A 109,698-nucleotide genomic window follows, 5' to 3' on the forward strand; every position below is an offset into this window, starting at 1 on the left:
ACATATTGCCTATAGGTCAAGTTCTGCTTATCTACATGACCAATTGATTTTTTAAAAAACAAGTTTATTTGGGTTTATTTTCATTATACTTATACAATGAAATAATTCTCTTTGCATATCCCAGTGCTGGGTCAGCAATGCTACATCATCCCTAAAGCACAGCGTGTTAAATTCCTTGCTTTCTAAATGCAGTAAACAATAACCTAGAACTCTTACCATACCCGTCACATAACTTTACTTTAAATGAAATGTGAAATTTTACTTTAAATACTTGGTGGCCCTGAATACATTAATGACTCTCTATTGTTCTGTAGGCTTCCTTTTTTTCCTTTGTTTAATTAAAGAGTTCCCGCTTAGGCCAATCAGGCCTCTACAGCCGTAGCAAGATCTACACTAGCGTAGCCAAGCAGAGGACAGCACATTTCGCAAAGTCATTCATTATATTACTCAGGTTATATAAAGTGCAATAAATCCCAGGAACTGCATCTGTAGCAAAGGTGATGACCAGTATTATGTTAAACATTTCCCAGCTCTGGGCCATGATTGGTCCTCTTTGATATGTTTATATAATCACGTTTTTAGTGCGCTGTTTGAAACAGTTTGGCATGAATGTACACGTAATGTACTTCATAATGTTGTGAAAATATGTGTATTAACAGTAAAGACAGTGTATTGACTCCTGTTTTCTTCTTCAAAAAGGATGAATGTGTACGTTCTGATCATCAGTTTTCATGTTTTTTATTCTTTGTTATGTCTCATTTATAACCCTGCACTGATGAATCAGGAGCATTTTGATTGGCATCATTGTGTTATCTAACCACTGTGTGTAATAATTAACTGGATGGTGCTGCTGCTCATTATGTTCAGGAAGATGTGCCTTTAAAGATGTTCTTTATAAGGCTTTATTCACTTTTAGAAAAAAAAAGTACGGCAAAGGTTGGCCTGTCACAATAATTATGTTATTGACTTATCTGACAACACTTGGACATAACCTCTATAATTTTGATTTCAGTACAGATCTCAGTACTGCCCATGGGGTTTATTTAATGAAGATAGCGAATTAACATAAAAATATCTCTAAATATTCTTAACAATTAAAACATCATTGCTCTTTAAGGGTTATATGCAAATCCCTCATTTTGCTGTATCATTACATTAGTGGCATACATTACCAAAAAATTACAATAATATAAATTTTTCATGATTATTTCTGGGATAACATACAGCACTGGAACAAATTAAGAGACCACTTCAGTTTCTGAAACAGTTTATCTGATTTTGCTTTTTATAGGTATATGCTTAAGTAAAATGAACATTGTTCTTTCATTCTATAAACTACGGACAACATTTTTCCCAAATTCCAAATAAAAATATTGTCATTTAGAGCATTTATTTACAGAAAATGAGAAATGGCTGAAATAACAAAAGATGCAGATCTTTCAGACCTTAAATAATGCAAAGAAAACAAGTTAATATTCATAAAGTTTTAAGAGTTCAGAAATCAATATTTGGTGGAATAACCCTGTTTTTAATCACAGTTTTCATGCATCTTGGCATGTTCTCCTCCACCAGTCTTACACACTGCTTTTGGATAAATTTATGCCACTCGTGGAGCAAAAATTCAAGCAGTTCAGCTTGGTTTTCATTTTTGGAAAATTCAGTGGTCTCTTATTTTTTTCCAGAGCTGTATTAGTTCAATAAAAAAATATTATGGTGACAGGCCTACATTAAGGCACAAATAGTGTGAATAGACACCCGTATAAAGAGGCCTTAAAATTTACCATGTGGTCTTTAATGCCCAATTAAAGCTACGTTAAAAGTACAGTTTAGTGAATGATTTAAATAAAAAAGACACATTTGTTTTTTTTCTTTCATGGCATGTCTACAAATCACTCACAAATTGTGGCTTATTACACCATAAAATAACTTGAGCTATTTTCAGATATCTATTTTGTATTTATCAATTGTTTGAGTTAATGAGATTCTATCATTTTTAGTACTGAAAGGGCTTGTATATACCACCATCCACAAATGTTTTTTCACTAATCTGAAGAAACCTTTATCCAGGCAAACAACAGCAAAAATCATCCTAAAGTTTCTCTAAGAGTTCTTATGATTGTTTATAGAACCAGTATCTGTTATACCGGAACCTTAAGGAGTCGTTTTTTATGTGGTATATATGGTTTCTCTCTACAAGAAAAAACTCTCTGAAACTCTTTAAAAGCGGTTTGCTGAAGAATTACTTTAATTAGCCTTTAGAGGGATAGCTCTTAAAAATGTTTTGCAAGTGACATACATTTTTTAAGTTTACGTAATTCTTCATAATATAAAGGTTATCAAATATGGATTATACACAGTACTGAAAAAATGTTGTTTTGGTTATTATATTTGGAGAGGTATTTTTTAAGGTGGCATAGAAGCTTTGTCTATTTTAATAATAAATAGGCATATACATATTACTGAAACTTTTTTAAATACTATATTTTACCATTCCAAATTGTCTAACTTGAATAAAGCTTTTTTTTAAGCTTTTTGAAGACTCATAATAATATACAAATTAATTACCAATTTATTTTCATTATAATTTCTTCAGAAAACAATTAAATTAATTAATTAATTCATCATTAACATATACAAATTTAATATTGATTCATTTTCAATCTAATATGTATACATACAAAATATACAAATGTATATTTTAAGGAGGAACACTAGAAAAAGAGACCAAAAGCTGGCTTTTTAGCATCTGCTCTGAATGGGATTGCATCATGAGCTTTATGTGTAACACTGTGTGTTATCAGGCTGTAATGTGTAATCATTAACCCCTTTAAGCCGCTCTCACGTTCTGAAAGACATCTTCTTCACTCTCCCACTCATCCCACTCTACACTCATACTGATGTAATCGTGTGTAAGATACAGTCAGAGAATATCAGCAGAACACTTTATCCCCCTGATAATTTTGTGTATTACATACTGTACATACTTTAAAGATGGTTTCATTGCTGGCCATCAGCAGCCAGAGTCTGAGAGAGCACAATTGGCCATTCTCTTTCTTATAGTGACTTGTAGAATGTTCCAGATTTTTTTAGATGGGGTAATGTGTTACGGTAACAGGACTGAAATAAAATGTGTATTTAACTTAAATATTATGGATTTATTATGAAGATGGATTTGGAGTCACACGACTATGCAAAAGAAAAAAAGGTTTTAATAATTATATTTTATGGTAAAGTTTATAGTTAGAGAGTGGAAACAGGTAACAAATGCTATTATCTTCAGTGTTCTAAGTAGTTTTAATTAACTTTTTTCAAATTAAATATCTTACTTATTCATTGCGGTCAATGTATAAGACCCTATGCTTAATAAAAAAAAATATTTTAAAGTTATTTTGTGTACACATTTATACATGTCATTTCCAGGGGACAAAAATGGCACAGATTCGGCGGAATATGACATTTATGTAAAATTAATTATTCTGTGGATTATGGATTGTTAGGTTCTTCCAGTGACATTTGAGGGAAGCATGTACACGAGACAAAACAAATTAGGCCTGGAACATTTTTATTTACCACAGGAAACAACTGCAATGATTTCTGAATATAATGTAACCGTTCCTCATAAAAAAACAACACCCTTATATGGATATAACCCTGACTACAGAATGATGTCAACAGTGTGACGGTTTATGACTGTAAGATGTTTATCAGAGAATAACATTCCTCTTCAGCTTCTGTCATAGATTGTAATGAGTTTATTGACCCCTGCTATAACTCATACATAGCATCAGGGAAGGCTGGTGCTGCTGCCTTATGCTTTTTGTGTGTTAAATATGGATCCTACTTTATTCTTATACAGAATATACCCCCACACACACACACACACCACCCTTGTTTATCTAACACATTAAGTGGTTTTCTCATATATTTTTTATCTGCATGACACTGTAATACTTTTATTATATTTACATTAATTTGGTACTACATATGCAACCTTCCATGCTGGCCACCAGAGGTCACTGTAATATAAACATTCTCAGATCAGTACATGAAGGTGGCTTAGTAATACCTAATATAAGGCAGTATCAACTGGACTTTCAGTTTAGATATATAATAAATTGGGGTTGGATTAATGTGGATTCAGTGTGGTTTGTCTGTTAAATTATTCAGTTTAGGGAAGCCAATCTCTTGCCTCAGCCTTCATTTTATCCTGAATTCAAAAAAGCTGCAATTTGTAAGAATAATTTATTGTCAAATCTTCTCTACAAACAGATTCTCTAATGAGAAAACAGAAACACATGGTTAATTTCTTTTTATTTTTCATACATTTTTTTATTTATTTTACCTTTTGCTTGCATTTTACATTACATTACATTTGGCAGACACTTTTGTCCAAAGCGACTTACAATAATGATGTACATAGAGTAACAGAATTTTAAGGTAAAAAAAAAATTATAAAAAAAGCATTTTTAGATAGGGCCTAAAGGAGGTCAAAAGGACATAATGGGATGGAGGAGAAAAAGGGGAAGAAGGAAAAAATGAGGAGTTTCATTCATTCAAGAAAATCCATATTTTCTTCAGGCCCTTAAAAATAACAGATTATCTCATTAAAAAAAAGGCAGGTATTACAGTTTTGAGGGACCTTTTTGAAGGTGATTATATCTGAGCCAACATTTTTATTTGTTTAACATGTGCTAGTTTACTGAGACCTAGTTCGGTTTCCCCAATGGGGTCATCATTAGAGGCCATTTGAATCCCACATGGGTCCCATTTATACCCCATATGCAGTGTATAACCCAAATAGGGCCATGTTTAACCCCTCCTGGTCCCTGATGGAGCCCATCACTGATGTTCATATGTGGGCCCAAAATGGGACACATGAACAAAAGTTACTGGGTACTGGGTTCGAGTTGGTCTACCCATACAGGTCCAACATGGGCATGTTTACAGGGATGCTTTCATTTGACCAACTGTGTTTAAATCTTTTAAATACTATGTATAATATTGGACATTGGTATGCAGCACTTAATAGAAAGTCTAGAATTAACATTGAATAACTCTTCAAAAATGCTTTTATTAGACAGAGATATGGCAACCTGGCAAGAGCATGGTCAAGCTTTTTATCACTTGGAGACAATGGAGACATAATGTAACAAAAATATTTCCTTGTTGACAAATGTTACTCATACAATTAAATTGCTGAGTGGATTAATGATAAGCCCCAACTTTATCAGATTGACACAGGAATGATTTATTAGACCTTGCAAATGAATATCTGACACATCAAGCTAAAGAAAAAACTGGCCGATGGTATAACTGTCTTTTTTATTATACAGAACAATGAATTTCTGTACATTCAAAAATGTACCAAAGGGACTAAATAGCTTTACGAAGCACAGACCCTTTGTCAATGTCTTGAACTGATCTATCTATTGTGTTTGAACCTGAACCTGTGAACCTTTTTTATTCAGTATGTTCTGTGTTGTGTGTGTTTGACAATAAATGTATTGTAATCACTGAACAAAGTTAAGGCTATTATTCATAGAATGCTACTTATGAATTGACTGAGTCAGGTCACAAAGTCCCTCATGGTTTCTTTACGCCTACATTTAAACCTAACTAACTTTAAAATTAGTAACACCATCACTAACGGTGGGCATACACCGTATGCCACATTTTGGAACTTCTTGAATTTTACAACATAAAACCTCACATAAAATATAAAAAGGTACCATGGATGATCCAAGCTGCTGAACATCATGGACAATGTTCACCATCCTCTGCACAGCACCATCACCAGGCAGAGGAGCTCATTCAGCGGCAGACTACTGTCCCAGTCCTGCTCCACAGACAGACTCAGAAAGTCTTTTGTCCCTCAGGCCATAAGACTGTTCAACTCCTCTCAGCACAGCAAACTGAAGACTCTGTGACACTTTTTCACTCTGGTAACTCCAGCCACACCATGGACACACCCCCATCTATGGACACACTCTCAGACTTGCTGATGCCTATAACACTATTTTTATAGTTGTACCCTATTTTGCACTAGTAGTTCATTCACTAGTTCATTCATCTACTGTTTACGTATCTTTTGCACTGCTGAATTTAAATCATTATATAACTGTGTATTTGCACTTTCTGTATGGCTGACATCAGTTATCCTCTCTTTATGCACATCAACTGGTGTTCACTGTCTATTGTGTTCAACTGCATTCTACATTCTACATTACACACACTAAAGACTGTACTTTTACACTGTACATTCTACTTTTTTGTTTGATTGTATTTATATTTATCTTTATATTGTGGCGTGGAAGAGGAAGGAGGACTCGTGAGACTCATTGCAAGTACTCAACAGCTCTTTATTAACAGGCTTGCCACTCACTTATAGCCTTTAACAAGGCTAGGAGAGCGAAACCCAACTGCCAACACAGCACAGACAGTCCTGAGGCCACCAACCCAGCTATCCAGCACAGAGATGGTAGGTCCCCTTAACCCACCCAAAACATACCCCCATAATGCCCCGCTGGCTTCGGATTACCATGACCCGCCCCCACAGGCACACTAAAAGCTGGCACACACACACACACACACACACAGACGCCACATAGCCCCCCCCAAACCCAACAATAACCCCATGAACAACAAAATTTTTTTTATTTTTTTTTTTTACAATCAGTCACACACAAAGTCCTGAAGACGGGCGGGCGGCCTCCTCACCCGCGGCAGCCTGGAGGGGCCGGGCAAAGCGCCACCCGCCAGTGGTTCCACAGAGTTAGAGTTCTGGTCAGGCTCAGGTGCAGGGCCGGCAGGTTCCGCACCGCCGTCCCCAGTGTCCAGCAGTTTCGGCCTATATGGGGCCAGCCTGTCCCGGTGCACAATCATTCTGCGCCTGCCCCACCGGATCCTGTACACCACCTCCCCAAGCCTGGACAGCACCAAGCACGGACCCACCCATGCCGACTGAAGCTTCGGGCACAGTCCCTTTTTACGCTGAGGGTTGTACAGCCAAACCCTCGCCCCCACAGATAAAGGCTCCCCAAAGCAGCGCGTATCATACGCGCGTTTCTGCTTCCATCCGGCAGCAGACTGGTTCGAGCGCGCGAGCCCGTGCGCTAAATCCAGTGAGGACAGAAGATGCGAAACGAAAGTGGGCGCGTCCGTAGCGTGCTCGCCCCCATCAGGAGGCGCCCCGAAAGCCAGAGCCACTGGCGTCCTCAGCTCGTCACTCTGCGGATGAAGGGGCGTCGTCCTGGTCTTATGTATGCCCAAGATGCGGCAGACCTCCGCCATGACCTCCGACTCGAAGTTCCTCCCCTGGTCGCTATGCAGCTCCCCCGGAACCCCGAATCTGCAGAAGAACTCCCGCACCAGGACATCCGCAGTGGTGACCGCCCCTTGGTCCGGCACCGCGTAGGCCTCCGGCCACTTCGTAAAATAGTCCATCGCCACTAAGACATAGCGGTTCCCAGAGTCCGTCACCGGGAAGGGGCCCAACACATCCACGGCCACCCGCTGCATCGGGCCGCCGCACTGATAGGGGTGAAGTGGGGCGCGGGGCGCCCTCGCAGGGCCTTTCTTGGCGGCGCACACGTCACAGCAGTGCACGAAGAGCTCCACATCAGCCCTGCACCCAGGCCAATAGAAGCGTTGTTTCAGGCGCTTCAGGGTTTTGGTAACGCCAAAGTGCCCAGCCCCAGGCGACCCATGGACTCCCCATAGGACCGAATCCCTAAGCGCCCGCGGTATCACCACCTGAAACACGCGCCGCCCATTCGCCGGATCCTCCCAGGTATGGCACAGCACGCCATCAGATAAGCTAAAGCTAGCCCAGTTGGAGCGCAGCGCTTTAGCGACCGGACCCAACGGCACCACCTCCTCCCACGACGGCGCGACATCCGCCTGGAGCGCGTGTACTGCCCACATTAAGTCGCGATCCGCCCGTTGCGCATCTCGGATCTGTTCTACGGACACCTGGGCCACCGCTACGCTGCCGGCCACATCCGCTGAGACTGCAGCGCAACGAGCAGTCTCAGCGGATTTCTCCTCCGCACGAGCGCAATGCTTACAGTCAACGGCCGCACACGGCCGGCGAGACAAAGCATCCACGTTACCATGGCTACGGCCCGGTCGGTGCACAACCTCGAAGCTAAACTCCTGGAGTCTAGATATCCAGCGCGCAAGCTGTCCCTCGGGCTCGCGGAAACGCATGAGCCACTGTAGCGAGGCGTGGTCGGTGCGCAGCAGAAATGGGACCCCATACACATACGGTCGGAAATGTTTAAGGCTCTCGACCATCGTGAGTAGCTCCCGGCGCGTTACGCAATAGTTAAGCTCCGCCTTGTCCAGGCAGCGGCTATAGTACGCTATTACGCGCTCTGAGCCATCCTGAACCTGTGACAGGACCGCTCCGAGGCCACGGTCGCTCGCATCAGTATCCACAATGAAACTCTCCGACATATTCGGATATGCTAGAACTGGAGCATTGCATAGACGGCTTTTTAGCTCCTCGAACGCTCGCTCTGCCTCGTCAGACCAGTGGAATGTCACACCCGGTCTAGTTAAATTGTGAAGCGGCGCCGCCACGTCCGCGAACCCCCTGATAAACCGCCTGTAATACGATGCGAGCCCCACGAAACTACGAACCATTTTCGCGTTACGTGGGACAGGCCAGTCACGGACAGCCTCCGTCTTTTTAGGGTCGGTTTCCACACCAGCACCGCTCACTACATGGCCCAGAAAATTCACGCGCTGCCTCAGCAGGTTACACTTCGCCGGGTTGAGCTTCAGGTTAGCCGCCTGAATCGCGCCGAGCACCACCTCGAGGTGAGAGAGCGCGGAGTCGAAGTCGGTCCCGTGCGCCATGACAGTCCATCACAAACTCGCCTGCCACATCCCTCGCGAGCTCAGGCTTTATCAGCGAGACTGACGAGCCCGTGTCCACCAGCGCGTCCACCGTCACTCCATTCAGCGTGCACTTCAGAAAATAGCCGCCGGGTCCGACAGCTCCGTGATCAGGTTCCGAGGGTAAGCCTAGAATCCCTGGGGCCACCGTAACCCTCACTTGGTGGTCCCGGCTCCGTTTCCCGGCCGCACTGCGCTCGCTTGTGGCCACGCCCCCCGCAATGCCAGCACTCCAGTTGCGCATCAGGCCGGCTCCGCCTCCATCTCGGTGGATCATGGGCTCCGGGCGACGTCCCCCACGGTTCCGGATGGCTGGACAGGATGAGTTCGGACCGCTCAGCCACCTCCACCGCGGCCTCCAGGGTCTGTGGGTCGGCCAGTCTCACATGTTTGCGCAGCTCGCCTGGCTCTAGGGCGCGCAGGAAATTATCCAGCGCGAGACTTCTCTGAGCCGCTCGCGGAAATGCCGGATAAGCTTGGCGGGTTAGCAGAGCCATCTCAGATGCCAGCACGCCCAAAGTCTCTCCCCACTGCCGGCGCCGGTCCGCCACTAGCATTTTGGCGGCCGCCTCGGAAGGTTGACGGCTGAAACGGGTTCTCAGCGCCCGCGTCAACTCAGACAGCTCGCAGCGGCACTCCGCGGGGAGCTCGATCAGCACCCTCAGTGCGTCTCCCTGCAGCGCCAGACAGAGGTTGGCCGTCCGTCCAGCCCGCACGGCCCGCCACGATCTCCAGCTGGGCTTCGAAGGCCGTCCAGTCAGCGCTGCCGTCATAGAATGACAGGCGGGAATGAGCCGTCAAGCTCGCCGTCAGCGCGCCGTCCACTCTGGGAGCCGGCGCCACCGACTCCACGCCATCCGCTCCGCGAGCCGGCGCTGACGTCATCGCGCCGTCCACTCTGGGAGCCGGCGCCGCCGTCCTCGCGCCATCTGTTCCGCGGGCTCGACCTTCGGACAGCCTGCTGGCGCCGTCCGGTCTGGGCCCACTCCGCTGGTGAGTCTTGCCCCTCGTCCGCTGGTCCGCCGTTATCCTCTTCAGTCGTTCGATTTCCGCTGCCAGCGGCTCCATATCATCCAGCAGGGCCGCTTCTGACACCAAATGTGGCGTGGAAGAGGAAGGAGGACTCGTAAGACTCATTGCAAGTACTCAACAGCTCTTTATTAACAGGCTTGCCACTCACTTATAGCCTTTAACAAGGCTAGGAGAGCGAAACCCAACTGCCAACACAGCACAAACAGCCCTGAGGCCACCAACCCAGCTATCCAGCACAGAGATGGTAGGTCCCCTTAACCCACCCAAAACATACCCCCATAATGCCCCGCTGGCCCCGGATTACCATGACCCACCCCCACAGGCACACTAAAAGCTGGCACACACACACACACACAGACGCCACAATATCTTATATTTTTTATTTTGTAACTTTGTGTATTATACCTGCTGCTGGATGTCTAGAATGTCCCCTCTGGGATCAATGAAGTATCTATCTATCTATCTATCTATCTATCTATCTATCTATCTGTCTGTCTGTCTGTCTGTCTGTCTGTCTGTCTGTCTGTCTGTCTGTCTGTCTGTCTGTCTATTTATCTATAAAAAAAGCAGGAAAATGATTGGACAATCAGGTCAACTTTAACAGGTAATGTCCTAACAAAAGAAAATGCTGCTGGGAACTTGGTCTTTGGTCCACCCATTCCTGGGACATGTGAGCGCCTGATTTAAACACACAAACACTAACATCAGGTAAATTACACCCATAAAATATGTTACTCTCTATCAATAACTTATAATAATAATAATAAAAATCACCCGAACTCATGCCTCTTGAAAAAACACAAATGGGGGGAGGAAGTCAACCATAACACAATAATATAACATAACATTACATAATGACATCAATGAGCCCTGAAGCTCCTCAAAGTCCCATAAAACTCAGACAGCAGCAACACAATGAAAATCACATGAAAATCTGTGTGGGTGAAAATCACCCACGGTTAGCATTCTAGGGTTAATGCAAACCTTCTAAGTGCAGAGTCTTGAACTTTAACATGAAATATTGGCAAACACACTGGGAACAAAGCCATGTCTGTTTATTGGCTGCTCAAGCTTGAAATATTCTCCATCCAATGATTAATGCAGTGTTCACCAGGTGAAGAGGAGAAGTAATAAAATGCCCTTGATTTTTGGACAGAAAGCTTAGAAAGTGTCCTTAGAATGGGATAACAGCCAAAACAGCAGCTAAAAAACTTTGCTATAATGATGTTTCATTAGGAAGGGCCTTGCTGCTTTCCGGTATGAGTTTCTGGGCTGGTTTCCCAGACTCTATTGGATATTTCACAGTGAAAAGCCTTAGCAAATTAGACTACAGTAGGATGGAATCAAACGTAAAGGGATGGAGTAGTGGGAGTTCAGATTTACAGCAAACAAAATTAATCAGCTAAGACATGACTGGCAAACTCACCAGTGATAGTTCAGTAGATATGCTGTCCTTTACTTGGGGACAAATGTATATGTGCCCAATTGGATGACTCTTCTTGCAAAAGAAATAGAATGATTGGCCAAATGTATAAAAAAAATGTCTTAATGAATGCCCATCCAATAGAAAAATGTGCTATTTTGAAGTTCTACCTCCTTGACCGTGTCCCAAAAGGTGCCTTTTTAAGTAGAGACAATGTGACCCTCAATTTATGTGACAGTTTTGTTTTGTTGAGAGTCTACTACAGCTACAGGTAAGAAAATGTGATAAAGTATTTAGTTCTAAATCAGAAATGCACTCCAATTAATAAAATGTGATGCAGCTCTGTAAAGGGTGTTTTCTAATAGAAGCCACTTTAGTAAAGAAAATGTGAAGTGATGAAAAGCAGGACCAAACAACATATACTGTATAAAAAATGGTACCAAATAACTCAACAAACGCTCATCTATTGCAGATAGACTGGACACCCCTGATGCAGACCTTCTTTTGGCACTATAATCCTTTTGCTCTTCAACACTTTTTAAACACTTCAATCGAAAATGGTATGAGGCTGCTTTTGTGTTGGTTGGGTTTCCTAGGTGTAAAAACCTATTTAGGCTTAGAGATCTTTGTTTGTGTGGCTGAATCACACTGGCTTTTCCATATAACACCAGAAGCACAAAAGCCTTCAAATCCAAGATGATTGAAAATGTGTCCCTTGCTTGTCAACCTGATGAACATCGTCTAAGCTTTTTAAACGCAGGTATCAATATCAGACCTCAAACAGTATAAATGTGAGCACTGGAATATGTGGAGCACTAGACATGTTAGCTAATCTGCTATGCTCACTGGTATTTACTGAAAAAACAAATAGGGAAACATTTAAGGAAGTGAGTGTGTTGATGTTGCTCTCTCTGTATCTCCAAAAACACACCAGATAAGGGACAAGACAACAGCCATACTCAGTGTATATCATCTCTCTATACATTTAAACATATTCACAGCATTTAAATCACACATTTAGTGGCTTCTGCTGTCATTGGAGTGATAGAGAAAAGCAGAAAGCTAGGTTACCATAAGCTGCAGCTCCGAGAGATCTATTGTTTACTGTCCCAAAGTCTGTTTAAACCCACCCTTCATAACTTTAAGTAGCTCAATATCTATGGTTGCTACAGACATTCACAGCACATTACATTTTTAACGTTTATAATGAAGGCTTTTAATTAATTGATTTGATTAATTTTAAATGATTATGAATGATTTTCATTTTCACCCGCGACTGTATTTTAAATATGGTTTGAAAAACAGCCAACATGGCCGTTGCCATTCAAACACTAAGTCGTCATTTTGACATACTAAGTCGTTATTTTCGAGATAATTAGTCATCATTTTGAAATACTAAGTTGTTGTTTGGAGAAGTTGTCATTTTGAAATACTAAGTTGTAGTTTAAAGAAACGTCATAATTTTGAGATACTTTGTTGTTATTTAGAGATACTAAGTTGTAATTTAAAAATACTAAGCCATCACTTTGTGATACTAAATTGTTATTATGAGATACTAAGTTGTTATTTTAAAATGCTAAATTGTAATTTAGAGATACTAAGTTGTTATTTACAGATACTAAGTCATCATCTTGAGATAATAAGTCGATATTTTGAGATGCTAAGTCGTCATTTTGGTCGTCATTTGGAAATACTAAGTTGCTATTTTGAGATACTAAGTCGTTATTTAGAGATACTAAGGTGTTATTTTGAGATACAAAGTCATTATTTGAAGATACTAAGTTATTATTTTGATATACTAAGTCGTCACTTCGAAATACTAAGTCGTTATTTTGAAATACTAAGTAGTTATTTTGAGATACTAAGTTGTAATTTAGAGATACTAAGTCGTCATTTTGTGATACTAAGTCGTTATTTTGATATAAGTTAGTAATATATAATCACATAACCACTTAATATCTCAATATAATGAGCTGTGGTTTTACTTGTTTTAGTCGGCACTTACAATGGACTTCCATTAAAAGTAAATGGACTATTTAGGATGTAGTGATGTCCTCACTTGACCCATGTAGGTAGCTCACTACGTAGGGAGCAGTGGGCAGTTCGGGACGCACCCAGAGAATCACTCAATGGGGAAACTCCCATAGCCCGTGCGTGTGTGAGCGCGTGCGCGGGTGTGCGGTGTATAGTACCAGTCTCGGCATGTGATTCTGAAAGCTACGTTAACCCCCCCCCTCCTCCTCCTCCTCCTCCTCCTCCTGAGTGTTGTGTGGTCTTGTGACCGCCTGCCTCACTCAGCACTGCTGCTCCTCTATCAGTCACTCACTGGAGCCGAGCGGCGACCAGCGAAACCTGCAGCCGCCGGAGAAACACCAGGACCCGGGGAGCAGAGAGCCAGCCGCGCAGGGGCGGAGCGGGGCTGCAGACCAGCCGAGGCATGGCATCCATCAACGGGGCGCGTAAGAAAGCCGCGGCGCGGAACCGAGCCGTGGAGAGGCGGAATTTTATCACGGTTTGCAGGTGAGTTCAGCTCGGTTTCACCACTCGGAGCTCGATTTATCTGGCCGGGGAACCTTACTGCAGCTCCTGGGTTTCTGCTGGAAATTGTGGCTTTTTTATTATTTAATTTCTGCCTCTGTTTTCTCTGCTGGAGCGCCTGTCTGTGCGCGAGAGTCTGCGTAACGCTGCGTAACGGGTTGATAAATGGAAACGAGTGGCAGAGCTATTGTAAGAGCATGACGTCATGCGTGCTCCATGCAAGTTGTACAGGTGAAGCTGTTGATGCTGATGCTGCTGATAATAATGAGAAGGATGGGAGGAGGAGGAGGAGAAGGAGGATGCTGATTGGCTGATTCAGGAGAGTACAGATAGATAGTTTTCTGATGAGCACTGCCTGGCCAAACAAAGCAAATGATCTGTGGTATCTGCTGCAGTTGTCTAGGTTTAGGTTCAGCAATAGTATTTGCTGAATGGATGGGGTCAGCTGACTACCTGAATATACTGAATATAGACCAGGTTATTCCATTAATGGATTTTTTTCTTCCCTGATGACACAGGCATATTCAAAGATGATAATAACAGGATTAATGAGACTGGAATTGTGAAAGAGTGATTCAGTCCTGACCTTAACCTCATTGAGAATCTTTGGGATGTGCTGGAGAAGACTTTGTGCAGAGGTCAGACTCTACCTTCATCAATGCGGCAAGATCTTGGTGAAAAATTAAATCAACTCTGGACTGAAATAAATCTTGGGACACTGCAAAAGCCTATTGAAACAATGCCACAGTGAATGCGTACCACAATCAAAGCTAAAGGGGGAACAACCAAAAATTAGATTAATGATTTTTTTGGCCTGGCAAAGTATGCTAAATATTGTCATTAAAGATGCAGTGAAAAGATAAAAAATAAAAAAACACTGATATATAAAAAAAATCTCTGTTGATGATGTGGTGATGAATTTGGGCAACACAATATGTCATTAATGTCTGATGAAAAAATGTGCATCTGCAAAACAACAGCTTTCTAGGAGAGAGAGAGAGAGAGAGAGAGATAAAAAAAACCTGACTTCCAGTAGACGTCAATTTAAAAAGAGTTCATTTCAGGTAATTTGAATAAGGGACAATTTGGTTGGGACAATTTGTGTGTTCAAACTAAAAATGCACATTGGACATCGGACAGAAACAATATCAGTTCAGTATCAGTATAAAATCAATGTATGGCATGTGTAGTGTGTAAAATGTTTTGTGCAATGTCAAATTACATTTAAAAATGCTGTTTGTTACAAAGAAAAAATCACACTGTTCTCATTTTTCAGGACAGTCTCTGTCAGGTTAACGATTATATGTACCCAACACTATTTAATTTGCTCCAATCATTGATACACAAATTGCATTATTACTATCTCAACATGTTGGATCATAGACGTCTGGCAAAATTTGGTGAGAATTCACGCATTTTCTAACATCGCTATATATTACAGAAAAAAAATGCAATGTCAATTTTTTTCAATATCGTGCTGCCCTAGACTATAACGGCTTTTTCTACTACTTTTTAAACAAAAATCTATTACACACTTCCATTAAAAATATATATATTGAACCCTTAACATTTTTAATGTCCTTGCAGACAAACCAACTAAGCAAAATACATTTACCTGAACAGTGCCATTCTAGAGATCATAGAGATGTGGTAGGCTGGTGTTGACTCTAATGCAATGACTTTGAAGGTGTATTAGGTCAGTGTTGGGCTTACAGTAAAATGACCCAGGAAGTCTGTTATGTTAGTATTGAGAATTATGTAGCTCTGGTGTCGTGTTTTGTAAGTGTGGGGTAGGGGTGGGCAATATGCCCCTAAAATAATATCACAATATGTCATTTTATTTTTGAGATAACAAAACTCTTGGCGAAATGACAAAACACTGAATAAAAAAAATATTTAAAAAATACACTACTGCAACAAAATGAAAATGTAATCTTATTATAGCATATAATATGATATGGCACTCACCTTACTGGGATATAAAAAAATACAAGAACTTTATCAGATTTGTAACAAAATCAAGTAAATGATGTAGAAACGATTTTTCATAGTATTTTCGCAATAACGATACTCTGCAATGACAAAACTGAATAAAAAAAATATTTTAAGAATACACTACTGCAACAAAATGTATTTTTGCATACGATATGATGTGGCACACCCCTAACTGAGATAATAAAAAAAATAAAAGAATTTTATCAGCTTTATAACAGAAGTCAATGTTGCAGAATGTAATGATACTAATAATGCACTCCATATATCTCTCCATATATCCAGGATTAAAGTAAAATAAATGATACTGGACAGATATAATCTGTCTCTAGTAGATATATAATGGGAAATGAGAATAGTGTGAATTTTTCTTTTGCTAAAAACAGTAAAAAAGTGGTACCCTGATGTGATAATTAGGGGTGGGTGATATGGCACGATATTTCAGGGTATAATATCGTTCATGATATTGAAAAATGTTGGCGATATTATCGCATACGATATGATATGGCACGCCCCTAGTGTTCGGTTAGTGATGGTAAAAAAGATAGCTTTTTGAACTTTGAATTTGATGTATATTTATATGCAGTTAAAGCTAAAACAACCATCTTCAGAGCCACACTCTGGTAGCCATGGTTGAGCAATGTGGTAAATGAGGGTGTGGAGACTTGAGGGGAAAGTATTGGCACATACTGTGATTAAAAGGCTATCTCTCCAGGAGCACAGGCCGGCAACTCTATTTACAGATCTCTAATCAAACCCTGAATGAGGACTGTAATCAATGATGACTCACAAAGGCTGATTAAATCATTGTAACAGCCTGAATATGGAGACTGCTTAATGAGGATTTGATTCGTCTCGCATGCTTTGCTGAAAGGGCGTGATGTACAGTGTGAGGAACTGGTTGATTTGGGAACACAGTAAATGTGCTTAAACCGCTGCATCTACTGGTGAACTGCAGATAACTGCTTGGATAACCTGTAAGTCAGTGTTTCTCAATTTACAGTTCTGCAGACCTGCCTGACCCTCACGGCTGCCTAATCCTTTCACATTTTTCTTGACCCCAGGAGGTACTCAGTACAGCTACAGTACAGCTGGGTTTCAATTCTGAGTCACTGTGTTGTTCAATGTATCTAAGCAACACTTAAAATAATAGAAAAACACGAAAATTGAATCAAATTATGTTTATGACTGCAAAAAAAACAATCAGTACATGTTCCTTCAAACATATTTTTCCTCAGACACCCTTTGAATACCCTGTTCATCTGTTCTAATTTTTGAAGGATACAAGGATTAAAGAAGACTTTATTGTCATTCAAATAACATGTGGTATATGAGGTGGAATGAAATTGTATTCTCATGGTCCAGTTACACCTAAAGAGCTATTGTTAAATAGATCAATTTAAATAAATAACATAAAATAAAATGGAATAAAATAGATATGTGGACAAATACACATATGAACATATGAAGGGGAGTAGGAAAGTAGCAGCAGTTTCTCCAACAAAAGCAGGATAAACACTTTAAATATTGAAGCCTGTCAAACATTTTGGGAGCCTGCACTTTCAGTTCTCCACTCCTGCTTTAAACTAATAAACAAGTCCACAGAAAAATCGAGAAATTCCAAAAATCGTGATTGTCATATGTGTGAAAAATGGTGTGACTCTGATCTATTGTCGCGTAGGTGTGTGTGTGGCAGTGTGTTGGCCACTTTTGTATGCTGCACATTTCCAGTCAGCGTTTTAAGTGGTAATTGTGCTTTGTTGAAGTGCCTTGGTTTGACTCATCCACTCGGGTTGAGTAGGTCTGTCAGAACAGCCCTGCATTTTAAACATGTGCTTCATGTCCTATTCCCTAAGAGATCACACAGCTTAACTGCTGTCAGTGCTTTGGTCTGGATCTGCAGTAACAGAAAGGCACCAACTCTGCAGAGGCCTAGTGTTAGCATCATGGGTAACCTGCCGAGCCCGACTGCTGTGTCTGTTAGCATCACGGCTCCAATCCTTCCTAGACATCCTGTAAATATTGTGAGGCCCTATGAAATCTGATTTGTTTTTGGGGGAACAAATGCTGCAGGGGTTCTACCTAACCATAAAAGTCAGGGAGCCTGCTGCATTTTAAAAGGGACCACAGATTATGAACAAATAGTGCAAACTCCTTTTTAGCTTTAGCTTTTAGCAAGTGCTGTTAGTACTGTGCGTCCCTTACAACCCTAGACCAATTTTATAGCTGAACCTTTATTCACTTAAAAATGACAAGGCAGTTATTGAAGATGGTCACACATGCCAGAGATTATTTTCAGAAGATTCTTGGCTACTCAAATATTTCTTGAAGAGTAACTAAAATTTTTAAAAATTTCATTTTTATAATAATAGCTGAAATAAGTTGTTCTGTAATAATTCAAATATATCAACTCTGTATATTAGCCAAATACTAACAGAATTGGGATATATGACCACTAACTGGCGATGCTAACTGTTTTCCGAGCTGAATTAACGGCTGGTGTTTAATAACAGATGGATAACGCTGTGTTGGTTAGATTAGTAGGTTGTGGATTGATATAATATGTGGAATATGTATAAGTATATTATAGTATACTTCATATAGAGCGTATTAGCTTGAATGCTTACTGTATTCCGAGATGAATTATTGGCTGGTTTTTGATATCAGAATGATGTCTCTTTGCTTGTTAGATATGGTAAATTCTGCTGTTGTATGTGATATGTGTATGATGTCTTTACATTACTCCGGTCTTCAGTTACGAAGATCAGCACACCAGCACCAGGTTACATTGTCGGAAATCATAGGGCTCTAGTGTATCGTTGCTAACCTTCCCAACCCTGTCAAGCCCTGATGCTGTGTCTCTTAGCATTCCAACCTGCTAAGGTTGGCTATTCGCATCACGGTTAACCTGTCTAAACCCTACCAAAATCCTTATGGGCAATCAGTTCACTTGCCAGGGTGTTTGGAGAAGGTTTGGAGCAGGTTCTTCCACAGGGCAAGACCAACATACACATGGCTATGAACACAAAGAGCAGAGAACAGCACACACAGAAGGTGTGTGACTCTATTCTTTGCACAGTAAGCTACTGCTCATCTTTACAGATTAATTACCGTATTTTTCGGACTATAAGGCGCACCGTATTATAAGACGCACTATCAAAGAACGCCTATTTTCTGCTATTTTTCCATACATAGGGCGCATCGCATTATAAGGCGCGTTAAGTGACACTAGAAAGGGTGCCTATATCAAAGTGAACAGGGGTGGCGCCATGTTTCCCTTCCCCCACCGGGGGTGGTCGCTTGCCGGTGGAGCGTCTCAGTATACAAATCTAGCTATTTCAAAGTCAAACGAGTGCTGGATATTAATCTACACAGATTCCTCTCCTGAAAACTGTTTATTTGGGTGAGTAACGTGCTTCAGTTTATTTACAGTAAGCTTAGATTTCCAGATGTCCACTAAGGCTTGCTGCACCAGCGTTAGCATAGCTATCCGCTAGCACGCTAGCTAGTCACCTAAACTAGTAAAGTTAACCCAAACTTAAACGACAGCGTTACACTGAGTAATCCTGCGTGTTCTGGTAAGACAGTGAGATATTAGCTAGCGATTCGTCCCCCGTAGCTTGTTTTAACACGGTAAACAAGCAGATTACAGGCTGATAAAACTCACCTCTGAGAGAGTTAGCGCTTAGCATCTAGCTAATGCTAGCCAGGCAAAGCAGCACAGACTTACAGGCCGATAACTCACCTCTGAACGGTGAACGCTTAGCGATTAGCATCTAACTCTAATAATACTGCTCCAGCAGTATTAAAAGTGCTAAATTTAGAAAATAGTGATCTCTGAACAGTGAAAAAGCTAGCTAGCTAAGCGGTTAGCATCTAGCTATTGCTGCTCCAGCCTCGGAGCGGCACGGCTCTGCACGGAGTGTGTGTTTACTGCTCCTTACACCTGACGGGTAAAATTTAGATAATACTGATCTCTGAACAGTGAATAAGCTAGCTAATGCTATTTGCTGCTCCAGCCTCGGAGCTGCACGGCTCTGGACTCTGTATAGCACTGAAACTCTGTATAACGCTGCACGGAGTGTGTGTTTACTGCTCCTTACAACCTGACGAGTAAAATTTAGATAATACTGATCTCTGAACAGTGAATAAGCTAGGTAATGCTATTTGCTGCTCCAGCCTCGGAGCTGCACGGCTCTGGACTCTGTATAGCACTGAAACTCTGTATAACGCTGCACGGAGTGTGTGTTTACTGCTCCTTACAACCTGACGAGTAAAATTTAGATAATACTGATCTCAGTGAATAAGCTAGCTAGCTTAGCGGTTAGCATCTAGCTAATGCTATTGCTGCTCAGCCTCGGAGCTGCACGGCTCTGGACTCTGTATAGCACTGAAACTCTCTATAACGCTGCACGGAGTGTGTGTTTACTGCTCCTTACAACCTGACGAGTAAAATCCATACAAAAGGCGCACCGTATTATAAGACGCACTGTCAGTTTTTGTGAAAATTAAAAGTTTTTAAGTGTGCCTTATAGTCCGAAAAATACGGTAACTGTTTGTAAAAACTTACTTCACCGTAGAGATCTGTATAGGCACAATTTGGCTTAGCTCTTAGATCAGAGCAAGGGGTGGGTTATTTTGTGTAGTGCAGCACTCACCAGAGCGTGTGTTGTTATGTGTATAAACATTGGAGTCAAGAAGCCGCATGCATACTTAATGACGTGGCAGTAAATTCGCTCTTAAAGGTCACATCTAAGCCTTACCTGTCTCTGAGAATAAGCATGTACACAATCAAGGCAATTAAAACAATGTTAGGAATGCAACATCTTTTAAAAGGAATTTTAAAAGTTATAAATCATTTTAGTGATCTTAAAATACTTACCAATATTTGTAAGCTTCATGTAATGCACTGGATCGATCCAGATCCCTGGCCGAGGCATGTTTTTACGTCCAAGAATTTCAGGAAGCCCTACAATGCCCCTGTCTAGAAAGAAGCAAGCACGTTCATGTGTTTTTAACCTTATGCAAACAATTGCTAGTTTTCTCTGTGCACTCCCATCTTCAAGACAATAGCCACAAATTAAGTAATTGCTATTGAAATTATTTGAATTCATTGAATTTGGTCGGGCTGATTTACATTTAGTGGTCCAACTATGCAAGGCAGTGCCACGTTGCACTCCTTTGAAGTAGGAAAAGCCATCGTGGCATGGTGCCAATATAAATGCCCGCTAATGTCAGACACCCTCGAGGGACCCAGCAGGAGCCCAGTCGTTGTGTAGGCCACTAGTCAACATGATGCTACAAAGACTATTCAGAGGCAGCCTTCCTCAATAGACTTGAGCACAGAGTCTGAATGAAGTGTGTGCGTGTCTGGAGGTGAACGAGAGCAAAGCAAATGAGTTGTTGTTGTTTTTGGTGTTTTTCCAATGAGCTGTCGTTCAGTGATGAACAGAGCTGTGTTTCCATTCCTTCAGTAGATTGCCTTTTGCAGTGTTCCAGTAAGTGAACCGCAGAAACTTGTGAAAGCAGTTTAAGGGCATTTGTTATTTTAGGAACGGATAAACCCCTACCCTTTTTTTGACATCAGCTGCTGGAGCCCTGAGAGAGCACAGTTGGCCTTGCTCTCTCTGGCTGGGTAGATGGCGCTTTCTACACGCATCACTCTAAAGGGTGATGTCAATCAGCACATGGTGTCTGTGAGCTAATGTATCAGAACCCAGTCGCTGCGCTTTTCCCAAGTGTGCTGTGATGCTACTCGGTAATGCTGCATCAGCAGCAGTTCAAAAAGAGGTGGAGTCTGACTTCACATGTATCGGAGGAGGCATATGCTAGTCTTTACCCCCTACTGGTGTTGGAGCATCACTAGTGATTGGGGGAGTCCTAATGAGTGGGTTGGGTAATCGGTCTTGTAAGTTGGGGAGAAAATTAGATAAAAATTATACATAAAAATTCTTAGACTTTAAAGGACATGTATTAAATGTATTTTATATGTATATCTTGCTTGGAAATACTGTATATAATTTTTTATGTGACAGTGTTTTATTTCCCATCCTCTCATCAGGAAGCTCCATATGGTCCACAGTTTTGCTTTATCCTTGTGTTTTCCTAGTTGAGTTGAAACAAACATAGGGCTGCACTTGGAGCCACTGGATTACATTACTTTATTTTAATGCAGCAAGGAATCAATGATGAATATTTAGATAATTACTCATTTAAACGCATACATACATCCAGTCACAGTGGTTCCAGAATTCATTGGGTGCAAGCCAGGAATAATCCCCTGAACATGACACAAGTCCAGTAAAGGTTGCACAAATTGTTTCATCTGTAAAATAGTGATTTATAATTCCCACACAGTATTTCAGACTCTGTGATCACATGATTCTACCAGTGTTGAGAGGGTGATGGTTAACATGTGCTTCCTTTAAGTCACATGAAGCCAGCCAAGCAATTTTTTAAACTGCTACTGATGCAGCACCATTGGACAGTTGAACTTCCTTAGATAGATCAAAATCAGACAGACAGAAACTCTGTTGGTCCCATTGTAAAATTAGAAGGAGAGCAATAACTAACTGACTTGGTTTATCAGCTTACAGGCAGCCACACTGACCAGCATTGTACTAAGTAATGCTACCAAGTAGTGCTGTCAAATATGTGACATAAATGAAGGGAGTGTTTGCCTAGTCCTGGGTTCAATTTTCCCAGACACAATTTAAGCCTAGTCTTGGGCCCAATCCCATTTTTAATTTGTACCCCTACCCCTTGTATTTAACTGTAACTCCTGTTAATTCCTCCTCCTAAGAATTGGGACAACTCTTCATGAACCTGTACGTGACCCTGCAGGGCTGATGCGATAGCCTTAGGGTGCTAAAGTTCAGCAACCTAGCTGCTGGATATTAGTTCATTTTAGGGCATTTTAGGATATGTTTCCAACAAGGAGGCAGGTGGTACAATAATGAATTGTTATTGCCTAACCCTTAATTTCTCTTTGATTAGGAGCTGAAATTGTTTAATATAATCTTTTTTATTATTTTTCCATTCCACCTTAAATGGTGCTGCCTCTGCTGTCTGGTGGAACAGGAATGGGACCTTTAGCTAGTTAGCTACCAAGACGCACTAGTAGTGATTTAAAAAAAAATGTTATGAAGGAAATAAAACATTGAATTTACACATTAAACTATGGAAATATAGTGGTTATCATATATTTTTTACAAGAAAATTACTTGTGCTTGTGCTGCCATCTTGCCAGTGATTTCTCTTTTCCCTTTGTTTGTAGCTTGCCTTTAAAAAATCTCAATTTGAGGTTGTATAGGGCCATATATCTCTAACACTACATCCTACCCCTCAAGCCTTACAAGAATCAGGACAACCTACCCCTAGGCATAAATAGGCAAAACAGAGGGGTTGGAAGTGGTGAAATGCGCCTAGGGTGAAATGGGAATGGGTCATGGCCTTGGGGTTGAATGTTTAAATGTTTCAAATATTTGGAAAACTACTCTTGTAGTTGGTTCTTTTAAATGATTTAATACATAGCAAAACTCTTTTGTACATTTTCCTTTTACTGAAAAATACAATGTAGACAATGACTATGGGGGTGGTCAGGTTGGGGGATGGTGTAAATTAGATTTTTGGCCAAATCTGTCACTTTAAATTTGGGGCTTATGTTTACCTGGCTGATAAGCTGTGCACTCTGACTCGCTCTGCTGTTCAGCCAGCTGTATCCTGGCTGAGCTGAAAACAAGAGTCATGACAAACTAGTATATGTCTGTGTGTGTGTCTGTGAAATAGTGTGCGATTTTATAGTTGTGTGTGTTTGCTTCTGTGATGTCCCCTTCAGCCTTGTCATGGCTTCTCTTTACTGGTTGCTGTCAGAAAGTGATGAATCAGGTGGCCACGGGGGAGAAGTGCAGTCACCACAGAAACACGACATCCATCCCTCCACATCTCTCTGTGGCAGAGATACGGCCCCTCAGTGTGCCGTATCAGAGCCTGTTACTCCTGCTGTCGATCTCTCTCTCTTGCTTCCACACACTCTGTCTGTCTTTGCTGGGTATTTGCATTGATTTCTAAACTGCTAAAGGCAGATCTGCTGTGCTACACCAACATCAGCATCTTTACCACATCAGCAGAATGGCATCAGATGTCTTCTTTTATTTTACAAACAAACCAACAAGCTTACAATCTGTAGAAATGCAATATAAACTTTAATTAAAACATCTCCCAAACTTTATTAAAACATCTCCCATTAGTACACAATAGGTGTAATGAGTTTATCAGTCACTACCTGTGTTAGAATGTTTCAGCCGGCTGCAGCAAACCATTAGTACATATAAAGTATTTTTTAAGGAAGTTCACAAAAAGCTTTGTTATACTTCGCTCTCTTAAATTATTAAAAAATATATCTTATTGATTTGTAGTGTATCAAGTGTATCACTTAAACAATTCACCACATTATGTACTGTATATATTTACAGCATTTACACAGATGTAACATTGCTAATTCTGCATCCAGGTTTGTTCTCTTCAAGTATATTAATTCTCTCCATTTTGGAAAAGCACTTCAGATATAAAATCCGGTAATCAGTGGTCTTGTTAATATGTTTTTTTGCTCTCATCGATATATTTTTGCACACATCTCTATATGGGTTTGGGTGAAAAGACAATAGAGAGAATAGAGTTAAAGGAATGTGGTGCTTAGGAGTGCTCATATAGACTGACAGGAGGTCGAAATAAATACAAATATGAAGCTGGTCTGGTTCAGTGTTTTTTAAATATGCTTTCTCAGGTATTCTGATACACATGTAAAATAAAATGAGGGAAAATCAACTATTTCACTGTAAACTTTAATTGAATGGATTTGTATAGATTCACATCAGTCTCTACAGTAGTTTTATTTTTGTAACTTTGCCGGCTAGGAGAAAGAGAGGCCTGTTTTCCACCCATTTTTATGTTTGTTGATTGGAGAAAGGAAAATGTCAGAAGGGAAATTAGCTGTGAAATGTCACTGTGTATCCTGGCTCCTGAATGCTGATGTGTGCAGCAGTCCTCTAAAACGCAGAGAGAGGCGATTTTCGGGATAAAAAAGACACTTCTTTCAGACCGTAATTACATATGATGGAGGCAGTGCAAAAGGCACGAAATAATGCACTAATTTCCCCTCAGGGGGACTAAACAATTGAAAGCTGTCTATGTCTATGCCCTTTTGATATGGTGTATATATGTTTCGTGTATGTTTACATTTGTGGTTATGAAGCAGGAAGTCAGTTAATGCCAGGGTGTGCATGGCTATAGGAGATAATGCAGTTAACAAATTGATCTCCTCTATAAACCCACTTGCTGCTTTTAGTGTTTTAAAGCATCCAGCTGTAAAGGCCTGTGCACTGTTTTTCAATAGCAGGAGCTTGTGCTTCATTCAGCCTGCAGTAAGGTAATAGGCTAGGCAGTGGTGGTTGAGTCAGAAACCTAATTTACGTAAAACACCAAAAGCAAGAGTGGGCAGAGCTTCACTAATCTATGAAATACTCCATCTAAAAATTGTGGAATGATGTCAGAAAAATGATTCAGAGACTCCCTGGAGAAAGCCCTATGTAGTAGCAACAAAGCTGACGATCAGTATTGGATGCTGGTGATCTTCGGGCCCTCAGGTGGCAAAGCATTAAAAACAGACTGTACTGATTCTGTAAAGGAAATCACTGCATTGGCTCAGGAAAACCTGTGTAATCCACCAATGCAAGCTAAAACTGAATCATATAAAGAAGAAGCCATACTGTATGTCGCTCCGGTCACAATCATTGCAGTGTTCTCTTGGCCAATCTACTTAATTACTGGTTATGTGAGCATCGTAGCTCCACTGTGAAACTAGAGGAAGGAAACCTCAAATACTAGACACGGGTAACAGACTGCATTCAGCTTTTTTGCTACGCTATCACATTAAACTGGACAAATTATTACTGCTACCTCTGTCTCTTCCAACAATATGAAAATTAGTAAAACATGCATGCACTGTAGCTGTTAGCAGACAGGCCAGTTCATCCATTCTCTTTAGTACATAGTTGTGCTTGATGTCATGAAAAAATTTGGGTTTTTTTTTTCTCACTATAGTTCATGAGCTTGGTTGTCTGCCCATTAGTCAACCTTGGCAACATTGTGTGTGTGTGTGTGTAAGAGAGAAAGAGAGAGAGAGAGAGACAGAGGAAAAATAATGGAGCAGGAATAGTAAAATCAGAATGAGGAAAAACACTCTTCTTGCAGGAATTTCTGTTTATTTGGAATAAACATTACAGATGAATTCCAGTTTGAATTGATCCAAATTCATCCAAATGACATTCTCTTAGGTCTTAATACATTTTTTAAGTTAAAAAAAACACGTAACCCCCTGTATGTCAAGGAATGTTAAATAGCAAGAGTTCTTGCTGTTTATCTTCATAAATATCACATCCCGTCCATCTGGCACTCACCTCACAATCAGTCTCGCTCCAAATCTAAAAATTCACATCCATTGCCATGAGCACACTGGCCAATGTTTATCCATACTCATTAAATAACACCTCACAACATACACATTTTCCATTAGGCATAGTTCCTTAGTGTAGTGTTACTTAGTGTACTTTTTTACAGGGAGTAAACAAGCTGTGTGTGTGTGTGTGTGTGCATTTACACGTCTATCTCAGGAATAGGAGCAAATTAAAGTTGCTTAATGCATTTATTAGTACTGGAGTCCAAAAACATTTGGGCATATAGTCTATCTTAATAAAAATGTTCCTGTTTTGTCTTTTTTTCTGTCCCATTTCTGTGTTTGTCCTTCCTCTGTTTCTTTTGTTCACCATGTGCTTGTGTTTTGTTTCTGTCTTGTCTCCTCCTGTGTCTTAGAATAACCAGGTCGTACAGGCCACCATATGTTGCAGGTTTCGAGTTCTTGCATAAGATGTCAATGGTTTTGGGTGAACCTGGCTCTACTGTTTAATCTGCTCTTCTGCTTGAGAAAAAGTGCTTTCTAAGTTCTGTTTTTTTCTCAGATATGTTTCATTTTTTTCTTCATTAAAAGTGCACTAATATTTTCTTATCAATATACATACAGCTCTGGAAAACAAATAAGAGACCACTTCAGTTTTTGAATCAGTTTCTCTGATTTTGCCATTTATAGGTATATATTTAAGTAAAATTAACGTGGTTGTTTTATTCTGTAAACTACGGACAACATTTCTCCCAAATTCTGAATAAAAATATTGTCATTTAGAGCATTTATTAGCAGAAAATGAGAAATGGCTGAAATAACAAAAAAAGATGCTTTCAGACCTCAAATAATGCAAAGAAAACAAGTTCATATTCATAGTCAAAGTGTTAGGAGTTCAGAAATCAATATTTGGTGGAATAACTCTGGTTTGTAATCACAGTTTTTATGCATCTTGGCATGTTCTCCTCCACCAGTCTTACACTCTGCTTTTGGATAACTTTATGCAAGTCCTGGTGCAAAAAATTCAAGCAGTTCAGTTTGGTTTGATGGTTTGTGATCATCCATCTTCCTCTTGATTATATTCCAGAGGTTTTCAACTTGGTAAAATCAAAGAATCTCATCATTTTATTTTTTCCAGAGCTGTATGTATATACATATTTGTGTATCCAAAATCTCACTAAAGACAGTGAATAATAATAATGTTGTACCACAAATCTGAGACAATGTAAAAGATGTTGCTCAGTGGCCTTTAGTGAGTGATCTGCTGCCAGGCCAAAGCCGTGAAAGGTAACGAGGCATGGCCGTGCTGTTTTTGAATCTGATCCATGACCTCCGGCTGCTCCCTGTTGTGTGTGTGGTCAGTAGAATGGGAGTGTGACGGGACCACTGTTCTTCCTTATCTATTTTTAAAGAGTGTCTGGTCCAAGGTGTTGTTTACCTCCCCAAGTTTAGAATGGAACAGTAGTTCAGTCAGACAGTCCAGTGTCTGACACTCTCTCTTTCTGTCTACCTTCCTGCACACATTTTCAAGGGTGTGGGATTTGTATTTTAGCTACCAATCTGATATGTTACTAATCACGTTATATCATAGTATACACTGGACACATTTTCAAGGGTGTGGAATTTGTATTTTAGCTAATCTGATATGTTACTGATCACATGTTATATCACAATATGATCTGGACACATTTCAAGGGTGTGGAATTTGTATTTTAGCAAATCTGATGTGGAATTTGTATTTTAGCTACCATTCACACTGTATAAAATTGATCTGCCTGGCTGTCGTCCCAAAAAGTAGCCTCTTCTAAGAATGACGCACAAGAAATCCCGCAAACAGTTTGCTGAAGACAACTGATCAAGTACATAGATTACTGGAACCACGTCCTGCTGTCTAATGTGACCAAGATAAGATTGTTTTGTTCAGAAGGTGTCATGCATTTGTGTGTGGCAACCAGGAGAGGAGTAAAAAATGTGCCTTGCGTACAGTCAAGCATGGTGGTGGGAGTGTCATTTTTTGGGGCTGCATGTGTGCTGCTGGCTGTGGGGAACTACTGTTCATTATTTGCTGTTTGCTGTAGTTTTTCTATTTTACTCGCAAAAAAAATCATACAGTAAGGAACAGCAGCAGGAGCTCCTCAGATAAAGTATTGTTACCATCACTCAAGTGTGTTAGCTTGATAACTGGCTAGGTTAGCTAGTGTTCTGTATCTGCTTCTTTGGTCGGCGCTGTTCTACACAGCGTTCCGCAATGCCTCTAGCAGTATGGGGTTATGTGAAAAATGCATACTTTAATTTTAATTTCCCCTCCGATATACCAGGTGAACAGGTATACCACCCAAGGTTTCTTAACATCTACCAACTCTGTACCTTTGGGCAAATAGGTTGAAGACAAATACCAAAAAAATAGTCACCTTAAAAATGTGTTCTCGAAATTTTAGTGTTGACTTAATGTTTATTTGTAACAACAATGCACTATACAAAATGATGGGGTTAAAAACACAGTGGATGACAGTTGAGGGATGTTCACTTTTTTTTTTCGCATTTAAACATCTGAACATTTAAAGAGCATTTAAATCCCACATTCAGCTTTTTCTGTTTTTTTAAAGCTATAGAGAAACCTAGGAACAGAGGCCGTACTCACAGAAAGCAAAGATAGAATTTTTTATGTAAATGCGATTTCCATTTCCAGACTCTTGAGTGGTAATTACAGCTTTAAAAACATTGCACATTTCACAGGCTTTTCTCATGATTAGATTGAATGTAGCAATAAAACACTCTATTGGCCTTGAGAAATGAGAGGTGTATTTTTGACCTGGCTGGTGTGTCTCTGCAGGTTCTCTGTGAAAACGCTGATCGATCGCTCCTGCTTTGAGACTATAGACGACACGTCTCCGGAGTTCATCAACTTTGTCTCCATTCTGGAACAGATACTCAGCCATCGACTCAAAGGTAGAACAGTTTTATAATTGCATCCTACAGAGCACGCACGCATGCATGCGCGCACACACACATACACAGTGATATTTTAAGCACTTACAGTATGACTGGTGTGGTGGGCTCCATCGACCAATGGGGTGGAGGTTACAATTTTTAGTAAGGATACTTTAGTTAACATTACTTATAGAACGGCTCTTAATTGACACTAATTAAGACATTATTTATCATTGCACATTTCTTTAACTAATCTCAATTCATTATTATTTATTTATTTAAGATCTTGAGCATTAAATTTAATAATGTTTAATCATGTCTTAACTATTATCAATTAATCATTAGTTGAGACATTATTTAACCAATTAACAATGTTTATTGCTGTCAAAATTACTGTTATTTCTGTATAAAGCGATAGCTATGATAACCAGACGATAGGATTCGATAAACTTTATTTTCTATTTCCCGTTTAAGTAGTGCTGTGAACAGGCACAGCACGCGATCAGGCAGCGCGCGGAACTGCCTCACAGCTCAGCACTTAAAGGCTATTATTTTATAAACATTAGCAGTAAATAATCTCAAAATAACAACAAATATAAAAATAGAAAAACAGTAAAACATGTGTGATACATGTGATACATACTTTTTATATGACCAAAATGTATTAGACTAAAACTAGACTAAAACTAGACTAAAACTAATAATATCCCATAGACTAAAATGTAACTAAAACTATTATACATTTTAGTCAAAAGACTAAGACTAAACTGTATCAAAATCACCTGTCGAAATGAACACTGTGATATACTATTGTATTTCGCTTTATGTAGTTGCCTGCATTCAGGGAGAGAAATAATTATTTGATTAAATATAATTGTATTAAAAAGTTCTATTGCAATTTAATTTAAACAGACAAATAATGTAAAGGGTCTGATTTTTTTTTGTTTATATATTTGTCCCCTTCTACTTGCTTTAAGGGCCAAACATGTGGGGGGGTTCTGGACCTGTGTGGATGTATAATGACTTTTAAAAATCAATTTAAAAGCTGTCTGAGCACCTTTTACCCACCTGGCAAGATGTGAACATCCTAGTGTCTGTCCTCAAGACTCTGAGCCTACTAGTGATTTTGGCCATAACTCCCTGATTCTGTCACTTATGAGTAAAAAGAAACCTCTAAGTGTAGCAAAGAGTGATTTGATTTATATTGTGATATATATCGATATCGGCTGATATGAAAAACTGTATCGTGATAAGATTTTTTTCCATATCGCCCAGCGCTAACCGGAGTATATATTAGTATTCATAACCCTTACTTATGCCAATCTAAGTGTGCATTTTTAACTGTTGTTTACATGCCTATTATAGTGAGATATATTTTCCCACCCTGTCCAACACTTTCCAACACTGTCCCAAAAAAAACTCAAGTGTTTAACTTAATATCACAATATCACTGAAACCTGCACTTTTTCCATTCACTCCATCTCTTTTTTTGTAGCAACCCCAGATCATTTGCTTAGTTAAATTCAGGGGGTGATTTTTTTTTGACCAGGCAGTGTATCATAACAGAGCAGTTATACCCTTTTAAATACAACGATTTTATTCAATCACAGTTTGGGAAATATATATGCTTTTTTCTTCATAAACTGCAGTCCACACTGTGTGGATGGAGTACTGTTCACTGTTATATATGTGAACATACAAAAGAACACAATAGACAAGTTCACTATTATCAAATATCCAATATTATAATGGTCACGTCCATTTGTTGTATGATAAGTCAATAATGTGTTTATCGTGAGAGGCCTACATGAGAATATAACCTAATATTGACACCCATATAAAGTACACAATCTAGCCTAGACATTCACTTTATTAGAAACATCTTCCATTAGGGGCAGTTAGACAATCTAACCACATAGTCCCATCCTGTTAATGTTCACTTTGTATGAGTCATCCCCAAGATCTCTATCAGTGGTCTGACCACAGAGCAGTTCTTGACTGGATATTTTTGGACAGTGGACCAACATAGCAGGTATATGGTTGTGTAAAAATGGGAATAATATGGGAAATATTTATTGATCTACACATATAAATGTATTTTGTAGCATATAGTGTGTAACACAACATGCTAGACATCACGCTGTGGAGTTGTAGAGGTTCCTAATGGTTTCCTGCGATAATCCATTCCATTTAACTTGAATATTCAAATACAGTTCCTGCAAATTTAGCAGTAAAGGTAAAAAAGAGTATTGATAGCATGACCAACAGCATTCCACACATTTTCAGCAGGGGTTAAGTCTAGGGGTGAGACAATTTATTAATATTGTGATATATTGTATGGTTTTAGTCGTATTGTATTAATAGTGTATCGATAAATGTTGTCAAATATTATTATTTTTTTTAAAACATAGATGCTCTAAATTCCCTAACATTTGCCCCCTTCCTCATTAGACTTACTAAAGTTACTGCTTTATTACGCCATATGGTGGCGTTAATCAAATGATTTGGGAAATCATGTGAATACTGAAGAAAACTGGCTGTAAAATTTTATAAAACTGGGACCAGTAAATCCATAATTTCTGGGGTTGGACGATGTTGACAAAATTTCTTAATTTCTTAATTTCAGATAACAGTGAATTCTGTATGTTATTGATATGAACAATGTCATTGTGCACTTATGTTGCCAGTAGTGTTGTAGGGAGTGGGTGGAAGTTACCAAGGTCAAGATCAGGTGCTATAAAGAGGGCTTTGAGTGGTTCTTATGCGTTGCCACAGTCAGAAGATTGCTGGCTTAAATCTCGGTCATGCTGTTTGGCATCAGCAGCCAGAGCCCGAGAGAGCACAATTGGCCTTGCTCTCACACTGGGTGGGTAGATGGCATGAGTTGCTTCACCTTCCTCCGAGCTACTCAGCAGTGCTGAATCAGGAGCAGTTGGAAAAGAGGCGGTGGCTGACTTCAGATGTATCAGAGGAGGCATGTACTAGTCGTTACCCTCTTTGTGTTGGGGCATCACTAGTGATGTGGTGAGTGGGTGGGGTAACAACACAGCTGTATTGTGGGGAAAGCAAGATAAAAAAAGTGCTATACAAATACTCTCTTAGGAGTATTTGCTCAGTGATTTTTTTTTTTTGCTGCAGTTCATCTAATTAAATAAAACTAATTAGACTCTCTATAAAGAAATGTACTTTTGGGACAGTGTTGTTTAAGCGCTGATGTTGTGCTATATTATGTTCTTTGTTACTGTTGTGCTGGAAATAATCCACCGCCTTAAAAACATCAGTAAACCTGTGTTAAAAAAAATAGGTTGGCTACAGTCTGTAGCTCTACTTTTCTAGTAGACCTATGAAGTATTTTCAGGTGGAGACGTGAAAAAGTGACTATAAAGTGGAAGGACATGGTGGATGGTTCTAATGAAGTGGAAGCTGATTGTTGTGCAGTGCTGTAATTATCCATCTTCAAATCCATTTCCACATCCTCCTAACATTTCTTCCTGAGCCCACACTTACTAAGTGTGTGTTATTTGTCCTCACCTCAGTGTTGTTTGCGGAACGTTAAGTGAATGCGACTTTCACGTCAGAAAATGCTCCTTTCTTTTCCCTGCGTGTAAAGTGTAAACAAACCGAAGTTTCCATTAGAAGTCATTAGCCACCTGAGGGTCCGTGTGAGCAGAAGCCATTAGCACTGTGAGAGCATTATGCATGCAGAGGCAGGTGCTCGGCCTGGCTTTTCCTCCATCTCAATTTCTCCCTCTCTCTGCTTTTTCTCTCAATCATTTCATGTCTCCTCCAGTGGCAGGTAGCACACATTGTTAGAGTGACTTGCAAAAATTCAGAAATGGTCTCAGCTTACGTACACTCTCTGTATAGCTCTGACCTCCTGAAAAATCCAGCTCAGTTTCAGATCAGATCTAAATTGGAATTTGATGGTCAAGGTGGTTGAAAAGCTGTCAATTCAGGGGAAACCCTATGCTTGTAGGCTAGCTGGTTAACCAGCTCCTGACCAGGTTAAGTCCAATCCATCTGTAAAAAAGATTTCACACTTCTACTTCAGTGATAAAACACTTGCATCCGGACTACAATTAAAAAAAAAGGAGGACCAGTGAGTTTTTTGGCTTTCTCAGTCACGTGATATCATGTTCAGTAGCTCCTCCATTTCCTCTCGCTGTTGTGTTTAGATGAATCTCCGTGGAAGCGCACGCCAAAAGTGAAATTAAGGTGCGTCACAGAAGATGCCCCATAAAAGAGAAAATTACCCCAGGACCCCCTGAGATGGGGCTTTAGTTTATGTCCAATTTGATTTAATGGTCATTCTTGCACATGCTGCTTAAAAACAAGTCCGGCCTTGCTGGCCCACCAGCTTGGTTGGTCAATATGGTCTTGATGGTCATCCACCATGATTGATCTACTTGACCAACTTGAGCAGGTTGTGCTATTTCTTTTCAGCAGAATGGACACTCCAAATTTTTGAAAAGATATCACCTTAGGAATTGTTTTAGGAATGACCTAAAACAAATATCTTTCTTCAAATATCAATTGTTGTTGTTGATATATCTGGCCACAAATAGTAGGGATGCACCGATGTGGGAATTCTAGGAACAATGCTGATATACACATCTATAACTTACAGAGAAACTAGATACCCCAATATAACTTTAGAAGTAAATGTAACATTTTATATACCTTGCATTGTAGCTTTTAACAAACTGTATAGAAACTATGCATGATAATGAAAATAATAAATAATAAAACACTTCTGTAGGGAGCTTTTGTTTACATTCCTCCCCTGCCTCTCTGTCGCGCTCAGTGTTAGTTCTTGTTTTTTCACCCGTTCTTTGGCTTCCTATCTCCTTATACGGGCATTTTTTCTCAGCCGTGTCCCAATTCATTAGCCAGGGCAGTGGTAAAGAATTGGACTGTGACCCTGACAACACCAGCTTGATCCCGAGTGTGTGTTTATTTATTTATTATTTTCTTTCCTCGTGGGGTAACCTGCTTTTAGATCAACTGTTCTGCAGTTGGGTTCAACAACCCTCTGAGCTGGAGAGCTACTAGTCTGTAGCACTCCATCCCATTACACTTCTCCATTTTCCAAAACTGATTTTTTTTTGTTGCCCGCGGCCAAATTTAACTGCCGACCTTTGATGTAGACATGTGACAATGCCAATGCTTATAAAAAAGCAGTTATCTGTTGATGCAGATATAACACCAATATCATTGTGCATCCCTAGTAGAGAATACTGGTGCATTGTGGGACACACATGAACAGCAGTAAAGGTAAATCGATAACAGTGTGGACTATAGTTTTACTGTTGCTGTTACTTTTTGCAGAGTTGTAATCAAAACTTACTGGCTGAGTAGACATCTGTAGGAGTGTGTGGATAGAACCAATATAGTTTGTAAACACTGAGTACATTTACAACATTAATACACTTATTACTCCAGTCATAATTACATTTTCTGATTATTCAAATCAAGATTAAAACAGCATACTGCAGTTCCTTACATCAGGTTAAGTCCCAGAAATACAATTCAGAAAATCCGATAGAGAACGTACTGTTAGAAACCATAAAAACAAATTCTCATTTGCCATTGAAGTTGGTCCAATTATTCAAACCAGTAGAATAAATTAAATTGTTTTTTAATATAAATGATTTCCAAAAATAAACAATGAATGAACAGATTCCACAAAGGGAACTTTTTAGAAGATGCCCTTTTGTTGGAGAAGGTAAAAATTATATAAATCATACTGTATGTTTATATAATGACTTATTGTACACACTGTTTGGTCATTTCTATTGGTCCATTCCTCATAAATACAATATGAAGCTTTTACCCTCCACCACTGCGACATAAAATGAACATTTAAGCTCAAAGCCCTTCAGCTTGAAGGACTCTCACCTTCACCAAGGAGTGAAGCAGAATCCATTTAGACCACCAGAACACTTTAAAGCTGTTTAGTGAAAAACACAATTTCCACTGTTACACTTTTGGTGAGAGGTCCTGCAAGGAATTTAATGTGTGTTTGACTTCCCCTCTCTCCCCCCTTCTCTCCGCAGGTCAGGTCAGTTGGTTTGGCTACGAGAGTCCACGTAGCTTCTGGGATTATGTGCGAGTGGCCTGTAGCAAAGTCCCTCACAGCTGCATCCACAGCATTGAGAGCATGGAGAACGTCCGCAGCTCCAGAGCTAAGGTAATAATCCGAATCTGTATCTTCATCATGTAATAGCATGTAAAGCTCATGAAAACACATCTCAATCATTCAAATATGCTGTTTCATTTAGTCTCTTTTGCCACAGTTGTACAAAAACAAGCACCTAGCCATGCAGTCTGTCTGTACAAACATTAGTGAGAGAATGGGTGCTTGTAAAGAGGTGCTGTAATAGGATGACACTGTTACAAGACAGCTTGTGAAATTTCTTCCCTGCAGGTTCATATTCCTTCATCAGCTGTGAGTGGTTAATATTGAAAAGTGTAAGCATTTGGGAATCACAGTAACTCATCCATGAAGTGTCCAATCATGTATAAGTTACAGAGCAGGGTGTCCAAGTGCTCAGGATCATAGTGCAGAAAAGTGTTCAACTGTTTTTAATGCTGATTAACCCTTTAATAGGCCAGGATTTTTGTCAAATTTCTGCCTGACATCACACCCCTAAATCTTGAAGATTTCTATTCAAGCATTACATAAAAGCTTTCATGTTATCATCATAAGGAACGTTAATCTGGAACTGTCAAAATATAGTGAATAAAATCATAAAATTGGCTCTTTCCAGAACTTCTTTTTGAAATCAATACAAATCCTGAATACAAATCAACCAGTTCATGGCCTTACGTCTATTTTCATACATGCAGAATTTGTGTTGATTCTTGTTACTGATCTGAAATTATTAAGTGAAGTAGATAGATAGATAGATAGATAGATAGATACTTTATTGATCCTGAAGGAAATTTAGCAGCCAGTAGCAGTTACACAACACAGTCGAAACAAACAGTACACAGTAGAAACAAACAATAAGTATTATAAAATAAAATAAAAGAGCACAGTGAGGAATATAAGACTAAACTATAAAATTATAAACTGAGACTTAAAAATATATACATAAATATATAAATACAAAAAAACTATACAAAGTGTGAAAGTAATCAGTCATAGATAGTGCAAAAGTACAGGATGTACAGTAAAGTGACAGAGTGTCCAGGGGTGCAAATGTACAAGATGTACAGTAAAGTGTCCAGGAGTGAAAAGGTACAGAGTGTACAGTAAAGTGCCAAGTGTCCAGGGATGCAAATGAACAGTATATACAGTAAAAGTAGAGAGAAAACAGGCAGCTTCTCCAAGTGTCCTGTAGGAAATTTCAAAGCCCTCAAATTGTCTGTAGCCCGTATACAGGTAAATCAATTTAACAGGTTAATAACTGCAGAGATCCACAACGTCTGATAGAGCTGCTAAGATAGACAACTCCACATTATACTATATTATAGTTAATCCCAATACTGTAGTGTGATTGGCTGAGAGATATTGTAGAAGTGTCAGTATTAATAACAACACAGAAACTAAAGCCCTTTCAGTATTACTCTGCCACATACACATATTATCTAAGACAAAAAAACTATTTTAAAATGTTTCAGCCAGCATGTTTGACATTAGTGTCTTTACAGTTATTTGATTTGGTTTTGTATAATCACAAATTATAAATGATTCAATGTGAAAGCAAATTGTTTGAGATTTCACACTGTTATTCACACAGCATCTCAGCCTAAATGTGTGATGGGCAGTGCTGCACCACTGAAAAGAAAAGAAAAGAAAAGAAAAGATCTCAAAAGAAGCCAAAGGCTCACAAAATAAAGCAAAGAGATCTGAAAAGAAAGCCATAAAAAGATCTCAAAAGAAAGCAAGAAGTAGAGTTTGTTTGTGTTTTGGTCTGGCTTATTTGAAGGTAAAAGCTGTCTTTTATTTGTACATGCCATTTTGTGGCATTTCCTTTGTTCTGTTTCCCGCCTTTTTTGTGCACCTCTTCAGGGTTTTGTTTTCCACCCATTTCCAGTCTCCTCTGTGGAGAATCAAACCAAGTTCCACAAGCACACTCTTTTTGATACAAACACTATTAAAACATGTTTATAAAGAGCTCAAATAATCAAATAATCAAATAATTATAAATATGCCTGAGTAAACATATATAATTGAAAATAAATAAATGAATAAATCCAAAAACAAGCAACCATTTTGCTCTGCATTTGGATCCAACATCACCATCTCCTTTAACAAAATATAATCACACTAAACACAGACCAATAGTGTAGGTAGATAGGTAGGAAGGTAGGGTGCATTTAGTAGTTTGAGATACACAATACAGTCATCCAATCAGAGGCTGTTTGTCCCAGGAACTACATGTCTTCACTCCAATCTCACCATCTCCTTCAAGAACGCACTGGTCACTCCACTGGCAGAAGCTCAAAGCCTTTGCATAGTTATGGATGACCAATTATTGTTCTCGAACCATGTTGCAAATCTGACTTGATTATGCAGATTTCTCCTTTACAACATTTGGATAATCTGACTGTTTCTCTCCAAGGAAGCCTTGTCATTTTAAAAAGACTTGAAAACTGCAGTTGTCTTCTGGCTGGTCTTCTGTTGCAAGCCATAAGGTCTCTGCAACTGATTCAGAATCAGTGGCAGCACGACTCGTCTTCAGTCTTCCAAAGTTCAGTCATGTGACTCCTTTGCTGCGTTCCCTTCACTGGCTTCATGATGCTGCTCCTGCATCAGATTCAAAACCCTGATAGTGGCCTACAAACCAAAAAATGGACGAGCTTCCTCATACTTGATGGCAATGGTCAAACCAGATCTGTACTAAGAGCTTGTAGAGCTTCCAGTACGGCTTGGCTCGAACCACCATCCCTTTAAGACCAACAGAAGACAATCCTTACCTTGCCCTGCCTAGGATCAAGGTGGTGGAACGAACTACCACTGGATGTCAGAACAGCAGATTCACTCACACTCTTCAATTGCAGAATGAAGACTCATCTTTTAAAGAGTTCCTAAACCAGTTAAACCAGTCACACCAACCAATTTTCTCCTGGTTGTCTAAACATTATCAAAGCTTGATGTATCTCTTGATCCCAGAGACTGTAAAAAAGATGGATGCCGTGTCGCCGTTCCCATTCATTCAATGAAAATGAAGCCAAAAACTTCCGCCATGTTGCCGATCCTGATACCCGAGTCTGCGCAGTAGAGACCAGAGGAGGGAGAAAGACAGTGGAGAGACAGCCTACTCATTTAAATAACCCCGCCCCTGAGGGCTGCCTCGCGGTCACTGGCTGCAGAGCGCAGCGGAGCGGAGCTGACGGTCTGTTATTGGTCCCGCCCATAACCAGCCTTTTTACAATAACCACACCTTTTTAAAAAGAGCTGAATAACGTTTTAAAAACCGAATTCTGTGGGGATATAAAAATTTGACATTATAAGCAGAGGTTACACTAGCTGTTGCATTTAAATAATGGAGGTAGAATTACAGTATATTAGAAAAAAACGTGACTGAAAGTTGTCTGTTTTCCCACTGAAACCTATGGGGATGGGTGGGGTTACACAGCTTTCTGAAACTGAACAGCAGGGGGCGCCCGACCTGTGGTGGCTTCACTTTTGAGAGACGATGCTCTGTCCAGCTATACACAGTCTATGCTTGATGCTAGTCTCTACAAACTAGCTATGGACTTTTGTAAGTCGTTCTGGATAAGGGCATCTTTTAAATACCCTAAATGTAATTGTAAGTGGAATGCAGAGCAGGTGTGTACGCAACAAAGCTTCACTTTTTTATCTGTATACGTATAGTTTTATTTCTATGAATATAAAATTGGATGTCAAGAAGGTTCATGCAGATGTAATGTGTAGATGTCTCAATACTTGTGTCCATGTAATGTAAGCAAAGTAAAATTTCCAGACACACAAAGCACAGCCAGGCAAGAGACCTTCCTTTTTATAATATTAAACACCAAAAGGATCAGTGGTCAGAATAAAAAATGTAAGAGTCTCCCAGAAGAATCAATATATCAGTGATTTCATCACAGCGTTTTAATCTGATGACAACATTAAAAATAAATCTTCTCCTTCCCTTCCTTTCTCTCTCTCTCTCTCTCTCTCTCTCTCTCTCTCTCTCTCTCTCTCTCTCTCTATTTCATTCATTTCTATTCAATAAAGCTACTGGCATGTCTATATTTAGCATGACTGAAATAACAACAACTAATATATACAGGTTTTATGACGTCTGAGAGTTCCTTTGAAATAAACAAGAATCAGTGAGTAAAAATAGTGGCTTAGAGAAATGAAGGTCGAGTGAAGGCAGAAAAGCTACACAAAGTCATTTGTTTATTTCTCTCTCTCTTTCTCTCTCTCTCTCTCTCTTTCTCTCTTTCTCAGGGTCGTGCCTGGATTAGAGTTGCTTTGATGGAGAAGCGTCTGTCTGAATATATGTCTGCTGCTTTGAGAGACTTCAAAACCACAAGGTCTTTCTCTCCTTTTCTAAAACAAACACACCGTGACAAGCCTCTGCAGGCAGCTCTTATCTGCAGCTCAGATTCACAGAAGCAGCGAGACTGATCGATTGTCTGATTAGAAACTGTGTGATTGAGAAAATTATATTAAAATGCTGGTAGCGAGTGTGTTCTGAAAATGTTGTGACTAACAAGTAAGGATTTTAGGTCAGAAAAAGAATTAAGTGACAGAAATACACAAGTAAAAGTACACATTGTTGCTGTGCAATGAAAAAAAACAAGTATATCTGAACACACAAACTGACCCTTAAACTGTGTCAAAATTTCTTGATGAATGGACCAATAGAATTTCTCCAAAATTACCTGAAATAAACTCTTTTTACATTGACTTCCATTAATAGTTTTTAAGGTTTTAGCTCTCTCCTGTAAAGTTGCTGTTTTAGAGATGCATGTTTTTTATTGGACAGCAACAACATATTTTTCAAAAATCGGAACAAAATGTAGAATGTCACAGAACAAATCGCTCTTTGTTTGCCACCTCTGACTCTGATGATGCTTCATGTGTTTTGTTGTATGTACAAATTAATTCTAATTTTTTGGTTTTGATCCCTGAAAATGCATCTTTTTGAAATTTCTGAAAATCTTTCAATTTTTTTAATCTTACAACAAATGTTGTTATTTAGTACCAGCCTCTCAATACAGCGGGCATGCACATCGACCAGGACATCCAACAGTCTGGAGCAAATAAACTACTCAGTTTAACAATGATTATATTGCTTGAAAAACTACATAATCAAGTCCTCTGAAAGACAGCAGGCCAGCACTCCTCTAAAAATATCAATTCCACTTTACCTCAGAATCGGGAGGAGGAAGGAAAAGCTCTGTAATGGTATTGATTTGTTTGTGTTTGTGTGTTTTTGTTGATTTTTTTGTTCGTCTTGGCTGGTACACGTTCACCAGGAGGTTTTATGATGATGGAGCCATAATGCTGGGCGAGGAGGCGGGTCTGCTGGCGGATACTCTGATTGGTCTAAATGCTATTGATTTCAGGTACACATCTCAGATCTCTCTCTCTCTCTCTCTCTCAGATCTCTCTCTTTCTCTCAGCCTCTTTCTCTCTCTCTCTTGCTTGCTCTTTTGCACTCACGCTCTCTTGCTCCCTCTCTGTAGGGTGGTAATGACATTCAGCCATGTATCAGTCTGATAAAATGTTAATGATTCATTAAACAGCTGCTGTTCCATATGTGCCTGCTGATTTCAGTCCCTACAGACTGTACAGTCTCTGACTCTCTTAAACACACACACACACACACACACACATCACAAATACACACACATCACAAATACACACACACACACACACCCTATCATGTCCTTCAAGTAAAAAAAAGTTTATATTAAAACAAGCTGTTCAAACGGAATCTGAGAGAATTGAGCAGAATTAAACATTTATTCTACACTTTATTTTTCAGTTTCTGCCTGAAGGGCGAGGGTTTGGATGGAAGCTATCCTGCCGTCATCGACTACACACCTTACCTCAAGTTTACACAAACGTAAGACTAAATTACCATACACTTTAGGGTCTGAATAATATGATTTTTTTGTTATCAATATGAAATTTTAGAGGCTGAAAATCAGACAATAAGAAATTGGTTGATTTTTTTATTGAATAAATTCCTTTTACTGTAGAAAATTAACTAGTATATACAAAAGGCAGTAATTTTACATAAACAGTGCTTCAGATTTCTTCTCTCAAGTTTTGCTGCATCATTTTTTTAAAATTTGAAGTTGAAAAAAAAACATTGGTAATCTGTATTTCCTGAGAGCGGAAAAATCTAAATACAGCTTAGCTTCTCTAAACTGGAACATTAATAAATGGTGAAATAGCCAAGAGTGCAATTGGGCAAAAGGGCATTTAAAATGCTTCAGAAAAAGTTAAACATATTCGTATAAAACAATATTTGCAATAATGTGATTATTATAAATGACATAGACCACTGCACAGTTGTGTCGTGATTTTGTAGTCGGCGCCATGTTGTTTATGCCCATATTTGGAGTTTCGTGTCTAAGTGTATTTTGTCTATGGCAAATTGAATGGGCTTTTCACCCCCCCCCTCCCCTTTATCACATTCTGTGGTAAATACATATGTTCAGAACTTTCTACATTTTATTCTGTGTACGTTTACCTCCTGAACATCACTGGATCCTCTGAATTACAACATCTTTAAGAGTCGTAATGAGAAAAATGCTAGCTTTAAGCTAATGCTGCAGCACACTGAACTGTCCTCACAGCACAGTGGCAGAGAACACGAGGAAGCCAGTGGAGATATGACACCGGCTGTAGAGCTCCTGTTGGATCAAGGTTTGGATTATTACTCTTCGTCACAGAGGATCATTAAAGCATTCAGAGAGATGAAAACACTTTCAGTCTGGTGATGTTGAGCAGGGTAGCCTGTTATAGAGCTTTAAAAGGCAAATAATATAAAAATGAGCTTTAGCTGCTCAGTTCTCAGTTTTGGAGCAGTGCTTCCTCGTGGATTTATTATTTAATTACTGTCATTGGTTTATACTAATTATGCTCGCATTCTCTGCCGCTGTGCTGTAATGTCAAGTTCACTCTGCTGTAGCATTAGCTTAAAGCTAGCATTTTTCTCATTAAGACTCTTAAATAATCTTGTAATTCAGAGGATCCAGTGATGTTTTGGATGAAAATGTACACAGAATAAAACATAGAAAGTTCTTAACATATTTATTTACCACAGAGTATAGAGGCATGTTTTTGAAAAAAAGCCCGTCGATTTTGCCACGGACAAAAAATCTCCAAATATGGGCATACGAGGAGAGGACTACAGAATGACGTATGACTGCAGTGCTTTTTGCTGTGATTGGGCGATTAACCAGATTCCCACATGATCATATGCTGTAACCAATCCCACAGATTTATACTTAAATAGGAGCCTGACCACAGTTTAGGCAACAAGTGCGAACTATGGTCTATGTAGTGTAATAATGTAATATTATTAAACAATAGTGTCTATCTTTAATATATTATTAATAATGACCAGCAGGTGGGTCTGACATTCATTTATTTAGCTGGTAAACACAGAATTACCAGGCTGCTGTTTACATCTTGCAGAATCCCCTACAGATGCTGAATGTTGTCCTAAAGAACAGTGTGTGTTTCTGTGTCTCAGCTCAGACAGCATCAGCAGTGATGAGGAGGAGATGCGGACTCTGGGCAGCAGCGGCAGCGAGGCCAGCACACCTGAGGCCAACATGGCCGCCAGCCTCCGCACTGACCTGAGCAGCTGGTACAGCAAGTGCAAGAGAGTAGAGCAGAAATACAGAGTGGTGCTGGAGCAGAAGGCAAGTGTGAACAATTGTTATATGCTCTATTATGTGATATAAATACACTATTGTTAATTTATGTACGGAAAATGTCTGTAATAAAAAAAAAGATCAATATTTGGAATAACCCTGGTTTTTAATCACAGTTCCCATGCATCTTGGCATGTTCTCCTCCACCAGTCTTACACACTGATTTTGGATAACTTTATGCCTCTCCTGGTTTGATGGCTTGTGATCTTCCTTTTGATTATATTCCAGAGGTTTTCAATTTGGTAAAATCATAGAAACTCATAATTTTTAAGTGATTTCTTATTTTTTTCCAGTTTTCCGAACTGTATAATATATATATATATATATATATATATATATATATATATATATATATATATATATATATATATATATATATATATTATAAAAGCAAACCCGTGGTTGTGTATATGTTTACAGGGTTATTTGGAGGAGCTGGTGCGTTTGAGAGAAGCTCAGCTCTCTGAGTCCGTCTCCCAGAATAAAGCTCTACTACAGCGTTTCACAGAGGCCGACCTCAGTCACAAACTGGAGAAAGAACAGCTGGAGTTCATCATACTGGAGCTACAAGACCAACTGTGAGTCAAACACTTCTGCTCTTTATCTCCAGCGCTGCAGATCCAGACTGAGCCTGATCTGAGCCTTCAGTGCGGATTTTCTAACAGTGCTCATGACTTTAGCACGTGGCTTTGTGGTTATTGTGGGCCGGTTTGTTTAGTCTGATGCAACAGACTGTGATGATTCAGACACGGTAAGTGGGTCTTTTGGTCTTTTGCCCGTCTCTGACACATTGGACATTTCAGATGAGCAGGGCTTAAATACACACACACACACACACACACACACAGTAGCTTTTAAATACTTGGGGGAAAAAAAGACCACACCTCAAACACTTCTCAGGACACATTTGCAGAAACATAGATTGGGATTGCTCACGTTGTGGATTGCAAAAGTTTAAAAAATTGTCCTAATTACTAAAATATCAGACTTAGAGCAGTATGTTAAAATCTGTATTTATTGTTTATGGGCTCCCCCTACAGTCGGCAAGTGGAACCGCTCAAAAAGGACACACTTTACACATGCATTTCTGGACAAGCTGAGAGATATACAGTGTATTACAAAAGTGAGTACATCCCTCATACAGCAACTCTTTTTATGGGACAAAACTGACAAAATGACACTATGACACAATGAAAAGTAGTCTGTGTGCAGCTTATATAACAGTGAAAATTAACCTCCCTCAAAATAACTTAATATATAGCCATGAACGTCTGAACCACTGGCAACAAAAGTGAGTACACCCCTAAGAGACTACACCCCGAAATGTCCAAATTGCTGCCATATTGAAGAGGCTGAGGGTAAAGGCGATGGACTGGCCAAGCATGTCTCCAGACCTAAACACAGTAGAGCATCTTTTTTGCCAACTTTGTGATGTCGTCATGGAAGAGTGGAAAAGCTTTCCAGTGGCAACCTGTGAAGCTCTGGTAAACTCTATGCCCTGGAAAATAATGGTGGCCACACAAAATATTGACACTTCAGGAACTTTCACTAAGGGGCGTACTCACTTTTGTCACGGGTGGTTTAGACATTAATAGCTGTATACTGAGTTATTTTGAGGGAAGATTGTTATATAAGCTGCACACAGACTGCTTTTCATTGTGTCAAAGTGTCATTTTGTCAGTGCTGTCCCATGAAAAGCTATACTTAAATATCTGCAGAAATGTGAGGTGTGTACTCCCTTCTGTGATACACTGCAAAACTGTCACTGAAGTTAATACAAGCATGTGGACTGAAGCAAAGTGATGCTGCCATTTTAAGGTAGAAATGCTACATAATGTTGCTTTAAACAAGCTAATTTAAATTAGAAGCTAACAGCATTATGTAGCATTTTCTTCAGTGAGTTCAGGATAAAGTATTAAACTGAAGATTTATTTCCAGTCTCTGTAGCTTTCCTTCCAACCGTTGGCGTTTAATGCAGCTACAAGGCACTTGAAAAACACAGCACTGCGGAGCAAATAAAGAAAACAACTCTGCAAATAATATACTAGAGCTATTTCTCAGCTCAGACATTTTAAATGAAAGGCCATGCATTTAGCGCTTTTTTCAACTTTATAATTTTTTATACCGTGCACAGACAGCACATTGGGTAGTGGTCTCATAAATCCATATTTAATTTAATGATTGTCTGAAAATGCTTGGCTGTGACCACTACTCTCATAATAAACAGTAGACTGTTAAACACAATATTGGTTAACAATTAAAAAGACAATGAAGCTGAGGTTATACCCTTGATGTAGAAGCATCACATGGGCCACTATGACTTTGTTATGAAACTTTAATGAGCATTTCTATGTATGGACTCAAACAACCAGACTGTTTTTTCATCCAGTGATTGGTAGAGAATTTTGTTGGTATTTTTTAATTTCTGCGCACGCTGCTCTGGAATACTGGAACAGTTGTGGAATACCGGGATCAGTGAATTTAATGCGTTAATATGCGTTTAATTTAATCATACTCCATAAATGGGTTATTATTAGAACTGTGCCTTCTGGCACTCATAACATTCAATAACCTTTTAATTTCATGCAACAAGGTGGACAATTTTAGTAAAATGTGATTAATCTATAGTTGCAAACCTTTTAAATTGTTCATGGTTACCCTATCCTATTTCAGATTCACTTTTTGATTTATCCAAACTATTTAAATTACTTTGATATTTTACTATGAAAATTGGGCAACCTAGGCTTTACCTCAGTTACCTATAGGGACGATATGATATATATTATATTAAATGCATATTATTAATTGCTGAATATGCAGCAAGTGTCTTCTTGGAAATAAAACAGTATGAAGGTTTTTATGTCTCTGATGTCAGAGGTTACCTTTTAAACAAGCACATACAGGTTATAAACCCCCAACTACACCCCCCCCTCCTTTTTATGTGGGGGTAAAACTGACCTACGCCCCTTAATGCAGGACACATGCAATTTTATTGCTTAGTTTGATTCAGACAACATCTCTCATTTTCTACATAGTCACTTTATATCCTGGCTTTGCCAAATTGGGATAATGTAAGAATGTTGCAGAGAGTTGCAAAGAGTTGCGTAAATTAACAGTGGTTGTGTGCAATACCATTCTTACTCATGTAAGTCAAATTATAGTGGGAAAAAGCGGACCTAAAAACTGCATTAAAAATATACAGCACAAACACTGAGAAAAACGGTACAAAGTTTTATCTTTGAGACAGGAAAATAATTTTTTTCATCAAATGTGTAAAAATGTGCTTGTGCTTATCCTTCCACTATTTGAAGACGGCTAATAAATGATAAATACAAACGTACAGTTTCACTCATACAGCATCTTTCAGTTTCTACATGTAAATAGTTTGTCTTCTTGCTTTGCCAAATTGGGATAATGTAAGAATGTTGATTTCCACGACTGCCGCAAAAAATTCCATCAGCCTTCTGATTAATATAGAGCTCTATTTTGGAAGCAAGCACACAGCTTTTAGACTGGGGTGTGGAATAATGAGCCGGAGAGTTTGTGTGGTGTTGGTGAATTAGGTGGAAAATGATTGTAAGTGCTCCTTGTGTTAGCATGTTTACTCCTCTGAGAATGTTAATGTGCGCCGCTCAATCCTGCAGCGGAAACGCGTCCTGACCACAGAGACACTCTTATCTCGACTTAAGATAAAGCTGCTATGGCAACACAAATCATCAAAGTGTTGACGCAGGAACATCATTGTGGGGTGGGAGAACGAGGGGCAAGGGAGAGGAGGAGAACAGGGAGACAAGAAAGTGACGAGGCTACAGTGACGGAGTTGAGATTTGTATGGGCTGAGTGATAATTTAATGGATAAATTGTTCTTTCATTATTTTATTATTAATTATTATATTTTTAGTGTCAGTTAAATTACTAGTTAGAAATGTTGCATTTAAGAATCAGTGGTTGCTTGGACTATTTTTGCATTGATCATGAATAAAATATGATTATAGACTGATTTTTTTTTTTTAGTCCAAGGAAGGCTTTCTACTAGCATTGCTGAGTATTTGATTGCATTCAGCAGCAAAAATAACAATAAGTTAGGATGAGGAATGATCATCACTCCACCTCATCCCCAACTTCCCAACTCATCCCAAAAGTATTGGATGAAGCTCCACTATTCCAGAGAACACAGTTCAAATGCTCCACAGCTCAATACTGTGGGGTTTAAACCCCTTTACTAGCCCACACCAGGCATTGAGCATGATGTCAACAGGTTCATGTGTATCTGCTCCAGAGAGTCCTATTCTATTGGCAGTGCTTCTTTATAGTACAGTATATATCAGTATTATTATGTACAGTATTGATATTGCAAAACTGGCACTGTGCCCTGAGATCATAATGTGGAGTTCAGCAAAGTGATGTTTGCTGGGAAGAAGCTGGCTCTGAGCCCGCTGGTTCTGGCAGGGAAGTTCCTGTGCTGTCTCCCAGATGATAAGAGGTTAAACAATTTAGTACTCTTGTGAATTATTTTTAAAAGTGCATTGAAAACACAAATACACCTCAAGGGAATATCAGCAATATTGATTTATATAATGTTTTTTTACAACAAAAGTTGTTACAAAGCAGCTTTACAGAGAAAAACAGGTCTCTTATGAGTAGCACCACAGAGATGCCAGTTATTGTGGTGACTGGCAAGGAAAAACTCCCTTACATTAAAGAACTCCGGTGTAAAATGGACTTTTGGTGTAGTAAAACATTGTGGATAACACTGTTATCCAGCTCAAAGTAGCTCCACATCTTCTTGCTAAAATACGGAGATTTAAAACGAGAAATAACTTAAAAAGTGCACAAGAAGCATATTTAAAAACTTCTGTTTACATCCCATAACACTAGCTTCAGCTCCATGCGCCGCCATTTTTAGATTGATAATGTCATAGACATATGTATACATAGACTTCGCATAACGTAGCAGCCGGTGCCAGGTCTGAATGGAACTAATTCAGAAAGCTCTTACTGAGAAAAACAAGCAGACAGAAAATAACATTTAATCAAATGAAACTTCTAAATCTGCTAAGTCTACATATGTCTACACCTCAACATCATTGAATGTGTTTGACTCAGACAGTGAAATGTGAGAAAATGCTCTTCTAAAACTTCTAAAACTGAACTGTGGAGATGTGGAAAATTCTTTAAGGTGAATAGAAGAATAGAAGCTGTTAAAAAGGTAAAGAGTGAACGCATTAAACATCTGATATCAGATGTAGTTGTTTAGTCTTCTGTTCAATCGTTATTAGCTCAGTAGGAAGAAAAATAAGAGATCACTTCAGTTTCTGAGTCAGTTTCTCTGATTTAGCTATTTATAAGTATGTGATTGCTTAAAATCATTGCTTTGTTATTCTGTAAACTATGGACAACATTTCTCCCAAATTCCAAATATTGTAATTTTGAGCATTTATTTAAAAAGATGCAGAGCTTTCAGACCTTAAATAATGTAAAGAAAACAAGTTTATATTCATAAAGTTTTAAGAGTTCAGAAATCAATATTTGGTGGAATAACCCTGGTTTTTAATCACAGTTTTCATGCTGCATCTTGGCATGCTCTCCTCCACCAGTCTTACACACTGCTTTTTAATAAATGTTATGCCACTTCTGGTGCAAAAAGTCAAGCAGTTCAGTTTGATTATATTCCAGAGGTTCCATCAAAGAAACTCATCATTTTTAATGTAAATCTTTTACATCACTGTGTTCATATAAGCATCTCTAAATCTCTCCTCATTGAGACCTCATAGTATTATTTACAATTATCATCATATTACCACTTGGGTTGGTAAATCAGTACTAATGGTGGTAAATCAATCAGGTAGGTGTGTTGCTGATGGAATTGAACACGTGCAGTGGGGTGCTGGCTGATGTAGGCATCCAGGAAAAATCTGGAAGCAAGTTCTGTTCTTCAGACTAGTTTTTAATATCTGAACTACTACTTTCTTCCGAATGGGAAATTCTTGTTATATTTAATTGTATTCATGTTTACCTGCATCTGTTCTAATGTGATGTGATGTTTTTTACAAGGAAAAACTTTCTTATTGGCTTCAAGCAATGTGCTTATTTACTTCAAAGCTCTGAACAGTGCTGTAGTAATGTTCTTTCTGCTATTTCATGATGCTGGGAAATGAATATTTTGCACTTAATGGCATTTCTGAGTGGAAATGGAATGAAGATTGGTTTCCCAGTTGCAAAATACCGCTTGTACATTGCCGTAGAGGGAGTTAGCAGGTGCATTGCAGAACTCAAAGTTACTTTATTTGCACAAGCCGTCCCCAGCAGATTACACAACCTGCTGTTCTTGGGTCATATTAATTTGTATTCGGGTAGCAACAAAGCTCTTGTCTGCACCGTTTGAAAGCAGAGTGCAGGGCTAAACAGAGGATCATAATGATTAGAGATTATGATGTTAATGTGCTTCAATTCCCTGTGTGCATGTCCAAATGCGCTACGCAGAGGAAAGCAGGCACTTCACAGCTCCAGAGGTGGCCTGTATTATTAATGAAGCCTGGGAAGCCTGCAGTTTGTCTTGTGAAGACAGGCCAGCGTTTCACTGCTGATTCATGGCTTTGTGGTTTGGAGGCCACTTTGCTTACAGCGTCGCATTCCTCCAGTGTTTTCCTCTGAGAAACTGGATCTTCTTCACTGTATGACGCCACCATCACCTCTTTAAAGAGACTGAGGTCAGAGCTGCTCCTCTGAAACGAGACCGCTAAGTGCCTGTCTCAGCCTGACGATTGCAGTCCCGTAAACATCACGCTTATTCGGCGCTATTTACCATCTTTAAAGTGTTTGGTGCTACTTGAATAAGTGCACTTTAGACCAGCTTTCAGCTGGATAATAAGTGCTTTAGAAAACGATGGTGGGCGGGTTATGCAGAACTGTAGTTACATTTCATCTGACATGAAAAACACCTTGTTGTACTGTCAGTTCGTTATTAGTTTACTAAATTATTCACATACAGAATGTGTATACTGTGTGTGAACACCTCTTCTAATGAATGCATTCAGCTACATTAAGTACCACCCATTGCTGATACTAGTGTGCAAATGCACATATACAGTGATGTGAAAAAGTGTTTGCCCCCTTTGTGATTTCTTACTAATGATGATTTCTTTTATCATCCAACAAATGTAAATATTATTATAAAAAAAAATATTTTTAAGAGAGAAAAAAAAAAATCCAAACCTACATGGTTTAAAAAAACTTAACTGTGGTTTATTTCACCAGAGTTCAATTTCTCCAGCCACACCAAGGCTTGATTACTGCCACACCTGTTCTCAATCGAGAAATCACTTAAATAAGACCTGCCTGACAAAGCAAAGTAGGCCAAAAGATACTCAAAATCTAGACATCATGCTAATATAAAAACAAAGAAATTCTGGAAATTCTTCTAAGAGAAAGAAAGTAGGCTGAAAAAGATTATATACCATTTTTTAAGTTTTGGTACTCGAGCAAACCATAGTGAGAGCCATTATCCAAAAATGGCCAAAACATAGAACAGTGATGAACCTTCCCAGGAGTGGCCAACTGGCTAAAATTACCCCAAGAGCGCAGTGAAGACTCATCCAAGAGGTGACAAAGGACCCCACAACAACATCCAAAGAACTGCAGGCTTCATTTTTCTCAGCTAATGTCAGCATTCATGACTCCACCATAAGAAAGAGACTGGGCAAAAATGGTCTACACGACAGGGTGCCAAGACCAAATCCGCTTCTGAGCAAAAAGAACATTTAAGGCTCGTCTCAATTTTTCCAGAAAACATCTTGATGATCCGAGACAAAAGTTCAACTTTTTTTGGAAGGTCTTTGTCCCATTACATTTGGCCTAAAAGTAATACCGCATTTCAGAAGAAGACCATCATTCCTACAGTAAAACATGGTGGTGGTAGTGTGGTTATCTGGGGCTGTTTTGATGCTTCAGGACAGGAAAGCAAAAAAACATCAGCAATCATGAAGGGGGCAAACACTATTTCACACCACTGTACACAGTGGAAATGGAAATGATGGTATTCTGGAAATGATGGTATTCTCTCTCCTTACTTTTGGGTTGAGTTGGGCAGTTGAGGACGATAAGCTCCAAACACTAGTAGAATGTCTTTCCTGGACAGTAGAGACAAGTACTCCAACAAAAAGGATACACTCTGTTTTTAATACAAATGACTTGGTTCTCTGCTTTTTTTTTACTTTATATTAATCCTTTACTTGATCTTGGCCCATTTTTGACTTGATCTCAGTCTCCTTTTATGACAAAGATTTGAGTGACAATTGACGTATTGTGTTAAAAAAATTTAGCTTTCCAGCTCAACAAAGCTACATTTGGAGAGCAGTCATGTCTTGGCTAGAAGTAGGGAGAAAAATTGCATTACTCCTGGTTTATATTGTCCATTCTGACAGTGTGAAACTATGCTTTCAGCTCCTGGATGAAAACTGATGCTTGTTGCTGCATTTTTATATCCTTGAGGTCAAGCTGAAGTCAAGTAATCATGACTGAGAGCTTTTTCTGTGTGTGTGTGTGTGTGTGTGTTCTGAATGCCAGCAGAACTGTACTGAAGAACCACGACCTACGCTCCCGACAGGAGCTCACGTCTCACCTGACCAATCAGTGGCCCTCTCCTGGAGCTCTGGACACCAACGCAGTTGCCTTGGACACACTCCTCTACCAGAAATGCACTGGGCAGTGGGAAGAGTACGGATCCATATATTGTTATATTTCATCATTGCATGTCTTAAGTTGCATGTTTTATGAGTTAGGAATGAGTTTAAAACACTTTTTCTTGTTCTTTGTGAAATACTATAGGTCTCTCTGAGTTGTATATGATGCTGCATATGAAGCTGTTACTCAGACTCCATTGTCTGCAGTAGCTAGTAAAAGAAAATATTAAGAAAAATGAGTTGATCAGAAAAAAACACAGGTTTACGTCAACCCGTAAATTAGTATTCATTGCCTTGCCCACCTTTCCTCGGGACCGCCCACAGACTGCAGCAGAGCAGACACTGTTTTGTCAGCTAAAGAGCTTACAGCTCTGTTCACACCAGTTAGTTAACATTAGCTATCTTGTGTAAGTAACTATAGGTTTAAATTGGATCTCCGGTTGATTTTGCGTTTTACTGATACCTTAAATAAACACTAGAGAAGCGCAGTTTGACAAGGTAGCACAACTCGACAGAACACCAGTCAAAGAATATGCCGTTCATGTCAGATTTTATGATAAAGAGCGAACTCTGGGGCTTTGATGTGGTGAAACTGCCCAAGCACTGAATTACCAATAACTCATCCAGCTACCAGATCAGGTTTTTGTTACTTTTTCCAGTACTAATGAAGAGTTCCAGGTGTTTTTGTCCCATTCTTCCTGCAAACAGTGTGCAACAGTAGAGAGTTGTTGCTGTTGTTTCAGTTTTTACAAAATCTGGTGTTGCTCTTTGAAATGATTGAAACACTATCTGCTCTTCCCAAATCTCTCTTCTGTTCAGTCATCTGGAGAGGATAAAGATTTTGCAGCTTCTATCTCTGAAATAGCCATGGCCCTTGTCTAATCATTATTGGATTCCAGACAGGATTTTCCTTGTCTGCAGGCATTCCTAGAATCAGAAATTGATTGGGGCCGTGATGTGCAGCTGCAGAGTTCACTGTAATAATCCACTACTGGAATTCTGCTCAGGCTGAAATGCCTCACCAAAATGAATTTGGGTTGAGGAGGGAAATGAGTTTGAATAATAAGTTTGTGTGTGTGTGTGAGAATGTGTGAGGGTTACACAGCATACTACTGGTTAATTATTACTGCAGTATTAGACTGCACAAGACTGGGGCGTTGTCAATCCTGCCATTCCTGCAGGAGACTTGTATAAATCTATAGACATTAAATAAACAAAAACAAATACTGCAGCAGAGTGTAGCTATTAAGAGTCTCTGAGCTCTGTCAATAAGAGTGAAGGGGGTCCAGTCACTAAGAACCTAAACCACTGACCAGGATATGATGTATGGTCTTCTCCAAAAGCACTGGAACAACAAATCTAAAAGAACCACACCTAGCATGGTTCTTTTATGTTTTATCTAATCTGGAGACTTTTTTGCTTAAATTTAGACATGTTAAACTTTTGGCACATGGTACCTTTGGTGGCAGATACATTTTAATGTAAGCAAATTACAACCCCTATAATCAGAAATAGATTGGGGGGAGTTCACTGTAATAATCCAGTACTGGAATTCTGCTTAGGCTGAAATGCCTCACCAAAATGAATCTGGTTTGAGGAGGGAAATGAGTTTGAATAATAAGGGTGTGTGTATGTGTGTGTGTGTGTGTGTGTTTGTTTATGAGGCGTAGTGAATCCTGCCTATAGGCAGTAAATAAACAAAAACAAAAGCTTTATTAAGAAATCTCTTAGCTCTGTGTATAAGAGTGAGAGGCTTAAACCACTGCCTCCGGCTGTGATATATGGTCTTATCCAATAGCACTGGAACAATAGGGAGACAGTTGGGTTTAAGAACAAAGGATTATTAGGATATGGTAGATTAGTATATTTTTTTCTGATCAACATTTGGCTCGTGGTACCTTTGGTGGCAGATCATTTTTTATGCATGCGCCCTTGTACATTGTGGTCTCCCAGATGCCTCTGAGCTCACATAAGTGTTTTAAAAATTCTTATTCTATATTTTTATTTTTATCTAAATTTTTAACCCCAATTACCCAACCCACTCATTAGGACTCCCCCTATCACTATTAATGCCTCAACACCAGGAGGGTGAAGACTAGCACATGCCTCCTCTGATACATGTAAAGTCATACTCAACCTATTTTTAAACTGCTGCTGATGCAGTATTGCCGAGTAGCATCACAGCACACTCAGAGAAAAATGCAGCGACTCCGTTCTGATACATCAGCAGCTCACAGACGCCTTGTGCTGACTTACATCATCCTAAGGAGTGATTTGAGGAGAGAGCGCCATCTACCCAAGAGAGCAAGACCAATTGTGCTCTCTCGGGGCTCTGGCAGCTGATGGCAAGCTGCATGACTCAAACCATTATTCAAACCAGTGATCTCCAGATCATAGTGCCCTGAGCCCACAAAAGTCAACGCCACTTTTAAACACTGTTATCCCATGGGGTCTGCTTTGTATCACCTGTTTGAAATCTTTAAAACTTTTTTTTTAGCTTTTTAAACCTTATTACAAGTCCTATCCAAACTTTTTATGGAAGCTTAAAATACAGGAATGGATTAAAATAAGTAGACCAGACAAACATGAAAATAAGTTGATTTATATGTACTCAATGAATAAGTGTAAAAAAACTAAAACTAAAACTTTTTTTTCTGATTTGGGATTGTAATAAAGTGATAATTTAACCCTGCAGATCTTTCCATTCTCTGTGAACAAATGGCAGCATCATTTCTGAAACTCTGTGTTTGTATGTCTTCACAGAAAAAGCTTTCCGAGTCTAGACCAGCTGTCCACTGACATGAGCCTGTCTCAGTTATCTCTGGACCCAGGACACACACAAACACGCAGTCTGGATAGCAAAGCAGGACTCCCACACTGGCACAGAGAAGGTATGGTGTGTAGTGTGTGTAAAGAGTGTGTAATGTGTGTGTGAGAATGGATGCTTGTATGTATGTGTGTCATCTGACAAGACATGAGGCATTATTCTCCACAAAGGAACTGCAGTATCAGTTACAGAGGATGATGTGATTAAGAGGGGCTGATCATAATTCTCCTGAGTGGGTTGGCAGCCAGCTGCATAAATGGCAAAGCTATATATAAACACATGGCTGAGGTAATGACGTGAGATGGTGTTCAGAATTGATCTGTATGAAGCAGGTCATTTTTCATTAGGAGCTTATTCCTCGTTCCAAGAAATGATCTGAACTCATCTAATCCTCTTTAACATAACAGTTATATAATATAAACTTTTACATTATGATTGTGTACTGAATCAAGAATACATTTTGAGCATAGTTTTAAACGCCACGATGATGGGTCGAGCCAACCCCATGAAAATTTAAAAAGGCACTCTATGCACAAAGGTATTGGGACACCTGCTTATTTATTGCTTCTTCTGAAATGAAGGGTATTAAAAAGAGTTTGGGGCTCCAGCAGACTAAGATCACTATGTTACTATGATCCGAGGATGGCTGGTTTAAATCCCACATGAGACTGCTAGCCATCAGCAGCCAGAATCTGAGAGAGTACAACAGCCTTGCTCTCTCTGGGTGGGTAGATGGTGCTCTCCTCATCTCTCCTAAAGTGATGTTGGTTCACACAGTCATCTGTTGGTTGATCTGTCAAAGATGGGTCACTGTGCTTTCCTCCAAGTGCATTTGCTGCTCACATAAGTGACAGTTTGAAAATACCGGGTTGCTGTGTTGCTTCACATGTGTTGGAGAAGGCATGTGTTAGTCCTCATCCTCCTAGAGTCCTAATGAGTGAGTGGGGAAATTGGCCTTTGAAATTAGGGAAAATGCAATAAAATGTGAGTTTATCTTGCTTTTTTGGAGTAACTATACAAGGAAGACTTTGTACTTTTGCACTTTGTTTTCTGGAGCATTGCTGTGAGGATTTGAATGTCAGTAAGGTCAGAATGTTGGATGATCACCAGCCCAAATCATTCCCGACTCCCCAACTCATCCCAAAAGCACTGGATGGAGCTCCAGCATTGAAAAACATGAAGTTGTACCCATGTCCATTTTTTATATTTTTTTCTCTACATATACAGTACCAATCAAAAAATTGGACACACCTCTTCTCATTCATTGTGTTTTCTTCCTTTTTACAATTTTTTACATTATGAATCTAATATTGGACATTAAAGCTATACAGGAACACAAGCAGAATTACTCTGTAAACCGAAAGTTTTAAACAAACCAGATGTTTTATATTTTAGATTATATTTATATTTATATTTTAGATTATATTTATATTTTAGAGTACAGATTTGCACACTCTTGTCTTCATGAGGTAGAGTCACCTGGACCAGTTTCCTTAACCTCTTAAAGGAGTTCCTGGAGGTGCAGAACAATAGTTTTGACTGGTACTGTATGGTCAGCAGTACATATTCTCATCCTATATATATGTATTTTTTAATAATTGTTCTTATAAATGAATAACCAACTCGGTCAATAATTTTGTCTCATTTGTTTGATTTGGTTTTCTTTATCTACTTTAGGAAGAACGTCCAGAAAAAGTATTGGGTCAAATTTATGCAGACATATAGAACATTTTAAAGGGTTTGCAAACTTTTAAGCCCCACTGTTCATGCGCTGGGATAAGGTGGTGGTGATGATCATTTAACATCCTAACCTTGCAAATGTTCTTGTCACTGAATGCAATCAAATCCTTAGAGCAATGCTCCAAAGTAGTATAAACTCTGCAGCAAATGAGAGGTGTCTCAGTACTTTTGTCTGTATAGTGTAATTTTGCTAGGTATTTTACTGGCTGATATGAAAGAGTGTTGGTGTCTAGACCTCATTTTCTGTAAATATATATATATATATATATATATATATATATATATATATATATATATATATATATATATATATATATATATATATTTATATATACATCTTTATTATAAACCTTATCAGAGGCATTTATTGCTTCACTGTCGGCTCTCTGTGACTTATTATCCAATTAAAACTCTGAAATGGCTCTCCGGTAAACAAATTAATTCCATTGCAGAGAAGTGTGATTTCTATCTCTATGCACTCTCTTAGGAAATGATGAACTGTGTGTGTGTGTGTGTGTGTGTGTTTGCTTGTATTCACAGGTAAAGAGGACACTCCGTCTCTCAGAGGACTGTGTGGGTCTCTAACGTCAGTGGCCAGCTATAAGTCTCTGGCCAGCCTGAAGTCCAGCGAGTATTTGGCAAGTCCAACCACAGATATGACCAGCCCGGGGCTTACACCATCATAAACAGACTCAAGACTTCAATCATCACACACACACACACACACACACTCATACGCTTACCTGTACAGTGTAAACATCTATACATAAGGTAATTGTGGTTATTTAATCATAAACACCAAAATACAGTATTTAAAGGATTACTCCAGTGTTTCTCAGCCTGCATCATGTGATTATTACCATGGACAATCATTTCAACCCACTCCCTCATACTTTAACAAGAACAGAAAATCCACTGACCTTAATGCAGTAATGATAGACGCAAGAAAATACACCAGCCAGCCATAACATTAAAACCAGCAACTGTTAAAATGAATGGTAACACTTTACAATAAGGCTACATTAATTAACATTACTTACTTCAACTTATTATTAATTGACACTAGTTAAGATATTCTTAACAATTACAAAATGTTTTAACTAATGACTCAAATCATTATTATTTTACAACATTCTTAAGCATTAAAATGTAGTAATATTTAATTAATGTCTTAGCGAGTATCAGTTAATAACTAGTCGAGACATTGCTTACCCATAAAACAATGTTTATTACTGTCAAAAGCACTGTTATTTGTGACCCTTATTGTAAAGTGTTACCAAAAAATGAATAGCATTAAAGATCTAGTTCAATAATCTGTTTATAATCATATTTCTACTGTAATCTGTCTGCAGATTTTTGGATCAGAGGAGGGTCTCAAATTTTGATTAAAGAGAGATGGATTTTAGCTCAGTAATTGTATTTAACAGTGCATATAAACTCTTAATCTGAGTATTCTCAGATTTCGTAGTCTGTGCATAAGTAAAAACCGACCTTGCTAGCAGAAATAGGTGAGTAGGGTTTAACACAGTACCTGTGAGATGGAGAGAAAAACATTCTCATGTTGAAACTGATGCATTTAAATAATCTTCATTTTCTACCTGATGTTTGTTCATATTGCATCTTAATGAAGTTTGGGTTTTACCTGATGTCTAAAGCCCTATCCGGACAGGATTAGTTTCTCAGTGGGTCCTGGGGTATTTTTTTTTTCTTTTATGGGGGTCCTCTGTGATTTTATTCTTGTCTGGAAAGATCATGTACGTGTTTTTCTCAGACGTCCTCTGAGAAAATTACAGGCTAAATTACCTACTGTTTTTCGCTGAACTACATGGTCCTCCGGTAATTTTATTCCCGTCCAGACTGACATCTGAGTTTCATCACATCACGTTTAATAAAATAGCTATTTGTCTACTTCCACGCACCGCAATTACACTTTGGTTGCTTGTTTCCATGGAGATGCACGTAAACACAACAGTAAGTGGAAATGGAGGAGCTACTGAACATGATGTCACGTGACAAAGAAAGCCAAAAAAACTCACTGGTCCTCCTGTTTTTTCAATTGCAGTCTGGATGCAAGAAATATTTTTCACAGACGTCCCCCTGAGAAACGAATCCCGTCTGGAAAGGGCTTAATTCTGTGAGTTTTTGGGCAGATTGCAAAGCAAAAAATACAAAATCTCTGAACTTTGAGTTTAACACATTAACCATCTCTGATGATCTGCAATAAATTAATTATGAAGGGCATGTAAATGCTACCAGTTACACCTGTCAGATGGTGTGATTAAAATATTAGGCAGCAAGTCAACAGTAAGTTGCAATAGCTAGATGACTAGCTTACAACATCTTCAAAATATGAGGCAGGTCTTGTCATCTTGTGCAACTTGCAGGATCTTAGTAAAGGTCCTTTATGAAACCATAGGATGCCTTCTGAAGTCTAATGAAGTCTCTCTTATGCCTCAGTGTGTTGAAGCTGTTATGGTGGCACAAGGGGACCAGAACAATGTTAGTTGGTGGTTTTAATGTTATGGCTGATTGATGTGTAACTCATATTGAAACTACAGCCCTTACATTCTAACAATACATGAATATTTAAATGGTTTCTGTTGGCTTCTTTTTTGCGTTTTTCACCAGTTTCTAGTTCTTTACATAAAAAGGTAAAATCACTTTCTGAATTTTACAACTACGCTACAAAAGTGGAACAGGCATTAGGTTGAAAAACGCTGGAATTTTTAAAACCTTTTCCTTTTTTTTATTTTCCATATTGAAATCAGGCCGGGACAGGTCTGTTGTATTACTGCACTGTGCTCAGATCAAATTCTAAAAAAAACTACCTACAAACTCTTTGGTATTAACCTCATAGCTTGTAATAAGACTCATTTCTGCATAAGATACCTCTTTCTCCTATACTACCGTTCAAAAGTTTGGAATCTCTGTTTAGGAATCTCTGTTCAAAGGTCAGAATCAATGTATACACACAGTTAGCTACATAACTCTTACTATAATAAATAGTCTCAACTTACATTTTACGTTTTAAAAAGAAGTTGTTGCTGAGAAGAACACAACTTTTTATTCATACACAATACTGATCTACAGATCCCACCAATGTTTAAGTACATTTAGTGATTTCTTTAAGTACTTTAGGCCTATTATTTCTAGTTTAAGACATGTAATTGAGTAACTACCATGAATTATACAGAAGACACTGTAATCTATTCAGTAATTGCTATTTATTATTAACTAAACATTAGGAATTACTCAGTAACTAATAATGATCGTACTATACTATTAATTATTCAGTAGCCACTATGATCAATTCAGTACCTACTGTAAATTTTGTAACCACATAACTACGTTGACTTATACTCTGTAACCACTATAAATTATCGAGTAACCACTATAAATTATTTCCAGACCACTATGAACTGAATTATTTCTAGATTTCTATGAATTATTCTGTAACTGTTATGAACAAATGTGTAATTTATATTTATTTAAGGGATTAGGAAATGAAGTATGGGCCCTTATATATATATATATATATATATATATATATTATAATATTTTTTTTTCTCTCAGTTGGGCATTTAAAAAAACACAATGTGAGATTCCAGATTTTAAACGGTAGCGTAAACTTTTGTGTAACATTTCTTGATTTCTTGGATTTGATATCTGTTTCTCACTGCTTTAATTTTTCTGTGTTTATGAACTCATGTATGTGATTGTTACAACAGATCGATATTCAGCCTTCATTCAGGTCTGTGCTGAACTGGATAAACTGCAGTGATCTTAAACTTACGAATTAGCTCAGGTCCTTGTTTGTGAACTTGCCTTTTTCAGTTGTTTTGATCATCTTTGACTCGTGTATAATTTATTTTTTTTATATTTTCCTCATAGTAAATAAGGTATTATATGTTAGTAAATCATAAACATTTCAGCCGCATTGTAAATACCACTAAGAAGAGCCTGTTTCTGCTCTGTTTGCTGCCTCATCAGTTGCCTTTTTATTCACAGCCATGCTGGGTCTATTTAGGAGGATTACTTGTCACAGTTGCTTGAATTTTTCCCTTCATTCGGATGCCATATTTTAGCGTCAGGGTAGAAATCCACTCACTGCTCAGATATGCTGATTAAAGTGCTTTTTTTTTCATCATATTCATTAGTCATATGATTTACATAAAAAATCCACCACTATGACAAAATGTTAATTTCAGTTCTCTGCTCTGCCTTAAAAACAGCATGAACACATTTTAGTCTGTCAGAAAAGTCATTTTGTGAGGTGTATGAGATTTAAGGTTTAAAGCTAGCTGTTGTGATCACTCATAAACAATTACATTATTTACCATCCAAGTAGGTCCTAATATTATAAAAAAATACATTAGTTGAGCTGGTATTTTATTTTTACATGCTATTTTTTATTTGTATTGAGACTCTTTGACTGTTAACACTGTGAATGTTCTGCTTTTATACTTTACTTCAGTTAGCTAGTTAGCATTTTTCATGGTTAGCATTGTTTGGTTGAACAATCCCTTTAAAGGCCCAGTATTTCCCAACACTCAGCATTCAGCATGTTACGTTATAGATTATGAACTGATGAGCTGAAGAGCTGAAGAGAATGTAGAGTACAGTTTCTAAATGCAGAGAACATCCCAGAACAGTGTGAATCCTGAAACATTTCAGAACTGCTACAATCATGGAGATTTTATAGTTTTTTTTTATCAACACACACACTCTCAAGACTCTCAAAACAGATGCTTTCCTCTGTTTCCTTTATTTATTTATTTTTTATTATTTTTTTATTTCAATTTTTTTCCATTTTCTCCCCAATTTACACGGCGGATTACCTAACCCACTCCCTAGGACTCTCCCTATCACTAGTGATGCCCCAACACACCAGGAGGGTGAAGACTAACACATGCTTCCTCCGATACATGTGAAGTCAGCCACCGCTTCTTTTCGAGCTGCTGCTGATGCAGCATTGCCGAGCAGCATCACAGCGCGCTTGGTTCTGATACATCAGCTCACAAACGCCCTGTGCTGTGAACATTACCCTAGGAGTGATGTGGGGAGAGAGCACCATCTACCCACCCGGAGGGAGCAGGGCCAATTTTGCTCTCTCTGAGCGCCGGCAGCTTGATGGCAAAGCTGCATGAGCTGGAGTTCGAACCGGCGATCCCCTGCTCATAGTGGCAGCGCTTTAGACCGCTGGACCACTCAGAGCCCCATCTGTTTCCTTTATTAAGTCGTGTTGAAGCTACACCTTGTAGTTGTTCTGAAATCCCGGATTGCAGCTTTAGTGTTTCATCAAAGTCTTTGCCAATACTTTGTTTACGATCACCCGCCAAATTCCGTTTTACATCCTCATTTTGGATACAGCATGTGATCATAGCATGTGGAATGTATTCTAATGTCTGTTTTTTTATCGTCCTCTTGTCTTTGTTGTACGTGTCTGAATGTCGGAACTACGTTTTGTTTAGTCTCTTATTTTTTAAATGACTTTTCTAGTTTATCCAAGCTGATGTATTTGTGTTGTCATTGTTCACAGTGTCTGCCCCTGATTTCCATTGTGTGTGTAATGTATATAACCTTCTCTCGCGAGCATGATGAGGAACATCTGATATAGCTGCGCCAACAGAGCTGAGACTGTGCACTCTGTGTTATTAAGCAACGGAAAATGTCCTAAACCTGTGGCAGGCCGAGCTTACGGAACCGTTATTAAGCAACATAGCAGAGCATGCTGTTAAATGATTTGGTCATCACTCATGTACCTCAAGCTGCTTCTGTCTGTATTAGTTCTGCATTTTCAGTCACTGAAGGGCTGGAAAGGTCCGAACTTGCTGTACAATTGTTTTACATTGAATGTAAACAGGTTGCCCTGCATACAAGAGGCATTAAAGGCAGTTTTTCCCTTAAAATTCCTATTTTTAATATGTTCGTATTTAACTTGTTCATACTATGTTTGCAGTATGCTGAAAAAAGGCATTTTGAATCACAAAACAGATAGTCTGTTCGCTGCTTCATTACTAATAGGGGAGAACTTTTTTTAACTAAAACTGTAACTTAGATATTATACAGTTACATGGCGAAAGTCATGGGACATTAGTATATAAACTGATTATGAAGTGTTACCTCATGGGAACACCTTGGGAATGGCCAAATCTGCATATGTTATCTATGTTATCTTCTAAATTAAGTTTAAGGAGAACTCCAGTGTGAAATCAACTTTAGGTGTATTAAAACGTCATAAAAAGTACTTACCATTGTTGAATAGCCCACCTTCGTTCTTGCGCAGCTTTCTGAGATCCAGTATTTTGTACACTTTGCCCAAACAGGCTTTTAGAATTTGCCCCTGCAGATAAATCACTTTTTCCACCGTTATCCAGGCTCAAAGTAGCTCCACACTTAATAGATAGAATCCGGAGAGCCTTGACATTTAAAACTAGGCATTAATAACTTTAAAACTGCACAAGAAGTTTATTAAAAGCCACTGTTTACATCCCATAGCGTACGTAAATCTCTGGGCGCCGCCATCTTAAATTTAAGTCACAATAAGTCAACCGTCGAGCACGAACAACTAAGTAGGATAGTTGATCAGATTGCAACATTAATTCCTTAGAAAGGTAAGTGCAGCTGTTGCTGAAAATATCTGTTTACTGTCGATATTAGAATTTACTTTGCTATCAGTGCTGGGCGGTATGACCAAAAATGCATATCATTAATTATTTATTTATAGTGTTTTTGCATGACTGGGCTTTAATATAGGGTTGTGATTTACTGTACTGGAGTACATATAATATCAAACAATAAAGCTTTTAATTAAGGCTTTGTTTTCTATTGGGTTTAATTTGTCCCACAAAATTACACAATATATGAATGAATCAGACTACTTTAGCAGAAAAACAGCTGAAGAATGTAAACAATAGACCAAATAAAGCTTTATTGCACAAATAAGACATGTTTAATATCAATTTACTGTGTGTTATTACTTAATGTACACAATTCCCTTCGTTCTTCAGTTCAGTGTGCATTAATATTATCCTTTAAACTAAAGTATTAATATATTTAAATGGCTATAGTTACTTATATTGCAAGGAATAACAGCAGAATCTGCAGGAGTTCTGTACTTATGCAGGCAGAAGCTCCGCCCAGCACTATTTGCTATGTGATGTAAACAGTGTTTATTAATAAACTTCCTGTGCAATTTGTGGAGTTCTAAATGCCTCATTCTAAATTTTAGGGCTCTTTGGATTCTACCAATAAAGTGTAGAGCTACTCTGAACCTGAAAAACGTTAGAAAAAGCAATTTATATTCAAAGGCAAAATATGCCCTGTCTCACTCATTCTAAAAGCCTGTTTGGGCAATTTGCACAAAATACTGGATCTCAGAAAGCTGTAGGAGCGGAGGTGGGCTATTCAACAAAGATAAGAACTTTTAAGCAAGTTTTAATACACCCAAATTCCATTCCACACCGGACTTCTCCTTTAAACACTAGGTAGCATGCATTAAACTTGAATAGATCACCCATCATGTGTACCAGGGAAATGTCACAGAAGACATTACCACCCACTGTGGACAGCTCAGTGAATAATAATTAATGTGCCTGGCAGCTTCTGGCTAGAATTGTCCCTAGAATTGTCTATTTACAAGCGACTCTGGCAGAAATCACATCAATATTCAGTGCAGAAGACCCAACACACTTATCCTGCAGGTCAGAGGGACCGTTGTCAGTCATTGGGCCCCAACCACTATGCCCCTATAATGGAGCCAGTAGAGAGACTGTGCTTATTTAATATAGTATCAATTCTCAACAGGAGGTTTTTAGACAGTATTTAGCCCTGTTTTAGTCTCAAATGCTCCAGACTTCCCCTGAATATTCAAGTTAAATTAATTAAAAGTTTTAAAAGAGTTTAGTTTCTTCAAGTTCAAGTTCAGAAACAAGACGCTTTTCAGTGTTTGAGTGTTATAGTTTGCCCAAATCATATTTATTAAGCTGCAGCTATTTATTTGTCTTTAGAAAATCTAATTTCACTCAACTTCGATCTGAATCTCTATTTTTGTGCATCAATAAAACCCACTTTTGAACCAATAATACAGTTTACTCCAGGATATTGTAACGTTTTGATATTCACATATTGCAGAGTTTAGAGATTGAGGGTTGCTTGGATAAAACAAAAAAATAAATAAGCTTTATTAAACAAAATCGAACTAATAAATACAAAGAAAAATATGCAGTTTTAGGGGAGAATGCAGCACTTTTATCAGTTTGAGCTGATCTTAAAAAGTACATTGTGATTCAAAAGGCCTCTCTCTCAGCATATTTACTGAGTTGATCTTTTTAAATATGAAAATAGTGTTTTCATTTGAAGCTTTCTTTTCTTTGAGTATAATTTTCACTTCCAATTTGCTGGATTCATGTTACTTTCTGTTTTCTGATGCCACCAATCAAGAGTGGCAGTTAGTGAATGTATAATGATGTATCAGCAGAGTGAAAGGGTAAATTTGTTTCTACATTAGAATTCATCTCATCTCTCCGGACGTTTCAGCAGATCGGTTTTTATCAGTCTTCTTATTTTCACAGTTGAAGTCGCCTCATTCTGCAGTGACTGTTCAGCAGGGTGGTATTGCTGCTGGCATTGAGAGTATTTTTGCACTTTATTTCTACACATCCATTTGCCATGATTTCTTAAATAAATGAAATGAGTCTTGCAAACTATTTTTTTTTGCATCTGTCTGTTATTGGTGTTTGCTTTTTATTGCCTGGCTGTTCCATAGCCAAAATATATCTGTTTTGGTGCTGCAGGATTTAGCTGAATTACTCTTCTTCACTGAAACACTCAACTTACCTTATAGCTCTGCATATTGGATTTATATTTAGAGGTATTAGCAGCTGTTAAAGAAGTTTCTAATAAAGTGGAAGTACAGGGTAGGTGTTTCTAATAAAGTGGCCAATGTTGGAAGTACAAGGTAGGTGTTTCTAATAAAGTGGCCAGTGAGTGTAAGTACAAGGTAGGTGTTTCTAATAAAGTGGCCACTGAGTGGAAGTACAAGGTAGGTGTTTCCAATAAAGTGGCCAATGAGTGGAAGTACAAGGTAGGTGTTTCTAATGAAGTGGCCACTGAGTGGAAGTACAAGGTAGGTGTTTCCAATAAAGTGGCCAGTGAGTGGAAGTACAAGCTAGGTGTTTCTAATAAAGTGGCCAGTGAGTGGAAGAACAAGCTAGGTGTTTCTAATAAAGTGGCCAGTGAGTGGAAGAACAAGCTAGGTGTTTCTAATAAAGTGGACAATGAGTGAAAGTAGAAAGTAGGTGATTCCAATAAAGTGGCCAATGCTGGAAGTACAAGGTAGGTGTTTCTAATAAAGTGGCCAGTGAGTGGAAGTACAGGGTAGGTGTTTCTAATGAAGTGGCCAGAGACTAAAAACGCAAGGTGGGAGTTTCTAATAAAGTGGCCAATAGGTGACAGTACAAGGTAGGTGTTTCCAATAAAGTGGCCAGTGAGTGGAAGTAGAATTAGGTGTTTCTAATACAGTGGCCAGTGAGTTTAAATACAAGCTAGGTGTTTATAATAAAGTGGCGAGTGAGTGGAAGTACAAGGTAGGTGTTTCTAAAAAAGTGGCCAGTGAATGGAAGTAGAAAGTAGGTGTTTCCAATAAACTTAAATGTTTGTGGACAATCATTCTAATTAATTAATTCATCTACTTTAAGTTACTCCCACTGCTGAGACTGTTTAATCTAATCTAATCTAAAAGCACAGATATTGCCAATAGAATAGGACTCCTTGAAGCAGAGAAACATGATTCTACTGGCACCATTACTGGCACTTCTTCTTGCAGGGTATAAAGCATTAAGCTGTAGTCCACAGTAGTGTGGGGATGAGGTAGCGTGGTTATCATCAAATCCTTACAGCCATTTTCTGGACAGCAGATACAGGTACACAATTTCAGAGGAAACAATGGAAGAGCAGAGCCCATATTTATTTATTCATACTTGTTAAAGTTAAAATTTTGATTCAGCATCAGTTAAAGATTACTAAATGCTGTTAGACAGCTGATGAAAGGGTGATCTTAGATTAGTACCTTTACTCCGAGATGCTTGAAAAATGAGGCCCCAGGTGTCTCAAAAGGTGTAGATTTCTACTACTCTAATAAGACAAAACTCATGGCACGGGGTTCTAAAGTGTGCTGTATGCATTTTCTTAGGTACTGAAATGAGACCAAATTTACACAAGCTGGATTATTTTTATTGGCATTTTTTAAAAACCTGGGACTGACCAAATGAAATGATTTTACATCTCAATTAAAACAAACCACTGATCACTGCCTCACTTAGTGGGCTGAGATGGACATACGTAGATAGACATAATACAAATAATGTTAAAAAGCATGAATACAATAATTAGAATACAAAATATAACTAATTTAAGTTAAGTTTTCTTTCACATAACTGTATTTCAGAATATTTGTACACATCCATTATAATCCTATTTATATTAACCTTCAGGGAGAAGGTACATTTGGCATCACATAGTATTCCCTATTCCCACTTCTGAGTCCACACTTCAGAGAGGTGCTTCAGAGCGTGGATGATGAACTGCAAAGAAGGCTATTCTTGACAACAGTGGGCCTGCATTATTCTTTTTGCTTTGTGGGATATAAATAGCTTAATCCATCACAGGCTGCGGAGAACTTACAAGTACAAACCACAAGAAAAACAGGAACCGATACCACAGTTCAAAAAAGGAGAAATTACAGGAGATCTGCCATTCATGAGTTCTGTGCATCAGCAAATGTTTCATAATTAAATTGAGTGTTCTGTAAGGTGATCTGGGAGCCCAGTACAGGTTCAGTGGTATGGGCACATGGTAGGTATTGTGCGTGCAGGTTTATAAAGTAGAAAGTGAGGGAGGGAGAGAAGTGATTAAAGGGCGATCAGGTGCTGCTGGTCTGAAGGGTAAGCACCCGCATCTTCTTCTCCTGGTTGCGTTTGCGAAAGAAGGTCTTTCCGAACTCGTAGCTGCTGATCATTATAGCGCAGGCTGGAGCCACCTTTATAAGTCTGGGCATAAAGCCTGGAACAGGGAGAAGAGGAGGAGAGTGAGAGAGGTATGACGTAAAGGTTATAGCTGTGAGTCATGCTGGAATAGTGCTGTTTAATCCTATGATAGCTGAGCATCAGTGCTGTCTCACATTACTACAATGAATACAATATCAAGAATATAAATGGAAATAGTGACACCTTGTGGCCAGTACAGGAAATTACAGATTCTACAGATTTCTACATTATTAAATTTAACAGCTGCTTTTTACAATTATAATAATATTAATAATAATAATAATGGTAACACTTTCTATGAATGTCATCTCTATAAGACTCTATAAACATTATAAATATGGCTATACATATTTATAAAAATGTATAATCTATTATACCCATGTTTATTATGCATCATAAATTGTCATTAATGCATAAATAGCTGTGTTTATAACATGTTATACATTACATTACATTACATTACATTACATTAATACCAAGAAACTCAGTCCCAGCTTGCAGAATTATGCATTAGGACTAAAAAAAGCTTCCAATTTATAAACACACCCTCAATAATACTGTAAATATTGTGGCGTGAGGAGGCGGGGGAACCGTGGGTCCGCCCCACGCAGGAACACTCAGCCCTGTCTGTCCCAGCTGGTCTGCATCAGGACTGATTAAACAGCCAGCTGGGACAGGCATATAAACTGAGCCTCAGCCCTCACTCAGAAAGGACTTTCACTGGAGAGCTGAGGGCTGAGGCTGCACAGACTTATATTTCAACTTTAAAAGTCAACTACGGAACTCAAGAGCCCCATTGGGCTAGCATTATGTTTTGAATTGTTTTTGGGTATGGTGGAGGGCGTTGGAAACCAATAAAAGGCATGATATGAGTTCATTTAATCCCCGTGTCTGTGTATCTCTGCGTGCTTCCCCCTTCCGGGTCACAGTGGTCACACCCCAACCCAAGGGGCCTATCACAATATATTTTTAATCACTCATGAATTATACTTGTCTTATATAATATGTAATATTACACATAGTCAACTATAATGTATTATAACAGGTTTTTGTGCACTCCAAGTGACAGATTTGGTTTTTTTTTATTAGTAACATTCATCAAGTGTGTTAGAGTTACTTACCAGATATTTACCTGATATTAAACCTGATAAAATCACTAAATGATCCTAAATTTCTCACATTTAAGCCCGATTTAAATTTGATTGTTTTAAAGAGAAATTTTGGAGTGAAGTACCGGTATCAGCCATACAGATGTACAGGTATACATCGGACATACAGAGACTTTAACATTCTTTAAAATGGGATGTAAAATGTGGATAAATGTTTTATAAACGTCTGTGTTCTTTCAAGCTTTTCTGAAGTACATAAAACACTCCAAAGACAAGAAAATGAACAAAAATGTAATTATTCAGTGAGTTATAATGTTGGTTATTATCCTGTGTCTTTAAAGGTGATGGCAGTGCATAAATTGAGTAGCCACTCACATCTCAGTCATTTATAATGAGATTTTTTTTTCTTGAGCAAATCACACACTACAGACGTCCTGTAATAAAAATATATTACACCAAAACCTCATGTAAAACTAATCCCATCCAAAAAGGGCTTTAGTGTGGCTTAGCTGCACAGCTGGAGCATTTTTAAGATGCTCAAGATATCACAAACACTTTAAATTACAATTACCTGCAAAGAGTCCTTTGACGCCACTCTCTCTCACAATCCTTTTCATCACGTTATAGGTTAAAGAAGAGGCTTGTGTGGACACTATAAAACAAAGAGTACTAATCAGTCTTTACATTGATTCATTAGAAAATAATTAAGTTCTTCATGAAATCTTCTATTTCTACATGACTGTTTATGAGCTATATGTGTTAATGACACAAAGCCTGAATATTACTAAAATAATAATTTCCAATCCTGCTCTGCCAGACAGGGATTAAGCATTTAAAATGCTGTGTCCGTGTTTGTACCACATAATGTCCAAGATTTAAAGTGAGGCAGAGAGACAACTTACGGCTCTTTGCCTGCAGCTCTCCGAGATCCACTTGTCTCCTGGTCTTCACCACATCAAACGGCAGAGTGACGATAGACGCAATCTGAGAGAAAGATTTATACACACACCAGTTAAATTCTGTTAATTCTGTTAAAGCATCACTCCTTAAGGTTTTTTTCCTTTAAATTGAAAGTAGTAGTAGTGTTTGTGTGTGAGATGAGATCAAATTATAATAATAAAAGGCATCAATGTGCTTTTGCTTCCATTCCTGCAAAGCCACACATCTATATTTCTTATAAAAACAGAGGAGTCTGGTAGATCCTGGGACCTTTTTCTGCCTGTTAAAGCTTTTGCTGTTTAAGACATTGAGATAACCCAGAGATACCAGAACACAAACTCTGTTCATGTTAATTCATTAAGAATTAGAACTGAAAAGAGCTGGCTAGAGATAAAACAGAGCACAACCTAGTCCTTGCAAAATCACCATATTTATCCACTCTGAAAATAGACTGCAGTATAATGCATGTTTTAAGAGTAGATTTTAGCATGCTTGGTCCAATTACACATGCTCATCAAAAACCTGTGGACTGTCATTTTAATGTGTAACGGTTTAAAATTCACTGTGCTGCTGAATCCTTTAACTTACTTAAAACCAAAGACTGAACTATACTGTAAAAAGTAAATATATAGAAATATACATATTTTTTTAATAGGTGTCACTATTATACATAGTACATTCATTTAAAAAAAGCTTTCTATTTGCAGCCAGAGCCAGCGAAAGCACAATTGGTCACGCCGTCTCTGAACGGGTAGAAGGACATCTTTCAGCTTCTTTATCAAAACTAGGGTTGAAAAAAGGAATAAAAAGGTGATACAGGAAGACCTAATTAGTAAGTGGGTTAACTGGAAACTATGGAGAAAAGGAGCTTTCCACAACCAGTAACTGAAAAGTGAAAATACTGTGAGTGAGTGAGGGAGTGAGGTCTTTTATAGCACAGGTCTGTTTACACTAAAGACAGGCCGGGGTAATTTCTAAACATGAAAATGAACAGTCAGTGCAGAAAGATAAGCTTTACAATGTGAATGAAGCACAAAGCCAACTAGAAGAGAGATCCCACCATTGGGGAAGCAAAGGGCACTTACAGATCCAGACACTGCTCCTGCAATGAAGGTGATGGTGACAGTCGGCTCACTGGATCTGTACCGACACAGCCAGGCTTTTCCCTTCTCGTAGTTATACCAGTATAATGCTGAAGACAGAGACAAAGATGACAAGGAAAAGGAATACTCCAACAATACAGTTATGAGAAAAGATATACATGGACATTGACATATGATAATACAGGCATATTTTAAAAGGCTGCATCATACAAAACAGAATATTCTATTTTACAAAACATCCCATTTGCTCAAAAGGCCATACATAAAAAACAGATCTTCTTTTGAAATCAGTGCACAATGTGTATTTCCTTGTTACTTTTTTAGATATCTCTGTTTAACCACAGTTAAACACTCTCCAGTTGAGTTTCTTAAACAGTGTGTCAGTGTGTTCTTTACCTGAGAATGGGACGTCCCGGAGCAGTGTTGGCCCCAGGCCTCTCCAGAGAGCGAGCCAGCCCTCAGTTTGTACAGACGACCGGATCACAGAACTCAGCTCTCGGTAGGACTGTCTTTCTGACTGCAGCTTAGTGCGAATCAGCTCTAAAGGACTGATCAGTGTAGCAGATCCAGCTGCAACACACACACACACACACACACACACACAGACAAGAAGATAAATCTAAGATTGTATATGATACACCGAGAAGCCTTATGTCATTAGATAGAAACTAATATTAGTGGTCCCATGACTTTTGTCCCGTCTCATGGAAGCTATACAATGCTGCACTGACCTGATGAATATGTGTTTAGGGCCTCATGCATTAATTATAAATGTGATTTTGTACAGACAATTCTAGCTAGACATTGGTCATGGTCATGATCATTACCAACCACTGCACTGTCCACTGTGGGTAGTAATGCCCTCTATAATGTATTTCAAGTACATGTGACACTGTGGATCGAGAAAGGTTAAATACAATGTTTTATCCATCTGCCACCCACTATAAACCTCGCTCTAACACTGATCATTCATGCTGCCTTGCCATGAGCATGCTGGCCGGTGCTGAGCTTTACTGCTAAAATAAAACTTCACAACTTATACAGGCGTGCCCGAGATAGCCATTTATGATCAATTTACATACTGATATTCCATGACTTATGGCACCTAAGTGTAAATCGAACAAATTTCACTACAGATCCAAATCTAAGTGGGTGGAGTTATGGTCACCTCTAGCGATGGCTCCAGCCAGTAGCGGCGCCTTGTCAGCCTGGTCACCCATCCTTTGCCTGAGTGCTGTACAGAGCTGATCATAACAGGTGAAGTACATCACTGTGGCCGGCACTGCCATCACTCTGCCAAGAGAAGAATCTGAGAGTGATAAAAATGCACTGATATGCTGTGATTCATCAGTCTGGGTTTGAACATACAAATTTTGAATTATTATTAGAATTATTAATACATTTTTAATATTGACAATAATGTTCTAAAAGCACTCATTATGTAGATAAAACTAGATACTACAAGCTATTTTTAAAACATATAAAATCAAATCAAATTGTATTGTTTTGTATTGAATTATTTTTAGGGATCCACTGATCCAATGAAAATAGCAAAAAAAGCATTTTCGTTTGTCTGGCCAAATATGTGACAAAAAAAAAACATAGCCCAAAATGATTAAAAAAAAAAAAAAAAAAAAAAATATATATATATATATATATATATATATATATATATATATATATATATATATATATATATATATATATATATATATATATATTTGAAATACATCATTTATACAAATGGTGGAAAAGTGGTAAAATGTAATGAAAACCTGTAAAAAACAGCATTTTATATTTGGTTTCGGCCCCATAAAAATATATTTTGTTGCATCTCTAATTATAAATATTGTCTATTTTCTCTTTGGTACTATTTATTCCGCAGAGACACTTATGTAAAAAAAGTCTTTATTGACACCACTATAAATCACACAATCATAAGAGCTACAGCTCACATCTAGATGTAGTTTAGTTTTCTGTTGGTCTTTAACTGTAGTTGTATCAAATACAGCAAACTGAAAAAAAGTATTGGGACACCTGCTTGTTATTGCTTCTTCTGAAATCGGGCTTGACGTTATTAAAATAAATAATGATCCTGGTTTTGTTGGAGTAACTGTCTCTACTGTCCAGAAAATGTTTATACTAAAACTTGGAGCACTGCTGATGATGATTTAGGCTATGTTCACATTACCAGGCTGAAGTGACTCAAATAAATTTTTTTGCTCAATGTGGCTAAGATTAGATTTTTTCATCACTATGTGAATGTGCCAAATGATTTTCTTTTTATCAGATTTGAGTTAATTTCATTTGTGGTCCTAAATCAGATACGTATCGTATCGTATCCGTGGACGTGCAACTTGAATACAGTCATACGGTCAAATCTGAATTCATGCATCTTTTTGCTTTTACGCATGTGCTACATGCTTCTCTATCGTATCAAAAGATGCTCCACATATGAGCTGCTAACAAACGCATCCATTTCACCTTTATAAATCTATGAGTCTCTCGTCTCTCAAATATGAGTTAATTTGTTGTTTATGAAGAAGAAGACGTTTATACAAGTATCAAATGTGCTCACGTGAAGCATTTCAGGGACAGATTTGTTCACATTACACACAGATACAGGTCCCGTACATTTGTGAATGTGAACCGTCAAAATAGCCAAATCCGATCTGAGCAAAAAAATCGAAATTTGAGCCACGTGGCTTGTAAGGTGAACGTAGCCTTAGTCCCCCTCTAGCTCATGCCTGGAACTGGACATGGGCCAAACAGGTTCAGGTTGACGTGCTCCAGAAAGCAATCTGTGTACATGACAAATTCACCTGCCATTACAACAACAAATGTACTTGGGGAATAACTGGTTGGGTAGCCATTTAATGCACTGTCAAATACAGTGAGAATTTATGAGCAACTTAAGAAATCCAGAAAATGTTTTATAATTACTATTCTGATTTTGCTTTTTTTAATTACAATTCAAATTATATTAGAGTAAGGTACATGTTAAATAGCTGATGATTAAGTATACAATGCTTTTAGTCAGAACAGGTTTTTAGACTAGATATTGATCTTGGCTGCAACCAACCAGAAAGTTCCAGCCAGTTCAAAGATAAGCAAACCAGTATGAAATGTACCACTATATACATCTCAACAGAACCAGAGCTGTACGGTTTAATAAACAGTTTAAAGAAAAGTATTATATTTTTATTATATATTCATCTTCTGTAAAAGACTTATACCTTTATACCATGCCTGTGGCAAATGAGAGGTTTGAGAAATGTGGGCAAAATTTCAAATTTCAATGAGAATCGTCCAGAAACGATGAGCATTTAACAATCTGAGAAACAAAGATAAAAAGAAAAACTCCAAAAAGTATCTTGAAGCCATTTCTTTACAAACATACTGTTCTAGTCTAATTGTGTGTTTTTTTTTAAATCAATTGGAATATTTGAACAAAAAATAACTACTATCAAATGGTAAAATAATGGTAAATTAAATACCATATTTTTTGCACTATAAGGTGCACCGGTTTATAAGGTCACTATCAATGAAAGTCTATTTGCTGGTCTATTTTCATACATAAGGTGCACCAGATTTTAAGACGCGCTAACATTTTTGGGGAAATTTAAAATATTTTAAGTTCGCCTCATACTGTGAAAAATACAGTAATGGTAAAATGAGATTTTTGAATGCTTACAAATCTAACTGAATCTAAAAAGCCACCAAACACAAAAGCAGCCAGATTAGCTTTATTATTGGTAAATTTTCTCCTACATACGCTTGTGTTTATGTGTATGTAATGGGTGTGGATGACTAACAGTGTTGGGGGAAGGCCACTCCACAGCGACTTGATCCCTTCCACCCGTATGATCTTAATGAAGGCATCCTATAAATTACAAAAGCAGAAAAAGGTACTTAATTAACCTGTTCATTACAGGCCAAAAATTATTATGCTATTTATAGGTTTTTGTTTGAGTAAAATTAATATTGTTGTTTTATTTTATAAATCACGGAAAACATTTCTCCCAAATAAAAATATTTTCATTTAGAGCATTTATTTGCAAAAAAAGGAAAAATGGCTGAAATTAAAAACAAATATGCAGAGCTTTTAGACCTCAAATGATGCAAAGAAAACAAGTTCATATTCATAAAGTTTTAAAAGTTTAAGGTCAGTGTTTGGTGGAATAACCCTGGTTTTTCCTCCACCAGTCTTACACACTGCTTTTGGATAACTTTATGCCTTTACTCCTGGTGCAAAAATTCAAGCAGGTCAGCTTGGTTTGATGGCTTGTGATCATCCATCTTCCTCTTGATTATATTCTAGAAGTTTTTAATTTAGTAAAATCAAAGATCTCTTATTCTTTTCCAGAGCTGTGTTTACTTCTCAGTTTACTGTATGATAGTTACATTCATCTTTGGCTAAAGAAGATTTTTTTTTATTTACTTACCAGTGTGCTGCTGAAATGACCGCGAGGTTTGTACCATGCCTTACTGTTACCATTTTCACACACGCATATATGATCCATCAGGCCATTGCAATACACAAAACATTTCCCTGTGCAGGAGATAGACAACATGACCATATGTTTAATACTAAAAAGAATCTTTTATAAATTCACTTATTTATAAATCTATAATCTGGATAATTACAGTGTTGAGGAGTAAAGAAAGTAATTCAGACTGGTTTTGAGGTGAAATTGTTGATTGTGTAGAAACATACAGGTCTGTTTTATCGAATGATGGGAACCAGGGGCCACTATGTCCACATAAACAGCCATGTTTAACTGTCCAAATACATTAATAAATCTAAGCATACACTCCGATAGAAATCAGAGTAAAGCTTTTTTTGTTTGTTTTTTTACAAATACCACAAATGTTATGCAAACAAAAATCTTTTATCTCCAGAATTGCAAAATAAACAAAACATCATGATTTTCAATTAAAATAAATGTAAAAATATTTTGTTTCAAGTAATTTGTTGGCATTACTATTGGTCCATTAATCAAAATTCTGATAGATTATAAATATTTAAACTACCTTCTACTACCAGAACAGGAGCATCCCTCGCTATGTTTAAAAACACTTACTCTCCTAACACCTTTAACAAACTAATTACTCTTAACCTCATTTCCTTCACCCCCTCCTCTACTCCTCTATCCCATTATTCCCTTTTACCTCCTTTAGGCCCTATATAAAAATGTTTTGTTTTTTTTGCCTTAAACTTCTATGTCGAAGTTCAACTTCTATTACTAAATGTACATCATTATTGTAAGTCACTTTGGACAAAAGCATCTGCTAAATGTAATGTAATGTAAAAAAGTTGCCAGTTGCCAGATTCACATCATGTAAAAAAATCCCTACTTTCAAAATTAAAATGTACTTCTTAACCATGTCATTAATTACACATTAAATAATGCATCTTTCAGACAAAATAAAAAAAATAGCTAAAAAATAAAAAAATAAAAACAGTTTTTACCTTTAGGAAAAGGAGTTCTCTGTGCCTGGAGTCTGATCTTAATGACATCTAGAGGAGTTACTGTAAAGAGAAAAAAATACATAGATTTAAACACATTTAAATCAGAACAGCTGTGTTTTTAAGTAAACAGTGGCTGTTTTAATCCCTAATGTCCAAGATTTATGCAGTACCAAGGACATGTTTATGCATCACTGGGTGTTAATGTGGTGTGATACCTGGTAAAAGCCAAAGAACAGAACATTTAACAAGTATTTCATGCTCCCTTTCATGAATAGCAGCAGGTCCGTTAAGTGTGGTGGGAGCTTTTTGTTTTGCATCATTGAGCCATGGGTGTCATTACCCTGAACCTTAATATTTCTCAGAGCACTTTTGGTAGCTGCTGCTAACCACGGCATGCCAGACAAACCCTACAAGGCCTAGCCATTACAATATGGGAATTTTTACACTAGGCCATACTTCCGGCTCATTGACTCAGTTTGCTGCGTAAAAATAGCTCACCCCTTGACCGGTGCTGAAATATTAACAACAAATATTAATGATCATTATTTATCAGTGCATTATTTACAGATATTTCATACACATACTGCACTTGCTTCGTCCTATTTTTTTTAATCTGCTGCACAAAAATTTAAGCATTTGACAGGTCAGTTAATGTAGAACTGGAACTGAAATATTACTGAACTTAAGAGTCAGATGTCTGAATAATTGTGTTTTTAAAAGTAACATAATAAAGGAAGATTACAAATCCTGCATCTAACACCTGGGATTATACATAAGGCCAGACCCCTTTCCCCCATACTTACCTTCACTTACAAGACAATAGCAACCTCCTCCACCTCATGGCTCAGAGGACCGTTTTTGACATTAATAGTATAGACACAGAAATATATTTTTTCCAAAAGGGTATCTAAACTGCCTGATTTTAGCTGACTTCACCCTCAGCTCAAATTTGAAAAAATGTGATGTATGGGTTTAGGGGTAGGGCAGGGAGCTAACAGGTTAGTGTTTTTTACCAGAGAAACGAGTGTGAACTGCAGAGGAGCTGGCGTAAAGTATCAGAGTGTAATACGTAGTGATTTCTAAAGAAATTAAGTACATTTCTTTAAACATGGTCTTCTTTCTTTAATAATGAGACCAAAACGCTGAGGGGGTGCTGTTGCTGTTAGCCAATGCAAAAACACTAACCTAATCACTGAGGCCTAAGCCAGCCAGCTAGATATAAGTTAACCTGATTTACTGAGGTCCTCTAGCATTTCCAGCATCATACACTAGCCTTTAGCACAACTTGTTTGAATTCAAGTTTCTATTGTTCCATACTGTGTGTTTACAGATGTGATCAGGCTGGGGTCACATTACCTGTGATTCAGAGTATATTGCATTGTCACTAAACCCTTACACACGGCAAGCACGTCAATTATTAAACTGGTGAAGATAATAACAGTATGATAGGATACATGCAGTCAACAGGTTGACAATGACGTCAAGGTATGTTTTAAGTCCTCAACCACAGAACGCTAGTTACGAATGTAACTGTGGTTCTATGAATGCTGGATGACCGCCAGAGGGCGGTTTAGCCTAGTGGATATTCCCTTGGGCACAGCAATGGACCGAGCAATTATACCAAAAAAAGCATGTGACCCACCCTTACAAGGGGCCGTCACACCCACCTATCTTCCTCGGAACAACTTCTCACGCAACCCGCGGACTGACCGAGTGACGACAGACTCTGGCGGCTATCCAGCATTCATAGAACCACAGTTACATTCGTAACTAGCGTTCTATTTCATACCTCCTGACTGCCAGAGGGCGGCTTAGCCTAGTGGATGACGCATACCAACTTTGTCACGAGGGCAGCACATCCAATGGCAGATTCTTGGCTGAGAGCATGGATGAGGCCAGATCCATTTGCGCAGCCACACTCAGCCGGTAGAACCTCGAAAAAGTGCAAGGAGACGACCAGGTCGCGGCTGAGCACACCTCTGACAGGGGAACACCCCGAAGTACCGCCCAGGATGTGGAAACTGCACGAGTGGAGTGGCATGTCACAGATGCAGGTAATGTGATACCAGCTGCATCATACGCCATCCTGATGACTCTTACCACCCAGTGTGAGAGACCCTGTTTAGAGAGCGGCCCACCCACTGTGCGGCCACCAAAACACACAAAAAGTTGATCAGTGGAACGAAGAGGTTCCGTAGCTGAAACATATTGCCTGAGTGCACGAACAATCAATCAATCAAGCTTTATTCTCACACAGCCACAGTACAAGTACAGAGACTGGTCAAATTAACCATCAACAGGGGGGGGGGTTACATGACAGGAAGACAGAGAATAGGAAATTAAGAGGGGTACAATGGGAAAGGAGAGGAGAAAAAAAACAGCATACCCCATACTGTGCTCCTAAGGAAGCACAGTATGGGACCATAAAAAAAAAACCTCAGCACATATGCAATACACAGACAATAGACAGTTCTGGCAACATGTGGGTTAAGGGGTGGTAGAGATAGAGTCCAGTCCAGACAAGCAGCCATCCGGCAACCCGCCATTAATCCGGCGCGCTCACGGACCCGTCTTGCCGCACCTGGGGGGTTCCAAGCAACGAAGGCGTGGGACAGGGAACGGGAGGAGGGGGGGCTGAAAGATCCTCTGCCGTTCCCAGTCAGAGTCAACATCCAGCAATTTTAGGTAAACAGGGAGAGACTTTGTCACAGTGTTCTTCTGGAGGAATTTTATCACTACCAGCCAAGGCCGTGCTGATAGCAGGGAGCCAAAACAGTTGTTTACGCCAATGGCTGCTGAAGATTTGCGCTGCCATTTAATGTCCATGATGGGTCTCAAATTCTCCGATGCTCCTTTGCAAAGCCATGAGCTTCTCCAAGATGATATCCACTTTACCGTCAGTAGCCACAGTCTGAGTGCTCACAGTTGTGAGCTTCTCCCAGATCACTTCCACTTTGCGGTCAATACCAACAGCCTGAGTCCCCACAGCCCTGCCCACCGCATCAATCATGTCGGGCAGCTTTTGGGGGCCGGTGACAGCTGTCCCCACTCCATCAATTTTCCGATACACCAGGGCAATGCCTAAACCAATCAGCAAAATACCCGTGATCACTGTGCCGAAAAGATACACATCCTCAACGTCCTCCACGGAGAATGCAGCCAGACACACAACACGCCATCTCTCCCACGCGTCCATTGCGTAGCCAGCAGCAAACGTCCCGTCAGGACAAGCAGGTTCCCCCGAACCCAAATTTCTCGTCGAGACAGTGTCAATTGCATTGAGAGACCATCTGATCAAATCCATGTTTCCTTGCCTTATTTGAAGATCAGTGCGAGAAAGTCTCCTGGGGTATAGTAACACACTCACACAGAAGCCAAGCAGGAGAGATAATGGGAGGAGAGGGAGAGAATGCGACCGCCTTCGAAGAGAGCCAAGTAGCAAAGAGGCAGGGCACAGAACTGAAGGCTGATCCACAAGCTCGTCCTGAAACACAGACAGAGCAATAGACTGGTTAACAAAAGATGATTCCAGAACCTTTGGCAGAAACACAGGATTAGGCCACAATGTGACACTGGAACAATCAGGCCACCAACATAAACAAGCAGCACTAACTGAAAGTGCATGCAGCTCACTGACACGTCTTGCTGAGGCAACAGCTAAGAGAAAGGCAGTTTTGAGTGAAACCCATTTAACACCCGCTTGTGATAGAGGTTCAAAGGGAGCACACTTTAAGAGGCTTAAAACACAAAGTAAATCCCACTGAGGGCAGCGCGGGGTCCTGACAGGCCTGAGGCGCCTAGCACCCTTAAGAAAGCCACAGATCAGCTTGTGAGAACCTAAGGATGATCCATTAATGTCCACATGACGGGCCGATATGGCAGCGACATAAACTTTCAATGTGGAAGGTGCCCTACCCGCATCAAACACATTCTGGAGGAAATCCAGCACTACAGGAATATCACAGTGCACAGGAGAAACCCTGAACTTAGTGCACCAACCAGAAAACAGCTTCCAACGGTTATCATATAAGAGACGGGTAGACTGAGCTCTGCCATTCTCCACAGTGTATTTCACAGAGGCAGAACAAGCCATTAAAACATCAGGGGGCCCAGAGGCCACACCCAGAGCTGGAGGCATTCCGGACACGGGTGCCACAGTCGCCCCCCCATCTGTGAGAGAAGGTCCCTCCTCACAGGAAGTGGCCAGGGCTCGCTGCTGAGTAGGGAGTGAAGCAGAGGAAACCAGGGTCTGGCAGGCCACTGTGAAGCTACCAGCAGGACACTGTGTCTGCACTGTTGAATTCGGAGCAGGATGCTCAAAAGAAGCGGAATTGGGGGAAAGGCATATAAAAGGCAGCGTGGCCATTCGTGTGCCAACGCGTCTGTCCCCATCGCTCTTTGTTCGTCCATGCGAGAGAACCATCGCTGGCAGTGTGTGGTGGTCGCACTCGCAAAAAGATCGACCGCAGCCACGGCATAACGATCCCATATTTGACGCACCACATCCGGGTGTAAGCACCACTCGCCCGGGTCCAACCTCTGCCTTGAGAGAAAATCCGCAGTCAGATTGAGAGTCCCAGCAAGATGAATCGCCCGCAGCGATGCCAGCCTGTGATTTGCCCAGGTGAGGATGCTGCATGCCAGACGCAGAGCAGGCAGGGAACGAGTACAACCTTGGTGGTTTATGTTGTAAACAACTGTCATATTGTCTGAACGAACAAGAACATGACGACCCTGGAGTTGTGGCAGAAAATGCTGGAGTGCCAAATAAACCGCTCTCAGCTCGAGGAGGTTTATGTGGTCCTGGGCTCGGTGAAAACTCCAAGAACCCTGCACAGCGCTGCGTTGCCATACAGCACCCCAACCCGTGAGAGATGCGTCGGTGGTGATTATCTCCCGACGTGATGCCTCGACCCCCAGCGGTAACCCCGCCATGAGAAAAAAGCGGCGCCTCCACAGGGCGAGAGCCTCCTCGCACCCCTGATCGATCAGCACCAGCCTGTGTTTGTGACGGATCGGATCAAGCCCCAAATGATTCATCCAGATCTGAAACGGTCGCAGTTCCAGCAAACCGAGCGGCAAAATGCACACAGCCGCTGTGAACATTCCCAGCAGACGTAACAGGTGACTGTAGCGGACGCAGCGGCCCACGTGAACTCTGGAGAGTAATCCCAGAATACTCACCACACGCTGTGTCGTCAGAGATGCTTTCATGGCTCGCGAGTCTAAGTTCATGCCTATGAACTGAACAGACTGACTCGGACAGAGGGAGCTTTTCTCCAGGTTGATGGAAAGCCCCAGCCCTGCTACGTGAGATCGCAACACTTTGAGATCTGCCATCGCTCGCTTTCGCGAGAGTGAACAGATCAGCCAGTCGTCCAGGTACGGCAAGATCTTCATTCCAGCGCGAGTCAGCGGAGATAACACCGCCGCCATGAATCTGGTAAAGACCCTCGGAGCTAGCGAAAGCCCGATCGGAAGAACCCGGTACTGATAAGTTCGGTTCTGAAAGGCAAAGCGGAGAAAACGCCTGTGTACAGCTGCTATGGGAATGTGGAAATATGCGTCCTTTAAATCCAGAGTGGTGAACCACTCGTTTGGCTGAATCACCTGGAGCACATCCACGGGACGAATCATTTTGAAAGTGAATCGTTTGAGGTGTCGGTTCAGCCCCCTCAAATCCAGAATCGGGCGGAAGCCGCCGTCTTTTTTCGGCACTAGAAAATATTTGGAGCAGTGTCCCTGAAAAAACACGGGACATTTCACCTCCTCTATGGCACATTTTGCAATAAGAGCACATATTTCCTCCTGAAGAGTGTTTACATGAACTGAACTTTTTACACGTGTCTGAATCAAACGTGCGACTCGCGGGGGTCTACTCCTGAACTGGAGCCGATACCCGTAACTCAGGGTCGAAAGAACCCAGCGATCCGTGGAAGCTACGGACCACGCAGCCAGCTGAGAGTCCGTGAAAACACCCACTGGCTGCCCCTGCTTGTCAGCGCAAAGCCCTTTCGTTCCAGAGGGGGGGCGCCGAGGGGGAGCTGGAGGGCGGCGTAAGTGTCCAGAGATCCGAGGGGGAGATCGCCTATTCACCTGAGTTGGCATACGCCTGATCTGATCAGAGCGAGCCTGTGGAAGAACTGAACGCGGGCGTGTAAACACATGCTCAGAGCGGTATGACTTCGGCTGCTGCTGTCGCGTCTCGGTCATACGAGCTCGGCGCTCCAAAGCCTCTGTGGCCGCCGGTCTGAATAACTGGCCGGGCATTAACGGGAGATCCCGGAGCGCGGTTCTGCACGCATCAGACAATGGCGCTTGAGAAAGCCACAAATGACGGCATAATCTCACAAGGCTAGCCATAAAACTGCCTAACTCCTGTGTCAGGAATCCCATTCCATGTAGAACAGTCTGCAGAGCACCTCTAAAGGCAGAAGGCATATCTACCAGCTGAGGTGAAGACTCCATTTCCAAAAGGAGATGAGAAATAGTATTATCCAGCCGGCCAATGCGCGCTGCGTGATTGTATGCTTTAGCGATACCTTCATCAGTGCGTCTGCATGCCAAAAAGGCTGACTGGAGCTCTCCCACAAATGCGCTGCAAGGAGGAATGAGAGCGGGGCTATCCGCCGCAGTTAGCTTAAAGTAAGCACTGGAGCTGGGATTAGGCTGTGCTGGAGCGGAGCCAAGCCGAGCCAGAGTAGCGCGAACCATAGTTGGGAGGGGAGAAGTGTCCTCCAACGCACTTCCATCATCCACAACCGAGCCGGAGCCGAGAGGAGAGCCCGCTGCAGAGAGGGGCGATCGTGGGAGGGAAACAGCCCGTCCAGTGTAGTCAGCAGCATTGCCTGAAGTAAAGAGGCTATCCGTGGCTGCAGTGGAGAGTATTCATCATCATCCTCCACGGGCTCGGAGTCGGCGGTCTCAGCGCCGAGCTGGAGGGCAGCTGGTGACTCTGAAGCTGAGTAACAAGAGCTTCCAAGCGGTCCAGGCGTGAACGTAGAGCACCTGCCTTCCTTTTCGGTGCTCGCTCGTTCGCAGGTCGCGAAGAAGAGCGCTTAGTTCCTGTTTTCACCATCGAGGAACCCGAGGAGGAGAGCATGGCGTCGTCCTTAATAAGGCGAAGGGAATTGTCGCACAATGCACGCAAGGGTCAGACAGAGCTTCACGGAGGTGAGAGACCCCGAGGCAGGAGGATAGATAGATAGATAGATAGATACTTTATTGATCCCCGGGGGGAAATTCTTGGCATCCAGCAGCAGGTTACACAATACACAAAGTTAAAAAAGATAAAATATAAAATATAAAGATACATATAAATACAATCAAATAAGAAATAGAATATACAGTGTAAATGTACAGTCTTCGTACAGAGTACGAATGTACCCTTCGTACACAGGGTGTGCGGGTCGTCTGGCTGCAGCAGCGCGAAGCACGCTCGACAGGCAATAGGCTCCATAGCAGGCGGTGCACACAGAGGATCCACGGCGGACGGGAGTAATACGCACGCGGTTTTTGGACCAGCGATGCAGTAGGCCGTGGCGAGCGAGTGTAGGTAAGGTGCACTAACACTCAGCGAACCCGGGCAAGCGGGGTCACCGCAATACTCACCGCCCGGGCCACACTAGTTCTCAGGAGTGAAATCGAGTAATCCGAAATCCAGTAGAATCCAGTAAATCCAATAACGAAACAGCTCGCGAGGGCAGAAATTCTGCAGCTCTGTGAGCTGTGAACGGTCCAAGCGCGAGAGGAAAAAGAGGAAGATAGGTGGGTGTGACGGCCCCTTGTAAGGGTGGGTCACATGCTTTTTTTGGTATAATTGCTCGGTCCATTGCTGTGCCCACAGGAATATCCACTAGGCTAAGCCGCCCTCTGGCGGTCAGGAGGCATGAAATAGAACCCAAAATAGGGACAGATCCAGTGGCTAGCACTGCAACTGAAGCCTATTAATTTACAGTCTAATAACAAAACAGGGAACATTTATAGCATCATTGGTCAGATTACTGCCTCTTTTGGCCTGTATTGATTGCTGGATATCAGACTTAGACTTTAAGTCCAAATGCTCAAATGCACAGCTTGAATAATTAAATAATTCCATACTAGATATATAATATATGTGATCATACATATTGTAACATTATAGAATATAGAGATGTGAATTGTACTGTAACTAAATGTAGTAGTTGAAATTGTTTTAGAACAAAATAAATTGTTTCAGAAAAAAAGAGATATAAGTGGGCTAATAATTATAAGGGGATTAGCGTGGTAAGGGTAATAGTTAAATAAAATTGTTTTGTAAAAATTATAAAGTGCCTGATGCCAAATTGCCCATGAGATGAACCCCTGTAGTATTTTCTATTAGAATATAATAGATCTAGAGAGGTTTCAGAAAGTCAAAAAAACTATCACTACTTCAATATTCTTAATAAAAATGAATACAATAGCACTTACACAGCTTACTAGACAATCTTATTAAAAGCTGAAAAAGATATAATATGATTAGCAGTGTGTATAACAAAAACAAACTATAGAAAACAATGAGTGTGAACCGCAGAAGAGCTGGCGTAAAGTGTCAGAGTGTAATACATACTGACTTTTGATACCTTGATACCAAAAGCTGAAAATTAATAGAATTAATAGATTAATAGAATATGGTTAGCAGTGTGTATAACAAAAACTAATTATGGAGAACAAGGTGTAAGATAACCATAGACCAACATTTAATCTCTAGTGATTGCTTTATTATAAAAGTTCTGACGGAAAGAAGACAAGTTATAAAATAGAATAAATGTTTGCGGTTATATTGGGTTTGTTTTTGCTGTATATTGTTTAAGTTAGAGGGGTACAAAATATCCAGCATTAGGCTGTGGAACAGTGGATCTGTATTGTCTGGAATTATAGTGCTTCATCCAGTACTTTTGTTCACATACTGTACAATGTTATGTTATAGAATCCACCTGCCACAAAAATACATGATAATTTTTACGTCAAATCCTCAGGCACTAGGGGTGTCACGATCTCGATATTTTATCGAAATCGAATCGAAATGAGGTCATGGTCTCGAGTATCGAAGTCAAAAAGAGGATCGACGATCCCTCCCGCGCGCGCTACGCAAATAGCGCAGCGCGCTACGCAGACGTTAATAAACATCACTGTGACAGCGCTAGTCACAGTTTCACCACATCACTTATCTAACCAGCCTGTACTGATTTCTGCCCCCCAATAATGCTTTCAATAACCTCTAATAGCCTTTAATAGTCTTCAGTAGCCTTTAAAAGACTTACCTGGCGGCCGTGGTGTGTCCACTAAACTCCGTAGTTATAAACATCCTGAGGTTAGCAGCGCGCTAACTGACCTGTTTATAATGTAATCCGAGCAGTGACTCCGTGTCGGCTGTTCTAACCTGCTGCTGTTAGCTGCTTGGGCTGAAAGATGAACTGTAGTGAGCTGTATTATCCGGTTAGTGGGGTTAAAACCTTTATTTGTGTACAGAAACAGTAAAAACGGACTGGCTGAGCCCTGTAGCCCGTGGCTGGGCTGTACTGAAGTAGTGACTGAGTGAAGGGGGCGGGGCTTGTGCTGCTGCTGCAGCTCCGACTAGTGGTTGGATGAAGAACTGCAGCTTCATGTAAGTGAGCAGTTTCACCAGCCATCCACACACAGCTCTGATAAACTGCTTGTTTTAATAGTGCACACTGTTGCTACCAAAAAAAGTCACTAGATGGCATTACCATATATATCTTAATAAATAATAATAATAATATTTATAATATTTATAATAATAATAATAATAATAAATATATTATTTAAATTTTATGAGGCATAAAATAATAACAAGAAAAAAAAACAAGAAAATCGAGAATCGAATCGAATCGTGACCCTCAAATCGAAAATGAAATCGAATCGAGGATTTAGAGAATCGTGACACCCCTATCAGGCACCCCAATCCTATTCCCAAATTTAGCCCAATCAGGCAAATGAAAAACTAAATATCTGGAACACTGCTAAAAGGGGGAACTGTCATTTTTCACTTACCAAATACTGATGTAATTAAAGCCCCAGAACAAGAGGATACCATCTGCTGAAGCGGCGTTATGCTGTCCGCAGCCATCTTAACAACCCTGTCAGAAAGAGAAAATCAAAACAGTTACAACTGGTTTTGTACAGTTTTTTTAATTCAATTGAGATCAAACCTATGTTCATTGTACTCATACACGGCTGAACAGAACTATAAAACAATGTTAGGCTAGATCTCTGGTGCAGTTAAAGATAAGGGGCATAGGGCATTAGTGCAAGGGTAATTGTCAAAACACAGAGTGCATATACAGTAAATACAACAGACAATGGACAATAAATACAAGTCTGTGCATGTGTGATTAGGGTGATGTTATGTTACTATACTAGTAGTAAACTGTGGTGAATATGTACTCCAATGATGTGTTCAGTATGTATATGTCTCACATTGACAAGTTATTTGTACACAATATTGATGGATTTATATGCAAGATATATTAAATAATACTATGATAATTACTTTTGCTTCCCTTTAGCTTCTGCACACATACCCTGTGCTCCCTGAAGTCAGTTAAGTAACTATTAATAGGTTACAATCTATTTATATGTGCCTTGTGTGACCCTGTAGTACTACTGCCTTACTATAGCAGCAAGGGGTCTTTCTTTTTATTTATTTTTTTGAGTGCACACTGCAAGCTACCTCTGTAGTCATATCACTTTACTGTTGCTGTAAGTTCTAGTAACAATTTTACAACAATGTTTAGATTGGTAATAATGTTATATAAAAGCCCTCCCTGGTACTGTGCATAGTCAAAATGACTTTCAAATGTGTTCATTTACAGCATGGCATTTTAGCCTAGTCTTAACTCAGTCTGTACTTTAGATAACAGCTATGAAATATTTACTGGTTATATCAAATCAACAGATTAATCAAGGCATTCTGACTTATCACATTACCAAGATGGCATATCCTACATATCCAATATATCAGACTAGTCATGTATTGCCAAAGATTTACATGGAATTTCACTCTCTCTTATCTATAATTATATAATATTGAGTAAAAATCAAATTACAAATATCTATTTTATAAGTAGTAGTATTTCCAGATACCTCCACTGTAATTCTGACTAATAAATATTTAAGATATACATTCATAAATTAATTCTGACTAGTACAAATGACAAGTCAAGATATCCCTATTTTAATATTTAATTTTGACTAGCTGTAATGTGCATTTTGGATGTGTACAGTTTTAAATCTATATAACATAATTTTAGAAAAACTAATTTTAGTTTTATTGAGTAATGTTCATATTGTTGATATCATACACGTCATATCATACATGTTTTTCTGTATATCTTTATATTTAATTTATTTTCTACATTGTATATTAATAGTAAAGACATAAAAACAGTAAATGGAAACATACGGTATTGGAAACAGTAAAAAGGTGTTTGTCCTCCACAATCCCCTGATCTAAACCTGATGTATTGAGATGGTGATTTGAGGTGATTTGGGATGAGCTGGAGCTTCACAGCATGAAGGAAAAGCATCAACTATTGTTCAGCACCTCCAGGAACTCATTCAAGATGCTGAGAAAACTATTCCAGGTGACTCTCCCTCATGAAGACTCTAATATTAAAAAACCCACAGTGTGCAGATCTATCCTCTGTCCAGCAAAATCTGATTTGTTTAACCGTTTTATTGTTTTTTCTTATTATTCCTGTATAGCCTTGTATAATAAATTCACAATGTAAAAAACAATCACAAAAAGAAATAAAACACATTAAATGAAAGAAGATGTGTCCAAAAACACATTAAATGAAAGAAGATGTGTCCAAACTTTTGACTGGTACGGTATGGAACTGGAGTTTTGAATAGACAATAATAAATGTATGCTATACGATAAGATTTAAGCTAAGAAGTTCTATGCCAATCAATAAAATGATATTTTGTGAGGATGTGTGCTCCTGTTAATTTGATGACTAGTCAGGATGACTCCACAGATCTGCAGCTCTGATATTATAACTACTACAGCTACTATAGTAAATAAATATGTAGCTGATATTTAAAATAAGAGAGTTTTTTTCCTAATGAAAACATAACTGAGATTAATAAGTTTAGTTTTATTAGGATAAAAACTGAGTTAAATGTGGTTTAAGGTTAAAAAGGGCTTTACATGCACACAGCTGAGTTTCACTACAGCAGCTGGATATCAGCTGGCAGGAGTTCTGCCAATGACAAGTCCATGGAAATAAATTATTAGAGTCAATGACTCTACTTTAAACACTTTAAATACCTATTGCTGAAATAATAAGTAAGTATCTTACCTGTGTGAGTCCTCTGTCTGTGTTAAAAGCCCAGTAAATGATCTTATTTGGTGACATTAGCGAGCTGCAGTCACATTTACAGCACTAACAGCTTCTTTAACTCGCTTTAAATCCGCTTCTAAACGCTCTCAGCATTAAACCTCAGCCTCTGCTGGTCAGAGTTACTGAAACAGTGAGAGAAGCGCAGCCGCTGTAACACACCATCTCCCTGAAACACACACACACTGTTACATCAAACACCGCACATGACATCCGCGCGCAGCCTACATCTTTACTTCACACACAGCAGATTCGCTACACGTGTTTATGACGTGGGGTTTCAATAACGCAATAAATTAATATAACCTTTAGACAGACAGACAGGTAGACAGACAGAAGGACGGACGGACGGCAAGGAGAGAGACAGACAGATAGATAGGCAGATTGACAGACAGACAGGCACGCAGGCAGACAAACAGGCAGGAAGGCAGCTAGGCAGGCAGGCAGACCGACAGACAGGCAAGGAGAGAGACAGGCAGACAGATAGGCAGATTGACAGACAGACAGACAGACAGACAGACAGGCACGCAGGCAGATAGATAGATAGATAGATAGATAGATAGATAGATAGATAGATAGATAGATAGATAGATAGATAGATAGATAGATAGACAGACCGGCAGGCAGAAAGACAGGCGGGCAAACAGACAGGCAAGCAGACAGACAAACAGGCAGGTAGGCAGATAGATAGATAGATAGATAGATAGATAGATAGATAGATAGATAGATAGATAGATAGATAGATGTACAACAGTGGAAGGTTTAAAAAATAAAAAAGATTAGATGTGGGAGCACTGATGTTGTTTAATGTTTAGCATTTCTTATCTAACACCTCTGCTGAACGCAGTTACTGTATATCAGAGCAGGTTTATATCAGAAAATAATTACTAGAGGGCCGCTAGAGGGCGCACGCGAGGGAGTTATCAATGAATGAAGGTGAATGGAGCAAAATGGAGACAACCTCAAATTAAAAATACTAACTAACTATTTGTCCGTAATAATTCTGTAATTTTGGAAGGTAAAATAAAATAATATATTAAATAATAATAAATAAAGAAAACATATCTATATTTCTAAAGCAAACGGGTTTTAGGCAATAAAGGCGATAGAAATCCTGCTACTGATTAACGTTAACTGATTGGTGAGCTCATGCTGGAGTTAAAACCAGAGCAAAATGTATAACTGAAGTTTAAACATAAGAAATATGTTATTTAGTACTGAAACATTTTGTATTGTTTCAGTTTTTCAGTATGGAAATGTATTAAACATTTATAAACGTTTTTTTTTTTTTGCTTAATTGCTCCATTCGAACCCATTCATTTTGGGTTTAGCGGGGAGCGCCCTCTAGTGGTCAAACAAAGAGATGCTCTAAGAATTTAGCCGTTTAGCTCCATTCACCCCCATTCATTTTTTTGGATTTTCCGTCATTTTCGTTTATAGTGGGGGAGATAGGAATAGACAGGCTCCTCTCTAGTGAGTCTCTGGTTTGGATTTAAATGACGCAAAGTATGTTATAAATAATGATTTTATAATGAAATTATTTATGGAGTCTCTTAATTGTCTAGCAACACAAATAAGCTATGTCCACTATAAAGTGTATGAAGGAGTTAATTTTGTCAGATGAATAATGAGTTTGTTTTGTTTATGGTTGTTTGTTTTAATTTTCCTTGGATGTTTGTATTATGCTATGTTTTTGGTAGTAAAAAATAGTTAGAACAATAGCTGACTATTTATAAATACTTAGAAAAAACGTACATCACAGCTGCTAAATACAAGCAGCAGAAATAACATAATTAATTGCCAATATTATCATTTTAGGGTTAGCTAAATTTGTGTATTCGTTTGTTTGACTTTATTTGTTTGTTTGTTTGTTTGTTTGTTTGTCATGGACAATACTACTACTACTACTACTAATTTTATTGTTATGGTCTGAATAAGATAAACTTTATTTCAAAAAGGCACAAAGTCAAAAAGGCATACAAATATCACACAAAATAAATAAATGAACAATTCCTGTTCTGAAACATTAGACACAAAAATATCAAACACAAATATCTAAACGCTAATGTCTGTCGATGGGGATTATTTCCGTATAAAAAAAAAGGTCAGGTCAGGAGATTGTGGAGGCCAATTTTTTATTATTACGTAATTCCATATGTTTCCCTTAATTGTTTTTACATCTTTGACATTAATCTACAATGTTATTTTATGTTATTAAATTATTAAATGACATTTTATATTGTATAAAATGTATATATATATATATATATATATATATATATATATATATATATATATATATATATATATATATATATATAAAGAAAAATAAATTGGTGTCGAAAGTCAATTCGCGAAAGCGAAGTCTGACGTTTCACGTCGGCTGCAGACGTCACGCTGGAAGTGATCTCGGCGAGCGGGAAAACATAAAGCTGCTTGTTTTGAGTCGCTTTAAAAACAAATTTAAAACAAACACAGCGCTTCCAGAGGACTCGGGAAAATATAAACACGGTGTTGAGATGCGGAGGAGCCCGAAGAGGTGGGAGATATTCGCGGGGGAAGCGCGCAGGGCCGCAGTTTATTAGCTGATCTCCGCTATCTTTGTTCCGCCTGTTTGAATTTCCAGCCTAACGTCCGCCCGGAGCTTTTAAACCTGGGTCTGAGCTCTGCAGCCCGCAGACCTCACCTAAACCTCACCTAAACCCGGATTAAACCTGCTTAAACCCGACTTTACTCCTCACACAGACACTCACAGACCCGGAGAGAGTAAGTGTCTATGGCGGTCAGTAGTTTAGGGTTAGGATTTAATACATTTAATGGTGTTTAACTCTCTCTCTCTCTCTCTCTCTCTCTCTCTCTCTCTCTCTCTCTCTCTCTCTGTTTACAGAGAACTGAACTAAACTGTAATGAAACACCAGAGCCTTTTAAAGTCTACAAAATCAAACATTAAAGGTAAGTTATTCTACAAAAGTTGCTGGTTTTCTAATTGTTTTCCACATTAACCAAAGTTAACTTAAACTAAGCTATTACTTGTCTATTTTATTACTTTTCTATTTGTCCACAGTTCATAGTCTATGTTTAACTTCAAATATTTAGCTTAATATTTAATTAGTTTAGTGTATGTTTATAGTCTGTAATTTATGTTGTAAGTTATAGTTCTTCTACTCTTTCTACTTTTTTGTAATAGCTTGTGTGTCAGTGGAGAATTTCAGAGTATTTTTGCAATAACAATACAAAACTATTTTAGTGATATTATTGCGTATGATACACTGTGGCACACTTCTACACAGGAGCACTGTTAAATCCTCATGGTCTTTAATTCTTATCAAACCAAAAGAGAAAATTGAGCTTGTAGAAAAGAGTCTCTCACAGAAATTGTAGAATAAATAGGAACACAACTACACCCTTTTAAATAGCAATGCCTCTTTAATTAGTTGGTAGTAGTTTTGGTAGATTTTTATTTGGCAGCTTGTACTACTTCCCAGATTGTAGCATATTTTTAAATCCCTGAAGTAACACATCTTCACCTGTCAAAAATTGCTAAATGCCCAATCCTGTGATCAGAAATTTTACCCTTTTTATCATTTTCTTCTTCTTTCCTGACAGACCCAAAACTGGACAACGACGGGCGTAAGCGACTAGCCTCTAAAAGTAAACAAGCACCAACATGTGAGCCTCATAGAAAGCCCTTGACTGGGCGAATATTTTATTTGGATCTGCCATGTAACAAACGTAGCCAGACCTTGGAGAGTGACATAAAGAACCTTGGAGGGGTGAGTCCTGTTTAAATGACTGTTTTGATCTTTGTCTGTATACACTTACTTGTTTAAATGTTTTCTATGTGTTTACTTTTTAATTAGTAGCTTCAGTCTATGTGTACTTCTTGCAGTCCTGTACAAGCCAGATCTAAAAGCAGTGAATTTAGTGTCTCTCATTTCTGAAGCAATGCATTACGGCTCCTTGGGATGCCTGAAACCTTGATTCATCAGTGCCTGACTATTCAGGAACCTAAATAATCAGACTGATGGGTCTTTCCATGTGTAGCTGATTGAATTGAACTTAATGTGCAAAGACATTGTTTGGCTTCATTCTGATCTTTTAATCCTTGTAATGGTTAAGAATTAAGTGGCGATTGACGTGTTTGCATGCTAATAGAGCCTGTTTGAATTGATGGTAGAGGTTTTTTGCTTTTTGTGTCTGTTGTATAAATATATGTTGTTTCATTTACGTGCTTACATTGTTTTTTGTAATCAATTAGTCTTTTTTCTTTTAGACAGTAGAAAAGTTCTTTAGTAAAGAGATCCGGTACTTGGTGTCCAGTAAGCCTGAAGCTCGCCATGTGCAGCGACTAATGCAGGACTCCCCGGTGCCCAGCCCGGACTCAGGGCTCAGCTCTCCCCATCCAGCCAGCAAGAGGGACAGTACTGGACACCGGGGCAGTTCACAAGGAGCTGCTGACACTGTAAGAGACCTTCTATAACTTTTTTTAATTCAGCTCTAAATAAATTGTATTTAAACAATAAAGGTGTCTGTATATAAAAAGCTTAAATGTATGTTGTTATTTATAAGAACTTTGTGCTGCACTGAGCTCATTTTTGAAGGTATTTGCTCTAACTTCACTGTTTGTTGGTATTTCACAGGTGGTTGTAAGCAGAGGAAAGTCATTAGTGGAGAAAGTCGTTAAAGAACAAGTTAGTCATTTTTGTTTACTGTTGATTCATGAAGCCAGTGTTTACTGTTTTGGAAATGCTAATTACTGTACTAATTACTGGTCTGTATTCATTGTGTTTGTGTTCTCCCTCCATTCTTTGTATTTTAAGGAGAAGGAGCGTTTTCAGATGAACAGAATCCTGGCCAATGCACTTGAATGGGGTGTGAAAATCCTGTACATCGACGGTATGCATGCATTATGTGTTCATTCTGTCCTTGTTCCATTGCCTTCCATTCAAAAATGTTTAAAAAGTTACAGTGCATTTAATACTAGCTTTTCTAAATCTAATTTGTGACCTTGGTTGTAAAACGCACTTTATAAATAAGTTAAAATAAATAGATATATATTTTTAATTGATCATTATAAAACATTGACATGTTGGTGATGTTTTATTTTGTCTTTCATTTACAACAGACCTAATTTCTTACATTGATAAAAAGAAAAGCCAACTTCCCAAAGTCAGTCCTGTGGTTCACACAGTGAAAACAGATGTAAGTGTCTTTTTTCTATTATATTTATAATTTTTAACAAATAAAATACTTTCTGCATGGTTTCTGACTGTAGTCATTTTTATTACGGCTTTAGGCCCGACCGGACCCTTCAAAGAGGACTGCCTTTCAGAAATCTAGTGGTGAGTACATTGTAATGCTTTTGTAAAAGCTCATGTAAACGAAGAGATTTGAATCTTAAATGGGTAATCTGGCATTTACAGCTCTGGAAAAAAGAGACTACTTAAAAATGATAAGTTTCTTTGATTTTACCAAACTGAAAACCTCTGGAATATAATCAAGAGGAAGATGGATGATCACAAGCCATCAAACCAAACTGAACTGCTTGATTTTTTTTTTTCCACCAGAAGTGGCATCAAGTTATCCAAAAGCAGTGTGTAAAACTGTTGAGGAGAACATGCCAAATATACATTAAACTGTTATTCCTGGGTTATTCTACCTAATATTGATTTCTGAACTCTTAAAACTTTATGAATATGAAAGCTCTGCCTTTTTCTGTTATTTCAGCCATTTCTCATTTTCTGCAAATAAATGCTATAAATGACTTTTTTTCTATTTGGAATTTGGGAGAAATGTTGTCTGTAGTTTATAGAATAAAACAACAATGTTCATTTTACTCAAATATATACCTATAAATAGTAAAATCAGAGAAACTGATTCAGAAACTAAAGTGGTCTCTTAATTTTTTTTCAAAAACTTGTATTGTGTTACTGTGTTACTCTACTTACTAGAGCTCTTTATTTTTAGCTGGACGGATCAGTCGCCCTTTTGTTAAAGTAGAGGACTCCAGCAGGTACGAAACATTTCTGTTTATTTTCTATTGTATGTGTATTGTCTTTTAGTCTTGCAATTTCTGTTACTTGTTGGATTTTCATTCTCTCAATCATTAATATATTAATTTATTAATTTGTTCACTCACTTATTTATTTTTTCATTCCAGGCATTACCGCCCCATATATCTACCAATGGCTAATATGCCTGTGTTTAACTTCAAATCAGCTGTGCCTTGCAGTCCATTTTTGGTGGAAGCAAATGATAATGATGCCAAAACCAAGAACCATAAAGGGTACAAGCTTGTTGTTCTAATATGAGAATGCTCTGGATCATGTGTAACATTTGTACGTGTGGCTTGTTTTAAGTAGGGATTCTGTTTGACTTAACAGGAAGCTCCCTATTACTGTATTGTTTATACCAACAGTAAGTGGTTATTTTTCTGCAAGCTCATGGGTTTACTTGCTTCAGGTCTGAGGGAGATCGAGGAACACGGGGCAGGAAAGACAGACGTAAAGGTCACGAGGGCAAAGGTCGGAGGAAAGGAGGCTACTGTGAATGCTGCTTGGTCAAATATGACAACCTTAAAGCTGTGAGTACCATAGATGTATTATACATGTGGTCTTTTTTTATTTTTTTATTTATTTGTGGATTTATTAATTATTCCCTGTTCTCCACACTAACATTGAGCCATGCTATTAGTGACTTTATTTATTTATTTATTTATTTATTTATTTATTTATAAAAGCTGTGACTAACCTGCCTATGTTATGTCATTTTCACCTACAGCACCTGCAGAGTGAACGGCACCAGGCTTTCTCCAAGAGTGAGGAGTACTCTGTGGTGGATAGAGTTATTGCAGGCCTTCCCTGTGAACTCACCCATATCAGCACCCCTAAAAGGTATTGCCATTCACTAGTTATAGCAGCTTTTGTCCAGTAGATGGTATTACAGCTCTGACTCTGATTTATGTGCATCCTTAAATGCAGTGAGCAAATAGGCAGATGTGTGTGTTTTCTTTTTTTAATGGTTTTATACATTTAAAAAGTTCGGCAGCTATTTTTATATAGCATTTTAATGCCTGAATTATCTTTTTTTTATTGATTGGAAGGCATTCCCCTGTATTTCAAAGATTGTAAGACTTATACATAATAATTAAAAAGTAATACAAACACCAACAACACAAAACAAAACACCCTACACACATCCAAAGAGGTTTGTTATACATGCATACTACACTTGAAGTATTACATCATTAAGTATAGTCGAGTTATTACTAAGTAATCTTGTCTTATTGGCTTAATTAAACATTTCCATATCCGATTGAATTGATCTTTTTGCATATTTAGAGAGGCAGATAAGCTTTCCATTGCATATTATATCTCATAAATTATAAGTCCATTCGTCTATAGTGGGGGGCACAGAGATTAACCATCTCGCTATTATCGCTTTCTTACTGGCTACTAGAAGAACAAGCATTAGTTTGCTATTCTTTTCATTTAGTGTTATAGTAGAGATATTGCCCAGGTACAGAACTTCACACTCGAAAACTGCGTATGTTCCTCCAGTATGGCATAAGAATTGTACAATTCCGAAATATATGATGATGATTGGCATCCTTTTGCCCACAGTTTTTACAGCATGTTGTACCATTTTCAATGCGTCATTTTTGCAATGGGGAAATAAAAAAATGCAGTATGTTCTTCCAGTTAAATTTGACTTCCATTGTAATTTGCATGTCCTTTGCCATCCATCAAGATTAATAGAAAAATTACTTTCTCTTTCCCATTTCTCCTTAACATATAGTGTATTAAATTAAATCTGGCCTGGTGAAAACCATTGTACATCCTAGAAATTATTTTATTACATATACCTGAATCATTTGCAGATAGAAACACTTTTTAAAATTCCCTCCTATCTTTCTATTGATTTTGGTGTACTTTTGGCGTATCTGTAGAAGTCATCCCACTCCTTAATCATGAATTAAAACTCATCAAGGTTCCTTTGTCCAAAAGTGTAAAATAATTTGAGACCTTTTTTGATCCAAATTTTAAATCGGCGGTCAAGCCCATTTGGAGAAAAATCTGAATCAAATGCACACCATCTTATTTTGTTTTAAATTGCATATCAATGTGACAGCTGTTCATACATGTGACAGCAGTTTAGATTCCTTTACTGCATAATTTGTCTAACATTTTTATGAAAGGCTTAAAAGTAGAACTAGGGGTGTTGTTGAGGAATAAATATACTTCTGAGTAAAAAAAAAAAACTACAAATAAATATTTTCGTCTTTTCCCATTTTCTATCAAATTTGTTGTCTTGAAGCCAAATAGAAAGCTTTATACTTCCCTTTACAAAGATTTGGTGTTTCAGACTTAAGCTCTCTCTCTGTGATAGCTGGATTATCAATTTAAATAATATATAAACAGAAATAATGTGTGTTCTCTGTGGTGTGATATGTAATTGAATGTATGTTATGTGGCTTCTGTTTAGGGTGAAGTGCAGTGTGTCATCCCCGGTCCTTGCCCCTGGTGCAGTCATAACAAAGGTACGTGAAGAGGATATTCTGGAAGCTGGAAAGGAGAAGACGCCTGGGTTTCGGCTGTGGAGCTCTCACAACACGGAGTGTAGCAGTGCAACACCTCAGCCAGTCCGTAAGCGCTGCAGGCAGCTCCCTCGGAGTCCTGGAGAAGATTCAGTAGAGCAGTCTGATCTGGAGAAATCCCAGTCCAAGCGGGCGTCATATGAATTGGGCTCCAGTTCGCACACACCTTTACAAAAGACTTCTGGCACATTGCTGTCCAGCACAAAGAAAGGATGTTTTTCTGATTCTCTTGAGAGGAACAGGAGATCAATTCGAAATTATTCAAGACCAAGGACTTCACTGGGATCACAGTCAACTCTCCAGCATGTTAGAAGTTGGCAGTCCATAACTTCGGGGCACAAACCTGAAAGTGTGGATTTAAGAACCATATGTGCTCCTGAAGGGGCTAACGTTGGATCTGAGCCATCTGGAATTAGCCGGATAAGCTTTCAGACTGACCAAAAGTCACGTTTGGATACTGCAAGTACACAGATCTTTAACCAGAGGCCTCCGCCTAACTCACCTCACACATCTGTCAAAACTGAACATCCATCTGACACAAACCATGTGACCGCTGAAAGGACTCTCTCCAGCAGAGGACATGAACAAGACAATACAGACAGTCCATCCAGAAACCTGCAAAGGAAAGTGCGGAACTCAGAAACTCGGCGCAGACGCAAAGTTTCAGCAGAGGCTTCACAGAGTCTTATTTCTAAAAATGTACAATCACATACTTCTCAGACATTCTGCAAAGTTCCTGAGTCGCACAGTCTCTCGGCTTCTGTCCTGGACTTATGGCAGCTCTTTATGTCCAGCGATGACACTGAGAATGACTTTATGGGCTTTTAAGACTAGTTTAAAAAAAACAAACATGCGGGATTATAACAAAAAGAGAAATAAAAAGAGTAACAGATTTTCAAATATATATATTTTTTTTATGTATCTCTAAAGGAGATAATGGCTTTCATAAAAGGATAACCTGTCAGGTACAGGGACATCAGTGATATGTGTCATATTTGTATATATGTACAGACATATATGAAGAACAAACACAGGCAGACACAAAACCTCAGTACCACTAACAGGTGTTTTAGCTTTTTGAAGCATATGGATAAATACTGTGAGAAGAAACTGACTCTGTACAGTAAATATTAAATGTATTTGAAGGCAGCAGATGCTCTCCTGAAGTATTTGAGTAAAAATACAAGGTCCAGGTTTAAATTGCTTTCAAATTGCCCTGTTAGAAATGTATTGAGTAGACATACTACAATTCAGCATTTGTTATGGATGCGTTTTGTCAAGAACCTGGCAATACAATACATATCAAAATGATTCAGTTTAAGAAAACTGTCAAAGTATAAAAATACACCAGCATATGCATAAAATACAATTTTAGAACGGTGGTAGCTGAAGACACAACACAATCAGCTACTGTTTGGACTGATTTGTCCAATTAGACTTCTCCGGAGCAAATTCTAGGCTTCACTTTTGGATCAGTAACTTTAAACTGTATTGGGTTTAAATTATGCATTTTGTGCATAATTCCGTTTAGTGCTGAAGTTGAAGCAAAGACACATCTGGCCTTTACACTGTACTGGCAAAGTGCATGTTTTATTCTCTTACTCTGAGGGTCATTTTCCTTTCCACTGTTACCATTTGCTTGCTCACTTATAGGACTCAGACCCAGATCTCTGGCTTAGTCTTGATTTTCCGATGCATCTTATTGTTGGGAAGGTCTGAGATTATATATTTGTCCCCAAGTCATTATATTTGATAAAAACTAGAGCTGTGAACTTTAAAGAGTTAATGCCAGCGATACATTTGCAATCAGTAGCGCATTTTTTTTTTTTATTCCAATTAAATACGCCACCAAGTTTGACCGCCTTAATCTACTCGACCCTCGTCCAATGCACTGATTTTTCTGTCTGGTCCCAAATGAACTCTGGAGCGGTTCGCTTATAGTGAGAATGTGATCAGGGGTGCGTTTCCTGTACAACGACGGAGCCTAGCATTGAACTAACTAACATCTGAAGTACGACCGTTTCCCGAAACCCTCATACTTTGTTGGTACCACAGAAGTCTGAACTATGTTGGTCTAAACCACCGTGGTCTTAACTAAGGTGTTTTCAGACATGTTCGGCCAGACTTTCCCAGTAGGAATCTCACAATCAATTTAAATATGGTGCCAAAATATGTAAGTAATGTATAATTTAGGCTATTTATATTGTAATTATCACCAGAACATGAACCGACAACAATACTATTAATAAAATAGCAATGAGCTGCAAGTAAAATCTACACAATAATTGCTATATTAATTATTCATTGTAACAGCGTTACTTAAAAAACATACACATATCACCATTCTGGGGTGCGTTTCCCGTACAACGACGGAGCCTAGAATTAAACTAACGTGGTACGATGCATCGTTAAACTAACTAACATCTGAAGTACGACCGTTTCCCGAAACCATCGTACTTTGTTGGTACCACAGAAGTCTGAACTATGTTGGTTTGAACCACCATGGTCTTAACTAAGGTGTTTCCAGATGTGTTCGGCCAGACTTTCCCAGCAGAAAACGTGCAAAACTCACAATCTTTAAAATATTTTGCCAAAAATATGTTACTTATGTTTAGGCTATTTATATTGTAATTATCACCACAACATAATGGACAACAATACTATTAATAAAATTACAATGAACTGCAAGTAAAATTTACACAATAATTGCTATATATTATATAGCTTAATTATTAATTGTAACAGACATTGTTACTTAAAAAAACATACACATATTTGCTATTGCAATATTTTTTTTATTAAATAATCACCATTCTGAATGAGTCTTATTAAAATGAGACCTGAGAAATGTGTGTTACTCAGTGGTTCAGCAGTGCGCCTACAACCGTGCAGCGCTCTGTGTTCTGTCGAATTGTGCAACCCATAGAGATGTGCTTCTTAACACCAGTGCCCATGCGTGGAAACATTTTTTATTTATTTATTGTTTTTTTTATAGTAATTTTTTTTTTTTTGGTGCATTAAACAACCAGAAACCCCTTGACATTATTTCTGAGTATTACAAATAAATGACAGCTAATAATAATGAAAGTAATAATAAGTGAGCAATAATAAAAAAATAAGGGTTATAATCACCCCTAATAACCCTAAACTGTCTCCTGATATTTTGATTCAGGCTGTCCAAATATTCTACCTAAAGCATGTTTAAATATGGGGCTTTTTCTAGCAATTTTATATTTAAAAATTAAATATGCACTAGGGTAGTACGCTTTGACAGGGTAGCAAAACTCGACAGAACATCGGATGGAAGCCTAGTTCGAATCCCAGTCGTGGTTTTATTCTCTTAATGTTTTTTTCATAATGGCAATTAATGTTATTACTTTTTACATATATATTAATGTAGCCTACATATTTCTACTTATTTCCTGTAATATATTATTTAACAAACACTAATTGATAACATTTGTATAGGCCTAGAAACACACAGGTTGTACTGGCTAAATGATACTTTTTTTTTCTCTGTCTGGCCCTGTTACCTCCAGAGGATAATTAGGTAATTCAAAACACCTGCTTATTGCATGTCTCTATTTATTTTAAGACACTTTTTACTTAGTTTTTTCTTGTTATGAATATATTATTAAAAGACACTTTCTTGTATGGATACATTTGTTTCACTGGGTACAAACAATGCAAATATACCCTCAAAGGTCCTTAGGGTACAGGTGTTTACGTTAAAGTCATTTTAGAGTATTACCCCAGTGACAGTTTAATAGCCTTATTCGGAGAGTGCATAAAGCACAGTGGGTTTAAAAAAAATATTAACTAATTCATAAATATGCACAGCACAAGTTATCTTTACTCAATAGATGCCTGCTTGAATAATTGACATACATCTTTCCAAGACTGTGAAATACATTTTAGCTAAAGAGCACTTCAGTGCACTTTTTTCACTACACTGAATTCCTGTTTGCCAAATAAAGCTAAATGTTAAAGACAAACATTAAAAAATGGGCAATTAACTTACATTTTCAAAATACATTTAAGGACTGAATTTTATTATTTTCCCACATGGGTAAAAGTGAAGTGGCTCAATTAATTTAATTAACACAAACATTAAAAAAAAGGTACACTTGACATCTTAAATCCTAGTGCAGCAATATTAATGTGATAAATCAGCTTTTTGAATCCTACCCAGATAGCAACAGTACGTTGGCCCAACGTTGGCAAATGTCGCCTATGTCGCACGTCGCAATTCGACGTCAGACCAACGTTGGTCTGTGGTTGGCACTATTTTTAGAACGTTGGATTAAGGTCGTTAAGGAGCGGAGGTCGGCGTCAAAATGCCAACGTTTTTCCAACGTCAGCTCCACGTTGGTCTTTAGCTTATTCCCAACCAGCCAAAGTCTCACACACGAATATTGGAGCACAGCAATTGTGCGTGTGTGTGTGCGTGCGCGAGTGCGTGCGTTCACGGGAAACAAACAAAAACCCACAGACAGACACACAGGGCACAGAATACAAACACACTCACATTTCTATTAGAGCAGCGAACACACACACACACACACACACACACGCACACACACAGGCAGGCCCGTAGCCAGCATTGTGATGGGGGGGGATCTTTTTCCCCCAAAAGTGGACTTCATTTGGCTCTCTACTCCAATGCCCCCTAAATACACGAGCACACTTCAAACCTTTTAATTTAGACATATTTTATTTATTATAAGTTTGTTGTGAATCTGTTGTTGCTGTCCTTATTTGTTCATCTGTTGCTCCCCACTGTTAACATAAATTTGATATAAATGTAAGTGTTACTCAAACTTCCTACATCTGTGATGTGACTTCATTGTCTGTCTCTGTTGCTCACCTCAGTTGTCTGTTGCTTTGTTCCATTGTCTCTGTTGCTGCCCTCCATTGTCTGTCTCTGATGTTGCTGTCCTTTATTGTCTATCTCTCTACTATTGACATAAATAGATAAGAATTACTTCATTAGGAACACTATCGGTATGGTCATTAAAACTTAAACATGAATTAATAATAATATAAATTGAAGTGTTCTGTCTTATTAAAATCTTCCTATAACTGTGCTGGGACTTCGTTGCCACCCCCCTCCCCCCCCCCTTCAGCTAGCTGAACTCGGCGCCTGATTGGCTGACAGAGCTCATTTGCATACCGTCTGGTCTGTGAGAGTCTGCTGATTCATTAGATATGCGTGGATTCGTGGAGCGACCAATAATCCGCTTTTAATAACGCGTTAAAGTTGATATTATTTTTTTCTGCCTCATATTATTTCAAGCACTGGTGACTGGATTGATGGATTTTCTTAAGTTTGGAGGCGTTTTGAAGGTAAGAGTGTGGGGGAAGCGCTGGAGGGGGTTGGGTGTGTGTCTCGAGTGTCCTGAGGTAAACACAAAGCGAAACACAAGCAGATTTAAACTCTAAACACAGTTCCGTAATCCGGAGAGGCAGACGGTTCGAATGGTGTATAACATAACACCTCTATACTGTATTTTATATATGGCCTTAGGAGCAACAGGCATGTTGAGAGTAAAATACACCCTAGCTTGATCGTCAGAATTGCAAAGTGAGTGACTGAATGTTATTGTCACTTAACCTACATTTCTTAAAAATCAACTAAAATCCAGACATTGGATTTATCGCAATAATAACAGTAATAATCCGGTGTTACATGTACAATATACTATTGGGCTAAGCCGAGCCCGGCACTGTTAATACAGGGGAGTTGTAAAGAAATAGAAGCCCTGCACTCAGCAACTTATCGATTTTGGGCCTTTTTTTGAACAAGTCACCAATATTAGTAACAATGTTACCGCCGTTTTCTTCCGTTTTCGCTCCTTGTCTTCTTTTTTACCCATTTTCTCAAGTAAATTTCCCCTGATTCTTATTCTTTCCACAAGCTAAGAACAGAAATGGGGGAATTGCCGCCACCTACTGGATTGGTGTAAAACAGTCTGAACAAAATGTGTAAAGAGAAACATTAACAATTTTTCTTACTCGTCACTACTCTGGGGCAGGGCCGCTGCTAAGGTTTTGGAGGCCCTAAGCATAACTGGTCAGGAAGACCACACCCCCCCCCCCCCCCCCCCAAAAAAAAAAAAAAAAAAAAAAACACACACACACACACACACAAACACAAAAGGTTTACGCAAAATTTTACTATTTATTAAAATTACACATGTAACTGTGAATATTTACAACGTTATAAGTAAGGCCAATAACAGTGAAGAACAGCACAAGAGTACTATTTATAATGTATAAATAATAAATGAAACGATGCATGTCTATTTTAAGCAGTGGACACGTCATTTACACAAGCCAGCCTTAAAGGTTATGAAATTATCGTTTATATTCGTGGTGTATTTATATCAGCCTGTCAAAATCTATAGAGCTGTCTGATCCTGCTGTCATACAGACCATAGTGCACTGACGGCATTAGTCAATAGGTAGGCTACTCTGTTTATTAATTTTTTATTAAAGTGCCACGTGCCTTGCAATACCCAGATTAGTTTCTAGTTAAGCGTTTAAAGCTACCAAATCAGCAAAGCCAACGTAACTAGCTCAGGCAACTCCACTGAACATAAGTAATCAAAACTATTTAAACCTTTATCATCGAAGTTACTCACCAGAAAGGGATGCATGGGCCTCATCTTTCTGCTTCTTTTTCTTCTTCTCAGCTCCAGACTCAAACCGTCGCTTCATAGTTGAATTACCATTTAGTAGCAACTTCGCGCGGTGAACTTGTCTCCTGCCAAACTCAAGTAGCGTTGCTACTTTAGTTAGGAATAAGGTTGCCAGATAAGTTACGATTTTTCATCCTATTTGTTTATTTTATTTTAAGTTTTTAACTTACACAAATATTGCACTGGACAAGTTTTTGTATAGAATGGCCACATACACTTTAAAAATGGTTAAACATGCGCAAGATTTAGCGCCTCCATGCATTTTTTGATTATTTATTTGACTGGAAAATGTCACATCTGGCAACAACCAACAGAGCAAACCGAGCCGTGCCATTTCAGGCAATAGGGGTGGGGGCATTATATTATGCACAAAAATAATAACGTGCTGCTTTTAAGTAGTAGAGTAGGTGCCCCATGCAATGTTTAAAGACAAAAAAGATGAGCGTATCATAAATAATTCACATTGGGTTTTAAATTTAATAATGTCATAATTTCAACACATTTCATTCTCAGTCAATTTGGCTCCCTGCAACTGCAAAATGGTTGAGGCCTAACGCTGGCTGCGTTGTCTGCGTATGCAGAGCGGCGGCCCTGCTCTGGGGGATTGGGGTGGCTGAGGGGGGGTTGTGGGGGATGGGGGGGGGGGGGTCGAACGAACCCTTCGATCCCCCCTGGCTACGGGCCTGTTAGTTAAGACCACGGTGGTTCAGACCAACATAGTTCAGACTTCTGTGGTACCAACAAAGTACGATGGTTTCGGGAAACGGTCGTACTTCAGATGTTAGTTAGTTTAACGATGCATCGTACCACGTTAGTTCAATGCTAGGCTCTGTTGTTGTACAGGAAACGCACCCCGGACTGGAGAAACTACACTGTAAAAAAACCTGTAGTTTTTACAGGAAAACGCTGGCAGCTGTGGTTACCAGAGTTTTCCTGTTAAAATTACAGACGATAAGTAAATAACTCTACTGAAAAAAAATGTAAATTAATTTACAGTGATTGAAATCACTGCTAAATTACAATAATAATCTGTCAAGTTTACACAAATTAAATGTTAATTTTGCATAGCAGTGTTCTACATAAAAATACCCTTTCCTGTATTTTTTACCTCTAACAAATGTCTTTAACTACAGGTGTGAAAATGTCTTTTTATAGAACAAAGCTAAAGTGTTTACAATAAAGTAAAAAAAAAAAATGTTTCCCCTATCCAATTTCTCATGCATTCTTTATTCCAGCGCCCCACATTGGCTTTATCACCCATCAAACATTTGATGCATTTTAATGCAAAATAGCATTTTAATTGACATCACTAATTGCATTTTGCATTTCTTACATTAATTTTTTTTATTTATATTTAAATATCCACTCTGAAAACTTGCATCTTAAGAAGTGTGATTAATCGCAGTTATACCACAGTTCCGACCCTGCAATGTGATTGGCTGAGAGGCGTTTTATGAGCGACATTATCAGCTGGTAATGCACTGTAACTGAAGCTCTACATGTATTACTCCGCCACATACAGGTAACCTAGCAACAATGCAGCACTTACAAACCAAATGTGATGTCATTATACACCACTTGGAGCCACTGGATCTCATAGGCACAGTGCAGAAATGCCATGTCTCCAATAGGCGACACATTCACCACAAATAAGCCCAGCAATTCAAAAATATGTATTATAACACACATTATCAGCCACCAATATCAGGGTAAGAGTTGTTATTATTAAAATAAAAGTTTAAGTATATATTTTCCAGTTAAAACTTAAAAAGGTATTTTAAGCTGAATGTAAGGTGGACTCTTGTAATTCCGCAGGTCTTGCCGCGGAAAAAAATAAAAAATAAATAATTTCTTTCAGTCAAACTAACACTGGACACAGATTTATCTCTTAAAAACGTTTATCTGGGTGAGTAAAGCTCTTCTGTTTATTTACAATAAGCTTAGATTTCCACAATTTTGACTGGAATGGCCGATAATGCAGAGCTTACAGCTAAAGCAGAGCAGCTATGGGACTATTTTAACTGGCGGAGTGTTTATAACTAAACTGCATTTTCTCATCCAGTTTAACTTAAAATCTTTCAATAAGCAGCAGTAATGGTTTGTGCTATGACGTGTCATATTATTGCTTAATTATTGCTTAATCACAGAATATTGTTGATAAATCGGATCTTTTTTTTTTTAGCAGTTGACACCGCTAATAAAAAATAACCTGCTATATTTCTTTGCCACTGTGAGCTAGTGGGTCTGGACTCCTCCTTCTCCATGTGTTTCAGCTGCTTAGCCCGTGAACTCAGGTTGCCAATGTCAGCTCACCACTCAAATAAACCACAGATTAGTCCTCCGGGGCCAACTGAGCCTCCGTACACCCAGCTGTTCTCCGATGTTATGGTAAGATTTCACTATGAAATTGAATGCACACATGTTGAGAAAAAAATCTACTGGCATTTACATAATTTTGTTCAGTAAAGCTTGTAAACGATACATACTTTTAGCTGATCCATTGCAGTGTTGTCAGTCAGATGTAGAGGCCTAGAAAGCCTGTGAATTCCAGCATGTGGATTTTGCTATTTATAGGTTTATGTTTGAGTAAAATGAACATTGTTGTTTTATTCTATAAACTACAGACATTTTTCCCAAATTCCAAATACAAATATTGTCATTTAGAGCATTTATTTACAGAAAATGAGAAATGGCTGAAATAACAAAAAATATGCAGAGCTTTGAGACCTCAAATAATGCAAAGAAAACAAGTTCATATTCACAAAGTTTAAAGAGTTCAGAAATCAATATTTGGTGGAATAACCCTGTTTTTTAATCTTGGCATGTTCTCCTCCACCAGTCTTACACACTGCTTTTGGATAACTTTATGCCATTCTTGGTGCAAGTATTCAAACGATCAGCTTGGATTGATGGCTTGTGATCATCCATCTTCCTCTTGATTATATTCCAGTAAAATCAAAAAGTGGTCTCTTATTTTTTTTCCCAGAGCTGTATATTTTTAATACAATTTCAGTAAATATTAAAATGACAATTTTAATTGGATTTATGAAGCCATTCTTTATTATTCACATAGGTGAATTATTTAAATTAAATACTATTTTAAATTATGTTTTTAAAATGACTTTGTAGCTTCTAACAGATTGTTCGTTCTATGAATCCTACAGGTTTTAGATATGATAGAATTGTTAATTGTTTTCTTGTGTTTCTAAGTCTAAAAGAAGATTTTTCAGGAGATATTTTAGAATCATTAAAGGTGCATTATGTAGGACCTGAGAGCGAGTGTGTGAAATGGCTACAGCAGTCCAATTTCAAAACACCACAGAGAGTAGTCTGCCCCGCCCACCCCTCGGTGTGTCGGACCACGCGAAGTCTTTTTGAGCTCTAAGTCTCCACCGTTCAAACTCACTGCCAATATTCGCTCTTGTTAAATTCCTGCTTTGGTCAATGAGCTTTTTTGAGACATGCTGAGGCTTTTTAAGTTGTGTAGGAGCTGAGCTTTAACTGAACCAGCCCTGCTAGCTAAGCTCCTCTGCTGCAGCGCCAATCGCTGTTTGGCTGGCAACCTCGGGGGGAGGAGTTAGTGTTGGGGAAGGAGCAGCAGGAGGAGTCAGAGGACAAAACAAACACAAAACCCGTGCTGACAAGAGCTGCCAGTACTTTCACTCAACATGTTTCCTTAATATCTGATCACACATCCTGATCATTTTATCATTTAATACTGACAATTAGTTACATAGTGGTCCTTTAAATAATTATAGGATCTGTATATAATTAATTTTACCACTAGATGTTGCACAAGAGCAACAGCATCTCAGAAAAGCAAAACAAATGCTTTGTTTTCATCCGTGCCATTCCATTTTGCCATGCCCTCCTCCTATTTGTCTTTGCAGCACGGTGTTATGAAATCAAGATAAAGTGGCTGCTAAGCTTAGATGAGCTCCCTGAAGTCTGAGACATTGTTTTATTCATTGATTTGAGATGGGATTGAAAGATATATGAAATCTGCCAAATGATGGCCAGTTTTCCCCTAATTTTAATCAACATTACATACGAACTGTACAGTCACTGTGTTTTTATAATTGTATAAAGGGCTACAACTGCTGGTACAATTTGTGGAAATAAAAAAGAGACAAAACAATATCTGAGACATGTTGATAGATACTTTGGATGAAACATTGACTGTCATTCAAAGAGGTTTGGTGAAAAATGCTACATTGTTGACAAATCATTTGTTATTTGAATGTAATTTACATTACCATGTTAATGTAAGTTTTATTTGCTTCCCATTGAATTTTTTTTTTAAGTTTTTATATGTTAAAATGTTATAAAATAGTGGTACCATAAAAATTTCCTTACCAAAATAAAGCCCTGCATGCACTGCTCTGCCTGAAATTTAGTAAAAACTCTATTGTCTAATTACTATTTAACAATGTCTTAGCAATTATTTACTAGTATTAATAATATTATTTGTGTTTTATGACTTTCAAAAATGCATTAGGTTTGAGACTTTGGTTATCCCCTCTGTTCCCACTACTGTAACAACCCTTTTTGTTATCCTATTTAATTGTAGAACAATATCTCAGCCTTCTCATTAAGTTCACCCCTAATCATTAGTAATGCCACAAACACTACAAGCGTGAACACTAGCGTGAATAACTAGCGTACTTGGAGGAAAGCATGCACAGCGATCCAGCTCTAAAACAAAAGCTAAAAAATGCCTGTGCTGACCAACATCATCTGGGGAGTGATGTGGGAAAAGAGCACACCCAACTGTGCTCTCTCGGACTCTGGCTGCTGATGTTGATGGATCATAACAATTATGTCTTTGTACGATTCTTAAACTGAAGCATTTCAAACCAAACCATAACAAGGTTACTAGGTGATAAGAAGTAATGCACAAATTTTACATGAATATATATATTTTATTTTTTTGGCCATGTTGGAAAGAGTGGTTACACAACAATTCAATCGGTTTGTGCTGCATCTAAACTTCAGGTTCTGAGCGTGACCCGAGGGTGTTCACAAGGTACTTCCTGGTAGGTAACTTGATTTTTTCTGATAAAAAAACAAAAACAAAACACGATCACATGCATGCAACCCTGCCCTGGATCGGTAACAACTCCCAAAACACTGATCTGTTTCCTCTATATGAAGGTATTATTGCCTCTGGTATGAGGTAGCAGTTCAAACATGCCCTTAAAAAATGTGTGTACAAGAATTGAGATCATACACACACCCTCGCACACAAACTTCTCCCCAAATTCTTTAAAGCTAAGTGGAGCAGGCCTTAAAAGACCGTGAGCAGCTCTGAATATTGATAAAAATAAATATTTCTCTTTGTGTTATCTTGACTCAGCAGTCAGAGGATGTCCTTACTGCGGCACATGGAATAATGACGGATGGAAACTTTCTGTATTCGGTAAAGAAGAACTGGGAAAAGAACTACCAGTAGGTTTATATTTCAAAGATTATTTCAAATCAAAGATTTCAGTGCCAGTCCTGACTCCACCCTTAAACATCTCTTTCATGTCCTTGATTGAGAATTCACAATTCTGTCTGTATTAAATGCCCTGTTTTATATTTAATGCAGCATTGTAATGTTTTAATGCCTTCACCATATATAGCTATATTCAGTTAGTTAACTAAATTAGAATACGTCTACAGCTAATAGCTTTAATACTTTATGAGAAGTATTGTACTCACTCTTAAAGTAACCTAACCTAATAAAAAAAACTCCTTCATAAAGGAAAAAAATAAAATAAAAATTAAGAATTGTGCTAAAGAAAAACACAGCCATGCATGAATAAACACAGAAAATGAAAGCATGCATGCATCCATGTGTGTAAAATCGATGTTGTGATATAAAAATGTATTAAAGTAACAATAAAAATAGTGATCAGTGGTAATCCAAAACAAGATACTGAAATAATACTTGGAAAATTCAATCATAAAATAAAATGCTTTT

General features: G+C 38.7%; 3 protein-coding genes across 3 annotated transcripts; 2 read left to right on the top strand and 1 right to left on the bottom strand.

Annotated features, from left to right (window-relative positions):
• The first annotated feature begins 13,645 nt into the window (after positions 1 to 13,645).
• On the top strand, positions 13,646 to 58,265 carry rundc3b (RUN domain containing 3b). The gene is made up of 11 exons (XM_007242088.4): positions 13,646 to 13,876; positions 29,173 to 29,288; positions 35,327 to 35,460; positions 39,682 to 39,767; positions 40,716 to 40,805; positions 41,228 to 41,308; positions 42,950 to 43,121; positions 43,554 to 43,711; positions 51,702 to 51,848; positions 54,578 to 54,705; positions 56,922 to 58,265. The coding sequence occupies exons 1-11, from the start codon at positions 13,794 to 13,796 to the stop codon at positions 57,065 to 57,067; spliced, it is 1,341 nt and encodes a 446-aa protein (XP_007242150.1). The 5' UTR covers positions 13,646 to 13,793; the 3' UTR covers positions 57,068 to 58,265.
• An 8,327-nt stretch (positions 58,266 to 66,592) lies between these two features.
• On the bottom strand, positions 66,593 to 88,696 carry slc25a40 (solute carrier family 25 member 40). The gene is made up of 11 exons (XM_022662666.2): positions 88,398 to 88,696; positions 86,086 to 86,171; positions 76,051 to 76,110; positions 75,023 to 75,129; positions 74,393 to 74,460; positions 71,746 to 71,870; positions 70,974 to 71,147; positions 70,560 to 70,666; positions 69,438 to 69,519; positions 69,107 to 69,187; positions 66,593 to 67,442 (listed from the first exon to the last, which is right to left on the bottom strand). Exons 2-11 carry the CDS (start codon positions 86,159 to 86,161, stop codon positions 67,303 to 67,305), a joined length of 1,020 nt encoding a protein of 339 aa, XP_022518387.2. The 5' UTR covers positions 86,162 to 86,171; positions 88,398 to 88,696; the 3' UTR covers positions 66,593 to 67,302.
• A 2,114-nt stretch (positions 88,697 to 90,810) lies between these two features.
• dbf4 (DBF4 zinc finger) lies at positions 90,811 to 98,181 on the top strand. Its single transcript, XM_007242089.4, has 13 exons — positions 90,811 to 91,202; positions 91,324 to 91,388; positions 92,043 to 92,209; positions 92,710 to 92,898; positions 93,077 to 93,127; positions 93,257 to 93,332; positions 93,562 to 93,638; positions 93,733 to 93,778; positions 94,404 to 94,449; positions 94,597 to 94,722; positions 94,899 to 95,019; positions 95,217 to 95,329; positions 96,921 to 98,181. The coding sequence occupies exons 2-13, from the start codon at positions 91,343 to 91,345 to the stop codon at positions 97,858 to 97,860; spliced, it is 1,998 nt and encodes a 665-aa protein (XP_007242151.3). The 5' UTR covers positions 90,811 to 91,202; positions 91,324 to 91,342; the 3' UTR covers positions 97,861 to 98,181.
• Positions 98,182 to 109,698: the final 11,517 nt, after the last annotated feature.

This window comes from Astyanax mexicanus, chromosome 1 (genome assembly GCF_023375975.1).
Source record: "Astyanax mexicanus isolate ESR-SI-001 chromosome 1, AstMex3_surface, whole genome shotgun sequence".
Lineage (NCBI taxonomy): Eukaryota > Metazoa > Chordata > Actinopteri > Characiformes > Acestrorhamphidae > Astyanax > Astyanax mexicanus.

What these genes read in the sequence shown, in the direction of transcription:
- rundc3b (XM_007242088.4), top strand. Translation starts at nt 13,794, where the DNA reads ATGGCATCCATCAACGGGGCGCGTAAGAAAGCCGCGGCGCGGAACCGA. An exon ending in TACCTCAAGTTTACACAAAC is followed by an intron (nt 41,309 to 42,949) that starts GTAAGACTAAAT and finishes TCTGTGTCTCAG; the next exon opens with CTCAGACAGCATCAGCAGTG. An exon ending in TGCACTGGGCAGTGGGAAGA is followed by an intron (nt 51,849 to 54,577) that starts GTACGGATCCAT and finishes ATGTCTTCACAG; the next exon opens with AAAAAGCTTTCCGAGTCTAG.
- slc25a40 (XM_022662666.2), bottom strand. Translation starts at nt 86,161, where the DNA reads ATGGCTGCGGACAGCATAACGCCGCTTCAGCAGATGGTATCCTCTTGT. An exon ending in GGCTGGAGCCATCGCTAGAG is followed by an intron (nt 71,148 to 71,745) that starts GTGACCATAACT and finishes TGTGTGTTGCAG; the next exon opens with CTGGATCTGCTACACTGATC. An exon ending in CCGGGACGTCCCATTCTCAG is followed by an intron (nt 70,667 to 70,973) that starts GTAAAGAACACA and finishes CTCTGTCTTCAG; the next exon opens with CATTATACTGGTATAACTAC.
- dbf4 (XM_007242089.4), top strand. Translation starts at nt 91,343, where the DNA reads ATGAAACACCAGAGCCTTTTAAAGTCTACAAAATCAAACATTAAAG. An exon ending in TACAAAATCAAACATTAAAG is followed by an intron (nt 91,389 to 92,042) that starts GTAAGTTATTCT and finishes CTTTCCTGACAG; the next exon opens with ACCCAAAACTGGACAACGAC. An exon ending in AAAGTAGAGGACTCCAGCAG is followed by an intron (nt 94,450 to 94,596) that starts GTACGAAACATT and finishes TTTTCATTCCAG; the next exon opens with GCATTACCGCCCCATATATC.